This window comes from Mesoplodon mirus (assembly GCF_964341445.2).
Source record: "Mesoplodon mirus genome assembly, chromosome: 4".
Lineage (NCBI taxonomy): Eukaryota > Metazoa > Chordata > Mammalia > Artiodactyla > Ziphiidae > Mesoplodon > Mesoplodon mirus.
The window spans coordinates 114,899,893-115,030,705 of record NC_138979.1 but is presented as its reverse complement, the minus strand read 5'-3'; the positions used below and the strand labels follow the sequence as shown (position 1 = coordinate 115,030,705).

At 52.7% G+C, this 130,813-nt stretch overlaps 16 protein-coding genes across 33 annotated transcripts; 10 read left to right on the top strand and 6 right to left on the bottom strand.

The window, feature by feature from the left end:
- The first annotated feature begins 7,993 nt into the window (after positions 1-7,993).
- Positions 7,994-13,856, top strand: RABGGTA (Rab geranylgeranyltransferase subunit alpha). 3 transcript variants are annotated; one of them, XM_082618820.1, is made up of 17 exons: positions 7,994-8,066; positions 8,381-8,435; positions 8,611-8,721; positions 9,101-9,225; positions 9,418-9,605; positions 9,865-10,068; positions 10,381-10,464; positions 10,553-10,635; positions 10,725-10,826; positions 10,929-11,034; positions 11,128-11,179; positions 11,351-11,439; positions 11,570-11,658; positions 11,751-11,867; positions 12,504-12,617; positions 12,872-12,959; positions 13,627-13,856. In XM_082618820.1, the coding sequence occupies exons 2-17, from the start codon at positions 8,433-8,435 to the stop codon at positions 13,773-13,775; spliced, it is 1,704 nt and encodes a 567-aa protein (XP_082474946.1). In that variant the 5' UTR covers positions 7,994-8,066; positions 8,381-8,432; the 3' UTR covers positions 13,776-13,856. The 3 variants fall into 3 exon arrangements, with proteins under 3 accessions (XP_082474946.1, XP_082474944.1, XP_082474945.1); XM_082618818.1 differs by having other exon boundaries at positions 9,418-9,656; XM_082618819.1 differs by lacking the exon at positions 7,994-8,066 and adding an exon at positions 8,127-8,232 and having other exon boundaries at positions 9,418-9,656.
- Positions 13,857-16,523: 2,667 nt separating this feature from the next.
- On the top strand, positions 16,524-30,390 carry TGM1 (transglutaminase 1). The gene is made up of 15 exons (XM_082617988.1): positions 16,524-16,581; positions 17,256-17,498; positions 17,647-17,835; positions 18,826-19,074; positions 19,471-19,589; positions 19,697-19,804; positions 20,229-20,403; positions 20,776-20,914; positions 21,041-21,144; positions 23,718-23,806; positions 24,318-24,471; positions 24,579-24,860; positions 24,997-25,157; positions 25,491-25,627; positions 29,999-30,390. Exons 1-15 carry the CDS (start codon positions 16,563-16,565, stop codon positions 30,210-30,212), a joined length of 2,382 nt encoding a protein of 793 aa, XP_082474114.1. The 5' UTR covers positions 16,524-16,562; the 3' UTR covers positions 30,213-30,390.
- An 11,639-nt stretch (positions 30,391-42,029) lies between these two features.
- Positions 42,030-44,826, top strand: TINF2 (TERF1 interacting nuclear factor 2). The gene is made up of 9 exons (XM_082619444.1): positions 42,030-42,567; positions 42,710-42,814; positions 42,935-43,036; positions 43,116-43,223; positions 43,328-43,424; positions 43,587-44,046; positions 44,132-44,199; positions 44,307-44,401; positions 44,537-44,826. The coding sequence occupies exons 1-9, from the start codon at positions 42,376-42,378 to the stop codon at positions 44,639-44,641; spliced, it is 1,332 nt and encodes a 443-aa protein (XP_082475570.1). The 5' UTR covers positions 42,030-42,375; the 3' UTR covers positions 44,642-44,826.
- Positions 43,774-52,017, bottom strand: GMPR2 (guanosine monophosphate reductase 2). 2 transcript variants are annotated; one of them, XM_082619446.1, is made up of 11 exons: positions 51,680-52,017; positions 51,180-51,300; positions 50,919-51,038; positions 48,524-48,607; positions 48,200-48,373; positions 47,296-47,377; positions 47,098-47,204; positions 46,870-46,912; positions 46,039-46,198; positions 45,704-45,863; positions 43,774-43,886 (listed from the first exon to the last, which is right to left on the bottom strand). In XM_082619446.1, exons 2-11 carry the CDS (start codon positions 51,264-51,266, stop codon positions 43,881-43,883), a joined length of 1,023 nt encoding a protein of 340 aa, XP_082475572.1. In that variant the 5' UTR covers positions 51,267-51,300; positions 51,680-52,017; the 3' UTR covers positions 43,774-43,880. The 2 variants fall into 2 exon arrangements, with proteins under 2 accessions (XP_082475572.1, XP_082475571.1); XM_082619445.1 differs by lacking the exon at positions 43,774-43,886 and having other exon boundaries at positions 45,235-45,863; positions 51,680-52,014.
- Positions 52,018-52,158: 141 nt separating this feature from the next.
- Positions 52,159-62,894, top strand: NEDD8 (NEDD8 ubiquitin like modifier). The gene is made up of 4 exons (XM_082619217.1): positions 52,159-52,286; positions 61,635-61,682; positions 61,851-61,933; positions 62,526-62,894. The coding sequence occupies exons 1-4, from the start codon at positions 52,269-52,271 to the stop codon at positions 62,620-62,622; spliced, it is 246 nt and encodes an 81-aa protein (XP_082475343.1). The 5' UTR covers positions 52,159-52,268; the 3' UTR covers positions 62,623-62,894.
- Positions 62,895-63,694: 800 nt separating this feature from the next.
- Positions 63,695-67,331, top strand: LOC309803231 (magnesium-dependent phosphatase 1). Its single transcript, XM_082619218.1, has 7 exons — positions 63,695-63,831; positions 63,948-64,008; positions 64,080-64,190; positions 64,520-64,627; positions 64,725-64,810; positions 64,992-65,151; positions 67,210-67,331. Exons 1-6 carry the CDS (start codon positions 63,795-63,797, stop codon positions 65,081-65,083), a joined length of 495 nt encoding a protein of 164 aa, XP_082475344.1. The 5' UTR covers positions 63,695-63,794; the 3' UTR covers positions 65,084-65,151; positions 67,210-67,331.
- Positions 65,609-69,381, top strand: CHMP4A (charged multivesicular body protein 4A). The gene is made up of 6 exons (XM_082619216.1): positions 65,609-65,758; positions 67,210-67,359; positions 67,452-67,629; positions 68,197-68,311; positions 68,477-68,612; positions 69,038-69,381. The coding sequence occupies exons 1-6, from the start codon at positions 65,728-65,730 to the stop codon at positions 69,094-69,096; spliced, it is 669 nt and encodes a 222-aa protein (XP_082475342.1). The 5' UTR covers positions 65,609-65,727; the 3' UTR covers positions 69,097-69,381.
- A 70-nt stretch (positions 69,382-69,451) lies between these two features.
- On the bottom strand, positions 69,452-75,083 carry TSSK4 (testis specific serine kinase 4). Its single transcript, XM_082619219.1, has 4 exons — positions 72,332-75,083; positions 71,775-71,989; positions 70,997-71,408; positions 69,452-70,549 (listed from the first exon to the last, which is right to left on the bottom strand). Exons 1-4 carry the CDS (start codon positions 72,551-72,553, stop codon positions 70,370-70,372), a joined length of 1,029 nt encoding a protein of 342 aa, XP_082475345.1. The 5' UTR covers positions 72,554-75,083; the 3' UTR covers positions 69,452-70,369.
- Positions 75,084-76,789: 1,706 nt separating this feature from the next.
- Positions 76,790-83,521, top strand: TM9SF1 (transmembrane 9 superfamily member 1). Of its 6 annotated transcripts, none has more exons than XM_082619213.1 (6): positions 76,790-77,314; positions 78,135-78,499; positions 79,859-80,480; positions 80,781-80,966; positions 82,021-82,294; positions 82,860-83,521. In XM_082619213.1, exons 2-6 carry the CDS (start codon positions 78,152-78,154, stop codon positions 83,251-83,253), a joined length of 1,824 nt encoding a protein of 607 aa, XP_082475339.1. In that variant the 5' UTR covers positions 76,790-77,314; positions 78,135-78,151; the 3' UTR covers positions 83,254-83,521. The 6 variants fall into 6 exon arrangements, 5 of the variants coding, with proteins under 5 accessions (XP_082475339.1, XP_082475338.1, XP_082475336.1 ...); XM_082619212.1 differs by lacking the exon at positions 76,790-77,314 and adding an exon at positions 77,404-77,481; XM_082619210.1 differs by lacking the exon at positions 76,790-77,314 and adding an exon at positions 77,488-77,676.
- Positions 83,522-83,645: 124 nt separating this feature from the next.
- Positions 83,646-92,355, top strand: IPO4 (importin 4). Of its 3 annotated transcripts, XM_082619205.1 has the most exons (30): positions 83,646-83,948; positions 84,029-84,115; positions 84,243-84,322; positions 84,400-84,441; positions 84,878-85,007; positions 85,096-85,275; positions 85,526-85,591; positions 85,697-85,798; positions 85,885-85,968; positions 86,225-86,389; positions 86,490-86,543; positions 86,702-86,811; positions 87,101-87,209; positions 87,371-87,500; positions 87,690-87,803; positions 87,909-88,022; positions 88,260-88,380; positions 88,511-88,622; positions 88,731-88,831; positions 88,940-89,017; positions 89,094-89,151; positions 89,249-89,354; positions 89,454-89,647; positions 89,796-89,837; positions 90,229-90,354; positions 90,481-90,689; positions 90,796-90,928; positions 91,009-91,113; positions 91,819-91,888; positions 92,015-92,355. In XM_082619205.1, the coding sequence occupies exons 1-30, from the start codon at positions 83,880-83,882 to the stop codon at positions 92,143-92,145; spliced, it is 3,222 nt and encodes a 1,073-aa protein (XP_082475331.1). In that variant the 5' UTR covers positions 83,646-83,879; the 3' UTR covers positions 92,146-92,355. The 3 variants fall into 3 exon arrangements, 2 of the variants coding, with proteins under 2 accessions (XP_082475331.1, XP_082475332.1); XM_082619206.1 differs by lacking the exon at positions 90,229-90,354; XR_014293915.1 differs by lacking the exons at positions 91,009-91,113; positions 91,819-91,888; positions 92,015-92,355 and having other exon boundaries at positions 90,209-90,354; positions 90,796-90,925.
- Positions 92,356-92,358: 3 nt separating this feature from the next.
- On the bottom strand, positions 92,359-103,994 carry REC8 (REC8 meiotic recombination protein). Of its 3 annotated transcripts, XM_082619208.1 has the most exons (20): positions 102,565-103,994; positions 98,261-102,243; positions 98,092-98,160; positions 97,832-97,974; positions 97,672-97,747; positions 97,459-97,579; positions 96,065-96,140; positions 95,634-95,713; positions 95,310-95,394; positions 95,104-95,176; positions 94,934-95,025; positions 94,762-94,811; positions 94,290-94,436; positions 93,924-93,990; positions 93,654-93,820; positions 93,428-93,473; positions 93,094-93,160; positions 92,870-93,001; positions 92,692-92,798; positions 92,359-92,580 (listed from the first exon to the last, which is right to left on the bottom strand). In XM_082619208.1, exons 2-20 carry the CDS (start codon positions 98,314-98,316, stop codon positions 92,489-92,491), a joined length of 1,746 nt encoding a protein of 581 aa, XP_082475334.1. In that variant the 5' UTR covers positions 98,317-102,243; positions 102,565-103,994; the 3' UTR covers positions 92,359-92,488. The 3 variants fall into 3 exon arrangements, with proteins under 3 accessions (XP_082475334.1, XP_082475333.1, XP_082475335.1); XM_082619207.1 differs by having other exon boundaries at positions 92,692-93,001; positions 93,094-93,473; XM_082619209.1 differs by lacking the exons at positions 98,092-98,160; positions 98,261-102,243; positions 102,565-103,994 and having other exon boundaries at positions 92,692-93,001; positions 93,094-93,473; positions 97,836-98,084.
- Positions 103,995-104,115: 121 nt separating this feature from the next.
- Positions 104,116-108,880, bottom strand: IRF9 (interferon regulatory factor 9). The gene is made up of 9 exons (XM_082619215.1): positions 108,784-108,880; positions 107,823-108,003; positions 107,334-107,517; positions 106,964-107,094; positions 106,794-106,875; positions 106,619-106,690; positions 105,659-106,000; positions 104,699-104,814; positions 104,116-104,553 (listed from the first exon to the last, which is right to left on the bottom strand). Exons 2-9 carry the CDS (start codon positions 108,000-108,002, stop codon positions 104,425-104,427), a joined length of 1,236 nt encoding a protein of 411 aa, XP_082475341.1. The 5' UTR covers position 108,003; positions 108,784-108,880; the 3' UTR covers positions 104,116-104,424.
- A 535-nt stretch (positions 108,881-109,415) lies between these two features.
- RNF31 (ring finger protein 31) lies at positions 109,416-120,226 on the bottom strand. Of its 4 annotated transcripts, none has more exons than XM_082619201.1 (21): positions 119,826-120,226; positions 119,593-119,739; positions 119,287-119,442; positions 119,002-119,061; positions 118,823-118,898; positions 118,418-118,595; positions 117,556-117,943; positions 117,091-117,381; positions 116,582-116,830; positions 116,295-116,480; positions 115,977-116,183; positions 113,657-113,830; positions 113,475-113,573; positions 113,292-113,381; positions 111,793-111,907; positions 111,570-111,688; positions 111,183-111,407; positions 110,978-111,035; positions 110,166-110,262; positions 109,708-109,876; positions 109,416-109,600 (listed from the first exon to the last, which is right to left on the bottom strand). In XM_082619201.1, the coding sequence occupies exons 1-21, from the start codon at positions 120,015-120,017 to the stop codon at positions 109,547-109,549; spliced, it is 3,330 nt and encodes a 1,109-aa protein (XP_082475327.1). In that variant the 5' UTR covers positions 120,018-120,226; the 3' UTR covers positions 109,416-109,546. The 4 variants fall into 4 exon arrangements, with proteins under 4 accessions (XP_082475327.1, XP_082475328.1, XP_082475330.1 ...); XM_082619202.1 differs by having other exon boundaries at positions 111,183-111,296; positions 119,826-120,225; XM_082619204.1 differs by having other exon boundaries at positions 111,183-111,296; positions 116,582-116,662; positions 119,826-120,225.
- A 759-nt stretch (positions 120,227-120,985) lies between these two features.
- Positions 120,986-124,329, top strand: PSME2 (proteasome activator subunit 2). Of its 2 annotated transcripts, XM_082618846.1 has the most exons (11): positions 120,986-121,132; positions 121,442-121,474; positions 121,912-121,974; positions 122,219-122,305; positions 122,408-122,438; positions 122,525-122,622; positions 123,212-123,280; positions 123,438-123,505; positions 123,670-123,724; positions 124,025-124,111; positions 124,202-124,329. In XM_082618846.1, exons 1-11 carry the CDS (start codon positions 121,085-121,087, stop codon positions 124,280-124,282), a joined length of 720 nt encoding a protein of 239 aa, XP_082474972.1. In that variant the 5' UTR covers positions 120,986-121,084; the 3' UTR covers positions 124,283-124,329. The 2 variants fall into 2 exon arrangements, with proteins under 2 accessions (XP_082474972.1, XP_082474973.1); XM_082618847.1 differs by lacking the exon at positions 123,670-123,724.
- Positions 124,330-125,441: 1,112 nt separating this feature from the next.
- EMC9 (ER membrane protein complex subunit 9) lies at positions 125,442-127,745 on the top strand. Of its 2 annotated transcripts, XM_082620161.1 has the most exons (6): positions 125,442-125,524; positions 125,763-125,805; positions 125,947-126,023; positions 127,097-127,166; positions 127,257-127,351; positions 127,507-127,745. In XM_082620161.1, exons 2-6 carry the CDS (start codon positions 125,782-125,784, stop codon positions 127,685-127,687), a joined length of 447 nt encoding a protein of 148 aa, XP_082476287.1. In that variant the 5' UTR covers positions 125,442-125,524; positions 125,763-125,781; the 3' UTR covers positions 127,688-127,745. The 2 variants fall into 2 exon arrangements, with proteins under 2 accessions (XP_082476287.1, XP_082476286.1); XM_082620160.1 differs by lacking the exon at positions 125,442-125,524 and having other exon boundaries at positions 125,563-125,805.
- Positions 127,741-130,547, bottom strand: PSME1 (proteasome activator subunit 1). The gene is made up of 11 exons (XM_082620159.1): positions 130,297-130,547; positions 129,676-129,708; positions 129,464-129,526; positions 129,236-129,346; positions 129,106-129,151; positions 128,893-128,990; positions 128,585-128,653; positions 128,435-128,502; positions 128,292-128,346; positions 128,130-128,216; positions 127,741-127,956 (listed from the first exon to the last, which is right to left on the bottom strand). The coding sequence occupies exons 1-11, from the start codon at positions 130,333-130,335 to the stop codon at positions 127,876-127,878; spliced, it is 750 nt and encodes a 249-aa protein (XP_082476285.1). The 5' UTR covers positions 130,336-130,547; the 3' UTR covers positions 127,741-127,875.
- Positions 130,548-130,813: the final 266 nt, after the last annotated feature.

The following is a 130,813-nucleotide window of genomic DNA, read 5'->3' as shown; positions in this document are numbered from 1 at the left end:
AGTGCAGCCAAAAATAAAAAAAAAATAAAAATAAAAAAAAAGACTGGGGGTTCAAGTCCCAGCCTGGGTTTAGGCTGGGTTTGAGTCCCAGCACATGCGTTCAAGTCCCAATCAGAGTTACACGGTTTCAGCAGTGTAAACAGGAGGCTGGTTGTAAATGTCTCACCTGGAGCCCATCTATCTCGTGCCTCAACCTTAGCTCCCTGGACCCTGCTCAGGGGCCTGGGTTCGGGAAGAGGACTGTGTAGCACGGCTGCCAGCTGTGGGAGCGCTAGGGACCTCTGTGGGCCAACCCTGCAAGCTCCCCGAACCTCAACTCCAGGTCCTCCCTGCCCCCACCCTTCAGAACTCAAGCCTGAGTCATGCTGGGTGCAAAGGAGACATGGAGACATAGTGTTGCTTCCGTCATCAGTTCCAGGCGTTCTCCTTCTTTACACTGAGTTCTGAGGCTCCACACCACTCCCTGTCCACCTCCTCCCCACCTCGCCCCAAGCTCCCTGCTCTGGGATCTAAGAGTCCCAGCTCGCCCTCCTAAGCCCCATCCAGCGGGGTGCAGCATGTCTTGCTCTGACCACCATGGCTTACCATTCATTCATTCACTCATTCATTCTTTCCCAGGACCCCTACGAACACCACTAGCTCTATCTCCCTGTTTAATTTTCCTGGGGGCACTTACGACTTGATGAAATCGTCTTGTGTGTGTAATTTGCTTCTACAGGGTCAGTCTCCCCAGCTTGAGTGTAAGCTCTACGAGAGCAGGGACCTTGGCAGTCTTGGTCAGTGCCGTGGGGTGAGCTGTATTGGTGCTCAGTGATTACTGCTCAAGGATTGACTGGCTGAATTATGTAAATGTTTGCTGAGCAACCACCATGGGGCAGGCAGGTGAGGAGACGTGATCAAACCAGCCTTCTCGGTAGGTCATGGCAGGAGCAGAAGCAGAGGTGCTGTACGCCCACAGGATGAGCTGAAAGAGGGCAACACAGGCCCTGCTTCTGGGGAAGCACAGAGATGTGTGTCCCGAGCCCCAAGCCAGGGCCCCTCCCCCATTCCTGCAGCCCCAGCTCCAAGCTCACTTCCCTGGGAAACCTCACCCACCCCCATAGGAGCTCACCCAGCACCACACACATCTCCCTAAGGGCAGAGCTGTAATTTTACATTTGCTTATAGGATTAGTTGACTGCCTCTCTACCCTGTTCCCAACACTCAGAGGGTTCTGTGCGACAGCCTCTCTCAGGACCATAAGCTCCATATGTCCGTGTTTGGCCTCCGTGCCCAGCATGGTGTCCAGCACAGGGGCACTCAGTCACTGTTGAATGAATGAATGGAACAGGGAAGAGGTAAGGGCAGGGTCCTCCCCAAAGCAAGTAGCTCCTCCTTCCTGGGACTGTCTTCTGTCCCCTGCTCTAATCTCCCAGCCAGAGCATCCCTTCCTTCCCTAGGCCCCCACAGTCTCACTTTGTTCCAAGGCCTCTGTTTCTCATGCAGGCCTAGAACCTCAGGACTGCCTACCTCCTGGCACCACTCACAGTGTATACGCCCCAAGTCCAAGGCATACCATGGAGCTGTGCAGCGGAGGCTGCCACCCATGCCTTGCCAGCCAGCGAGCTTCTTGGCCACGTTCCCAGTCCCACCAGTGCTCTGGGCAATGTTGTCAACTTCACCAACCACCGTGCAGTGCAGAGACTCTAGCTCTGGCTCAAGAAGATTTTCCAGCTTTTCAGCCCTGTTTCCTGTTTGCTTTCCCTACATCTCTTCCCCTAGAGATGCCAACCTAAGTCAGCACCTGCCATACCCTGGGGGAGACAGGATGCTCTAGCGTGGGGACTTTCCCTCTGGGGCCCTTTTGTCTTTTGGGCTGAGACTTGGGGCCCTGCCCTTCCCTCTGACTGGCCAGTCTGTTCCTTCCTCTTCTCCAGTTATGGGTACCTGGTGGCACTGTTGGCTATCGTGGAATTTCCCCAACCCGGCAGAAGGCACTGGGGAGCAGGAAGGAGAGAAAAAAAATCCAAGCACGAGGACCAAGTACGAAGGACCCCAGGACCCTGGGGAGGTGGTGAATATAGAGGATTTTCTTGGGCTTTGAGTCATTCTGGTTCCCTGGGCCATCCCAGGCATCAGATTCCTTCATAACTTTGGGGAACATTCCGGTCCTTGAATGTTCTCTACCCCATTCTCACAAGGTTGTTGACCAACACGTGCTTGGTTACCTCCCATGATGGTGAGCTCACCACCACTCATTTAGGCCCATTCCACCTTTGGACAGCTTTAATTATAAGAAAGTCTTCCCCCATAACAAGGCTATATCCATTCACTGGTCTTTGTTCTTTGTGCTTAAGATTAACAGAATCAATGTGGCTTCCCTTCCAACTAGGAGCCCTTCAAGAGTTTGAAGACCACTATCATCTGCCCCTTGAGTCCTCTCCTCCAGTTCGACGTTCCCATGTCCTCTCTCTGGTCATGGACTCTCCTCACCATCTTGATTGCTCCCTCTGGACCTTGCTGTTTGTCCCTGTCCCTCTTAAAATGGACCAGACACTCCCAACAGGGTCTGACCATCACAGATTTGGGGCCTCTGCACCCCATCATTCTGGGTCCTAAGGCTCTCTTCGTGCAGCTCAAGGTCAGGTCAGTGCTTCTGGCAAGGAGTCGACTCTTACCAGCCCTATGCCAACCAGAACCTCCCTGTCTGCACACACTGGAGTTATTCCATTGCCCACACATCATGCTCTCGTGCAGAGGATGATTTGAGGACCAAAGAACCAGATTGTACCTCTGTCACTATTCAGTGCCATCTGGTCAAATATGGGCCCTCAAGTTATGTTTAGATCCAGATTTCATCATCCAGCATTCCTCCCAACTACATGTTAGCTACCTTCAAGTATGAGAATGGCACTGTGTGCTCATCCAACATATCACTGAAAAGTGCCACCACTAGGGACTTCTCTCCAAGTTGACAAACACACATTAACCACTATTATTTGGAGATGAATATCCTACCAGTTATATCTACTATCCTATCAGCCTACCCACAGTTAACCATTTTTCCCTCAACATATCCTGACATGGAGCTGATGGGTGCAAAAGCTCTATGATAATCACTGGGAAACCTGGTTTCCAGCCCTGGCTCTGCCGCCAACGTGTATGTGGTTTCATGTCACCAAGTATCTCTGGGCCGCTGGGAGGTGAACGGGAGCCAGATGATCTGTCGAGCCCTCTCCAGCTCTGATGTCCTGTTCTGTGGTGGTCAAGGTTAGAGAGAAGGTCAGGAAGCTGGGGGAGAGGAGGGTCTATGTTGCAAGAAGTAAGAAATAGGCACTTCCGCTCATGCATGGGGAAACTTCAACCCCACCCTTCCTGCTGGGCAGCAGATGCCAGGCTCTGCTCTTGCCCTTGCAACTCCTTTACTGCAACTTAAGCTGACCCTCAGGCTTCCCAGCATTTGATTTCCTCTCAAGTGCCCGGGGTGCCCCCATCCAAACATCTAACCACTGCTCACTTGATACCCTGCGGAACTATGGGCCCAGGAAGATCCAGACCATCAGGTCTGAGTTCCTCTGAGTGGAACTCCCTCCCCCACCCGGCCCTCCAGCACACCCAGCCCAGCTTTCCAGAAGTCTTGTGACACTTCCACACCCCCTCACTCTCCCACACATTCTGGACCTTTGCCGGTTGCAGCAGAACACGGTGGGCAAGCCAGGCAGAGGGAAAGTGAGTAAAAGTGTCTTCTGGAATCAGACAGCCAGGGTCCGTTGGTTGGTTTGTTCAATTTAGAGAAGTAGAAAACTTTACTGTGTGTGTATAAAGGGTGATTTAGTTGTCCTCTGAAGGGCACCCTGCCTCCCATCGTGAGACCAGGCTCTTATCACTTACAAGCTGTGTGACCTTGGGCAGAATTTCAGTTTCTTCTTATGGCTGTAAAGAATTTAGTCATTATTAAGATTGACTTCAAGGTCACAGAACCTCTCTTCATAGTCTATTTTTTCCTTCACTCCCCCATTGCGGATTCTTTGCCCCACATCCCCAGTCCTGCCCTCACCATGCCTCTACCAGAGCTTGTTTGTGGGTCCCTCATCTCTGCCTCCTGGGGTCCCCGTTTTCTTCTGGGTAGAATTACTACCATGCCCACGCTGACATCTGTTATCTGACTCTAGTTGATTAGTGTTCAATTAGCACAGGATCGAGGTCAGAGGGGACCAAAAAGGGAATAACATTTTCGATAGATTAATCATAAACTTGGTAAGGGAACTCGGTTTTAGGGGGACTTGGTTTCCTCCCAGCTGTGTGACCTTGGGCAAGCAACTTAACCTCTGTGAAACCACTGTACGCATTGGTCCTCACTGTAAAATCGTAATACCTACTTCACATGGGTAGTGAGAACATCAAATAGGATGTCTGAGGCTCAGTCGGTACTCGGTTATTACTTGTTCTTTTCTCTACATAGAAGGCAGTAAAATCCCTTCCTCAAATGTCATTCAGATTGTGGCCCTCAGACACCAGCATGGTTCCCACTTATCCCACACAGGAGGCCAGATATAACTCCTGACACCTCCTTTTGCCTTAAAGCAAGAGGCTTGTCTTGTTTCCATTGCTCTTATCTCCAAAGGCACCTGGTTCAGCTTCTGCCTGCCTGCCTGCCAGCTAAGTCTGTCACAACACACGCCTGAAATGCCCTTCCTGTCCTCTTTCCAAAGCCAGGCCCCACCTTCTTGGAGGCAGATTTTGAGACTCACTTCATCCCTTAAGCCTGCTTGACTCAGACTTCCCAGTTTCAGGATTACTAATCACTAAAAAATATTTCATGCCTACTTCAGCCTTCTTCCACCCCCTTTCCTCCGCCCTTAGTGACTATGATGTAAGACTGTATCTGGCAGATCTGCATCTGTGGGCACCTGTGTTCCCAGATATCTGGTTGCACATGTGAGTGGCTATAGAGCAGGAAGCAAGAACAGGTGGTGACCAAAAAAACCCAACTAAACAAACAAAAAAAGCAGTTGGTGAGGTAAAGAGAAGGCTGCGCTAGATCAGACCCATGTCCACTTGACCACTTACTACATGGGTAGCACTTAGCAAGTTACTCAGCCTTTCTTTCTGAACCTCTATTTCCTGGCATATTTGTCATGAAAATTAGAAAATTACTACTATAACTATTTACTGAGCCCTTAGTCACGGCAGGCACTGTCCTAAGCACTTTACATAGACTTTTACATTTAATCTTTACTTCAACCCTAGCAGGTAGGTAACATTATTTTTCCTATGCTACCGTTGAAGGAGTTGAGACACAGAAGAAAGTCAACACAGAGTTTAAGTGCCTTGCTCAGGTCACATATCTAATAAGTGGCAAAGCCAGGATTTGCACCCAGACAGTCAGACCCCAGAGTCCACGTTCTTTTTTTTTTTAATTAATTTATTTAATTTGTTTATTTTTGGACCTGTTGCTGCACGTGGGCCTTCTCTAGTTGCAGCGAGCAGGGGCTACTCTTAGTTGTGGTGCACGGGCTTCTTATTGTGGTGGCTTCTCTTGTTGCAGAGCACAGGCTCTAGGCACGTGGGCTTCAGTAGTTGCAGCATGCAGGCTCAGTAGTTGTGGCACACGGGCTTAGTTGCTCCACAGCATGTGGGATCTTCCTGGACCAGGGCTCAAACCCGTGTCCCCTGCATTGGCAGGCAGATTCTTAACCACTGTGCCACCAGGGAAGTCCCAGAGTCCACATTCTTAACCACTCTGCACACTGCTTCCCACGTGTGATCCTGTGTGTGTGCAAAGCTCTTGACAGTGACTGGCATAAAGACAGCCGTCAAATGGTGTAACTATTTCCTCACTGGGACAGTGAGGAAGTACAGGAGGCCAGGACAAGTGTCTCTTTTCCCCTGTAACTTGTTACAGGGCCTCAGAAAAGACAGAATATAGAGTGGGCACTTTACACACATTTCCAGGGCCTGAAAAAGGTGTGGGAGAAATGTAAAAAATTTTAAGCCATATTTTCTTACCCAGATGTGTGTTATAAACATACACATGCCACATGGACACACACTTCTCACAAATACATCACACTCACACATAGACACTCAGTGACCACTTTGATCCCATGAAATCTCCATCAGGAAACCTTCCTAGGCTGGTCCAGGCCTCACAATCTCTCCCATCTGTGAATGCCAACAGCCCTCACCGTTAGGCCCAGCCAAGCCAGCCCTCACTATGCAGTGTTGTACTCATTCAGATAACTACCCAATAACTACTGAGAACCAGGGCCAAGTATTGGAGAAGCAAGACCAAAAAAAATATTGTTCCGGTCCTCCAGGAACTCTGAATCTCCTAGGTGATGTTAGCATACAAACCAAGACTCACCGTAGGCACGCGGGATAAGTGCTATCACTAACAGACTGGGGCATTTTAGAGAGCTTCCTGGAGGTGACACAAGTTAAATTTTAAAGATGAACAGGAGTTATTCTGGCAAAGGAAGAGGTGTGGAGGAAGGAGAGTAAGGAAGTGGGAACAGGTTAATGTGCTTGGGAAACTGCAAGTCATCCTATCAGCTGTAATGAAGAGTTTTTAACAGGGACAGGCAGGACATGAGGCCATAGGGGTAAGCAGGGTCCAAATGCCAAAAGGCCTGATGTGCTGACCTGAGAGATTCAAAGTCTTTCCTGAAAAGATGTCAGGAGCCATGGAAAGGTTTTGGGCAGAGAAACAACATGATCAAATCTTCATTTCAGAAAGATTGATTCAGCAGCACAGAGGTGAACTGATAAGAGGGGACAGGGTGGAGATGAGGGAACACTGAAAAGACTTCCAACAATCCCAGGAATAAATGAACTTAAATTCTTAGTGCAGTGGGAACGGAGAGGGTATTTAAGAGATATCAAGAAAAAGTGGGGAGGCCATCCACTAAAATAGGAAACATAAAGGCCAAAGTTTACGCAGGAAGGAGGGGAGACAATGATACCTTTTGACTTTTGGAGTTCGAGGTGTCTCTGGGACACCCAGGTGATACCTAATAGGCTTATGAATATGTGTGTGTCTGCGACTTCCCTGGTGGTCCACTGGGTAAGACTCTGTGCCCCCAGTGCAGGGGGCCAGGGGTTCAGTCCCTGGTTGGGGGGCTAGATCCCACTTGCAGCAACTAACAGCCCTCATGCCCCAACAAAAAATCCCGCATGCCGCAACAAAGATCCAGCGTGCCACAACTAAGGCCCTCTGCAGCCTAACTAAATAAATATATTTTTAAAAAATGTTTGTGTCTCTGTGTGTGTGTGTACATTTTTTTCCATTATAAAAGCTTGCAAGACATCTGGGCTGGAGATATAAATTTAAGTGTCATCAGCTTACAGATAGCAATTAAAACCATGAGTGTGGATGAAGTCACCCAGACAAAGTGTGGGCCAGATCTGTGGGCCCAGGACAGAGCTCTGGAGAGCTCCAACTCCAAGCAGTTGAAGGCTTGGATTTGTAAACATTCTCCCAAGGGAGCAGTGTGTGAAGTGGAAAGGAGTGAGGAAAGGGCCCTGGATATCACCAATATTTAGGGGAAGAGAAGGTAAACAGATGAGAAGAGAGGGGCAAAAGTGCAGGAGAAGCTAGGACAGGGTGTCAAGTCGAGGGAAGTCAGTAACATCAAATGCTGCAGAGGTCAATGGAGGTAAGGAGAGGAAACTCCATCAGTTAGATTTAGCAACTAAGAGGTGGCGAGTGCGGCCAGAGAGAGGTTAGTGGAGCGCAGAGAGGGTGGGCTACCGGCTGTGGGGGAAACCTTTTCAAATGAAACGCAGTTTGAGTAGGTGGCTGGAATTGCACCCCGCGCTGCTCCCCCGCGCGCGCCACAGTCACGCGTGCACACTCTTACACACCAGAAGAATAACAAGGACTTGACGTTCCCGGACAGGGCTCGCAGAGGTCCTGCGCAGGCGCCTCCGGAGCCCGCCTGCTCTGCCACGAGCCCCTCCCCAGGCCTGCAGAGGGCGCTGCGTCTCGGAGAGCTGGGGCGTGACGCCGCTCTAGCTAGCGCTAGCGCTCGGGCTCGGTGGTGGGCGCCGCAGCTCCGCGTCCCGGACGCCTCCTCCCAGCACAGGTGGGTCCGCCGGCGGGGGCCAGCAGTGCTTGGGATCCGTGGGGCGGGCGGGTAGCGACAGCCTCTGGGCGCGGAGTAGTCCCCATCACCTAAGTGCTCCAGCTCGGGCCCGGCTCCGGCGGATCGGGCTGTGGACGGGGCTGCACGTGTGCAAGTCCCATTCCGGGTGGGTGCCTTCTGGACGTGCAGTGCCTGTCCCAGAACCCCTTAACACCCCAGGGGTCTCCGCCCCGGCTCGCCCGCGGCTTCCTGGGGACATCTAGGGACGGAGCTACCAGGAGCGGGGCTCCCGTGATTGACACGTCTTTCCCCAGGTTTCACGGGCACCACTTGACCCCTCCCCTGCCCTGGATCTGAGCCAGCACCATGGTGAGAACCCTGAGCCCAGCCCCTCACCTCCGCATGCCCATGCCCTTGCCCTTGCCCCTGCCCCGCGTGGCCTTGCCTCCGTTGCCCGATATAAACCTGGGGCTCCGCAGTGGGGGTTCCGGTGGGTATCCCCTGCAAGGCAGCCTGCACTCTTGCAACCCGCCCATCCCTATAGCACGGGCGCCTGAAAGTGAAGACATCGGAAGAACAAGCGGAAGCCAAAAGGCTAGAGCGGGAACAGAAGCTGAAGCTATACCAGTCAGCCACCCAGACTGTCTTCCAGAAGGTGGGGCCCTCAGAGGTCGTTCCCCTCCCACAGTGGCTCCCTTAGTATAGCACTGAGGCCAAGAACTGTGCCTTAGAGTCAGGCTGCTTGGATCCATATCTGCGTTCTATCAGGTACTAGCTGTGTGTCCTTGGGCAAGTTACTGAATCTCTTTGGACCTCAGTTTGCCCATCTGTAAAATGGGCCTAACAATTGCACTTACTGCATAAGGCTGTTGTGAAAATTAAATGAGAGAATACATGTAAACCCATAAAGTGCTTTGTATAGTACCTACAGTATAGTATGGCATTCACAGAACAGTCGGTAGTTGCATTTATGTTATTAGTCCTGTAGCAGGAGAAAGATATGATCTCTCTGACCCTGCTGTCTACCTTCTCAGCGCCAGGCTGGAGAGCTGGATGAGTCAGTGCTGGAACTGACAAGCCAGATTCTGGGAGCCAACCCTGATTTTGCCACCCTCTGGAATTGTCGCCGAGAGGTGCTCCAGCAGCTGGAGGTCCAGAAGTGCGTAGGGGTTCAGAGCCCCGGGAAGATGGCCCTGGCTCTGCCTCTGCCTTGCCTGGGTCCAGGGCTGGAGGAAGAGTGGGGCAGCCAGGGGCATAGGCAGAGGGCAGTGGAAAGCTGGGTGCAGAAAGACAGGGGTGAGCTGGGATTGGGTGTTGGAGGGTCCTGACCCCTATTCCCCTCTGGGCGCAGGTCCCCCGAGGAGTTGGCCGCTCTGGTGAAGGCAGAACTGGGCTTCCTGGAGAGTTGTCTGAGGGTGAACCCCAAGTCTTACGGTACCTGGCACCACCGCTGCTGGCTGCTGGGCCGCCTGCCAGAGCCCAACTGGGCCCGGGAGCTGGAGTTGTGTGCCCGCTTCCTCGAGGTTGATGAGCGGAACTGTACGTGCCTGCAGATTCTGTCCCTACAGCCCTCACCTGCCCTACATTCTGGTACTAGGGCCTCAGTAAGACCCAGAGTGGGGAGGGATGGCCAGGATGGGCCCACTGAGCTGATGGCAAAAGGGATGATGGAGCCAAATGTATCCTCCATGGAGTGCAGAGAGGTGTTTCTCAGGATCTCCGAGGGAACTCCAGGGGTACCAGCCGGGGAGATTCTCTTGCCCTGCTTCTGAGATGTGCTGTCTGCCCTTCCCCCCAGTTCACTGCTGGGACTACCGGCGGTTTGTGGCTGCACAGGCAGCTGTGCCCCCTGCAGAGGAGCTAGCCTTCACTGACAGCCTCATCACCCGAAACTTCTCCAACTATTCCTCCTGGCATTACCGCTCCTGCCTCTTGCCCCAGCTGCATCCCAAGCCAGACTCTGGCCCCCAGGGGCGCCTCCCTGAGGATATGCTGCTCAAAGGTTAGCAGAGTCAGGGGTTGCTGGGGAGGACTCTGCAGTGCCGCCCTTCCAACCCTGATGCCTAGGCCTGTTCCTGAACCTGCCACTCGGGAACTTGCCTGGCTCTGGGGGTGCATAAGATCCAGCCCCTGGCTGCAGGGAGCCTGAGTGTCCAATGGGGAAGATAAAACTGAAATGTACAGCCCCTGGGCAAGGCCAGCCTATAGGTGAAACTGCAGGCTGGAGGAACTCCAAGGTGAGGGTGGGGTGTTGAGGTGGCCAGGAGCCAAGCAGGGTCCTAACCACAACTCCATGCCTCCTTGGCCCCTGCAGAGCTGGAGCTGGTGCAGAATGCCTTCTTCACTGACCCCAATGATCAGAGTGCCTGGTTCTACCATCGTTGGCTCCTGGGACGAGGTGAGCAGTGGGGGAGGAGGCTGGGTGATTAGGGCTTAGAAGGAATGGAAGAATATTTAAGGAGACCTGAGGCTGTGTCTTCCCCCAGCGGATCCCCAGGATGCCCTGCACTGCCTGCACGTGAGCCGGGATGAGGCCTGTCTGACTGTCTCCTTCTCTCGGCCCCTCCTAGTGAGTCCTGCAGCTTTTGCCGGAGAGCATCGTGGATCGTGGGCCTGGGGCTGTTGTAGTGACGGGTCTCTCTTTGTCTCCCATGCCAGGTGGGCTCCAGGACGGAGACCTTGCTACTCATGGTGGACGAGTCACCCCTGGCCGTGACGTGGAGAACCCCAGATGGCAGGAACCGGCCTAGCCACGTCTGGGTATCCCAGGATTGGTGGGCAGAGTGGAGGCTGGGGTAGGGCTGGGCTGGGACTGTCAGAAAAGTGGTGCAGCCGGGCTTTTTCTTAACCCCGTGCTCCCAGCTCTGTGACCTGCCCGCCACCTCTCTCAATGACCAGTTGCCCCAACATACATTTCGTGTCATTTGGACAGCAGGCGGTGCCCAGAAGGAGTGTGTGCTCTTAAAAGGTGACACAGCCCGCACCTCCCCCCTTGGCAGCAGCCCTCATCCCTCTCTTCCTGTCATGGGTGTCCCCTCCTACCACCTGCTCTTTCTCACAGGCCGCCAAGAGGGCTGGTGCCGGGACTCCGCCACGGATGAACAGCTCTTCAGGTGACGGTGACAGGGAAGCACACAGACAAGGATGGGGGCTCTGGACTCTGGGCATCAGGCAGCTGGGCAGGAGGCTGGGGGCTTACGCAGTTGATCTCAGACTGGATACTGGGGCTGACTAGTACCCCAGGGCTGGGGCATCATCCTCTCCCCAACCCTGCCCACCCTCAGGTGTGAGCTGTCAGTGGAGAAGTCCACGGTGCTACAGTCCGAGCTTGAATCCTGTAAGGAGCTGCAGGAGCTGGAGCCTGAGAATAAATGTGAGGCCCGCTCCCCTGAGGAGGCCCCTTTCTAGGGTGGTGCCCCTTGGGGAGAGCGGGAAGGGTCTCCAGAGGATGGGAGCAGGGGAGGGTCCAGGAGAGACCATCCTCTTCCCTGCCCTCTCCCCAGGGTGCCTGCTCACCATCATCTTGCTGATGCGGGCGCTGGACCCCCTGCAGTATGAAAAGGAGACGCTGCAGTACTTCCAGACCCTCAAGGCAAGTCGGGTCCACGGAAACCGGTGAGGGGGAGGCCCAGCGGGCAGGAGGAGGGCAGCTGACATGCATTCTCTGTCCCTTCTCCGTGCCAGGCCGTGGACCCTATGCGGGCAGCGTACCTGGACGACCTGCGAAGCAAGTTCCTGCTGGAGAACAGCGTGCTCAAGATGGAGTACGCGGAGGTGCGCGTGTTGCACCTCGGTCACAAGGTAGGGACTGCACGCGCGCCTTCCCAGCCTTCGCCCTGCTAGCCGGCCTCCCTCTTCCTCAGGACCTGGGCCAGCTTTTATACCCGCTCCCCGGGCCTCAGCCGAGACACTCACCACGCCCCTGGCTTTCCTTCAGTAGCACGTGCCTCTCTGGACATTTCTTCCTCAGCTCATTCCCAGGCTTCTCTCCCTGGAGCAGCCCCCAACACCTAAAACCTGAATAGTTTCCAGAGCTTTCTGACAAACCCTCCAGACTCTCTTTTTCCTCTGTAGTCCTTCCCAATCTCCTCAACACGTCACTGCTGCCCACCTTCGCCCCCACCAGCCGATCCCAGACTCACCAGGCCCGCTCCCCCAGTGTCTGTGTTTATCCCAGCGCCCTCCTCCGTCCCCCGTACCTGCCCCACTCCCACCACTCCACTGGCCACCCAGCCCCAGGGCTCAGGCCTCCCCCGTGTCCTTGACGTGGAGTAGGTATACTGCCAGGGGTGCTGAGGCAAGCATCCTATCTACTCCCTCTTCTCCTCAGCTGGGGTCCCCAAGGGCCTGTGTGGGGCACACAGGGCAAGTGCCTGATAAATGATGGCTGAGGACTTTCCCCCATGTCTCGCTGGGTATCTCATCCCCCCTCCTCAGGATCTGACGGTGCTCTGCCATCTGGAGCAGCTGCTCTTGATCACTCACCTTGACCTGTCGCACAATCGTCTCCGAGCCCTGCCCCCTGCCCTGGCTGCCCTGCGCTGCCTCGAGGTAAAGCACTCACTCCTCTGTCACTGTCCTGGGTGGTCCTTTTCCCCTTCCTCCACCTCAGAAGTCTGCCCACCCTACAAAGAGATGCCCAGGTCCTCCCAGACCCCACAGATGACCCCTGCCTTCTCCTCTGTTGCCCAGCCTGACCCCATGCACTGTAAGCTGATCACCCTGGGTTCCCCAGTTGCTTGTACCAATCCCAGGCTGACAGCTGCCTTCCTTGCCTTGTCTTCCCTGCCCTCCCTGCTCCCCAGGTGCTGCAGGCCAATGACAACACTATCGAGTCCCTAGACGGTGTCACTAACCTGCCCCGGCTGCAGGAGCTCTTTCTGTGCAACAACCGTATCCTTCCTTCTGGGTGCCTTTCAGACAGCAGGTAGTGCAAGGTGCCACACCAGGAAGGGACAGACAGCAAGCAGAGTGGTGTGCCCCTGGACATGGAGAGGGGGCTCTGGCTGTCTAAGCTGAGGAGAGAGGGTAGCCTGGCGCTGTATGAGGCTATCATTGACTTGTACTGGTAGAGTTTTCCAGGATGGAAGTAAGTGACTTCCTCAAGCCAGAGTTCACAAACCAGCAGCCTACAGATGTTCTTGGGTAGCGCATCATGTTTTTAAAACCAGGAAGTTTCATATTTTAAAAAAATCTAGAATTCTGGTTCTTCTTTTAAAAATGGAAGTTAAAGCAACCTTTAGCCTGCATTTCCACTTGGCAACCCTTGGCCATTGGTGGATCATGGGTGCCTCTGCATCCGGGGCTAGCTTTCACCTTGGCCATAGTCTCCACCACTCCTTCTGGGAGTGTATCCAGTCAGCCTCCTGTGCTTCCTGCCTGGCCCCTGGGGGCTGGTGTTTGCAGTCTAGAGCCTTACGCCCTCCGGGGAAGCGGACAAGGTGCCCACCAAGCAGGCTGCTAGGCAGCAGTCCCTGTTCTTGAGGGAAAGCAGTGATGGGTGCACAGGAGCAGGTGAATCTGGAGGAACCTGCCGAGCTTTCCTTGACTCCTGCCCAAGGCCTCCAGCAGCCTGCAGTGCTCCAGCCTCTTGCCTCCTGCCCCAGGCTGGTCCTCCTCAACCTGCAGGGCAACCCCCTGTGCCAAGCAGTGGGCATCTCGGAGCATCTGGCCGAGCTGCTGCCTTCAGTTCGCAGCAGCCTCACCTAAGAGACTCTGCCCCCGCCCCCTGCCCTTTAACTTATTGGAACTGAATAAACAATGAAGAGGCCCCCAAAGGCTGCTAAGCCGCCACTGCCACCATCATTACTACTGCTACCTATCCTGGAAAAGAAAGGGAGAGAGTGAGGGTATGTCAGTTCACCCCCTCTACTTTCGTTGTATGCTCAGTCTTGCTGTTCCCTGTCATGGAGAACCAAAGCCTCAGAATCTGGGGCAGAATCAGGGCAATGGCTGGATTTGAATCTACATTCTAGTTTGGGGCTGGGCTGGGTCTAAGTTCCAGGCTGGAATCAGATTTGAGTTCATGTTCTGGTTGGGGCTGGACCACAAAGCAGCTGGAAGTCTCTCTAACTGAAAGGGCTCGTAGAAGTTTCTCCCGTGACCTGTGCCCCTTCTAGATGCCCTGTCTGCCCTGGCTCTCCTTCACCACAGCTGAGAAAGCTCTTCCCAGGAGGAGTAGGCCAGGGCGCCCTGGCTCCCCTCTCTTACAGCAACACTGTCAGTCCCCATGAGTAGCATGCTCTGGATAAAGAGCCCTTGGAGGGCTTCCCTGGTGGCGCAGTGGTTGAGAGTCCACCTGCTGATGCAGGGGACATGGGTTCGTGCCCCGGTCCGGGAAGATCCCACATGCCGCAGAGCGGCTGGGCCTGTGAGCCATGGCCGCTGAGCCTGCGTGTCCAGAGCCTGTGCTCCGCAATGGGGGAGGCCACAACAGCGAGAGGCCCGCGTACCGCAAAAAAAAAAAAAAGAGCCCTTGGAAATCCTTGAAATCCTTGATCCCATTTGATCCTCACAAGCTCTCAGGGCTGAGACGATTAGGCCCATAGTACTGATGAGGAAACTGCTGTTAAGGTGCACCCAAGGCTGCTGACCTCAAGTGCTGGAGCCAGAGCTGTCTCTGCAACCTGGTCTGGGATTCCAGATTCATATTCTTGCTTCTGGATTGGGCAGAGCCTGGCCCCAGCTCCCGAGGTACCAAGACGGTGTCTTTTCCCATGGTCCCCCTTCCAACACACATACACATACCTTGTCCTGACTTTGAAAGCCCTGAGGCACTTGAGCCTCTCCAGAGGGAGGAAAGGGGAGCGACTCAGGGGTGAGGGCACTGAGTCAAACCTGGCTGGGTGGGGAAAGAGAAAGATTGAAACAAGAGGGAGAGAATGTGACAAGGCATTTTCCTGGTTCCCTGAGAATCTACCTGGACCCACATGTGCTCACACACAACCAGACTCTCAGGGCCCTGCCCCTCCCATATCCATAGTGATACACAGTCCCTCCATGAAGCCCTTTGGCTGACCTGCCTCACACCTGCCCGGAATTTTGATTTCCACTAGTGCATCCTCGGAGTGTGCTGGAGGATGTAGGGACTTAGACCTGGACAGGAAAAGGTCACGGGGTTGTGGAGGGCTCTGTGCCCGGTCCTGGAGCCTCTGTCCCTACTCCCCAAGCCACCTCCCTGCCTGATGCGTCACCAAACTCAGCCTCTCCTCCAGTCAGCTTCCTTGTGTCCCCTTGCCCACCCTGTTTTCACTGTCTTCTGTTCAGTGTCCCATGGACAGAGCTGGGACAACAGCGGGATGGAGGGAAGAGACCCCAGGAACAGGGTCCCAGCCTTCCGGAAGATGTCTGACCTCCTCTTTGCCTTGGAGTTCTCTTGGTGGCCTCCCTGGCGTTTCTCCCAGTGTCAGGGTGAAGTTGGGGCAGGTGCCTGGAGCCGGTTGGTCAGGGTTCCCAGGAAGAATTCCAGGTTGGAGAGCCCTGGCCTCCAGCTCACCAGACATTCATCTAGAGAGAAGGGGGTACTCTCTAGCCTGGGGAGGGGGGCCTTCATTCCCACCTGAGCCTCATAGCAAAGACCTCAGCCTCCTCCAAACCCCTCGGTTTGGGGGGCGGGGGGTGGCGGTTAGAAAACGAGATTGCTTCTACTCTCACCCCCCCAATCCCCAACCTGGAGGGACACAGGAAGCAGGGGGCAGCTCACTCATGCTGGGGCCTGGGGCCTAGCTAGAGGAAGAAGAAGGGACAGACAGATGGATGGTGGGGGCTGGCTGGTGGAGCCAGTCGGAGGGCCTGGCTGCTGATGTCACCAGTGTGTACCAGCTTGGGATGCTGGGACCTCCCTGGGCAGGATGAGTCCCAGAGCCAGGCCGGTGGGCAGTTTCACAGGGACAGAGGCGGGCAGCCTGAGCTTGGGAAGAGCGAGTCTGCTGGATAGAGTGTGGGTGGACCCTCCCTGCCCCATCGCGCTAGGGAAACTTCCCACACTACAGGGACGATTCTTTCCCCCTCACCCGCACGTGGACACCCACCAAGCCAGGTGCCCCATCCAGAAAGCTGCTCACGGACCCCTCCCAGGAAATGACACTTGTCGCAACCCCCTCCACCGAGGAGAAGGTGCTTCTGATGCACCCAGTTTCGAAGGAGTCAGCATCCCTCGGACGGTTTGATCTCATCAAAGCCTTCCAACTTCAGCCCTGACAGACCTCGCCCCTCCCCCTCCCCAGCCCGGGCCCAACCCCGCCTCCAGTCGGTTCCTGGTTCCTTGAAAGGGGACCGAGGGTGCGGCCTAGCCTCATTTCTCACCCCTACCTCGGAAACCGCCCCCAGAGGCTGGGCTTCTTCCCTCGAGGATGGAGCAACCTCCCTTCCCCTTCTTCCCAGAAGCCTGGCCCCGCCCACCCCCCCTCATAAACCACTTACCGGCCCGCCCCACGCTTCCCATTCGTGCGGCGGCGTCAGTCCCGTCCCATCAGTCCAGACCTGTTCCACCCAGAGATGCCAGCACCTTCGTCAGGTGAGGCCCTGGCCAGGTGGGGTGCGAGCCAGCCCGAGCCTGTCGGTCCCAGTGGGGCTGCTCCCCAAACACCGAGACTCTGCACCTGGGAAGCCCGGCTCGGGGCACCTCTGCCCCCGCCCCGCCCCTCCGGGCAGCTCCGCGTGGGTGTTTGTCCAGCCGTAGGGAATGTCAGGAGCCCAAGTCGTGAATGTCACTTGCCTGTGTAATGCAAGGAGCCTTGGGTGGGGGATTCCGCCTAAGAAATGGGTCCTTGAGGCAGGCAGCTCTGGATCTCTAGACTGAGGAGCTGGCAGGTGGAGGGAGCAGGCCCGGGATGGTCTGTGCTGCTGCACCTTGAGGGTGTGATACGTGTCATCTCCTGGGAGGGGTGCGTGAGCAGCTTTCTGGATGGGGCACCTGGCTTGGTGGATGTCCATGTGCGGGTGAGAGGAGAAAGACTCGTCTCTGTAATGTGGGAAGTTTCTCTAGGTGAGTCTGAAAGGAGTCTTTGGGGAAGGTCTCTGGGTGTGTCTGAGGGAATCTCAGGGTGGAGGTCAGATCATCTCAGTCATCTGGCTGGGACTGAATCAGCTCTCTGGATGGAGGGTTTCTGGGTGAGCTGACTGGGGCATCCTGTAGGGGTAAAGGAGGTCTGTGTGAGTGATCAGAGCCTCCCTGCCTTGTCCACACAGGCACGACGACGGGCAGTCCTCGTTCAGATGTGGGCCGCTGGGGCAGGAACCCCTGGCAGCCCCCCATGACACCTTCTCCAGAGCCGGAGCCAGAGCCAAACAGACATGCTCGCCAAAGGGGCCGCCCCTTCTGGGCTCGCTGCTGTGGCTGCTGCTCGTGCCAGAATGCAGTAGATGACGACTGGGGGCCTGATCCCGGCAGAGACCGAGGGTCTGACTCCACTAGAGATGGCACCATCCAAGGTGAGGCCCACCTGTCCACGTTTTCTGAGAGCCAAAATGCTTTAATGGGCCTGAGACTCATTCTGGCGTCTCTGGGGGCCTGGGAGGCTGATGATGCAGGGCCGGACTCCCCACGGGGCTTCACTGAACCTGAGCTCTGGCCTTGCAGAGGGAATGCTGGTGGTGACTGGTGTGAATCTGCTGAGTTCACCCTCGGACCAGAATCGCCAAGAGCACCACACGGACGAGTTCGAGTACAATGAGCTGATTATCCGCCGTGGGCAGCCTTTCCACGTGGTCCTCTTCCTGTCTCGTCCCTATGAGTCCTCCGATCATGTCACCCTGGAGCTGCTCATTGGTCGGTGGAGCCCACAGTAGGAGGGGTGAAGGCCCTGGGCAGGGTGGAGTGGGGGTAGGGGGCTGCGTAGCAGGGCTCCCCGCCCTGGCATGAGGGTCAAAGGGGCAGCTTTGGGCTCCTCACTCACCCCACTCCTCGCCCCTGCCAGATAAGGCAGGTGCAAGCATGTAAGCATGTCCCCAGGGGTGCCTCAGGGAGGGTCTTGGTGTCCCTGTCTTCCTAAGTTCACGCTCTTCAAGCCTCCAGGGGCATCTGTCTCAAAATTCTTTTTCTTCAGGTGCTTGGCCAGCATCCCCTTCAGTGTTGCTGCCTCTGTGTGTCTTTCTTTCTGGGTCTGCCCTCCTTCCTCAGGGTGTGGCTCCACGCTCTGTCCCACTGTGTCTCTCAGTCTCTCTGTCCCCATGGCCCAGGGCAGGTGCCTCCCTCATTGCATTGCTTGGTGGCTACTGACTGCCTAGGCTGGTGCTTATGCTGCCGCAGGGGGCCGGCGACCCCTCGTACCCTTTGATGAGGGCCTAGCCTTGCCCACCCCAGCCTGTAATTTCCCAGGTCCCCCCACCACCTCCAGCAAGGATGCCCTGGGCTCTGGCAGCTGCAGCCCAAGGGAGCAGGCAGGGTTGACCTTCAGGAGATGAACTGCCCTTTCACACGGAGCCGGGGCAACTGGACCCAGACAGGGTGGCTCTGTTCCTCCAGCCCAGGTGCTGGAACAGTCAGGCAGGGAGAACGTGACAGTGATCCGATCTCTTCTAGTCGCCTCTAAGTGTCGAGGGAACAGGTTTGGGATGTTGGACTGGATCTCTGCCCTGACATGTGGGCAAACACTGGGTGGGGACAGAGCTGCTCTCAAATTGACCCAGGCGATGGTCCAACTCAGGGACACACTCACTGGCTCATACACTTTCTGGGTGGGGCTGCGAGAAGTCCAAGGCACCATCCCCCCCGCTTCAGATAGGCTGCAGCAGCTAATCAATGCTTCCCCCACTCCAGGAAACAAGCCTGAGGTGGGCAAGGGCACCCATGTGATCATCCCAGTGGGCCAGGGGGGCAGTGGAGGCTGGAAAGCCCAGGTGACCGAGTCCAGCGGGAAGAATCTAAACCTACGGGTCCTCACCTCCCCCAATGCCATCATCGGCAAGTTTCAGTTCACAGTCCGCACACGGTCAGAAGCTGGCGAGTTCCAGTTGCCCTTTGACCCCTGCAATGAGATCTACATCCTCTTCAATCCCTGGTGCCCAGGTGAGCCTGCTGGAGTCAGAAGCAAGGCATGGACAGGAGGGGAGGGCAGGTCAGGGCTTCCTTTCCTAGGATCTGGCTACGTGCCTGAGTACCTAGCCCTAGGAGAAGCCAGCCTCCCATTGTCCAGGTGAGGGGACCTAGATCCAGGACCTAGAGAGGTGACCAGCCCAAGGCCACACAGCCTCACCTCTCCTGGGGAAGGGCCCTGGTTACAGCCACCCTCCTCTGATTATCTCTGTCATGCTCACTGCATCCTTCCTGGGAGCAGTGCTGTCAGCCTAGAGGCGTTCCTGCTCTTCCTCTGCGGTCATGAGTCCTGCAGAATCAGCCCCGGGGGCAGGTGGGACCCAGGGAGAGGGCTGGAGGGGACCAGTCATATATGCTTTGGGAACACAGAGGATATCGTGTATGTGGACCGTGAGGACTGGCGGCAGGAGTACGTGCTTAACGAATGTGGGAGAATTTACTATGGGACCGAAGCACAGATTGGTGAGCGGACCTGGAACTACGGCCAGGTACGGCTGGCTGGGGCCTCATGCACTCAGGGGCACTAGAGGCAGGTGGGGCGGGGTAGGGGAGCAGGTGCTGGCCTAGGGGTCACCTCTGCCCTTCCTCCCTCCAGTTTGACCATGGGGTGCTGGATGCCTGCCTGTACATCCTGGACCGGCGGGGCATGCCATATGGAGGCCGCGGGGACCCCATCAACGTCTGCCGGGTCGTCTCTGCCATGGTGAGCACCCTCGCGTCTCTCAGCCCTACCGTGTGTCTGCCTCCCCTGCTCCACCCCACACTCTTACCCTTCCTGATTCTGTCCCTGCTCTTGCAAAGGGTACCGTGGGAAGTGGTCTCACCCCTCTTCCCTCCCTTGCCTGTCCCCCAACCCTCCCCTTCCTGGCTCCCGTTCCAGCTCTTGTGTAATGTACGGCCAAACCCCAAACTTGGCACACCCAGCGTTCACATTCCTGTGTCAGACCAGGACGGGGGTGGAGTGGGCAGAGAGCTCTGGGAGTGGTGAGAGGGGCTCAGGCTGCTACTGGACCCTGAAGCCTTTAGGGGTGAGGGATGGTTGCAGAGTCAGAGGCTGGGCCGGGGGCCACATGGCAGGCCCTGAGCCTCTCCCCCAACTCTGCCCCACCCCGTCCTGTCCTGGGCAGGTGAACTCCTTGGATGACAATGGCGTCCTGATTGGGAACTGGTCTGGAGAATATTCCCGCGGCACGAATCCATCAGCGTGGGTGGGCAGCGTGGAGATTCTACTCAGCTACCTACGCACCGGCTTCTCTGTTTCTTACGGCCAGTGCTGGGTTTTCGCCGGTGTGACCACTACAGGTAGTGAAAGGATGGGACAGGAGCGGCCTGGGCCCTACACGAAGGAGGGAGGGAAGCCAGGCTCCGCCTTCACGAGCCCAGCCCAGCTGTGGCTACAGTGTCTGGTAGGCTGGCCTTAATTATCATTAATTAGTGTTAACAACCGAGAGGGGCCTAGAGGAGAGGAGGGAGAAGGGACAGTTAGGGACAAGGCAAGGTCGGTGGCTTGGATTCCCCTAACCCCCAACACTCCCTGGCTCGGTGCCCTCCTGACCCTAGCGACCCCTGACCCAGTTGCCCCTGTCCCCGTGCTACTCCTGACCTCGTGCCTCACCTGCCCCCCACCCCTGCCCTGGCCCCGGGCCCTGAACCCCAACCCTGGTTTCCCCACAGTGCTGCGCTGCCTGGGCCTGGCCACCCGTACCACCACCAACTTCAATTCCGCACATGACACAGACTCATCCCTCACCATGGACATCTACTTTGACGAGAACATGAAGCCACTCGAGCACCTGAACAGTGATTCCGTCTGGTGAGGCTGGGGCTGGCCTGCCCTTCCCTGCTGAGGGCTGGTGACCTGAGGCCTGGGCGCCAGGGGATGCCGGGGAGGCCCCGGGGGGTGGGCAGCTCACGGAGCCCTCCGGCCATGTCCATCCAGGAACTTCCACGTATGGAACGAGTGTTGGATGAAGAGGCCAGATCTGCCCTCAGGCTTCGATGGATGGCAGGTTGTGGACGCCACACCCCAGGAGACCAGCAGTGGTGAGGCGGGGCCCTGCCTGGCTCCTGAACCCCATGTGGGGCCCCTCCCTGGCTCCCCAGCCAGGGGAACAAACTCCAGCGTCCCGGACGGGGCCTTAGAGCCGGGTCCTTTAACCTCGCAGTTCTTCAAACAGACTCATCAGGGCAAATCACCCTGTGGCCCTTCATTTATTTTTACCTTTCTGCGTAACTATTTGCCTAAATTTTATTTATTTGTAAGGATTATTACACTCAGATGGCTCAAAAGTCCAAGGATTCAAGAGAATTCAGTGAGAGGTTTCCCTCCTCTGACAAATCCACTATTCCCACTTGCTTTTTTATTTACATATCCTGGAGGTAATTAATTGAAGGACCTTTTTATTTATATATATTCTTTTAAAGTTTAAAAAGTCATTATTTTAAGTAAAACAAGCTTGTAAGGAAAAAAAAAAAGGATAGAGTTGTATAGCATAAAGTATACAATTCCCTATCCTCTCTCAGGTGGTTTGTTTCGTTTTGTTTCAAGGAAATTTCTATATCCTACTCCAGACCTGATACGTTGGACCTTCAGGGAATAGACTCTAGGAATCTGTATTTTCTTTTTTTTTCCGATACACAGGCCTCTCACTGTTGTGGCCTCTCCCCTTGAGGAGCACAGGTTCTGGACGCGCAGGCTCAGCAGCCATGGCTCACGGGCCCAGCTGCTCCACGGCATGTGGGATCTTCCCGGACAGGGGCACGACCCGTGTCCCCTGCATCGGCAGGCGGACTCTCAACCACTGCGCCACAGGGAAGCCCCCAGGGATCTGTATTTTTGAAAGTTCTGGTGATGTTGCAGATCAGCTGGGTTTGGGAGGTCCTCTAGGGCACAGAGCGTTAGGTCAGCAGCAGAGCAGACCCAGCCCCCGACTTCCTCTCTTTCAACACATATTCTCGCTTTTACCAAGTTCCTCTCGTGTCTGTTCCACTGCTCCACTGAGTTATACGTACAGTATGATAAAATCAGGGTTCAGATAGGTTCAGAGGAGAAAACAGCTTCTGTAACCCAGTCCAGCCTAAGAAGTAATCACTGACGACATAACCTACTAGTCTCTTTTCCACAATGCACGTTTCTGCAAAAATTAGACCTCCCGTGCTGTTCTCAGACAGGTCCTGCACACCCTTCCCACCTTAACACTCTGGCCCCAGACAGCCCCACCTGCCCCTCCGGTTGCCTCTCCCTCCAACCCCTGCCACCTCTCCCTTCCTCACCCTGGCTCAGATAGCCTTCCCCTAGCCTACGCTCCTCCTCTGGTCTCTGGCCAGACCCCTCCCCCTCAGTCATCTCTATGAACGGTGCCCTGTGAGTTGTGCAACCCCAGTGATGCCTGTGACGCTGGAACAGCCTGCAGGACACCGGGAGATCTGAGTTCTGGTCCCCACTCTGGGAAGTGGTGGGCTGGGTGGCAGCCAGGGGCTCTGAGGCCACCCAGACCCGGGCTTGATTCTAGCTTGATCACTTCTTAGATATGTCATCTTGGGCAAGTTCCTTGCACCTTCGGGCTTTGGTGTTCTTGTTTGTAATGTGTGGATGATATATACCATACAGGGTGGTTGGGAGGATCTAATGAGAAGTCATAGTAGACTAGCAGCATGGCTGGAGCTTAGTAGCTACTCAGTTAAGTATTAGCTCCTTGGGCTTCCCTGGTGGCGCAGTGGTTGAGAGTCCACCTGCCGATGCAGGGGACACGGGTTCGTGCCCGGTCCAGAAAGATCCCACATGCCGCGGAGCGGTTGGGCCCATGAGCCATGGCCGCTGAGCCTGCGCGTCTGGAGCCTGTGCTCCGCAACGGGAGAAGCCGCAACAGTGAGAGGCCCGCGTACCGCAAAAAAAAAAAAAAAAAAAAAAAAGTATTAGCTCCTTCCTTCTCTCTGTATCCAACTGTCTTGGGAGATCCTGGCATCTACTTTGCCTCACTGAGCCTGTCTCCCCATGTGTAAAAGGAGACCATCGTGTGAGATGTTTTCTAAGACTCTCTCCTGTTGGATGGCCCTCACTTCCTGTTCTGTGTCCTCTCCTGCCAAGTTTCCTCCCTACCAACTCACCTCTTCCAGAAAACCCTCCCGAGCACACTGAGGACAGCCTCTGTTTCCCACCAGCTCCCCTCTCACCTCCCCACAGAGAGGACACAGTAGGCTGCAGAGGTGAAGGGTTGTTCTGGATCTTTCTGGAATGGTGACTGATGTCATTGCTCTCCCAGCCGGCAAGCAGAGCCATGGTGGGCTCTGGGTTTGTCTTGATGTAGGATGGCTCTTGACCTCAGGGGTTTACAGACAGCTGACATGCAGCTTCAGCCAGTAGAGGAAGTGTGCCAGCAATTTGGTTAGCAAGGCAGGCCTGTCCCCACGGTTGTCCCTGTCCCCCTATCCCCCACCAAGGACTGAGGCTAAATAGAACGTGCGCACTATTTTGTTTAACCTCCCTGAGTTGGACTGCTGGGAGCTGACCCAAGGCAGTGGGCGCTGGGCCTGGATGGGTGGGCCCAGGATCTGGGGGGGGGGTCCCCCTCAGCCTCCTTGGATCTCTCACCCCCATGCTACCCTCACTCCCCTAGGCATCTTCTGCTGTGGCCCCTGCTCTGTGCAGTCCATCAAGAACGGCCTGGTCTACATGAAGTATGACACGCCCTTCATTTTTGCTGAGGTGAGGCCTGTGTGCCCGGTGCCTTTGTGGGCAGCCTGGGGAGACGAGGGCACTGGCGTTGGCCCTGGGATCTCTGGTCCTGACCTCACCACCGACCGACTAGCTGTGTGATCTTGAGCAAGTCACCCATTCTATGAGTCTTAGTTTCCCCAGCTGTTAAAAGTGGGATAATAATGGCTGCCATGCTTCCTGTGCTCAGGACCAAAAGAAATAATGGGTATGAAGCTGCTCTGTAAGTCGCAGAGTCAGCGAACGAGCGTAAGGGATTACTGTTCTTAATGTTGAATGCATGCTAAGGAGCCTCCCAGACCAGTTTCTTCCCCACTCTCTGGCCTTGTCTGGCTCAGCTTGTAAAGTCTCCCGGTTTGGCTCTTCCAGGAAGCTCCCAACCGTTGGATCTAGCCCTCCATGCAGCTCCTAGGATCCAGGGAAGGCAGCTGGGGGTCAGGCCCACCCTCAGACCCTCTGGCTCACTCACTCCCGGCTCACACCCCACACACGCCCCAAACAGGTGAACAGTGACAAGGTCTACTGGCAGCGGCAATATGACGGCAGCTTCAAGGTCATGTACGTGGAGGAGAAAGCCATCGGCTCGCTCGTCGTCACGAAGGCCGTCGGCTCCAACAATCGGGAAGAGGTCTCCCACATCTATAAGCACCCGGAAGGTACCAGCCCCCCAACCTGGCCAGCTCCGACCATGCCAAGGGTTCCCACCAAGCACTCGCCAATGCCAGCAGCAGTGGTAAGCTCATCGTTGACCCTCAACCCCCAGGCTCAGAAGCAGAGCGGAAGGCAGTGGAGACCGCAGCCGCCCACGGCAGCAAACCCAACGTGTACGCCATCCGGGACTCGGCTGAGGATGTGGCCCTGCGGGTGGAGGCGCAGGACACAGTAATGGGGCGGGACCTGACCATCTGTGTGGTGCTGACCAACTGCAGCAGCAGCCCGCGGACTGTGAAGCTGCACCTGTACCTCTCCGTTACCTTCTATACCGGTGTCTCTGGGTCTGTCTTCAAGGAGAGCAAGAAGGAAGTGGTGCTGGCTCCAGGGGCCTGTAAGTGCTCCTTCCCCAGCCCTGCCCCCTCCCCTCTGCCCCACGGCTGGGCACCCCGGGGCTGGGGACATGGAGACCCCAGGATGCCGGGTCTGGGGAAGCTGGCCTCAGTGACACCATGCCTCTTCCCCCCCAGCGGAGCGCATGGCCATGCCCGTGGCCTACAAGGAGTACCGGGTCCACCTCGTGGACCAGGGGGCCATGCTGCTCAACGTCTCAGGCCACGTCAAGGAGAATGGGCAGGTGCTGGCCAAGCAGCACACCTTCCGTCTGCGCACCCCGGACCTCTCCCTCACGGTAGAGCAGCTGGCTGGGGCAGGGGGAAATCGGAGGGCCAGGGGAGGGGGCACTGGGCCAGGAGCCGCGGCAGGAGGAGGTCAGGGACCGGCTCTGGGCCTCTGGGCTTCGGTTTCCTCCTCTGGAAAATCAGATCTCATGTCCCTGATTCTGTGGTGCCTGCAGCTGGAGAGTGGGTTGGAGTTTCCTGTCTGGCTTTGGGAGAGCCCTCTCTCGGGGGCAGAAACGTGGGGTGAAGGCGGTCTTGATTCGAAGGAGCTCTCCCTCTCTGGGGGAGTGTCTGGTCCTGTGAGTTCGGCCAGGGGCTCTGATGGGGGCCTCTTTTTCTCTCAGTTACTGCAAGCAGCCGTGGTTGGCCAGGAGTGCGAGGTCCAGATTGTCTTCCAGAACCCCCTGCCTGTCACCCTCACCAACGTTATCTTCCGGCTCGAGGGTTCCGGGTTGCAGAGACCCAAGACCCTCAACGCTGGGTGAGTCTGGCCCCTCCTCCTTCCCCTGCCGCTGCCCTTGCCTGCCTCCTGGCGGCATGAGTCCCAGCTTTGCTTCCTCTCTTGGTCAGGACGGTAAGGTCTGTTGCTTGGGGCCCGCCAGCAGCACGTCCTGACTCAGTTCAGCCCACCCAGCACGTAAAAGGCCTGCTGTGGGCAGTGCTCTGCGGTGTCCCCACCCTGCCTCACCGGCTCGTTAGGGAGCTAAGACCTCACATAGGGATCACTACCAACTCGTCAGTACTGTCACCCAGCACTCAGCAGTTGAGCAGGCACTTTCAGGAACATAAGTTCATTTGGAGACCACAACAACCCCTTAGCGTACATTAGAGATCATCACCTGGGCCATGTGCCCCACAGGGCAAGTGACTGAGCTCCTGTGCGCCTCAGTTTTCTCACCTGTAAAATAGGGATAACGATAAGCCTGGCTCTGAGGCTCAGAGGAGACCCTGCCCATAAAGCACTCAGCATGGTGCTCAGCACAGCATTAGTGTTCTGTTGGTAGGTGTCCCCCCCTTTACAGATGGGGCAGCTGGTGGCCGCATCTCACAGGGTCTCACAGCTCCTAAGGGGCAGGCTCTGCCCCTCCCGCTTTGGTGAGAGCACAGGCTCTCAAGCTTGTTGCAGGCGTGGTGGCATGAGGGCCGAGCAGCAGTTCCGAAGGCGAGAGCCCTGTGCCTCGGGCCCTCACCCAGCCTGCCGGGGCCTGATCCCGAGCCACATGAGGCTCTGGGCCAGGCCGGTGCCCACAGTCATGTTCCTGGGCCTGTGCTGCCAGCTCTGACACAGACCCACGCATGCAGGAACAGCACAGAGGGAAAGCAGAGAAGGCCAGAGGCTGACTTTTAAGGTCAGCCTTCTGGGGACAGGGGTAGGAATTTTCCTCATTCGACAAAGAGCACCCGAGGGAAAGTGACAACATGCGCTCGGAGGGGCTGGGTGAGGAAGCAGAGGGTCTCTGCCCACCCTGCCCCTCCCTCTCCCCACACACAGCAGGCGGCTCTGCCTGGTGGTGGCTGCCACTTTCGCCAACAGACCAAAACTGAAAAGGTTGCTGTTCTGATCTTTGCCCCAGCCTGGCCCCCTGGATGATGGGACACATCACAAACCAGTGCTCTCCTTCTGTCGCCCTAAAAGGGTCTCTGGCAGCTTAGAGAGTGGAGCTTGGAACTCCCAGACAGCTCACCTGCTGGTGTCTCTCACCTGCAGCTGACAGAGGGAGGTTTGCCTATTCTGAGGGATTCCCCAGAGCGGGGCTCCCCTCAGCAGCCCCACCAGATCTTTGATTCTTGCCCCTGCCTGGGAATAAGGGAAGGACCGCTGCACTGAGTGATGGAGACCCAGCTCCTCTCTTCAGCTGTGGGGCTTGTCCAAGTCTCCCCCCACTTAAAGGTCCCAGTCTTCCCACCGGTAGGTGAGGGGGTTAGATGGTAGTTTCTCAAGGCAGGTCCTCCTTGGACATCCTGTGGCTCCTCAGCTGCTGTGAGCCCAGGCCAGGGCCACCAGGACAGCTGAGAGCCCTGAGCTCCTGGCTCGGATATATTAGATTCCAAAACGGGCATCACTTCACTCTCATCTGCACATCCAAGGCTGTGGTATGGCATAAGTTGTGCCACCCAGCCTGCTAAGAGGCCACTTAATAAACGTTCCAGAACTTACCCCTTCAGATGGCTATTGTCACCACCAAAGCAGTCACCAGGGAAAGCTGGAAGTCTGCTCCAAATCCTTCTTGGGAATTTCCCCCAGAGCCTGAATCATATTCTCTAGAATGTCCTTAGGGTGGTCTTCTAAGGGGGTGGATTTGACCTTGGGGAAACAGCCTCAAGTCATTTAGAATTAAGACTAATTAATAAGGTAAGTGAACAAGGTGGGTCATAATGCCCTTTTCAATCAGAACTGAAACTTGGCTGTAAAGGAGGGACAGTGACTTGTCCAGGCGTGCGTGCACGCCCAAGTGGGTGCGTGTGATGTGTGTGTGGTTTTAAATGGCTGTGAGGGAAAATCTGAGAGGAGGTTTTTCAAATGTTCAACAGGGTTGAACCAGTACAGAATTGAAGGACAATTCTAATTTGGATGTCTAAGTTCTGATGTCCTGTCAGGGAGTTGGTTTTATTACCTGCACTCATTTATGGGCACATTCCAACATTAGCAGCTGACGTACTCAGCTTAAACTGGCAAACTGGCGTGCAGCCAAGGTCTCGCCTGACTCTGAAGACCAGGGTAGGAAGAGATCTTGACATCCCTAGCTGGAATCTGGAGAGCATTTTCTCATGGAAATAATGTTATAAATAAAGGCTAGGCTCTGAAATAGTACAGTTCAATCATAGTATGGGTTAAATAGACTTTTGAAGGCTGATCTGAACCTAAACAACCTTTAACCTGCATCGATGGAAAAGTGAGCACAAATTAAAAGTGCAGATTCGTAACCAGGCAGAGTATAGCCTACCTGCTAAGTTATAGACTTAATTTCTTTCTTTCTTTCTTTTTTTAATAAATTTATTTATGTATGTATGTATTTTTGGCTGCGTTGGGCCTTCGCTGCTGCGCGCGGGCTTTCTCTAGTTGCGGCGAGCGGGGGCCACTCTTCATTGCGGTGCGCGGGCTTCTCGTTGTGGCGGCTTCTCTTGTTGCAGAGCACAGGCTCTAGGCACACGGGCTTCAGTAGTTGTGGCACATGGGCTCAGTAGTTGTGGCGCACGGGCTTAGTTACTCCGCGGCATGTGGGATCTTCCCGGACCAGGGTTCGAACCCGTGTCCCCTGCATTGGCAGGCGGATTCTTAACCACTGCGCCACCAGGGAAGTCCCTAGACTTAATTTCAAGTTGTATATTATGACAGGAAGTCTAGAAATTAAGTCTATAACCTAACAGGTAGGCTATAGATATCTATCTCCCACCTTCATAGAGCTTGGAGGCACCTTCAAGACCATCTGATCCCCCCCCTCATTTTACATTCGCTTCCATTTTACACCAGAAAGTGAGGATGACTGGTATTCTAAACCACACAGTTAACAACGGTAGAAGAAGGAGTACAGAGTGATTCAGGGACGCCCCTTGGAAGCAGGCTCCAAGCTATTTTGCCCCAAGGAGAGCTCATCCTCAATGTTGGGGTGTTGACTCATTCCCTTGGAGGACTGTGGTGTTTGCACAGAGTCTGGCTCCAGAGACGGTCCCCAAGGCAGGCTCAGGTTGAGCAGGGGCCAGAGGTAAAGGTTTAAGGCAGAGGCAGGAAAGGACAGATGATAAAAGGCGTGAGAAGGTGCGATATAAATGCAGTCACAGTCAGTGTGTAAGCACACGTGCAGATTGCTGGAGGAGCTCAGAGAAGGGTGAGATTCATTTTCCTGAGGGCAGGAGGTGCTCCAGGGAGCCCTCACTGAGGAGGAGGTGTGAGCTGGGTCTGGAGGCAGCCTGGGGGCAAAGCATGAAGACAGAGGTGAGTTCAGGGAAGGGGAGGAGCTCAGTGGGGCCGGTGGGCAGGAAGAATGGGGGGAGGATGAGGTGGTGCAGGCAGGCAGGGTGACTCAGAGTGAGTCTGTGTGTCAGGTTAGGGAGCTACAGTTTCATCTATCTCATACGCACCGAGGAAGCCAAGCCGGTGAAGGGCTCAGTTCATCTCTGAGTGCTTGGAGAATAGAATGGAAAATGAGATGGGAAGCAAGGAGGCCGGTTAGAAGGTTGGTGAAATTGTGATTCCCAGAGGGGTGGTCTGGGACTAGAGGTCCATGGGAAGGAAGAAAATAAAGACACTGTAGTGTGTGTGTGCACACCAGCATGTGTGTTTCTCTCTCACACACATGAATGTGTGTCAATTTAATTTAAAGATGCCAATTGTCTGTTCTTTTTTTTTAAAATAACATCCTGAAATATGATAGTAGCAGAGGATGATTAATTTTCTTCCACCTTATTCCTCGGCAAACCTGAAAGTATTTGGCAATACTGTGTTGAGCCCCAAAGTCTCCCTTTGAAGTTTTCTTGTTCTTGGAAACCCTACAGGGATTGGGGCTGACCTGGTTGGGGCAGGAGCATTGGCCATGGAGAGCCGGGGAGGCAGTGCCTCGGTCTTTGTCCAGATGTTTGTGAGAGCAGGGAGGGAGGAGTCCTGGATGCTGAGGAGATTTCCAGCTCCAGCAGCTGGGTGGGTGGCCACTGATCTAGCCTTGCAGAGGTGGCCTTGGGGTTCAGGCTTTGTTCCGGTCAGTAGGTTAGGTCTTGGGTGTGGAGATTCCAGCTGAGCCCAGAAATGCCTGAAGGGCTCCACCTGCTGCTCCTTCCTTCCTGCCTGCCCCATCAGCCCTTACTCCCCACTCCACCCTCGGTCACCCCAGCCCCATGATCCTATCTCTGCCCACAGGGACATTGAGGGCAACAAGAGAGTGACACTGCGCCAGACGTTCGTGCCTGTGAGACCAGGCTCCCGCCAGCTCATCGCCAGCTTGGACAGCCCACAGCTCTCCCAGGTGCATGGGGTCATCCAGGTGGATGTGGCCCCGGCCGCTGGTGGCAGGGGCTTCTCAGATACTAGAGGCAATGGTAGCTCAGAGGAGACCATCCCTATTGCATCTTGAGGTGGGGCTTAGCCCTGGGCCAGGAGCAATGGGAGTGGAGTCAGATGAGCAAGGGCACTGCCTCAAGACAGGGGCCCACTGCAGAGCGGTTCCCCAGGGCCTCAGGTGCGGAGACCGGGGCATCTGGGGAGGAACCGATCTCATTTGCACAGATGCTAATAAACTGTTTTTCAATGAAGCTGCCATTCTGTCCATCTGTCAGTCTATGCCGAGCCAAGGAGCCCCATGGCCTATCCTGGGGATGCCCTTGGCATTTCTGACGCCCCTAGCTCTGAGAAGCATGGCTGGCATGTCAGCAGTGGTACCACTCAGCAGCTCTTGAGATGGGGCCGCTTGGCACCAGGACAGCCTCCAGCGCTCACCTGCCCAGTCTTCACCTGCTGACCAAAGCCCTCGGAAGCTCCCTGGGCTCAGTGGCACTGCCCCCTCCACAACACCCCCTGTGGGAAAGAAGAACCTAAAGTCCCTTCTGTAGGCACATGTTTGAGGTAGAAATAGGCTGGACTTCTCTCTGAGCAGCAGAAGCCACTTTCTAATATTGATCTTCAAATATCCTTGTCTAAGAATTTTTACAAAAGTAATATGTGTTCAGTGTTGAGCATTAAGAAGATACAGAAAATTATAAAGCAGAAAATAACAATAATCCTCAAGCCCCGCCATGTACAGAAAGTAACTGTTAACGTTGTGTTTCATATGCTGCTTCCCAGCCCCCCCCACCCCCGACAAATGACCTATGGTGAGCATTTTCCTACAGCATTAAATAGTCTTTGAAAGCATCGTGTTTAGAGACTGGATGGTAGGCTAGGCTTCCAGGCCGCCCTCCTGGTCCTGGATCTCTGGCTGTCCTTCTCAGTTTCCTCAGTTGGTGCCTCCACCTCGGCTCAGACTCCAGTGTTGGGGTGACTCAGGCCTCCGCCCCAGGCTCTCTCTCATCCAGCTACACTCTGTCAAGGTGAGCTCTGCCAGACTCGAGGTTTTGAGGACTGCTGGCTCCCAAAATCGTATATTTTCCTTGAACCTCAAATTTGTATATTTACTGCCTTCTCAATATCTCTACAATGTGGATGTCCAATGTGGATGTCTCAAAGACACCCCAAGTATAACACATCCAAGGTCAAACTCCTGACCTCCCTCCAGCACATATCCTCCTACATCTTCCCCTACCTCAGTAAATGGCACCTCCATCTTTCCAGTTTCTTGGGCCCAAACTCTTGGAGTCACCCTTGACTCCTTTCTTTCTCTCACATCCCACATTCAATCTGTCAGCAGATCTTGCTGGTTCTACTTCCCATTCATAGGTGTCTAGAATCTGACCACTCCTTATCTCCTCTACAACTACCATCCTGCCCGAGCTGCCTTCATCTCTCAGCTGGACTGTTGCACCCCCTTCCTAATCATTTCCCCATTTCCACTCTTGCCCTTTCATACCCTGTTCTTCACACAGCAGCTGGAACGAGCAGGTGAACCAGATCATGTCAATCCTCTGCTCAAAGCCTTCCACTGGGGCTTCCCTGGTGGCGCAGTGGTTGAGAGTCCATCTGCCGATGCAGGGGATGCGGGTTCGCGCCCCGGTCCGGGAAGATCCCACATGCTGTGGAGCGGCTGGGCCCGTGAGCCATGGCCGCTGAGCCTGCACATCTGGAGACTGTGCTCCGCAACGGGAGAGGCCACAACAGTGAGAGACCCGCGTAGCGCAAAAAACAAACAAAACCTTCCACTGGCTTCCCCCAAAGTCAAAGTCCTTACAGGACTCCGCCCTCCCTCCCCTTCCCCTCCCTCGACTCAGTCCATCCAGCTCGCTGGCCCCTTCCTACCTGGACAGTGCCAGGCACATTCCTGCTCTGGGGTCTCTGCAGGGCTGCACTCTGCCTGAGGACTTCTTCCCCACATGGCCCCATGGCTCACTCCCTCTTCTCCTTGAAGACTTGCTTAAGTGCCACCATCTTAAGGTCTTCTTTCCCATCCCATTTTAAAATTGCAACACCTTCTATGTTTCCTATCTCCCTTTGTTCTTTCTTTTTCTCCATACTACATGTTACCGTGTGGTGTTCTATACATTAAATTTTTTGTATCATTTATTATCTAATTCTCTCTACCAGTACTGCTCCATCCTAGTCCAAGCCACCATCCTCCCTCACTTGGATTGAAGCCCCAGTCCTCTCACTAGCCTTTGCCCTTCCCTGTCTATTCTCAACTTGGCAGCCAGAGGGATGTTCTTAAATGTCAGTCAGATCATGTCACCAATCTGCTCACACTCCCCAGTGGCTACTCACTTCTCACAGAATAACAGCCGTGGCTGCTTCACTTTCTTGGTATTTCTCAAAGCCTTGACCTCCTGGCCTTTGGACTAACAGTTTCCCCTGCCTGGAACACTCTTCTTCTGCTATCCATGTGACAGGCACTCTCCCCTCCTTTGAAGTCTATCCTTGAATATCACTGTCTTAATGCGGCCTTTTCTGGCCACCCTATTTTAAATTGCAACCCACTCCTCTCCTCATGACCACTTTTCCCTGCTTTATTTTTCTGCATAACACTTATCCACATCCAACATATTCAATATTTTAACAATGCATTTATTCATTGTGTCCCCTCTCCCCCAGGTGGAATATAAACTCCACAAGAGCACTGTCTGATTTGGTCTCTGTTGTATGCTCAGAATTTAGTGCATAGAAATGCTCACTAAATACTTGCTGAGTGAAGAAGAATTTGGCACTAATGTATTTATATATAATAACGCCTGTCATCTTCACAACGACCTCATAAGGTCACTGTATTATAATTTCCCCTCTACAGATGAAGAATCTGAGGCAAGGGGCTAGGGAACCCAGCAAAATCATTTAGCACTCTAGAATAGGATTAGAACCTGGGCAGTCTAGCTCCACAGCCTGTATTTTATCTCAGACTGAAAGTGACCCCACAGAGCTCTTAATTCCACCCCCAAACTCTTCTTCCCCTAGTTTTTCCCATCTCATTGTTACTATAATCACCCAGTTGTTCCAACCAAACACCTACAAGTCACCCTTGATTCCTCCCTCTTCTCTCCTCCAAGATTCACTCCACCAGTATTTCTTACGAGTTCTATGTCCAAAATATATCTGAATCTGTCATTCTCTCCACTTGCACTGTCACTGTTCTGTCTCCCTATGGAACTGCCATAGCCTCCTGGTGTGTTTCCACTCTTGTTCCTGAATAATCCAGTTTCTACACAGCCAGTGAGCTTTCTAAGCTCTAAATTAAATCCTGGTACTCTCCTGCTTAAAACCGGATGAGGCTGGTACTGAACCCAAGTTCAGCTGTTTGCTGCTTGGAAAGCCAATATACAAGAGACAAGTGTTGTTGGGAAGGGTGCGGCTGCTTTATACAGGAGGCCAGCAACCTGGGAAGATGGTGGACTAATGTCCCCAAACCAATCTCCAAATTGCTGGTTAGGGGACAAAGGTTTTAAAGGGGAGTTTCAGGGGTGTCCAGGAGGGGGGCCTATGTGCAGAAGAGCACAGTCTGCTCCAGTAATAATAATAAATAATAAACTGGCTGTGTGGTGTTCTGGTCGGCAACATCTCGATCTTCTACGCTAGGGTCGGTCTGCTCCCATATCTGTAAGCCCAGTCCTTGGAATTCTTAAGCAAGCAAGATTAGTTGTCCCCTAGTCAGCTAGTCATTCTCCAAATAGCTCTAAGACACGCCAGCGTCAGTAGGAAGGGAAGATGCATGTAAATTTTTAAATCTCTACTGCTCGAAATGGAGCAGCTTATGTTATGGCTACACTTCCAGTGCTTTCCCATCACCTGGGATCAATGCAAAGTCCTACCCTCACCTGTCTGGCCCTGCAGCCCTCTCCGACCTCAACTCCACCACATGCCCCTGGCCCTGCTGCCTCAGCCCCACAGTCCTTCTGCTTCTCAAACCCACCAACCTTCTACCTAAGACTTGGCATCTGCCCTTCCTTCTGGAGGAGCACCCTTCCTCCAAGTGGCATGGCTGCCCCCCTCATTCGGGTCTCAGCTCAGATGTCACCTCCCCATAGATCTCTTCCCTGTCCGTCAATCCGATGAGTTTGCCGCCTCCCGTCTCTTAAGTATATCACCCTATTTTATTTCGTATCCTACCTAGCACTTACTGTTTAACGTCAGCGTGTTTGTTTATTTATTAAATTCTGTCTCTTTTCTCTAAAAGGTAAGCTCCTTAAGGCCTTATCTGTCTTGTTCACACCAGTGACCCAGAACCTAGAACAGGGTCCAGCACAGAGCTGCACAAGAAATGTTTGCTACTTACAAAGTTAAAAGCAACAATTTGCAATGTATAACTTATAATTGTTCCTTGAATTTATGGAGCAAGCCCCAGTAGTTGTACTACGTTTTTTTTTTTTTTTTTTTTTTTTTTTTTTTTTTTTTTTTTTTTTTTTTTTTTTTTCCGTACGCGGGCCTCTCACTGTTGTGGCCTCTCCCGTTGCGGAGCACAGGCTCCGGACGCGCAGGCTCAGCGGCCATGGCTCACGGGCCCAGCCGCTCCGCGGCATATGGGATCCTCCCAGACCGGGGCACGAACCCGTATCCCCTGCATCGGCAGGCGGACTCCCAACCACTGCGCCACCAGGGAGGCCCCCTGTACTACGTTTTTGTTTTGTTTTGTTTTGTTTTAATTTTTTAAATTTATTTTTGGCTGCATTGGGTCTTCGTGGAGGTGTGCGGGCTTCTCATTGCAGTGGCTTCTCTTGTTGCGGAGCACGGGCTCTAGGCACGTGGGCTCAGTAGTTGCGGCACGCAGGCCCTAGAGTGGTAGATGTGGTGCAGGGGCTCAGTAGTTGTGGCTCGCGGGCTTAGTTGCTCTGCAGCATGTGGGACCTTCCCAGACCAGGGATCAAACCCATGTCCCCTGCATTGGCACGTGGATTCTTAACCACTGCACCACCAGGGAAGTCCTGGTACTATGTTTTTTTTAATAAAAATGAACAAATGACATGATTTCTTTGATTAATCTCTCATTCCTAGAAATTTAAGTCTTCCCAGAATTTTACTGTTCTTTTCTCTCTCTCTCTTTATTTTTAATTGAGGTATAGTTGATTTGCAATGTTGTGTTAATTTCTTCTGTACAGCAAAGTGATTCATTATACATATATATATATATATATATATACATTCTTTTTTATATTCTTTTTTTTTTTTTTTTTTTGTGGTACACGGGCCTCTCACTGTTGTGGCCTCTCCCGCTGCGGAGCACAGGCTCCAGACGCACAGGCTCAGCGGCCATGGCTCACGGGCCCAGCCGCTCCGCGGCACACGGGATCCTCCCGGACCGGGGCATGAACCCGTGTCCCCTGCATCGGCAGGCGGACTCTCAAGCACTGCGCCACCAGGGAAGCCCTTTATATTCTTTTCCATTATTGTTTATCACAGGATATTGAATATAGTTCTCTGTGCTATACAGTAGGACCTTGTTGTTTATCCATTCTATATATACTAGTTCACATCTGCTAACCCCAAACTCCCAGTCCATCCCTCACCGACCCCCCAAAGTTTTGCTATTCTAAATAGAGCTGTGATAAATATCCTTGTATAAGCACATAAATCTATGGGCTTATTTTAAATTATTTCCTTAAAATAACCCCCCAGAGTGAGAATTATTGTGTAAAGGGGATTGAGCACATTTAAGGTGGTTGATACATTTTATTAAATTAGTTTCCAGAAAGGTTGAGCAATAATGCAACAGTATCTCTTTTTATTGAGCTCCCAGGAAAATGTGAGAGCTTCAGATTTCTAACAACTTTGTAACTTGCTTCATATTTGTTCATTTTACCTTGGTCCCCTGTATATATTAGAGCTCAAAAATGCTTGAAAGCCTCAAAAAGAAAAACAAAACAAAACAACAACAACAAAATGGGAAGGGAATGCTATTCTCCAAAGAGCTAGAGGGAAAGAAACAAATATATGTTGAGATCCTACTATGAGTTAAGCTCAAACTGGGTGCTTTATGGAGATCATCTCCTTTAATTCTCTGGGGGTGAGCATCAGAATCCCTGTTGTTCCAGCTTAATTTGTTCTTAGACCTCTGGTTCCCCTCCCCTAGAATGTAAGGGCAAGGTCCTTATCTCTCTTACACTTACTCATTGTGACTTACAGTAGATGCTCATTAAATATCTGTTGAACGGAAAATGAACTAAATTGGAGGGTGATGGGGAGTCTGGGGGCTTAGGGGTGCAGTGGAGGATTGTGTTTTGGAGCATTTGTGGGAAGAATGCACGATGGATAACTAGACCAGCTCTGGGAAAGAGAGAGATAAATGGGCACTCGGGGAGCTGAGTAGTGACCAGCAGGGCAGAGCTCTTACTTGGACTGTACCTCAGAAAACTGTACTAGGGAAACCTATTTAATGCCATTTTCATTTATTTATATGATTATTTCCTTTACATTACAGAGTGCATTTTTTTTTTTTTTTTTTACAAAGAGAAGTGTTCTTAGTCTTGGTTTTAAGAAATCCACTAGAGTTGCCGCCTTAGTTGATGCCTTCTGGACAGTGATAAGGCAGTCATTATCTCTGAGTCTTGGTCACCAGTTTTGGTTCTCGTGGGACACCTGGTATACAAAGTTGATCACTAGGAAGGAGGTGGATTCTTTGCATCAGTAGCCCAGGTTTTCCTGAGTGTAAAGACCCAGTATTATCAGTTCCTTCTGCCCCAAGAGTTAAAGTTGGGAACATTAGTGTGAACTATGGTAGCTTCAACTGAAGCCCAATAGCAGGGAAGGGAACCATCCCAGCCTTGGAGAACTAGGCTGGATACCAGGGTGCATGAATCCCATGTAGGTGGGTTTGACTTGGCAAAGTCTGGGGCTAATGCTGGAAGCTCCTGCAGCCCCTTAGGCCAGGGAGAAAAGTCTGGACCTGGATGTAGAATCCTGAGAGCTCAAGTACGAATCCCTGTCGTTGGTTTTCTAAGATGACATTGAGTGGGTGGAAGAAGCATGGCAGACCCTGTAGGCAGCAGAGCTCTCCCCAAACAGGCATGGAAGCTGGAAGGTCTGCCCTTTTGGTTACAGTTCTTAGGAAGTTCTGGGAAAGGTTAAAAACATCAAAAGGAAGATTTTATCTTCCTGACAGTAAACCAGGTGGAGTCAATTACAAATTTAAAAGAAAAATTTTATAAGATGTGACTTATAAATGTTTCTCGGATTTATGGATCAGGCTACAGTGGTTGTAATTCATTTTAAATAAAGTTAATTTTTAAAATAATGGCTAGATACAGTTGTTATAAGGTCCACCCTGGAGAGGGATTTTTGTCTACAGCTGGAGCAGAATTTTACAGGAGACTCTGACTGGCAGGGTCCAGCCATAGTAGCAGATAATGAACCCCTTCCTCCACCCATTTAACAAATATTCAATGACATGTGCCAAGCAATGGGCTAAGTGCTAGAACACAGGGCAAACCTAGTTCCTGCCTTACAGAGCTTACAGTCTGAGAAAGGAACAGATGAATTGAATAACTGCACAAGACAAAGGAGAGTACGTACAGAGCTCTGAAGTTTATGGTGAAGGTGTGTGGCCTGGTGGCGGTGGTTAGGAAAGCTTTACCTGGATAGGTGACCCTGGAGGATAGGTAGGTAGAGATAGAAGGGAAATCACTCCAGGCAAAAGGAATAGCCTGTGCAAAGATCCTGTGGTGGAAGGGCATCTAGAAGAGTAAACAAGACTAAAAGAAGGACAGTGTGGGGAATTCCCTGGTGATCCAGTGGTTAGGGCTCTGTGCTTCCACTGCAGGAGGCACAGGTTCGATCCCTAGTTAGTGAATTAAGATCTGGCATGCCGCGCAGTGCAGCCAAAACAAAACAAGAAGAAGGAGAGGGAGAGGGAGAAGAAGGAGAGGGAGAGGGAGGGGGAGAAGAAGGAGGGGGAGGGACAGGGTAGACGAGGAGGGAGAGGAGGAGGAGGGGGAGGATGGTGTGGCTAAAGCAAGGAGAGCAAGGGACAGAGTGGAGAAGGTGAAGCTGAGAGATGCAGGGCAGAGCCTTGTGGGGCCCCATAGGCCACTTTAAGCCCTTGGAAGGTTTAAGGAATTGGAGGTGACATGATCACATTGTGTGTTTTGAACAGATTATTCTGCCTGTGGTGTCAAGTAATGGATTGGAGCGGGGCTGGAGTGGATGCAGAGACACAGATTGGAAGACAGTTGTAATATTTTATGCTAGAGATGGTGATTTGGGCCAGAGTAGTGGTGCTGGAGACAGAGGTGGAAAACTTGGAGAAATATCTAGGAGGGAAAATTCACAGGGCTTGGGGAAGGATGGGATGTGGCTGGGTGGAGGGTGGAAAGGAGCAGTAAAGCTAAACACCAGGTTTCTGGCTCATGGAACAGGACAGATAGGTGGTCCCATCCACTGATACAGGGACTAGTGTCCCTCACCAGAGAAAGGAAACTGTGAGGGAAGGTGAGGCTCAGAGACACCCTTTGTATAGCTCTCTTCTACCTGGAAATTTTCCTTTGGGTGACCTTTGGAGGATCTGGGCTTTGGTTTGAATGAAACTGTTCTCTTACCCCAGGATTCTTCAAGCATAATCTCCAGGCCACTTAAAATCATCTGAGATGTTTATTAAGAATTCAGCTTTCTGGGCCCCAGAATAAACCTCATGAATCAGAATCCCTGGAGCAGAGGCCAAGAAGTCTGTATTTTAATAAACTCACTAAGGGGTTTGACTCCTAGGCACGCTAATTATTGAGGACGATGACCTTCCATTTTTCTTCTTTCTGTACTTTTTCCATGCTCTCCTTGCCACCACCCTTCTTGGGCCAGGAGTAGCCACGAGTTCCCAATGTTCTAAGTGCCGACCTCTAGTCTTCTTGATCCTTTGAGTTTGAGAAGGTTTGCAAGACAAGGGGCTCCTGGGCCAGGACACAGAGGACTAACAAAGGAGCTGTTCATGTTAGCCATGAACACATGAACCAGAAACTGCATGAGGCACTAGTGACATAACATGTATGAGAAAGAAGCAAGTCCTTCCCTCAAGGGGCTCCCAACAGTGGGGGTGACAGACACGAAAACATTCAAAATACAGTAAATGCATATGTAGTATTTAGTAGGAGCCAGGTACTGTTCTAAGTGCTTTATGTCTACTAATTCATTTAATCCTTACAACAACATTGCAAAATAGATTCTGCATGACAATGGTGGTGATAAAAAGATGTACGGGGGATTTCCCTGGCAGTCCAGTGGCTAAGAATCTGCACTTCCACTGCAGGGGGCACGGGTTCAATCCCTGGTCAGGAAATGAAGATCCCACACGCCACACAGTGTGGGGAAAAAAAAAAAAAAAGATGTACAGGATGATGCTGAGGAGCCTGGGAAGAGAACATGAGGGGTTTCATGGAGGTAGTTATCAGATGAGCCACAAAAGATGAAAAAAAGGCAAGTCCAAGAGGCAAGAAGGACAGAGGAATCATCCAGTACGTGCAAGGCACAAAGTATGAGACAACACAGCACATTTGGAAAATCCAATCAGTTTGAAGAGGAGGCATGATAAGTGCAAAGTGGCAAGGAATGTTGATGAAGAGGTAAACTTAGCCAGATCATTAAAAATCCTTTTGCCATATTTTGGAATTTGGACTTTCTTTTGAAAGTAAGAGAGAGCTTTCAGTTAGGGATGATATGATCAGTTTTGCATTTCACCAGGTTTATGATGAAAGCAACATGGAAAAGAAATTAGGAGTTGGGCTAGAGGTGAGGAAACTAGAGTCTTCTCAATGTGAGAGACAGGGAACCTGAAATAAGATACAGTCAGTGAGAATGAAAAAAAAGGGGGGGGTAGGTTTAAAAGTTCTGTAGGAAGTAGAATTGATTAGACTTGGTGAGGGATTAGATTTGGAGAAGAGAGAGGACAGAGTTAAGGGTGATGGTCTTGTTTTCTGACTCATGGGTAAAGAAAGGTGCCATGCACAGAAATACAGAGGCCAGGAGAAAGAGCAGAATTTAAAATGGAACATAACTTCCAGTTTTCAGTCTGGCATGTAAGCTTAGAAGTTCTCACTCCTGTCCTTACAAGAAGGATGAACAGAGAATCAAAGACCAAGAGAAAACCTTGAACAAAACTTGAGGGGTAGAAGGGGCGACATCTTACCTATAGAGGAGCAAGGATAAGAATTACTTCGGGGCAGTGGGGGAACTTCCCTAGTGGTGCAGTGGATAAGACTCCATGCTCCCAGCACAGGGGCCCCAGGTTTGATCCCTGGTCAGGGAACTAGATCCCACATGCATGCTGCAACTAGGAGTTCGCATGCCACAACTAAGGAGCCCGCCTGCTGCAACTAAGACCTGGAGCAACCAAATAAATATATAAATAAATAAATATTAAAAAAAATAATTACATCGGACTTCTCTTCAGAAACCATGCAAGATGAGAGTGCAGTGAAATGTTTAAAGTGATGAGGGAAAAAAAGCCCACCACCCTAGGCTTTTGTATCCAGCAAGATTATCTCTCAAAAGTGAAGGAGTAATACTTTCTCAAACAAAAATTGAGGGAGTTTGTAGCCAGGAGACCTGACTTGCAAGATATGCTAAAAGAAATTCTTCAGAAAGAAGGAAAGTGACATAGGTCAGAAGCTCAGATCTACATAAAGGAAGAACTTTAAGGAAAGAATAAATTAAGGTAAAAGTAAAAAGGAAGATAACTAGAATTTCGTAGATGTCCGATTTGGGTACTTTGTAACTTCCAGCTAGATGTCCCAAGGGCAGTCGAATGTGTGGCTCACCTCAGAAGACTGATCTTGAGTGGAGACAGGGAGGGATATAGGAGCCATTATCTCTAAGAAAGGAGATGGCCCAAGCAAAGGGTAGTTTCACTAAATCCCTGTAAGGTAGTCAGAGCAGGTAATTAATTCAGTCAACAAAAAATATACACTGTGTGCCAAGGTTCTGTCCCTGGCAATGGAAATAAGGAGAGACACCAGGAAGGGTGACAAGGAGAAAGACAAGTAAAACGGTCAACTGTATTAGGGGGCTGACTGGAGTAAGCGCACAACAGAAATTCGAAAAAGGAAATCTATTTCATTTATTTTAGAACTACACGATTTTAAAAAAAAAGGTATCAAACACAGAAAAGCACAAAAATTTCCTGCAGTCTCACCATCTAGAAAAAAAACAGATTAACAATCTGATGTCTTTTCAAACTTTGAATTTTATTTTTTTATTTTTTTTTGCGGTACGCGGGCCTCTCACTGTTGTGGCCTCTCCCGTTGGGGAGCACAGGCTCCGGACGCGCAGGCTCAGCAGCCATGGCTCACGGGCCCAGCCGCTCCGCGGCATGTGGGATCTTCCCGGATCGGGGCACAAACCCGTGTCCCCTGCATCGGCAGGCGGACTCTCAACCACTGCGCCACCAGGGAAGCCCCTGAATTTTATTTTTTAAAGGTGGGCGCCCTCTCCCATTCTGTAAAAAAAAAAAAAAAAGAGTTGAACTCTTACTGCAAGCAGCGCGCCGCCCGGGGAAGGCTTTGCAGGCGCTGGTTTGGGCGCTGGGATTTAAGGAATCGTATTTGAGAGGGTGAAGACGTTGGAGAGGGAAAGTGGCATAAGCCTCGCTTTACAGACTAGAAAGCCAAGACCTCAAAGAACGACGGGACTTCTCTGCAGGCTCCGCGAAGAAATGCAAGGGCCTGATGCGGGCAAGGGCCGGAGGCGGGGCAGGTCCCCGGTCCCCGCTGCCCAGCAGCCGTCGGAAGTGCAGGGCAGCGGGGGCGGGGACCTGCAGGGCAGCGGGGGCGGGGACCGGCAGCGCCGCCGGATCTGCCGGGGCGCGGCCTTATGACGCGCCGTGACGTCTCCCCTGTCTGACGGCCCATTGGTTCTCCACTACCACCCTTCTCCCGGGCAGGGAAACTGGTCGCGGAGCCGGAATCGAAGTAGCCTTTGGGTTCGAGACGGCGGCGGCGTTTAAGGCAGAACGACCTGTTGCCAGTGGAGCTGGCCAGCTTCTCCATTCAGGCTCCAGCCCGAGTTGGAGAAAAACCCGGGATTCCGGTGGCCCATGGGAGGGCGCAGTCTCGGATCGCGAACTATCCGGCGCAGACCGAAATAGCCAAGCCTCTGAGGGCCACCGGAAACCCCGCCCCTAGGAGGAGTCGGGAAGCCTTGCCAGAGGTAGGAACCCAAAGGTACGGCTCCTGGGTTGGGGCCCGCCGGCCATGGCCACGCCCCCGGGGGCCGGTCCCGCCGCTCTTCGCTTCGCAGCCGCTGCCTGCTGGCAAGTCGTGCGCGGACGCTGCGTGGAGCATTTTCCGCGAGTATTGGAGTTTCTGCGATCCCTGCGCGCTGCTGCCCCCGGCTTGGTTCGGTACCGGCACCATGAACGCCTGTGTATGGGCCTAAAGGCCAAGGTATTGGAGTCAGTAGGACCCGGTAGAGGGGAAAGGGACGGGATGCGAGGACCTGTCCTGGGCCGACTGCTTGGGGGTGGAACCGGTTGGAAAAGGGCAGCTTGCCCAGACGTGGGGATTCTGAGCTCAGCACCCTTCACAGCTCGTGGTGGAGCTGATCCTGCAGGGCCGGCCTTGGGCCCAGGTTCTGAATGCCCTGCATCAACACTTCCCAGAGTCTGGACCTGCAGTGCGGGACCCCAAAGCCGTGAGTTGTTCCTGGAGCAAGCCCTACCCCCAGTTAACACGCGGTGCAACAAAGTTGCTCCTCCTCCCCGTCACTGGATTCTGGTGCCCCTAACTTGTTTGCCTTTCCTACCCTCAACAGACAAAGCAGGATCTGAGGAAGATCTCAGAGGCTCAGGAAACCTTTTGCCAGCAGGTGAAGCAGCTCTCAGAAGCCTCTGTTGATTTGGCTTCGAAGCTACAGGTGGGACTGGCTGCTTTGGAAGCTATGGTGTAGCTGTTCTCTCTAGTCCTCTTCTGACCTGCTTCTTTTCCTCCTGCAGGAACTTGAACAAGAGTACGGGGAACTTTTTCTGGCTGCCATGGAAAAGCTGTTTTTTGAATACCTGTATCAGCTGGAAAAAGCACTGCCTCCACTGCAGGCACAGCAGGTTTTGCTAGGGCAAAACACATAAGGGCAGAATGCTGGGGTGGGGGGTAGGGGGTGGAGTTCTATCAAGGCCTGTGGTCTTCATCCCTCTCTCCCTGCCCACAGCTTCAGGATGTGCTGAGTTGGATGCAGCCTGGAGTTTCTATCACTTCTTCTTATGTCTTGAGCCAATATGGTGTGGACATGGGGTGGCCACTTCCAGGTATCAGGACCATCTAGGACAACTAAGAATTTAGGGGTGGAGTGTTTAGCTTGTGACCTTTTGAGGCAGCCTATTGGAAGGGTTACATGGGCCTGAGGCGTAAGAAACCAGACTGAGTCCATGTGTTCCTATATTGCCTTTTTAAAGAGATTTCTTTTTCAGAGTGCTTTGCTACTGATTCAATGAACATGACAGAGCCCACGGAGCAGAGTCCTCAGCAACCAAGACCAGCACTCCACGACCCTCTGCCGAAAGCCCAGCCTGGCCCACACCTTCCTCAGGGTCCAGCCTCAAGGAAGCACCCAGAACCTTTGACTGGCCACCATTTCAATCTGGCCCCTCTAGGCCGGCGAAGAATCCAGTCCCAGTGGGCATCCACTAGCAGAGGCCATAAGGAGCGCCCCACAGTCATGCTGTTCCCCTTCAGGAATCTGGGTTCACCAACGCAGGTCATATCTAAGCCTGGGAACAGGGAAGAACATGGGACACACACAGCAGATCCAGCAGGTGCTGTGGGCACCAGAGCAGCCTCAACTGGCAAGTCTAGGAGTCCATCCAAGACCCTGGGAGGAAGGGCTCTGAAGGAGAACCCAATTGACTTGTCTGCCTCAGAGCAAAAGGAGTGAGTAGAACAGTTGCTTCTCCCTACTAGCAGCACATGCCCTGCCTGCTTTCCTTTCACCCTGTCTTGCTTGCTCCCACCCTAGGAACTGCTTGGATTGCCCCATGGAACCCCTGAGATTGTCATTATCGCCTCCTAGGGCCAGGAAGTCAGGTAGGTATCCTGAGTCAGGACCAGATCAGACAGCCTCCTCTCCTGGGGACTCTTGAGGTCCTGTGTTCACTGAGAAGAGTACTTGGACTCTGGTTTCCTCCCTGCAGTGCGTCCTCCATCTCTGTGCAGCTCTGACATTACTATAGGGGACCTGGTTTTGGACTCCGAGGAGGAGGAAGAAAATAGCCAGAGGGAAGGAAGGGTGAGTAGGAAGGAATGGAAAGCTGGGGAAGGGGATGGGCGGGCAGAACAAGACAGAAAGCCATATGATGCAGGATATGGAGGGCACAGGGCATGTTTCAATGATGATAGGATCTTCCTGCTCCCTTCTCCGCAGGACTCTCTGGAAAACTATGAGAAGACAAAGTTTGACACCCTGATCCCCACCTTCTGTGAATACCTCCCCACTTCTGGCTCCAGTGGTGTGTGTCCCTCTTCCTAACCAGACAGACAGTTCTAGACTGCTGTGATGAGACTGGAATGCCCACGGCACTCTGCCTGTCTCCTTCCTCCTCAGCTCTCACGCAGTTTAGGGGGAATAAAGTGGAAGTCCATGCTTGGGTTGCCTGACTATATTGCTGAAGTTACTTTGTAATATTTAATAATTAAATTTTGGATTTGTTAAAACACTGTCTTCGTTTGAGGGAGGGGAATTAAGGCTTCTATAAGGTCAGTGTAGGTCATTCCTTAGAAACAGAACCGGCCTCTCCAGGGCTGGAAGGGGATCCCTTTGCCATTTTACTTCCCTTGGAGAGTGTTGTTCAGACATGCCCAAAAGGGTTACCAGGGCTGAGAGCCTGGAAGAGAAATTTCCTTTTGCTATTCTGAAAATACTGTGTGTGTGGTCTGATGCCAGAATATACTTGTGAACTCTCACGCTGCCAGGTTACCTGGGGGTGGTGGCACTAGAATGGAGATGCTTCATGGGAAGGGCACTCACTGTCCTTGACTCCACTGGGTCAGTGCCAACTCCTCCACTTGCCCTGCAGCAGCACCCAGATGCCAGCCTTGTGCAGAAATCCCCAGAATCTCAAAGTCATTGGGACCTCTCTTTATTGAGGTATTTAAAATACATAAATACTTCTGAGCTTTGTAGATATTCAAAGATCTATTTAATGAATCTGATTAACAAAACATGATTCTAAAAGCCTACCTCTTCCAGACCAAGGCCATATAAAACACTTATGTATGAGTCAGTATCTTTTCCTTTTAATAATCTTCAGGATTCTGGGTCCCCAGATTCCCATTTGATTATCTTAACTTTATTTCTCAGCCTGCCTTCCTTGCTTCCTCCCCAGTGGGCGCCCTGGGCATTTTGCATGTGCAGATAAAGTACAGAATACTGCAGGAGCCCTCAGGAGATAGAGGATAGGAAACGACCAAGTAATAGCCCTAGTAGCTGGGATGGGAGAGGGGCCCACTGAGGAGCCCTGTGGTGGGTGCTGGCGCCCTGGGAGGGTAGAACTGCTCAGGTCTAGCTCTTGTCACTGAAGATCGGATTCACCTGCTGGGTGACACGGATGAAGGTAGTTCTCCGGCTCAGCTCCTTCAGCTTAGCTGCTCCCACGTAGGTACAGGTGGAGCGGATGCCTCCAAGAATGTCTCGGATAGTATGTTCCACATCCCCTTTAAAGGGCACCTCCACTGTCTTTCCCTCTGAGGCCCTTAGAAGAGGAAAAGCTTTCTTACCTTTTCTGTCTGGATTTCTTAAGCCCAATGACTCTTCCCCAATCTCTAGTATTTAGTCCCTGCTCATCACTTTTCTTCCAAGTTCTGCCACCACCTTACTCGGGAAGTCACGCTTTCCAAGAACCCTCAGCTTCTGGCCTCCACACCTACCTGTACTCAGCCACGCCCCCGGCATACTTCTTCATGGCCATTTCAGAACTCATGCCATAGAAGAGCTTGTACTTCCTGCCATCCCTCTCGATGAGCTCGCCACCTGACTCGCTGTGCCCAGCCAGCATGCCGCCCAGCATCACGAAGTCAGCCCCTGCCCCTGCCATCACCAAGAGGAGGGGAAAGAGATGAATCTGGCCCAGGTGCCAACATGGTCACCCTCAGAAGCAACTCACACAAAATTCCCAAGGCTGCCAATGATTCCGGCATCCTCCTGGTTTTGTTTCCCCAGCTGGCCCACAACCCAGTGCACAGGCCTACTCTGCCCTGGCTTCTGTTTCTCAGTGGACTTTGCAATAATTTAAAATAGAGCCTCTGGAGATACCCTGCCTGGCTTCTGCTCTCTCCTTTTTGCTGCTTTCGCCACCTTCTGGTCACCTCTTTTTGCTCTGCCCAGCCGGACAAGACTCACTTCAAGTGTCCCAAGAGCAAACAGTGTGAACAAGGATCACCTAGGAAGCTGGGAAAGTGCAGATCTGTAGCCCCACTCCCCAGAGCCAGATGGCATGGGCCCAGGGTGGGGCTCGGCATCTGCAGTGTCCCGCAGTCCAGGGGATGATGCAGATGGCCCTGGCCTATATTAGGAGAGTCCACATCAGAGTCTCAGGATTTCCCCTGCTGGTTTGCCCCAGATGACACCACAGGCTTCTGGGTCACTAGTCATATTATAAAAGAATCTGAACAGCTTTCTTAGACTTCCCTAGCCTGATCCTAGACCCTCAGAGGTGACTCATCCTCTTCTACAGGATCCTCCTTCTGTGCCCTCCTTACCGAAAGCCTTGGCCACATCCCCGGGACAGTTGCAGCCTCCATCCTGCAAAGTAAGGAGCACTGTGAAGAGAGAGCATGGATGCCCCAAGCCCTCTAGGAGGTCCCAGTGGCCCACCTCAAAGCTGACAGGAACCCAGGAGTCCTGATCCACCTCTACCAGAGCCTCCAGACCTAGCAGAGAACCCAGATGTCTGGCAGCCTCATACCCTACCCTGCTCTTGGCCTTACGGAAATGATGTGGCCTTTGAGGCCATGGGCAGCATCTGCACACTCCACCACTGCGCTCAGCTGTGGATACCCCACTCCGGTCTTCTTCCGGGTGGTACACACGGAGCCTGAGAAGAACGTGACAAGGATGAAAGGGAAGTTCTCCACAGGTGTCTGCCACTGAAGAGGTGGCCAGTGGCCCCCAGTGAACCAGCTTACCTGGTCCAATTCCCACTTTGATGATGTCAGCCCCAGAGAGAATCAGCTCTTCCACCATCTCTCCTGTTACCACATTCCCTGCCTGGGACAGAACCATCAAAACAGAGCATTCTTAGGGTCAGAAAGAGAGCCGATTGCGTGCTTCCAGCATTATTACAAAGAAGGGTACCTCGGTTCCCTCTATTTGGGGCCTCTGAGGGCTTTTAGACCAGTCACTTCAAAGGACCCTGCTTTCCAAGCTGAGGTAAGGGGGTGAGTGGCCAGTGTCACTGTTGTACTAGGGTAAAGCGGGGGTCCAACTGGAACAAGCTCACATCTGATTTACAGTAGATTTATCTCCCCCTCCCCTCCAAAAGACCCAAACACATCCTTTGCTTAAGCTGTTATGTCATGAAACCTCTCTGGCTTCAGGGAAAGGGGGAGGACATGGTCATGTTGGCTAAATACCCATCTACACAATTGTATTTGCTTTTGATGGACAGAACAGAGACACCCCTCAATGCTGCCAAGAAAGTGAGGCCTTGTCCTAACTCCCCTGAGCTTGTAAAAAAAAATAAAACAACATTTCATGCAACCCCTTCAATACGACTGCAGTATCTCTCCATACCTTTGGGCAGGTGTGTATGTACCAGAGGTATGTACGATGCAGAAATGTTCCATTGTGGTTTAGTGAGTGATGTCGGGCACTGGATTTACAAAGACTAGGTATCAAGGTTCGGAGAAGACAGCACTGGCCAGTACACCAACATTTAAAGCATGGAACCATGGATCATCACCCAGTGACATGATTAAGCGGACTAGGAAAGGCAGCAGAGGAGAAAGGAACTGGTGTAACAAAATGGTGTGGCGGGAAAGAGTGGAGGAAGGAGAGGAATGGACCCACTACAGGGTAATAGAGACATACCATGATGGTGTGTTCAGGGAAGCGCTTCCGCACATCCTTTACAAATTCAACAAAGTGTTCAGAGTAGCCATTGGCCACGTCCAGGCATATATATTTCACCTGGGGGATAGCATCCAGGATCTGTCCCAGCTGCTCAAAGTCAGCAGAGCTTGTGCCTGAGCTGGCAGCCAGATGCTGTGAGAGAAACAGGGCCATTAGCATGTAAGAAACGACCTGGTTGGTTAGCCAACAGGGGTGGGGAGGTAAGGGTTGGTCCCCAGGAAGCCAAACAAAGATTCCTGGAAGACTGGGCTGAGGAATGGATCAGGGGAGGACCAGTGTTACCTCAAGACAGTCAGGATTCTGGCTAGCAAACTCTTTCCACTGCTCGAGGCTGTAGTGTTTATGGACAGCAGTGAAGAGGGAGAACTGGGAGAAGAAAGAGCCATCAAAAAGGAGGGAACTTCGTTAAGAGTCTCTTTTTCTAAAAATAGACCTTTATATTATCCTATCTGAGGGACAAAAGGACTGAAGTCTGGAAAGAGCACCTGGAAGAAGTCAGTGGTTGAGCTCGAACCTCAGTTCCACCATTATTCTCTCTACAAATGCAGTCGGGCTTTTCCCCATAAGCTAGTACTTGCCCCACACTCCCACCAAAGTACTAAAGTCACCTGGATTGGATTTCACCAGCCAGCACGTACAGCGCTTCTGAGTTAAAAGGTGACAAGGACAAGCTGTTGGTGCAGTGGGACAAGCAGTAGACAAGAAACCATGAAGAAGCTGGACGGAGCCAGTGTCTGCCTGCATGGACTCAGCCCCTCCTCCTACGATAACCTAGTACGGAGCTAACCTACTTTCGGTATCTTCTGGTCCATTTGCCAGCAGTAATTCAGTGAGCCTAAATGCTCACAAAATTACAAGAGTTAAGGCCTTAAGGTTAACAGTCAATAAGGTGCTACCCTTTCTCCATCTCCGCTAAAGGACAAATTTTCTTGAGACATGGACCAACCTGAAAAGTCTATCTCATTCAGTCTATTTCAGTCAACCAAGTTCAAGGATATAATGACTCATCAGACTTGTATTTCCTAGCTCAACAAATTGCAAACAACATCCCAATACTTTGAGAAAGGCATTCAAAGGACACTTGTGAATGCTGGTGTTTGTGATTTAAAAGTGCAGACATGCAAATAAGACAGCACAAATCTTGCAACAGACGAGAGACCCAAGGGGGTCAAGCATCAGCCAGCAGTAAGGAAGTGCAAATGCTGTAATACTCAGAGATCATCATCAACACTACCTAGCTAACACTGGTACTGAACTGTGCTTTCTCAGCAACACTCTGCCATCAACATGCTAATAGAAAAAATCACTTTAGGAGGTCAGCAGACCTTGGAGATATACTGGTATAGGGTGGCATGATGAGCATATCCAATTACATACCAAGCTAGAGATCTAGAAAAAGATCCTTGCTTGCATCCAACCTTTTAATTATTACTGAGACTTGGCTGTATCTCTAAACTCTGATTTCTTCACACTCAGCAGTAATGAAAAGCCAGTCTCAACATAAAGCATCAACAGTCCCGGCAAGGTCCATACATTATAGGACATTTGTTAACACTGAAGTCAGATTCACCATTCCTTAACTCTATTGATGGACAGGCCAGGTGGACAACGGGCAACAGTGGGATTCCTAAGCAGTTGGTAAATGGCAATAGTAATACAGTACTAAAGCTGCATAACTATGAACCTCAGAGAAATGACAGCAGACATTCCACAAAGACTTACAGCAATCAAAAATAGAGAAAAGGAGATGAAGTCCTTAAGGCTGACAGAGCCACAAGCAGCAGCAGAATCCATCAACCAGGGCTGCCTGGATTAACCAGAAGAGTGCATATGTCCTCAGGATGCCCAAACTATCTACCTTCTCAGCTACAAATATAGAGGCAGGTAATATTACTGAAAGGAGCAGCAGCTTCCATTTTGAAAATAAGCAATAACCTGTATATAAGAAAAACACATTCCATTTTGGGCACATCCCAGAAATACCCAGGAACCTAGGACTTAAAGAAGAGGAAGATTAAAAACAAAAAAACAGGCAGGAAAGAAAATAAACTTCTTCTCTCTAGGATCTTCTAGTTAGGAATTTTTGAATGCTCAAACTATATCTAGTTTCTGGACTAAAACAGTGAATGCTGAGTATCCTAACAATAGTGTAAAGAGGGATGCAGGTGCCTGGAGAGGTGGGATAGGGAGGGTGGGAGGGAGGGAGACGCAAGAGGGAAGAGATATGGGAACATATGTATATGTATAACTGATTCACTTTGTTATAAAGCAGAAACTAACACACCATTGTAAAGCAATTATACTCCAATAAAAATGTAAAAAAAATATATAGGGAGATTTCACATTAAAAAAAAGGGATGCAGCTGATTTGGAGAGGGTGATCTGGGTGGTGGGAAAAGCTGGCAGATGTATAAACTGCTGGACAGGAGAAAAGGGAAAGTTCTGTTAAAGTGGGGGCAAAATTTAGCTTTAAATCTCATTAACTCAGATGGCCCTTTAAAGTTATCAGATAAAGGGGCCTTAGTACTACTGCAGAAAACAGAAATTGAGCATCCTGTTAACTGCCAGACTGTTAACTGCCAGAGTTGACCTGGGATGGGGGTGGGGATGCAGATACCTCTGCAGTCAGCCCACAAAACTGGACACCATGAGGAAAGGGGTATGAGGGAAGTCCTACCTTACAGAGAACCTTGGCCATCTCAAAAGTGCCTACGGTATCCATATTGGCTGCAATGATGGGGATCCCAGTGTACATCTGCTTTGAGTTCCGAAATGAAAAGGATCTTGTGAGATCCACCTGCAGATATGAACAGGAAACTAAGCATTTCATTTATCCAAAAGACAAGTATTGCAGCAGGGCAAAAGCCAGGAATCTTTCCCAGTCCTGGCCCTCCAGGAGCTTGGGATCAAGAAAGAGCAACTAGAGAAGCAGGCTCACCTCACTTCGAGACTTAAGGGTACTGCGTTTGGGCCTCAACAGGACATCCTTGAAGTCCAGTTTGACGTCGTTGTCGATGTGAGGCATGGCAGACACCTCAGGGTAGCAGCGAATCTGAGGGCTGGAAGGTAGGAAAAGTCAGGAGGCGGTAGCTGAGCCAATTTTCCCTTAGAACTTAATGTTCTGTTAGGGCTGGCGGCAGGGCTCATCTCTCTCCTCGCTTAAATTATGGAAGGTCAGGGCATTGATCGATGCGTAGTCCCTGAAGACCGTCACCTCAGACCCGTGTGGTTTCACTTACTCTCGGTGTCTTCAACCCAGGTACTATTCGTTGGGGAGAAGAATTGGGGTGGAGTCGTGAATGATCCTAAATGGTGCGTTCCTTACCCCACTACTCTTCTTTCTCCCGCCCCTGCAAAGAGCAGTTGGGGATAAGAGGCAGATTTGGGAGTGAGGAGTGGTGGGATCCCATAACCAGCTTCCGGAATAGGGGTACTCACTTCTTGTCGCCGTGGCCAGGTGGCAGTTGACCGAAGCCCCTCTTGATTAGCCACTAACCTCGCACAGCCCCGCTGAGCCTCGTGGGCAGTGCTAACAGGTTCCGCCGGAGAGAAAGAGTAACCGAGGAATTCCAGCTTCGGTGCTGGAGGCCTTCTGGGTAACAGAGTTCACACACTGAGGATGCCGCTGGATCTGAGGGGCAGGGAACTATAACTCCCAGGGCGGCACGCGCGGAGTTGCCCCCTGGCATGATGGGAGGAGTAGTTCGTTCCGCCCCCGCTTTATACTAGCCCCGGCTCGCTAGGGACTCTCAGAATTGCAGAGGCGTCATCTCTGCTGTAACTAGGCTGGCCGCCTCCTTTCCTTCTTTTTTTTTTTTTTTTACGACGCCACAGAAACGAAACGCGGAGGCGTTCCTGAGCCTTTCCGGAACCCCGTGGAAAGAAGCGGGGGGAGCGGGGGGGGGGGTGGAGCCAGGCAGTGACCCGGAAGCAGAAGTGACTCCCACAGGCTGAGTGCTGGGGAGCTGCAGCGGTGATCGCAGCGGTAGAAGCAGCAATTTGTGTGCAGCCCCAAACTGGGAAGAAGATGCTAATTAAAGTGAAGGTGGGAGCACTTCCAGACTTGCCAAGACGCAGTGGTACTGGGCTGGCCGCTGTGCCTTAAGGGAGAAGCCGGGAAGGAAAACCACGCCTTTCCCGAGCCTGGAGGGGGCTGACAGCCTCGGGGCTCCGCGCGAGGGATGATGGGATGTAGGGGGGGTTGCCCAGAAGGGCTTCGAGAGCAGGGGCTGGCCCAGCCAGACGACCCCGGGATCTGTGCTGTGCCTGCTTTCATGCCGGGACCGTTCCTTGGCCCAGAAGGAGGCCGCCTTTGTCCGGGGTCTCGCTGTGTTCGAACCCCCGCGGTCATAGAGAAGGCCTAGCAGCATCTTGGCCACCCCCCTCTCTCGGATTCTTGGAATAAGCTCTGTTCTCCATCGTTGATGCCCAAGTTACCTGCTTCTCCCAGCCCCTGACGTAGGCTACTCCGAGTACAGCACAAAAACGTTAGCCTAGGGAACCGGGGCCTCCCAGGAACTAGACTGTGAGCTTTTGCTAGTTGTCGCCAAGGTGTAGTATCTCAGCCGGCCTTCAGGAAACAAAGCTGGGAGCGTGTTCAGTTAGCACCTGCGTTTCTGAGCCAGCATCCTGGACCAGCCTCACTTCCTTGACTGAGGCAGGTTAGTTATCAGTGCCCTAGTTCTTGGTACTAGCAGTGTTTCCTTCATCTCCATCCTGCCTCCCGTGGTTCTTCACCAATTTCCAACCCTCATTAGTCCTATCTGCTATTTCCTACTTTGTGCCTTAAGAGGGAGGGACAAAAACTAGCGATTGATGCAGTGCAACGTTAATTTAGCTTTTTTTTTTTTTAAACTGCTAAGGAAGTCTGTCGTTATTTCATCAGCTCCTTGGTGTATTTATCATGCATAATAGCCATTAACCTCTTCAGTCCTTCTGAACCACCATCTTAGCTAAGGATTGAGGCCAAGCAGCATGTTGAAGGTCATTGTTTTTCAAATTTTGAGTAATGACCTATAAAATAGTCACTAGTGGTAAAATCAGTTTAATAAGTCCGTGGGTCACAAGCAACAAGAAAAAGAAAAAAATAGAAATATCAGGGTATACTTCTGGGTAAGAGGATTGTTTGTGAAATTTTGGTTTTTATTTTGTATGTATATTACATGCATGGATGTGATATTAGTTCATATGTATTTCTTAGTGTGGGTCACTGTCCAAAAAGTCTTGAGAAACATTAGCAAGTGAACGCTTATGTCATTTCAATACATACGGATCCTCAGTTTCTCTTAGTCCTCCCTTAGTCCAAAGAAGAGGTTATTACTATACTTTTGTTCAATGTTTTGTAAACCTTTTTTTAAATCTCAACCTACACAAAAAAATTTTATCTCATGGTCCCATACAAACACAAAATAACTGTGTGTGATATGCTCTGGTATTTTGAATTCTATTCCAAGTTGATTTCATAATCCACTGATGGGTTGAGACCTGCAGTTTAAGAAAATACTGTATTCTAGATGGCCTTCTCAACTTAAAAATGTGTAAGAATCACCTGGGGATCTTGGTAAAATGCTGATTCTAATTCAGTGGTCTGGGATGGAACCCGAGATTCTGCATTTCTAACATCCTGCCTTTCTGCTTGTCTGAGGAGTATGCAAGGTTCTACTTTCTTTGAATCCATTTTTATTTAGTACTTCTCTAAAACTGTCAGGCTCCTTTCCCAAAACACTTTCCTTTCCACCTTCAAATAGGTTTCTCTGTCCATCTTTCTCTTTCTTTTTTGTATGTTAAATACATTTTTGTATGTTAAATAAATAAAGCAGTTAGTTAGCTGTGAACTACTATACAGATGATAGGGTTTTTAGCAGGGTTCCTTTGTGAATTATTCATTCTTCCACTGTCGTTCTCCACGTAGGTAACTTATTCCATATCTCTTTTTGCAATCTTTTACAAGTGAATCCCTTGTCGACTGAAGGAAAAACACACAACATGAGAGCTGTGAGTTCAGTTTTATTTGGGGACTTACTGAGGACCTTAGCCCAGGAGACAGCCTCTTAGATAGCACTGAGGAACTGCTCCAAAGGAAAGTGGGGGAGGTCAGCATGTATGTGATTTTGGCAAAGGGTAATCAAGCACACATCTCGGTAGAAGGTTGCTGCTAGTCAGGAGGAACTGATATCTTAGGTAATGGTTTTAGTGCTTTTCTAAGTATGGGAAGATGCAAGAATTTGGGTTCATAGAATTTTCTCCTGAAAATATCTAACTATCTAAAGGCCTGTTCTATTAAGTTTCCCAGAGCACATTCCTGATGTGCCTCATTCCTGGCCTCCACCTTGAACTCTTTTCAGGCTGGGTTGAAGGTCAGCGACTGCAGTGGCTAATGACTTAATTCTTGTAGAACCAGGAGGCAAGTGACATCCTTTAGTTGGCACACTTGTGATTTAAAACTTCTCTTGATACCTCATCTCTGTGTTTCTAAAATTAGATACATCATCTTCTGTCTTAAGCCATCTTCCCAATACTCATCTCATATATTGATCCCATCAATCTACCAGTTACCTGGAACCCAGTTCTTTAAAATCATTGTTCTCTTATAGAACCTAATTTTTCTTTTGATACATCTTTCTGTTGATTTTCTTTCCATTCCCATTACCCTTGTTCTCGTCTGGGGTCTCATTAACTTATATCTTTATTTCTCTGTGATACCTCCAGAGAAATACCTCTTGTTGGGATACCTCCAAGATTTTCCTACTGCCATTCCCCTCTAAAGTTTAGAGTTTAGGGACTTCCCTGGTGGTCCAATGGTTAAGACTTCATCTTCCAGTGTAGGGGTTGTGGGTTCGATCCCAAAACATAAAACAGAAACAATATTGTAACAAATTCAATAAAGACTTTAAAAAATGGTCCACATCAGGGCTTCCCTGGTGGCGCAGTGGTTGAGAGTCCGCCTGCCGATGCAGGGGACACGGGTTCGTGCCCCCATCCCGGAGGATCCCACGTGCCGCGGAGCGGCTGGGCCCGCGAGCCATGGCCGCGGAGCCTGTGTGTCCGGAGCCTGTGCTCCGCAACGGGAGAGGCCGCAGCAGTGAGAGGCCCGCGTACAGCAAAAAAAAAAAAAGGTCCACATCAAAAAATTCTTAAAAAAAAATAACGTGTATATATTTTTATTTATTTATTTTTATTTTGCGGTATGCAGGCCTCTCACTGCCGTGGCCTCTCCCGTTGTGGAGCACAGGCTCCGGACGCGCAGGCTCAGCGGCCATGGCTCACGGGCCCAGCCGCTCCGTGGCATGTGGGATCCTCCCGGACCAGGGCACGAACCCGTGTCCCCTGCATCGGCAGGTGGGCTCTCAACCACTGCGCCACCAGGGAAGCCCAGTATATGTATTTTTTAAAAATAATAATAAAGTTTAGCATCTATACCAAAATATGGTGTACAAAATCATAGTGTACAGGTCTTCTTTAACCTTCTTTTTCATCATATTATTCCCTAACCTCAGATCCTGCATTGATTCCTCTTAGCAAATTACTTTGGGCACCTGTCTTTACTATCTAAGCCCCAGTTTTCTCATTCATGCTCTTTTAAACATAAAATAAAACACAAGACTCTTAAGGGTTAAGTTCAAGGAGTTTTTAACAACAGTATACCCCCATGTAGCCACAGATCTAGAACATTTTCACCCCTGCCCTCTGAAAGTTCCATAGGTTAGTTTTGCTTGTTTTAGAATTTCATATAATGGAATTATAGAATATATAATTTTTGTGTTTGGCTTCTTTCACTCAGCATGTGTCTATTGTGTCTGTAGCTCCTTCTCATTACTTAGCAATACTACATTAGATGACTATATCACTATTTGTTTATCCATTCTCCTGTTGATGGACGTTTGGGTTATTTCCAGTTTCTGGCTATTATGAAGAAGGCTTCTAATAGCCAGAAATGATGATATGAACATTGTCTTTTTGTGGACTTATGTTTTCATGTCCTTTGGATAAATACCTAGGAATGGAATTACTGGGTCATGTATAACTTTAAAAGATGCTGCCAAGGGCTTCCCTGGTGGCGCAGTGGTTGAGAGTCCGCCTGCCGATGCAGGGGACGCGGGTTCGTGCCCCGGTCCGGGAGGATCCCACATGCCGCGGAGCGGCTGGGCCCTTGAGCCATGGCCGCTGAGCCTGCGCGTCCGGAGCCTGTGCTCTGCAGCGGGAGAGGCCGCAGCAGTGAGAGGCCCGCGTACTGAAGAAAAAAAAAAAAAAGATGCTGCCAAACAGATCTCCAAAGTATGGCACCATTTTACATCCCTACCTGCAATGAGTGAGCATTCCAGCTGCTCTGCACCCATCTTTATTATAGCTATTTTAGTGGGTGTGAAATGTTATCTCAGTCAGGTTTAAATTAATCATTGTTGATTTTCCCTCACCACAGCACTTTGTCACTGCCCCTTGTATTTTGGACGATAACATTCAGTATGGCATTTCTTGTATATTGGTTTGTTCTGTTAATTGTATGTCTCAGTGTCTCTTGGTTGTAAATCTTCACTTGAAAGAGATTGTTGGCAAGGGCTGGGTCACTTACTTTCTTTTATATCCCCTACAGTGCTTACAGCAGAATGTCAGGCTTAGGTTCATCATAGACTAGTTGAATAGCATTGAATGTATTCCCAGGTCACAATGACCAGATTTGAGGGAAGAAATCCAGTATGACATGGTCTTTTAAAATATCTTTTAGGGCTTCCCTGGTGGCGCAGTGGTTGAGAGTCTGCCTGCCGATGCAGGGGACATGGGTTCGTGCCCCGATCTGTGAGGATCCCACATGCTGCGGAGCGGCTGGGCCTGTGAGCCATGGTCGCTGAGCCTGTGTGTCCGAAGCCTGTGCTCCACAACGGGAGAGGCCACAACAGTGAAAGGCCCACGTACCACAAAAAATAAAATAAAATAAAATATCTTTTAAAATTGAAATCAAGAATATCTTTTAAAATTGTTCAGTTTTAAATGATTTTAATTATGACAATTTCAAACATATACAACAGCAGAGAGAAGGAATAATGCACCCTATATGAAGCTTCAAAAATGATTATCTCATGGCCAATCTTATTTATACTCACCAACTTTCCTTACCTTATGTTTTAAGGAGCAAGTCCCAGATAGCGTAGCGTATATTATTTGTGTATATTTCGGTATTTATCTGTAAAAAAGAACTTTTTTTACTAACATAACCATAATTATTACATCTAAAAAATCAACAGTGATTTCACAGTATCATTGTCTCATTTGTTTTTTACAATTTGTTTGAATCTGGATCCAACTAAGATTCATACATTGTAGTTGGTTGATAAGTATTTTAGGCCTCTTTAAACCTGTAATTCCCCATTTCCCCCATTTTTTTCTTGTTGAATAATCTAGGTGGTTGGTCCCATAGAGTTTCCTATAGTTTGGATTTTGCTGATTACATCCCCATGCTGTCTTTTAATATATTCTTCTTTCCTCTGTATTTCCTGTCAATTGGTAATAAGATGTAGAGGCTTGATTAGTCCTTTTTGTCTGTTCATGTGTGAGAATAATTCATAGGTGGTATTGTGACATATATTTCTGTCAGGTTGTTTTGCTTTCTGCGATGTTAGTCATTGCCTAAATCCATTATTTCATTGGAGGTTACAAAATGGGGATATTCTGATTTTACTGTTGCTTCCTACATTAGCTGAGATGCTTGAGCAGTGTCCAGTACAGTGGCCATTAGCCCACGTGCACTATTGACCACTGGAAATGTGGCTATTGAGACTGAGCAATTCAATTATTTTATTTGTATTTAATTTTACTTAAGTTAATATAAGAACTGAAACTTTATTCAGTAGTTGGAAAACCTTTTAACTTGTTTGGAACAAGTTGGGAATATAAACGTACTTTTTCAACTGTAAATTGTGAAATTTAAATACAGATCAAGTATTTCAGATGATAACTTACCATCTGAATTGAGGTGTGCTGTCAGTGTGAAATGCACACAGAATTTTGAAGATTTGGTTAGAAAAAAAAGAATGTAAAATATATTAATAATTTGAATATATTGGGTTTCAGAATATTAAAATTAATTTCACCTTTTAAAAGTGTGGCTACTAGAATATTTAATATTGTATATGTGGCTTTCACTAAGTTTCTATCTCTAGTGGACAGTGCTGCTTTACAGAATGGTTTCCTTATATTCTCATCAGGACATTGTTTTAAAATTTTTTTCTCATCCCAATGTATTCATGGTATTAAAAAATGGAAAGTACAAAAAAGCACAAAGAAAATAATTTAAATCACCCATAATCTCACAACTCAAGATAAAAGCACTGTTGTCTACATCCTTCCAAACTTTTTTGAAAGCATATAAATACATGTGTGTGTGTGTTTATTTATTTAGTTACAAAATAAGAATTATACTGTAAGTCTAAACATTGTTTGAGAATTGTGTGATTTTCCCCCTGTGTTTGTACCATAATTTATTTAACCCTCAATTGTGTGATATTTAGATTGTGTTTCTAGTTTTTCAGTTTCAAAAAGTTGCAATTCATTGTCATAGGTATATTTTTGGACAGAGGATTATTTTCCCAGAAGTGTTATTGCTGGGACACCATATGCCAGATTGCTCTCTGAATACATTCATAGACTTCTATAGTCGATCTCAGAAACAAAGGACCAGTGCTAGAGTTTTAGATTTTATAAACCAATAATTTTTTTCAAATGTCATAAAACCCAAGCATCTGACTCTTGGGAGGGCAGTTCTAGGCTCTCTGTTAGAGTCTTTTGTACTCTTTAAAAATTGTTAATATTGGGCTTCCCTGGTGGCGCAGTGGTTGAGAGTCCGCCTGGCGATGCAGGGGACACGGGTTCGTGCCCCGGTCCGGGAGGATCCCACGTGCCGCGGAGCGGCTGGGCCCGTGAGCCATGGTCGCTGAGCCTGTGCGTCTGGAGCCTGTGCTCCACAACGTGAGAGGCCCGCGTACAGCAAAAAAAAAAAAAAAAAAAAAAAAAAAAAATTGTTATTATTAAATCAGAATGAATATTTATTAATATTCATATGATAAAGGAATATATTTTTATTAGATATTTTATTAGATAGTACAGATAAAGGGAGAGTTAGCTTTGGTCTCCCCAATCCTACTCCCCTTCTCAAGGATAATCATAATTTTAGGAGATAGGTATACTTTTACTCCTTTCTTCTATGCATGTATGTATGTATATATTTACATATAGAAAATGATACATAATCATACATTCTCTAGATCTTTCCATGTTAGTGTACAAACTGTCGCATAATAAATATATCATGCTATGGGTGTACCATAGTTTAATAGTTTTCCTATTAATAGGCATTAGGCTGTTTCTTGTGTTTTGCTTTTATGAAAGGTGTTGCAGTAAACCTCACATGTTCCTCTTTGAATACGTACTCAAATTTCAAGTTTTTCCTTTAGGTTAGTTATCTAGAAATAGAATTGTCTGGTTAAAGAGTCTTTGCATTTAAAGTATTATGATCAATAAATTGAGATAATTTGTGGACAACATGGAATTGCATACTTTTCATTTTGTCAGGAAGGAGCCTAAAAAAATACCATATATTGTCACTGTCATTCATAAAAGGACATTTTAACACCTGAAAACATTTAGTTTCATGAAAATCTCATTGTTGTCATTATTTTTCTCATTTTACCATAGACTATTGAAAATTTTCAAACAGACCAGCTTGAGTTGGGGTGGAAACTTGAAAATTACTGTTGTAATTTATTCTTTTGCATCCAAACAGGTCAATCCAAAGGAGTTACTCCTGCATTTTTTGAAATATCCTTAGTAGTGAACCATTCTCACGGTTGAGAAATTAGATCCTAAGTACTTTCTTCATGCTGGTCTTTGTGAATACCATAAGTAGGAGCCATATATTATTTTGTGAGTCCACCACAGGAGTGTACATTGGTTCTCAATACTAGATCAGCCAGACTTGGGCAGTACTGAGTACAGAGCTGAAAGCTCAGGTTCTGGGGCCAGAGAGTTTGTGTTTGGATTCATACTCTCCTTTTGACTTCATAGGCATGCTTTTTAACCTGTCCAAACCCCATTTTCCTCAACTATAAATGGTGATAGTAATAGTACATATCTCATAAGTACTTGCAAGGATTAAATGTATTGATGCATGTAAGACACTCAGCGTAGTTTCTAACTCTTGGAAAGTGTTCAGTAAATGTTGGCTGTGATCATAACGATCATCAGTGTATTTAGCTGTTCCACCAATATTTATTGACTGCTTCTATGTCAAACACTGTGCTTTGTGCTTAAATTAGGAAGACTGAACAGTCTCTGTCCTTTAGGGAGCTGGAGTATAAATTGCAGAGTTTGACACTTAAACAACTAGCTGTAATGTCTCCTAAAGTATACTGGGGACAAGTCATCAATCTTAAAGTGTCCCTTCAAGGTTTGCAAAAGAGCGGAAGAGGGCATGGCAACAAGAAAAACAGTAGAAGCAAGGAAAATGCCCCTAAATTATGGATTACTGTAGACTGGTGCAGATGGAGTTTGAAGAGCAAGGATAGATGGGAGATTAGATTGGATGAAGCACATTTATAAGTGTACAATGAGTATAATTATTGTGTTTGGATATCAGCAGCCCTTTGCCTATAGAAGAAGTCAAGAAGACCAGAGCTGCAATTTAGGATTTAGGTGGAAGTCTGGAGAAGATATGGGAGAATAGAATGTTGAATTCTAGTATTACTTAAAAAGTTGGTCAGGGATTTCCCTGGTGGTGCAGTGGTTAAGACTCTGCGCTCCCAATGCAGGGGACCTGGGTTCAATCCCTGGTCAGGGAACTAGATCCCACGTGCATGCTGCAACTAAGGGTTTGCATGCCACAACTAAGGAGCCCTCGAGCCACAACTAAGGAGCCCTTCTGCCACAACTAAGACCCGGCACAACCAAATAAATAAATAAATAAATATTAAAAAAAAAAAAAAGTTGGTCAGAGGTGATCTCCAGTGTCCTTGAGAATTCTTTGAGTTATATGAATGTTAATTTCTAGCATTGGTACATAAGACAAGGTCCTTCTCAAAGGAATACTTTCCTTAGGACAATTCTCATTGCTGTCTTATCGAAAGGAGTTATGGTATTCTCTTGGATTCTAGCGGAATGGGAGGTGAGATGACCTGTGAGATTAAAAGGGTCAAATGGTTTACAGAATCTTCCCCTATCAAAGTTGTTCACAGCCTAAAAATGTCTGAAATTGGGTGTGGTCAAAATGTCTGACACTTCAAATCAGCTTTGAGAATGTGCATTTCTCAGAAGGTAGTAGATCCCCCAAGACTAGGCCAGGATGTTTTACCTAGGAGACAAATTGTATATTGGGCTATAGGATTCATGAAACCCTTGCCTGTTTCAGACGCTGACCGGAAAGGAGATTGAGATTGACATTGAACCCACAGACAAGGTAATGTACGCCCAATACCTCTCCATGCCTATCTCCCTACATGTACACTTGCTTGGGTATGCTGATGAACTAAGTCCTTCCACTCTCATACTCTCTGCATAGCTCTTGTTCTTTCCCGTTCCACGGTCCTTCCCCCTGAGCAACCCCTGACTACTTGTACCCCTAAAGGTGGAGCGAATCAAGGAGCGTGTGGAGGAGAAAGAAGGAATCCCCCCACAGCAGCAGCGGCTCATCTACAGTGGTAAACAGATGTAAGTTTGGAATGGGAATGAGGGCGTGGCCATCTTATGTGAAGATGAAGATGCAAGTACTGGAGGTGGAGCAGGTCTGCCTCTTTTTTGTTGTCTCAGACCCTTTGGCAATTTGATGAAGGCTATGAACCCCTTCTCAGAATTAGATTTTTGCAGACATAAAATAAAATGCGTGGAATTACAAAAGAAACTAATGGGATCGAAATACAGTTATCACACTAGTAAAAAAGCAAGTTTGTGATATATGTACTTCAGTAAGGTCTAATGATGGATATAATAACTACTATAATTTTAAAAGATTTTCAAGATACCTACAAACAGTTGTGAAATGATAGGAAACTATCTAATTTTTGTTGTTAACAGGTTACCCATATTGCTAATAATACCCCTGTGGGTTTTTTGCCTGTGTTCAAAACTGAAAGGAATGTCAGATTTCAGTTAGGGGTTAGTAAAAATATAAAGATGTAATTTTTTTCTCATCTGCATTCATAGATCCCCAGACAGATCCATGAAACCCAGGTTAAGAACCTTGCTCTAGATGGTATTTCTAATACCTTTTTTCTTTTTTTTTTTTTTTTGCCTCTTCTTGCAGGAATGATGAGAAGACAGCAGCTGATTACAAGATACTAGGTGGTTCAGTCCTCCACCTGGTATTGGCTCTGAGAGGAGGAGGTGGTCTTAGGCAGTGATGGACCCCCCCCCCGCCTCCATTTCACCTCCTTGCCCTGTCGCTCATTATGAGGAATCATGTATACTCTCACACTGTGGGACACCAGAGCCACTGCCCCCTCTCCTGGATGCCCAGTCTTGTGTGTCTGTTGGTGGGAGACTGTGAGGACCCCAGGATGCAGTGTTCCTGGCCCAAAGGGCCCTTGCTGGCTATTGGGTTTTAGTTTGCAGTCCTGTGTGCTTCCCTCTGTTAATGGCTATGTCCCTGGTTGTCAATAAAATATTTCCTGGCCTCCTGGAATCTTTCTTCTATTGCACAAACGTGACTGAAATCAAAATGGGCCAATGCACACTCAGTTACACCAGGCTGAAGGAGTAGGACAGTGTAAGAGAATGTGCCCTTAGAGGGGTTCTCAGACTCTTAAGAGTCTACACTCAGTGGTGTGCTGGAGCCAGGTCTTAACCCGCTCCAGAGCTAATTGTTGGCATCTTTCCTAACCCCATATTAAGTGACTTCATGTTGGTAGCTTGAAATTGGCCATGGTAGGAATATTTACAGAAATTGACAAACAGTACAAATCAGTTCTTCTCCCCAAACTGGTTGTTACATATCTGTCAGATACTACTGATGTGGGTGGTAGAAACCAGGAGAGTGAATTCTCCCCCATTGTGACCCTACTGGACATTTGGGCCTGGTTCAAGAAAGGCATCAAGAGCTTAGCAGACACTGCATTCTTTTATGGCTGGAATATTGCTGAGGGCTCTAGGCTGTGTACCGTGGAGTGGCGGATATGGAGAAAGGATGAGTGTGGAGTGACAAGCTATGATGGATCACTTTAGGACTCAGATGGTGAGATAAAATGAGAGACGGGTGCCAGAAGAAAGGGCTTCCCTTCCTTGTCTCGTCTAGTTCAGTAGAAGCTGTAGAGGCTGGGTGGGGTGGAGAAGCAAGGGAAGAATATCCCTTGGAGAGACTTGAGGACCATTGCGATCCTGTGAGTAGTCGCATTGGCACTTTGCTGCGGTCCTCCCCACCACCACCACCAGAAGGCGCTCTTGCGAGGTTTTGGGGCCGATCTTCCCAGCTCAGGTTGGCGACGCTCTAGTCGCCGCTTCTCTAAGGCCCGCGGGGCGGCCTGGGAGCCGCGGCAGAAAGGCCCGCCTCCGTGCGCGCAGCCTGCGGGCGCGGGTCATGGCGCGGCTCCCGAAGCTCGTAGTCTTCGATCTAGGTGAGGGGCTGGATTGGGAAGAGTTTCGTAGGGCACAGTTTTTTCCAAACCCCAGTTGATGCTCTCAAGGCCCTGCGCCCGCCCAGGCTGAGACCTCCCCCTCCTTTCTCTCACAGATTACACGCTGTGGCCGTTCTGGGTGGACACGCACGTAGACCCCCCGTTCCACAAGAACAGGTGAGGCGGGGCCGGGGAGGCCTGGGGCCAGGGGACCCCGCGGGAGCTGAGCACACTCTCGCCCTCTCCAGTGATGGAACTGTACGAGATAGGCGGGGCCAGGCCGTCCGACTGTACCCACAGGTGCCTGAGGTCCTGGAAAGATTGCAGGGCTTGGGGGTGCCCGTCGCGGCCGCTTCACGGTAAGAAGAGCGACTGAGTCGGTCTAATGCTGAGAGGTGCATGCATGAGGAGACTTCCCGTGTAACCCCTTGGCTGCAAAAATTAGGCGGTGCAAACTTGCAGGTATTTGTATATTTTTCGAATTGTGCTCTCTCCCGTGCATTTTGTTTAATAAACATTGGCTCAGTGCCACCTGTGTCAGACAGGAAGGATATGGAATTGAATCAGGGCGGAGGATGCCTACCCATCCCGGAAGAACAGCAAGTTGATTTCCCCCTGGTTACACATAATTTCACTTGCAGCCTTGGCCCTCCACTCTCCTGATCGCATCTACTACACCTTTTTGCAGGACAGGTGAGGTTGAAGGGGCCAACCAGCTACTGGAGCTCTTTGACCTTGTCAGATACTTTGTTCATCGGGAGATCTATCCAGGCAGCAAGGTCACGCACTTTGAGAGGTACGCTGAGATAAGGGGAGAAGGAGGGAGACAGAAGACCAGAGAGGCTGGAGGAGCTAAGAAGCCAGAGTGGTTACCCTCGCCGTGTCTTGCACAGGTTGCGGCAGAAGACTGGAGTTCCTTTCTCCCAGATGATCTTCTTTGATGATGAAAAGCGGAATATTGTAGATGTCAGCAAACTGGGTACTGACTGAGTGGCAAGGATAGCCATTTGGGGAGTGAGGAGAAAGGGTTCCTAAGAGGGAAGGGGTTAGGTAGATACGTACAGGATGGATAGTTTGCATGCAGGTGACACCCCAAAAAGGTGAGAGTCATAATAGGGAGCCCTGAAGGCCTGATGAAATTGTGGCTTCTTTCTTTCTAGGTGTTACCAGCATTCATGTCCAGAATGGAATGAGCCTTCAGACCCTAACTCAAGGATTAGAGACATTTGCAAAGGCACAAGCTGGACTCTGAGGTCCAGTCCTGTGGATGAGCCTCATTTGAGGCATAGAACTGAAAGGAAATCAGGAGGGCATTTTCAGGTGCATTTGTAAATTATTAAAGTGTATTTGTGTGTGGCAGAAGAGATCTTACCCAGTGTGTGTTGTTTCTAATTTTCTAGCGTGTGACCCGGGGTGGGCCATCCGGAGGTGCCAAGACCAGTATGTGAGGCATTAGACTGCATCAGGTTCTGCCTTATAAACTTCTGGCAAACCCAAGACTGTGATCCCCTTATGCTCTCCCCATCCCCACACCTCTCCTGAGCTCTGTCAAGGGCATGCAGAACTCTTCCACTGGCCCCAAGTAGTGGGGTGCATTACCCTGCACATTTCCTTCCAGGAAGCAAAGACTTTGTTTTGGGGTGGTGAGGGCGAGGCGACCTTTTTATATAGTGGGAAACGAAGCGGCCGCTTTAAGAGGAGCGCGTGGGTTTGCGGCTGGTGTGTCGGGCCGCACGTGATAGTGGTCTCGCTGGCGCTTGTTGATGATGTCGCCGCGGTGCCCCAAGGAAGGATTGGCCGAGGCTGGTCTTGGAGTGATGAGCACAGCACCTCCCGGGAGGAAGGCGGAAGCGTACGGGACGCCGTAGGGCGGAGGCGGGAGAGGCGAGGGTCGCGATGAGTGGGCTCGGCCGCCTCTTCGGGAGGGGTGAGCCCGGGCGAGACTGGTCCCCGGGAGGTGCTGGCCGCAGGGGGCGGGGGAAGAGCCGGGAGACGCTGTCCTGAAAACCCCGGTGGTCCAGCAAGGCCTTCTCCCGGGCCAGGAGGCGCCGCCTTGTCAGGACGCCTGGCTCCAGCTGCCTTCCTTCCTTCTCGGAGGGAAGAGCTCGAAGCCCGGGAGGGGGCGCGAGTGGAGAGCGTGGCAGCTGCGCTGGCTCCCGCTGTTAAGGCCTGGGGGACAAGTTGCTGCCTGTCGGCATTCAGTCCTTTCCAAAACACTGGTGCTTCCTTTATGCTGGGCCAGAGGCAATCTGAGGTGACCCAAGAAAGGTAGCCCTCGTGAGCTCCTCTGTGGTGCGGGAAGACAAGCAAAGTCTGGCATTTACAGCGTAGTGTGGCGACTCCGTGATGGAGAGTTTCCTAAACAAGCAAAATCTGGCATTTACATCGTAGTGTGGCGACTCTGTGATGGAGATTTTCCTAAAAACCAGGGGTGCGCGGAAGAAGCAGGCACGGCGGGTGGTGATCCAGAAGGCTAGAAGTATGCCAGATGGGGGGTTGAGGTTCTCCAGGAAGAGGTAACTGTGCAAAACAGAGGCAGGAAAAAGTATGGTATATTTAGGGAAAAGGAGTTCTGGCTGCCCTGTGAGTGTGTGTGTGTGCGTGTGCGTGTGCGTGTGCGCGCGCGCGCACGCGCGCTGGAGGAAGAGGAAAGTGTGGATGGAGAGGTAAACGGGGGCCAGATCATGAAGGACCCTGTGTGTCTTAAAGTTTTTTGGATTTTATCCTGTAGGCAGTGGAGAGTATGGAAGGATATTAAGCAGGCTAGGGCCTTCAGATTTTTTTTTTAATAAGTCTGTTAGAAGTGCAGAAGATGAAGGGAGAAATTGAGGTCAGATTATTTTTTCTCTAGCCTCCCTACTTCGTTCAGTTTGATCCTGTGGAATCAGGACCTTGAGTATCTCCTAGGATAGCAAGTGGAACAGTAATTATAAAAAGTGATTGAACTCTGGTGGGGAACACGGTGATGAGGAGGTCATGCGTGTGTGGGTGCAGGTGGTATATGGGAAGTCTTTGTACCTTCCACTCACTCAGTTTGCTGTGAACCCAAAACTGCTCTAAAAAAATAAATTCTATTTAAAAAAACAACTGGAAATGACTTGAAAGGTAACTAGGAATAGCAAAAGAATATTGGCTTGGGAAATCATACTGTCACATTTCAATTCCTTTGCAGTCTCTTACTATAGTAATTGTGATTTTAGACCAAAATGTTAACGTCTTCACGCCTGTTTTCACATTTGTAGAGATAGTACATTCATCGTAGAAAGTTGTTTGGGGATTAACAATAACACGGGCAAGTGCTTAGCACATACTATGCACTCAGTAATCGGTGGCTAATATTTTTCCTTTACACATGTGGGCTGCTCCATTGGACTCCAGAGAAGAAGGAGAGGGGGCCAACCCCTGAAGAGGCAATACAGAAACTGAAGGAGACAGAGAAGATACTGATCAAGAAACAGGAATTTCTGGAGCAGAAGATTGAACAGGAGCTACAAACTGCCAAGAAGCATGGGACGAAGAATAAGAGAGGTAATGGGGGAAGGAAAAGCACCACCAGGGAGGGCCCGGGTGGGGGGAGCAAGGGCTTCTGGCTCTGATGTTCAGGGTGTGGGCTGGATCAGCCGCCCTACAGGCTTTGCGGAGGAAGAAAAGGTTGGAACAGCAGCTGGCACAAACGGACGGGACATTATCCACCCTGGAGTTTCAGCGTGAGGCCATTGAGAATGCCACCACCAATGCAGAAGTGCTTCGTACCATGGAGCTTGCTGCCCAAGGCATGAAGAAGGCCTACCAGGACATGTGGGTACGGGGGTAGGGGAGGAGGGGGCCCAGGCACTGGGGAGAGTAGCTTGATATTGTACTGTGAATCTTAAAACCTCTCCAGATGTGAATTTACGGTAGAGTTGCCTGTGATGGCTAGACCCCTGTCAGCCTCCTTGCTTATTGCAAGGTGATCTCTTTGCTGGCTGGGGCATTCTAGGGAGGAAAGATGATTTTCCTCTTTTTTTGTGTGTGGTTTTTTGGCTGCACTGCAAGGCTTGTGGGATCTTAGTTCCCGGACCAGGGATTGAACCCGGGCCCTCCGCAGTGAAAACGCCCAGTCCTAACCACTGGACTGCCAGGGAATTCCCAATTTTCCTCATTTTTAAAGATCCTTCAGAGAAGAGAGTGCAACCGTTCCTCCCCAGTGTGTCTTCTTGCCATTTCTTAGCCCAGATTTGCCTCTTTACACTTTTCCAGGGATCTCTTTTACCTAGTAGCCATGGATTTGTCAGTCTGAAGCCACAGGCAGGAGGGTCTTCATTCATGTGAGATGAAAAAGTCAGGGTTGTCACCTGATTTCTGGGCTATGTATCTTGTTCTCAGGGACATTGACAAGGTGGATGAACTGATGGCTGACATCACAGAACAACAGGAGGTGGCCCAGCAGATCTCAGATGCCATTTCTCGACCCGTGGGATTTGGAGATGATGTGGATGAGGTGATTGGGAGTGAGGGGTCAAGGAATATTGGAGAAGGCATGGGACCAGCCAGAAGGAATGCCCAAGAGAACTGTGGGACAGGTTTGGGGAAAACTCCAAAAGTGGCATGTTTTTGGAAGTAGAATTTTCCTTTGTCTTGAGTGATCTTGTCCTCCCATATCCAGGATGAACTGTTGGAGGAGCTAGAGGAGCTGGAGCAGGAGGAATTGGCCCGAGAGTTGTTACACGTGGGCGACAAGGAGGAGGAACCCCCAGTCACACTGCCCGGTGTACCCTCTACACATCTTCCTGCAGGGCCAGGTACCCAGGGCTGTTCTGTCATCTCAAGGACTTGGGAGGGTGGGATAGATATGGGGAAAAACTATTCCTCATCCATCCTGCCTGAAAGGATCCGGGCAGAGAGGGTTGCTGCTACGGTTGCACAGGTTGTTGACTGCATAAGGGCACCTGGCTGAAGGGGAATGAGGACTGAAATCGGGCCTGTGCTTCACTCAGCAGACTGTGTCCCCTGGTTTAGGGCGGCAAATGCCCGGAGAAAGAGGCAGCTTCTGATTTGCACAAAGGTGCTGTGGGAATTAGCAGCAGCCCAGCAAGCAAGACCATACCCTTAGGTTCTTTGCTGGGAGAGAGCGTTCCGCAGGCTCTGAGCGTTATAGGAGGGGATGGTTGGAAGTTGCTGAGGCCTTAACACTTCTTTCTTTCTCTGGGTGTCCTTATCCCCAAAGCTCCCAAAACGGATGAAGATGAAGAAGCACTAAAGCAGTTGGCTGAGTGGGTGTCCTGATGAGTCTGGGCTTGTCTACCTGACGCTGCCTTCATTGTTCTCTTTTCCTGAAGTGCCAAGTGCTAAGCTAAAGGAACATGGCCTTGTTGGGAGGTCCTGCTGAGGGTGGTAGTGTGACCCTGCCTGAGAAAAGGGCCTGTCGCCCTCCCATCCCTGGCTCAACCCTGAAGAAGGATCTTGGTGCAGGAGGAACCCCTGGGCTCCCTTTGATAGCAGTTACAGTGCCCTCGTTCGCAATAAAGTTGGACGGCTGGAACCCTAGTGCTTATACTGCCTTGTCTACAACTGGAACTCGTCTCCTGGTCCTTGGAGCTTTGTTTCGAGAAATGAGGAGTAATGAGAGTAATGAGGGGGAGTCGGAGCATAGGAGAAATGGGAGCTTCCGTTATCTCAGCCTGCCATGTTCCAGGCAGATACTGTTCCATCTCTCGAGCTGGTGTGTCCTAGAGCTGCCTGGTGCTGAGGGTGAGGAAACTGCCCTCTGTTATTTATCCTAGAACCGTGTGGAGTTGTCCCTGAGCCCTCTCTCACTGCTTTCACCCAGGTGTGTCTCTGCCGAGAGAGCCCCGTGACTCACCAGCCGTCCCCTTACAAAGCCCACTTTCAAGGGTAGGAAAGGAGACGTACGGGGATATGGGGTCAGTAGGTTTCCTTTCTCCAGAACGCATAGTTCATAGGCTTGGTTTGAACTGTCACTTCAACGTGTAGGAGCGATGTTGAGGGACCATGATTCACCAGGATTGTTTCAGTAGTGGGTAAGGTGGCATTTGGAGGAGGAAGGAACCAAGATATTACATACCTCCTGATACCCATGTCTAAAAGAACGAACAGTGCCGTCCCCTTGGACTGTAGACAGGCAGAGCTGTGACCAAACCGAGCAATCAGGGTAGAGCAACCTCTACCCCACTACTTGAACATTTAGAGTGCATAGGGATAGACAAAACTGAGCATGTACTCAGCCCGAATAATGAAGCTTCCCCAAAGCAGGTGTTCCTGTGAGCACGCCCAACCGAGTCACCTATGAGCCACATATGTGCTACACTGTAAATTATAATGTTGACTTAACCAGTGTCAAGATGACTGGTTACAAGCTCTGGGCAGAAACACACCTCTCACCCTCAGCAGTGTTCCCTGCTAAGGTTCCCCTGAGGGAAGAATGTGACTCTAGCTGATGAGGCTAAAACAGAATTAGATTTATTTTTGGTGTGAAAGATTTTAGCCCAAGACCCTTCTGCTTTGCTCCTCTTTCAACCCCCTCATCCTTCTGCCATTTTCAGGTACTGATTTCCAAGGATTGGTGACAGTTGGTGCTGGGGGGCTGGCACATTGCCTCAAGCAGCCTGATCTCATGGGTGGGTTGCTCAGGCTGGAACTTGAGCACCCAGGGATCCTTGATGATGTCCAGGATGGTGGCACGCTTGGTGGCTTGGCGTAGTGTCTGGAGGACCAGGTTCTAGGGCAGGGGAGAGAGAGGTCTTGGCTGAGCTGGCCCGCATTGTGCCACACAATGAGCAGCTGGACCTAAGAAAGAAGCAGGATAGCCCATCACACCACTCTGGTGAAAGGGGGTGTGGCCCTGACTTTACCCTTAAAAGCCTCCTGTCTGCTCAGAAAGCCAACACCTTGAGGGGAAGGAAAGGAAGGGTTCCTTGGGGGAAATCCTTGCAGAATCCCCTTCTGGCCTAAAGAGATAGAGACTAAAACCTGCTTATCACTCACATCCCAGGTGCAAGCTCAGAGGTTGGCCCTTTAAGCCCTCCCCGCTATTCTAGGGCAGGGCAAGGGTGTGGAATGGCCCTGGTATCGGGGGGAGGCTTCCCTGGGGTTGGGAGGTCTAGTTTGGGTATTCCCTCTCTGCAGGTCACCCCTGAGGCCTCAGCCCTCCTGGGGGAGCCAGCACCTTGCACTCCTGGGAGATGGCATAGTTAGGTGGAAAAGTGACCTCCTTCTGAGTCTCTCTCAGCAGCTTCTTGAGATTGGTGTCATCGAAGGGCAGACGGGCAACCACCAGCGTGTAGAGGATGACGCCCATGCTCCAGGTGTCAGACAGGAAAGGGTTGTAGGGCAGGCCTAGCAAGACCTCCGGGCAGGCATAAGCAAAGCTGCCACAGTAGGTCTGGCTGAGGTGGCTAAAGCAGTTCCCTTGGTGGTAAGAAGGGCTACTCCGCACAGACTGGCTAGAAGGCACCATCTTGGCGAAGCCAAAGTCCGATATCTTCACGTTCTTCCGCTTGTCCAGCAACAGGTTCTCCAACTTTAAGTCCCTACCAGCAGCAGAAAGGCTGGGGGTCAGGAGAGGGCTTAGTGTTAGACTGGGAGCTGAAGGGCCAGAGGTCAGAGGCTAGAGATAAGGAAAGGCAAAGAGGGAGAGAGATGCCATTATGAGGACACAGGGCAGAGAGGAAGGAAGGTCATGGAGTTGTGAGCAGAGCCCAGAGGGAAGAGAGGGTGGTACCCGAGGATCACTAGGAGCTCACCCTCACTTTTCATAAAGTGTTCTGCTCACAGTGGGCACTTAATAAATGTTCTTGACCGGATGATTAAAATAAAGTGGATGAATAGGCCTAGATACTGAGGAGGGAGGTCAAGGGAAGAAAAAAAGAGGGTAGAACATGGAAGACGTGCATAAAACCCCCTTGGGAGCCCAAAGGCCCCAGTCTGGGTGGCAGCGCCCTCACCGGTGCACGATGCCCTTGCTGTGCAGGTAGGCGATGCCCAGGGTCATCTGGGAGAACCACTTGCCAGCAAGGGGCTCAGAGCAGGCCCCATAGTGCTGGATCCACTCAAGGACGTCACCACCCTGAACCAGCTCCAGAACGATGTACACTCGGGATGTGGTCTCGATGGCCTGATAGAAGTTGATGAGATACTTGTGCCGCAGGACCTTCATTACCTGGCCCCAGAAGAGGGACCCATCAAACCCAGGCAGGGAGCACCCTGGCTGCACTCGCAGCCTTCTACTCTCCCACTGCTACTTTCCTAGAACTTTGCAACAGAATCAAACCCCAGAGGGCTGGTGGCCTATGGACAAACCCAAAGCTTTGTACTTTTTACTTGTTGAGGGTCTGGAGGTGAGGTGGAAAGAAGCTGAATTTACAAGTAATTTTCCTAGCTGCCTAGTGAGCCATTCAGTTGTGGTATAGGGGTTTCTGGCTCCACCCCCTCCTAACCATACCCCTTTTGAGAAGCCTTAAGCAGCTTGCTACCAGCTCCCTCTTCTAGCCCCCTTTCCAACCTGTATCTCACGGGGCAAGAACTTGTTAAGATAGTCCTCAGAGGCCTTCTTCTTTGAGATGATCTTGACAGCCACCATGACTTTCTGCTTTGTGTAGTAAGCCTCATACACCGTCCCATAGGAGCCATTGCCAATGACTTTGCCCACTTCGTAACCATATTCCTCCATGACAGAGCGGTAGGCCGAGGTGGATGGTGCTTGCGAGGTGTCTCCCTTCCCCATGGTGTTGGGCTTGCTGAGAGCAGGGAGCTTTGCTACTTAAAAAGCCTCCAGTCTGCTCAGAAAGCCAACATCTTGAGCCGCTGAAGGCTAGGGAACCAAAGTGAAGTTAGTCTCCAAAAGCTTGCCTATGTAGTCACACAAGTCTGGGATGCTGGGCTCAGCTCTCCACTAGGAGCTTGGAGAGGGAAGAAGGGAGAAGCAGTTCTTTTTGTCTCCACTGGCTGTTGTTACTTCTTTCTCCTCTTGGTTACGGAACCCCCCAAGGTCCCATGTTCCGCACACATCATAATTCACCTTCTATCCACCACTGGCCACAAGGCCTGAGAAGGAAATGCAGTTTGGAACATATTCATTTCTGGAGGTACCTTTATAATCTGGTGAGACTCGCTCCGTGGATCTGGTCCTTTCAACCAATCATGTTTATTGAGCACCTGCTATGTGCCAGGCAGTGTACGGAGTCCTGGGAGAAAATAACCAATAAGGCCAAGAGAGACCCTATTCTGCTAGCGTTTATAATCCAGCATGAGAAACACCTGAGTGTCAGAATATCACAGAGAATCGCAAGGTATTGTAGAAGCATGTTCTAAGGAACCTAACTTTATTCTTTCTTTTGCGGGGGGGGGGTGGCTTAAAATAACCACCTTTTTTTTTTTTTTTTTTTTGAACAAATTGAGCTGGACTCAGTTGGGTAATTCAGCTGGGGGCATCATCTCAGCTGGGCTGGTTTGTTTCTGCGCATGATCTCATTATTCAGTAGAGTAGCCCAAGTTCCCTCACACAGTTTGCACTGAATTTCAAGAGAAAAAAAACCAAGCTGCCATCACCAATTGAGGCCTAGGCTCCAGAATCACAAAACATCACTTCCATACCTTTATATGCATAAAGACGGTTACAAGGATCACTCGGATTTATGAGGTGGGGATGGAGACTCCTCTTAACCTTGAAATGCATTCTTTTTTAAAAATACTTATTTTGGCTGCACTGGGTCTTAGTTGCGGCACGTGGGATCTTTAGTTGCAGCATGCATGTGGGCTGTAAGTTCCCCGACCAGGGATTGAACCCTGGCCCCCTGCATTGGGAGCACGGAGTTCTACCCACCAGACCACCAGGGAAGTCCCCTTGAAATGCATTCTTATCTTGCCTTCCATGACCCTGAACTCTACAGTTTTCCTTCCATCCCTCTAGCCATTTCTCAGGTTCCACTGGAGCCTCCCCCACCATCCACCCCTTAATCACACCCCGAAGGTTCTATTATAGGCCTTATTTCCTCAGACCTTTCCGTTCTTGCTTGCATCTCCCACTAGGCTGTAAGGGAGGTCAGCTGATGAGAGAAGGGATATGAAGTCAAAGACTTGAGAAGAAAGGCTTGTGGAGAATGGGAGAGAGCAGATTTGGAAAATGAGCATTACTGGGCAGCACTGAGGGCCCAAATGAGATTGGAAAACACAACTTATGGACACACAATCTTAACATATCACAGTGTTAAGATTATTTTAGCATTCTGGATATAGGTGCTTGAATATTAACAGACATACTTACCCAAGATTAAGGTTTCACTTAGCAGCTGCCGTGAAAGAATAATGGGAGAGAGGCATCAAGAACACAGGCAAGAATGTGGCTAAAATGATGGAATGCAGAATCTAAGCTGCTTGGGTTAGGAAGACAAGCTAGAAAAAGGGCAAAGGGCAGGGGGAGGGGTTGCAGGTCTCAGTGAAATGGAACAAGTTTGGTGGGAAAGACAGAGGACAAGAGGTTGTGGTCAGAGGGGTTATCTGGATTTAAGATGGGGGAGGGGGTGGCACACAGGAGATAACAAAGGAAGAATCAGAGTTATCTTCCATCCTCCAAAACAAAACAGAAACTCCAACAGATTATGCCATAGGCTACTGGTAAATTCCTATTTATTGACAGGCTGATCCTGCTGGCAGGGTGGTTCCAAAGTCCTGTTGGAAGCCAGATCTACATCCTCAGTCTGTCAAGATGAACAACTGTCCAGGGCACACAGTGGCAAGGAGGCCCACCCAGCCCCGCCTATCTTCTGCTCCCCTGGATAGGCAGCTTGGTGGCACCTCTGTTCTCATCACGTACAGCAGGTAAACCAGTTCATTCAAGGAATGTGTATTAAGCTGCCTACTGTATACAAAAGCACTGCTAGGCTCTGAGGATACCAAGATGGATAAATTATAATCCTCCTGTGAGGAGTTAGCAATTAGCAAGGGAGACAGACACATAAGAAGTTAAAATAACAGTACGGTGAGATAAAGTTCTATAAACAAAGCTGTAAGGAAATGTTAAGGGAAGTCTTTATGGAGAAGGTGGCATTTGCACTGTTCAAAAGAATTCTCGTGGTTGAGAGTCCGCCTGCCGATGCAGGGGACACGGGTTCGTGCCCCGGTCCGGGAAGATCCCGCATGCCACGGAGCGGCTGGGCCTGTGAGCCATGGCCGCTGAGCCTGCGCGTCTGGAGCCTGTGCTCCGCAACGGGAGAGGCCACAGCAGTGAGAGGCCCGTGTACCGCAAAAAAAAAAAAAAAAAGAAGTCTCCAGGCAGGTTAAGTAGGGAATGGTAGATTGAACAGTCTAGGCAGAAGGGACTAGCTTGCAAGCTTGAGAAAATATGACATTCAAGATTTCAATTTAAATACAGGATAGGGTTCCAGAGGGGAACGTACCTGGAGAAGTAATTTAAATGCAGGTCTGAGAGGCCTAATATGCCAAGCTTTTTTTGACTCTATCCTATGTACTCATGGTTAAATTTTGCTGTGCATCAAAGTCAGAGCTTGTTAAAAATACTGATGCCCAGTCACCTCCTTCCCCAAGATCCTGATTTGGTGGAACCCAGACATCTATGTTATTTTTTATAAATTTATTTATTTATTTATTTATTTATTTATATTTTTGGCTGCGTTGGGTCTTTGTTGCTGTGTGCTGGCTTTCTGTAGTTGTGGCGAGCGGGGGCTACTCTTTCTTGCGGTGCGTGGGCTTCTCACTGCGGTGGCTTCTCTTGTTGCAGAGCGCTTGCTCTAGGCACGTGGGCTCAGTAGTTGTGGCTCGCGGGCTCTAGAGTGCAGGCTCCGTAGTTATGGCGCACGGGCTAAGTTGCTCCGCGGCATGTGGGATCTTCCTGGACTAGGGCTTGAACTCATGTCCCCTGCATTGGCAGGCAGATTCTTAACCACTGTGGCACCAGGGAAGTCCCAGTATCTATGTTTTTAATAAGTTTCCAGCTGAATCTGATGCACACCAAGATTTGAGAACCATGGTTGCAAACTAGTGAATTTAATGAAAAGAAACAGACTCACAGATATGGGGAAGAAACCAGTGGTTACCAGTGAGAAGGAGGAGGGGGCACTATAGGGGTGGAGGAGTGGGAGGTACAAACTATTGGGAGTAAGATGGGCTCAAGGATGTATTGCACAACACGAGGAATATAGCCAGTATTTTGTAATAACTGTAAATGGAAAGTTACCTTTAAAAATTGTATTAAAATTAAAAAAAAAAAGAACCACTGTTGCAGGAAATAGGACATCTTTAAGACTAAAAAAAGAAAAATCCTTGCAGCAGCAGTATGGAAAATGGATCCAGGGGGAGAGATGACCAAGAGACTAGCAAGGTGGCTGTCATGATAATTTAGGTGAGGGGATGGGGCCTGAACCAAGGCAGCATGGAGGGCAATTTGGAAGATAATTCGAGAGAAAAGCAGAGGAGGCTTGGTGGCACTGATCTTACGGGGGCGGCTGTTAATTGTGAAGGAGGCCCAGGTTTAGAGACCAGGGGGTTGTCACTTAAAAGATTATTCCAAAGCCACTCTAAGTTACTTTTCTAATTACAAAATTCATTGATGTCTAAAAAACTCAACCCCCTACTTCCTGGAACCTAACCTCCTCCTGCGGGGAGGAGGGCTGGGTCAGAGAGGGCAGAAGTGAGTAAATGAAGGGCTTTTCAAGCCAGAAACCGCTGGAGATTTTCCACTTTCTTTACTCGAGGAAAGGAAACCTTAAGTTGTTCCCAGGTGGCCAAAACGAAGTCATGGCCCCTGGGTCTGATCTCCAGAGGAATTTCCCTAATGGCAGGATAAACTTTTCCAGAATAATCTGCAATACAAAATTAAGAGATGCTCAAACACATATACAGAGATAAATAAAGAATAAAGACATAGAGACCGAAGCAAGCATGTCAAGGTTCTTTACCTGCAATTAACAACAAGCGTCAGGCTGCCCAGTTCACGGGGTAAAAGAGCAAATACCCGATCTCTTTGCGTGCCTCTGCACCAAACCTGGCCCAGGCTTGCCTATCGTCGGACACGAGACGGTCGCTATACGGTCAGGGAGGCCTCCAGTACAGCCTCGTGAAGATATTTTTATTTACGGCATTTGGTTTTTGGCGAGAGGCCATTCAGGACGGATGGCAGAGCAGCAGTGAGGTGAGATCCGATTCTAGGACCCTTGTATGGGCTGTGTCCTCTGCTGTCCTACCACAGCGACGCCCAAAGCCTCACCCCCGCCCGGGTTGAGGACCTTGAACCGCCTCTCGGGGCTCGACCTCAGCAGTCGGTGGCGAGTCCCATTGGTTCAGCCGGCAAACGCTTCGGGCGTCCCCTAAGCGTGGGCGCAGCCGCCGCCCGGGCTCCGGGTCCCGGGCAGTCACTGGACGCGAGCAGCGGGCACTGCTCTTGGACGCCCAACCCAAACCTTCCCGGGGATAGGCGGCCGGACCCGCGGCAACCCTTATCCAAAAAGGGCGTTTGTGTCCTCGTAGCCAAGTCTCAACCGCACCCCCCCCCCTGGAGAAACCTGGGAGCTTCGGAGCGGCCTCGGCCTGGGGGGAGTGGCCCCCTCCAGGCTCCAGGAAAGGAGCTTTCCGCCGGGCTGAGGTCCCCTCGGGTGAAGGCGGAAGAGGGAAGACTGACGTGTCCTGAGCTGCCCTCAGGTCGCCGGGAGGTCCCCCCACCCCGCTCCTTGCCGGGCGACGGGCTAGCCCGAGACTCGCGGGGTCTCCAGAGCTGGGCCGGGCCTCCAGCCGTAGAAAGGTTCCCCAGGGAGTACTGAAGTGAGCCGGGCGCGATGTTTTGCGGTGCGGCCGCAGCCGCTGCGATCAGGCACCGCGGCGGCCAGCCCCGTGGAGGTCGGTTGTCAAGTCCTCTCCAGGCCCCCCGCTAGCGCGCCGCTCTGGGGGAGACCCCGGCAGGAGCGCGAGGGCGGCTGCAGGGCAGCAGAGGCCGCTGGCGCCGCCTCGGCCAGCCCTTCCCGCGCGGAGAGCACCCCGGGGCTGCGGCGGGAAGGTGCCGGACGTGCGGGGCCGGTGTCGTTGCCATAGAAACGGGCTGGGGCGCGCGGGGAGGTCCCGGGCAGGCGGGCTGCCGGAGAGGGGGACCCCAGGTTGGGAGGGCTACATAGCAGAGGCGGAGGCCAGTGTTCGAGCTAGAGGAACATGGTGTGGTGTGGCGGTGGGGAGGTGGCCTCCTGAGGGAGGGTCGGAAAGGCCAAGGGGAGGAATTGGAGCCATTGGCTTCGGTTCAAAGAACCTGACCTGGGGAGTCATTCGATCCCTGGTTCCCATAACTGCAGGACTCCCCCAAACAGGTTCCGCTGCCTTAAGGATGACAGTCCTAGGCCACCCTGGAAGTTGGAGCTGCCGGTGGTTGCCACTCCTGCTGCTGCTGTTGCTGGGCACAGGTCGAGATCCAGGGGTGGAAGGTGTGACACACTACAAGGCCGGCGACCCCGTCATTCTGTATGTCAACAAAGTGGGACCTTACCATAACCCTCAGGAGACTTACCACTACTATCAGCTTCCAGTCTGCTGTCCGGAGAAGATACGCCACAAAAGCCTTAGCCTGGGTGAAGTGCTGGATGGGGACCGGATGGCTGAGTCTTTGTACGAGATCCGCTTTCGGGAGAATGTGGAGAAGAGAATTCTGTGCCACATGCAGCTCAGTTCCGCACAGGTCAGCCTCTCCACACTGACTAGAACTTAGCCCTCCCTCCCAGGACCTAATAACAGTGCCTTAGGTTTATGGTTTTCAAAGCACCTTTATGGAAATGATCTGATTTGAGTCTAACTACAACCTCATGTGACAGGCAGGGAAGGTAGTATTTATTATTTGCATTTGGTTGATGAAGAAACATACTTGCGCAGAAGTAACTTCTTCAAGACTACATGGATAGTGGATTGCAGAGTTGACATTAGAGCCCAGGGTTCCTGACTCGAAGCCTCTCTGTTGGTAATAAGGTCCCAACTATCACACCTACGTAGTCATTTTTTGTCATCTCTACCTTGGCTTTTTTAACTGGCTCCTTTACACCCTACCTAATTTTCCCTATCATGCTTTTTTCTTCAGCAATTCCTATCTTAGGGCACTTTTCCTTAGTCTACTGCAGACCTTTCTACACCTCCCTCTCCTCCTAGGCCTTCATCCTGTCGAGTCATACTTGCTTATTTAAGAGAATCCCAACATACTAGGGTCTACCCAGTGGTTCTCAACAGGGGGCTTTTGTCTCTCAAGAGACATCTGGCAATGTCTGGAGAATTTTTTTTTAATTAATTTATTTATGTTTGGCTGCATTGGGTCTTTGTTGCGGAGCACGGGCCTCTCGTTGCGGTGGCTTGTCTTGTTGCGGAGCACGGGCTCTAGGCGCACGGGCTTCAGTAGTTGTGGTGCACGGGCTTAGGTGCTCCGTGGCATGTGGGATCTTCCCGGACCAGGGCTCGAACCCGTGTCCCCTGCATTGGCAGGTGGATTCTTAACCAGTGTGCCACCAGGGATGTCCTCTGAAGATATTTTTGATTGTCACTACTGGGGACGCTACTGACATCTAGTGAGAAGAAGCCAGGGACGGAGCATCTTACAATTCATAGGGCAGCCCCCCACAACAAAGCATTTTCCAGCTCAAAATGTCATTAGTGGGGCTGCCCTGGTGGCGCAGTGGTTGAGAATCCGCCTGCCAACGCAGGGGACACGGGTTCAAGCCCTGGTCCAGAAAGATCCCACAAGCCACAGAGCAACTAAGCCCGTGTGCCACAACTACTGAGCCCACAGGCCACAACTACTGAAGCCCATGCGCCTAGAGCCCGTGCTCCACAAGAGAAGGCACCGCAGTGAGAAGCCCACGCACCACAACAAAGAGTAGCCCCTGCTCTGCAACTAGAGAAAGCCTGCGCATAGCAACGAAGACCCAGTGCAGCCAAAAATAAATAAATAAATTAATTAATTTTAAAAAAACATGTCATTCGTGCTGAAGTTGAAATCCTGCTCTAATACAATGCCTGGGGAGGCCTTGTCTGACTCCTAACTTGCTCTTTTTAGGTGGAACAGCTGCGCCAGGCCATTGAGGAACTATACTACTTTGAATTTGTGGTGGACGACTTGCCAATCCGTGGCTTTGTGGGCTACATGGAGGAGAGTGGCTTCCTGCCTCACAGCCACAAGATAGGACTCTGGACCCATTTGGACTTCCACCTAGAATTCCACGGAGATCGAATTATATTTGCCAATGTCTCAGTGCGGGACGTCAAGCCCCACAGTTTAGATGGGTTACGACCTGATGAGTTCCTAGGCCTCACCCACACCTACAGCGTGCGCTGGTCTGAGACTTCAGTCGAGCGTCGGAGTGACAGGCGCCGTGGTGACGATGGTGGTTTCTTTCCCCGAACACTGGAAATCCATTGGTTGTCCATCATTAATTCCATGGTGCTTGTGTTTTTACTGGTGGGTTTTGTGGCTGTCATTCTCATGCGTGTGCTTCGAAATGACCTGGCTCGGTACAACTTGGATGAAGAGACAACCTCTGGAGGTTCTGGTGATGACTTTGACCAAGGTGACAATGGCTGGAAAATTATCCATACAGATGTCTTCCGCTTCCCTCCATACCGTGGTCTGCTCTGTGCTGTGCTTGGTGTGGGTGCCCAGTTCCTGGCCCTTGGCACTGGTAAGGTGATAAAAATTAATTAGGGATTTCTCTCAAGGGGTAGAACTAAGTAGGTAGTTTGTTCAGAAAAAGATCTACAGATCTTCTCTTCTGTCCAAGGTGAGGGGCAGAGCTAAGGGGTGGAATGGTTCTAGCAAGGATGTGTATATTCTGTTGTGGGTTTTCTGGACAACAGAACTGGGGGATATTGTTTTGATGGAAGCCCTGGGTCTGGGAGAAAGGGGGCTGGCTGATTTCTATGAAATTGCCGGAAGAGGGATAGGTGAGACCTAACACAGGCTTTCCACTACCACGCTGCAGGCATTATTGTCATGGCGCTGCTGGGGATGTTCAATGTGCACCGTCACGGGGCTATTAACTCAGCAGCCATCTTGTTGTATGCCCTGACTTGCTGCATCTCTGGCTACGTGTCCAGCCACTTCTACCGGCAGATTGGAGGCGAGCGTTGGGTGTGGAACATCATTCTCACCACCAGTCTCTTCTCTGGTGAGGATTGCCCTTTCCGTGGTGGGCCAATTTAGGAACTTAGAACACATCATGGAACCTGAGATAGAGTCAGAGTAGGGCTTTCAAGGGAATGAAAATAGGTAAAAGAAACACTAAGGAAACCATTCAAAAGACAAAAAATGCATTTCTTTTTTTTTTGCATAGTTAAATATTAAGCCCTTGAAATGTTTTAGGCAACGTGATAAGCACTTGACATGCCTTCATCTCATTTAATTCTCACACTGACTTTACGAAGTAGGTAATATTATCCCCATTTTACAGATGAGGAAATTGAACTTCAGGCTGGTTAGGTAACTTGCCTGAGATTATACTCCTAAAAAGCAGAGAATCAGGTTTCAGACCTAGGCAGTCAAACTCTAGAGCCTGTATTCTCAACCATTACACTGAAATAACACTCTTGAATTTATCTTTTGAGACTCCCTTTTTTTCCCCCAAGTTTTTTTTTGGCCACGCTGCACGGCATGTGGGATCCCACTTCCCTGATCGGGGATAGAACCTGCGCCCCCTGCACTGGAGGCGTGGAGTCTTAACCACTGGACCACCAGGGAAGTCCATCCCCAAGCTTTTTTAACTTTGAAAGTGGGCCTCCCCACTCTAGCCTTCCAAGCCAGCTTGTCCTTTCAAAGGCAGTAGTAGTTTGCATTCTGAACCTCTTGTGTTTCCAACTGTTAAGTGTCTTGATTTCTGTTCTACCACATTTACATTTGAACCAGGGCTTTCTGAAAACAGAGCCTTAATTCAAAGGAATGTCTCATACTAGGAATCACCAGTGCCACGGCAGGACAGGCCCTTGGAGGCAGGTGGATTTGTGTCACTCTTAGATCATTATGTAACGGCTTGCCTAGATCCTTAATGATAATGGGTAGGGGAGGGAGTGTTGGTAAGCTAAGGAACAAAGAACAACAAGACAAGAGGGTGGAGTCAGCCTGGGAGCGGGATGTTTCACTGCTCACCCCTTTAGGTCCAGGCTGATTGGGTGCTCCCAGGGATGAGCTCCTAGTGCTAACTCTCCCTCTGGGGCCCATCCCTGCAGTGCCTTTCTTCCTGACGTGGAGCGTGGTGAACTCTGTGCACTGGGCCAATGGTTCAACACAGGCTCTGCCAGCCACCACCATCCTGCTGCTTCTGACCGTTTGGCTGCTGGTGGGCTTTCCCCTCACTGTCATTGGAGGTATCTTCGGGAAGAACAACGCTAGCCTCTTTGATGCACCTTGTCGCACCAAGAACATAGCTCGGGAAATCCCGCCCCAGCCCTGGTACAAGTCTCCTCTCGTCCACATGACTGTTGGAGGCTTCCTGCCTTTCAGGTATCCTCCCTTTATTCCATGGCCATCACTCTCAGGATCCTGACCTTAACTTTCCCCTTCCGTACTCACCCTGTACCGTAACCCATTGTCAGTGATAATCCCTCGTTCAGCTGTACCATTAAGAGATCACTAAATGGTTCCTCCTTTCTCCAACCAGGACTGAGCTTGAGTCAGTTCAAATATGAGGGTGTCTCACTTGTGAAGCTCTCCAGAGACATTGCTCCTTTCATTGTCTTCCTAGTTTCTGACTGTGGCGACACCACGTGGGGCTTAAAACCCATTTGATTACTCATCCAATTTGTCGAGTACCTTTTAGTGCCAGACAAATACAGTGGAAAATAGAACAGACAAGATCCCTGCTCTCAACCTACCAAAGAAGATGTTCTTGAAATGAGAGCAGCTAATCATAGGTAAAAGAATCCCCATCAAGCCAGGAACTCCAGGGCAGGGAGTAGAGAGGGCCCACTTCCCACAGTGACCCAGTAACACGGAGGGGTGGTGGCCTGGCCACTGTACTGGCAGTGCACAGCCCTTTAATGCTGTGTATCGTCTCTTCTCTTCACAGTGCCATCTCTGTGGAGCTGTACTACATCTTTGCCACAGTCTGGGGTCGGGAGCAGTACACTTTGTATGGCATCCTCTTCTTCGTCTTCGCCATCCTGCTGAGCGTGGGGGCTTGCATCTCCATCGCACTCACCTACTTCCAGTTGTCTGGGGAGGATTACCGCTGGTGGTGGCGATCTGTGCTGAGTGTTGGCTCCACTGGGCTCTTCATCTTCTTCTACTCAGTTTTCTACTATGCCCGGCGCTCCAACATGTCAGGGGTGGTACAGACAGTAGAGTTCTTTGGCTACTCCTTACTCACTGGATATGTCTTCTTCCTCATGCTGGGCACCATCTCCTTTTTTTCTTCCCTAAAGTTCATCCGTTATATCTATGTTAACCTCAAGATGGACTGAGTTTTGGGTGGCAAAACTATCACTCTTTTTTCCCTTCCTTGATGCCCTACTGATCTCTTACCAACATCTCTTCTGATTGAGTGACTGAGTTGTGTGATGGTTTTGTTGCCTTCCCCTTTGCCCTTTGGGCCTCCCTTCCCCAGAGAGGGCCTGGAAATTATAAACCTCTGTTATATAAGAAGTATATATTTGAGCTTTTTAAGTTGCCTTTTTCTGGTCCTGATTTTTCTTTTTACAATACCAAAATAAAATTTATTAAGAAAAAGGATCCTGTAGTTGGAGGGTTTGGTCTGGATATAGGAACTCGTGCCCCGCTGTTAAGGGCACTGTCCCCTAGGAAGGCGGGTCGGCCGCGAAATGCACGGAACTCGGAACTCGAATTCTTCACGGAGCTGAGGAACTGTCGGCTAGCGGAACCTTCATTTCCAGGGCCCTGTTTCCGCGGCTCAGCCGGCGCTCCGCCCAACGGAAGTGGCGGAGCCCGAGCTCTGCGCGAAGCGAGTTGAATCACCCAGGTGACGGGAGGGGCGCGGAGCAACGCCCTTTCCGCCGGAAGCGGGCTTCGGAACCTCCACGTGCTGTCCCTCCCCCACCTCCAGCCCAGCAGCGGCGGCTCCCGTGCTGCCATGGAGCCCGCCGGCCTGGAACAGATCCTCCGGGAGCTGCTGCTGCCGGACACCGAGCGCATCCGCCGGGTATGGGGCCGGTGGGACCGGGCCAGGGCCAGCGGGGGCGTTGCGGGAACGGCCCAACTCTGACCCCAGGCTCTCCCCAGGCCACCGAGCAGCTCCAGACCGCTCTTAGGGACCCCGCCTCCCTGCCCGCGCTCTGCGAACTGCTGGCCTCGGCGGGCGACCCTCAGGTAAGGTTCCTGCCGCTTCCTGCTGAGTTTCCTATAGTACGCACATGTCAAGCCCCAGCTCCTGCCCTCGGCGACCCGGTCAGCACCTTCCTGCCCGGACCCTCACGTGCCTGATTCCTCGTCCCAGATCCGCCAGTTCGCGGCCGTACTGACCCGCAGACGACTGAGCACCAGCTGGCGACGGCTGGCGGCCGAGCAACGGGAGAGGTGGGCTGGGCCAGGGGTGGGGCGGGGCCGGGCTGAGGCGGTTCTTGGGTACCAAATACTTGCCACCTGTGTTCTAGCATCAAGTCTCTGATCCTGACGGTTCTCCAGAGAGAGACAGAGTAAGTGCCTACCTGCCTCCTCTCGGGGCCCTAACTGACTCTAGGCTGAGAGCTTCTCAGGGTTTCTGCCTTCTTTTTCAGCTCCAGGCTGGCTCTTGGGGGGCGGGGACTTAGGTTCTAGACCAAGGGTGGAGGAACGACTCTCAAGCTGTATTAAAGACGAAGGATCTTGAGCGTGGGCTGTGATGGTCTGCCAAAGCCGAGTCGGAAGAACAGAACTGAAATTCAGCATGAGTGAGGTTACCCTCACCAGACTGCACACCTACTGTGCTGCTAGTGTCCCTCTGAGACGTTGTCTTCTGTGTCCCAACTTGGCAGGGGCCCTGTGCGCACACCTGGAGGTTTCTCTCCTGGCCACCCCGTGGAGGCAGGGCCATCGCGTACAGGGAATGGTACTGGAGGGTGATTGGGGGTGGGGAATCTCTCCTGTTTGCAGGCATTCTGTGAGTCTTAGCCTGGCCCAGCTCTCAGCTACCGTTTTTCGAAAAGAAGGCCTGGAGGCCTGGCCTCAGCTCATGCAGCTTCTTCAGCACAGTATCCACAGCCTCCACGTCCCTGAGAGAGAGGTACTATCACACAGTTGGTGGGAGCAAGGGACCCAGAGGCTGGATAGACCATGTCAGCTTTTCCCTCTCAACCCCTCTTCCTGGGCAGATGGGGCTTTTGCTGCTAAGTGTGGTGGTGACCTCCCGGCCTGAGGCCTTCCGACCCCACCACCGGGAGCTTCTTCGGCTTCTGAATGAGACCCTTGGTGATGTGGGCTCTCCTGGGCTCCTCTTCTATTCCCTGCGCACTCTGACCATCATGGCCCCTTACCTTGGCACTGATGATGTGGTGAGATGTGGGCCTTCGCCTTCCCTGGCTCCCTACCCTTGGGCTTTCGTGTCCTCACCCTTGCGGGATGCAGAGCTACTTAAGATTCTTTCTCTGCTTTTTGTCCTGCCTAACAGTTGAGAGGGGATCCTGTGGGTGGCTGTGCCTAGGCTCCTCCTATGTGCAGGCTTCGAGGAAGCTGCTAGCTTCTGGGGCTGGAGATTAGGCTGCCTCGTGCTTTCTGTGATTTAGCTCATCTTGTGTCCTCCAGCCTCTCGTGCGAATGTTGGTGCCCAAGCTCATCGTGGCTGTGCAGACTCTGATCCCTGTAGACGAGGTGAGGACATTCGGGTAGGAGCTCTGTTGGAAGGAGGGTGCAGGAGCATTCATCCTGGTCCACTGAAGAAGAGCATAGTAACCCCGTGACTTCTCTGTCTGGCAGGCAAAGGCCTGTGAGGCCTTGGAGGCCCTGGATGAGTTGCTGGAGTCAGAGTTGCCCATCATCACCTCCCACCTCTCAGACGTCCTCACCTTCTGCCTGGAGGTGAGCCCGGGGTCGGCACTGTCCCTGCTGCTTGTTTTGCTGGGAGTTTCCTTGCCGGTTTCTGATTCGAGCTGGTCTCTGGGCAGGTGGCTGGAAATGTGGCCCTGGGTGATGCGATACGTGTGCGTAGTCTCTGCTGTCTCACTTTCTTGGTCAAAGTCAAGAGCAAGGTGAGTGCCTTCTGACACACATCGCCCCATCTCGATCTTCTTCTTCATCTCACTCTTGGAGCTTTCTGTCCATCTGGGGATATGTAAAGTACCATAGCTAAGATGTTCCAGGCTGGGTCTGGACTCAGCCCAGCTCTTGGCTAGGAGATTGGGAAGCTCCTCCTGGACCCCCTGTGGCGTGGCAGGCTGGAATTTCTAATGTGAGTCCATCTTGGGAACAGATTCTCAGGGACACCGTTCCTTTCTCCCTTTTAAGGCCTTACTGAAGAATCGCCTCCTACCACCCTTGCTGCACACCCTTTTCCCCATCATGGCTGCCGAGCCCCCCCTGGGTCAGCTGGATCCTGAGGACCAGGATTCAGAGGAGGAAGAGCTGGATGTTGGACTGGTGGGAGAGACGCCCAAGCACTTTGCCGTTCAGGTGGGATGTGGGACAGGGGCCGGAGGCAGGGGTGTTAGGTCGTTGGGGGAGGTTGGGGGGCAGAGATGGAGTTCAGCAAATTCTCCCTGTCCTTTTCCAGGTTGTGGACATGCTGGCACTCCATTTGCCCCCTGAGAAGCTCTGTCCCCTGCTGGTAAGTGTGGCTTTGTCCTTCCAGTGCTCCTACCCCCGGGTTTGCCTAGTCTCCCGAGCCTGAGGATGTTTGGGCCCTGGTAGGTGTGGAAGGCCTGTTGCCGCAGGAACGGGCAGGCTCGTGCTGGGGTTTCAGGAGAGTGCCATCTGCTCCCCTAGATGCCCATGCTGGAAGAGGCTTTGCGGAGCCAGAGCCCATACCAGCGCAAGGCTGGGCTCCTCGTGCTGGCCGTGCTCTCTGACGGAGCCGGGGACCACATCAGGCAGAGGTATTTGTTCCCCTGTCTCGGAGTCAGGGTGGGCCATGGGGAGGAGGACCACACTGCCCACGGCAGCCCTGGTCTCCGCTTGTCCTTTGAGCCTAGTCATCAATAGTGTCTGCTCCCACACTCAAGTGTCCTGGTTTGGAAGATACCTCAGCTGTCGGGGTCAGCGGGTGGTGCTCACCATCTGGTGACAAAAAGCCTTAGTTTTCCCAGGGGAAACAGCAGAATGGCTCAGCCCAGGGATCTCAGGTCCTGCCCCTCAGACTCCATCCTCTTGTCCCGCCCCATCTAGACTGCTGTCCCCACTGCTACAGATCGTGTGCAGGAGCCTGGAGGATCCATCACAGGTTGTGCGCAATGCTGCGCTCTTTGCCCTGGGCCAGTTCTCAGAGAACCTACAGGTCAGCAAGACCGATGTGGGCAGCCACTGTTTCAGAGTCCCCACCTGTCCCAGAGACCAGCTTCCCCTCGGCCCCATCCCTCAGGCACCCCTGCTGCCATCAGGACTTAGGTGCGTGCCTTGCAGTTGAGCTGACTCAGGCTGCCTTTCTCCTTCCTCCAGCCCCACATTCGCCGCTATTCCGGGGAAGTGATGCCACTGCTCCTCGCCTACCTAAAGTCCGTGCCTCCTGGGTGCACACGTCACCTAGCCAAGGCCTGCTATGCCCTGGAGAACTTCGTGGAGAACCTAGGTGGCGATGCCCTTTGGGGGTGTGAGGGAGGGGATGGGGCTGTCGCTTTGGCCGAAGGGGGCAGGGGGTGCAGCTCCCCGAACCACTGCCCATGGTGGGGAGAGGGATGTGGCAGGGCCACAGGGAGGGTCGGCCTGGAGGCAGGTAGGAGATCTGGGTTGGTTGGTAGAGGGGTGCCCTCTCCCACAGGGCCTGAAGTGCAGCACCACCTTACGGAGCTCATGGAGTGTATGTTGCAGCCTCTGAGGAATCCCAGCAGCTCCAGGGCCAAGGAGCTGGCTGTGAGCGCCCTGGGGGCCATTGGTGAGTCGGAGGCAGGAGGTGGGAGCATCATGGGTTCACTCCGGGTGCCTGCGGCAGTGGTCCCTGCTCACTCTCCAGCTCTGATTCTGCCCTTCCGTGCCGCAGCCACGGCTGCCCAGGCCTCCGTGCTGCCCTACTTCCCCACCATCGTGGAGCACCTGCGGGAATTCCTGTTGACAGGCCATGAGGACCTTCAGCCTGTGCGGATCCAGAGCCTGGGTGAGCGAGGCACTCCTAGGCGGGCTTCCCAGTTCTGGGGAAGGGCCGATGCTCACCTGTCATTCACGAGATCGCCCTGGGGCAGCACAGGTGTCTTCCTGCGCTCTCACCATACCCAGGAGTAGAAGGGATTTCTGAATTACCCCGCCCAGCTATCTCTGGTCTCTCAGGCCTTGGCCCTGCACACCTCTGGCCTAGTGCCTCATCCTGGTGCTAACCGAGCCCTTGCCTCTGCAGAGACACTTGGGGTGCTGGTGCGAGCAGTAGGGGAGCCCATGAGGCCCCTGGCTGAGGAATGCTGCCAGCTGGGGCTGGGCCTGTGTGACCAGGTAGACGACCCTGACTTGCGGCGCTGCACGTGAGTGAGCCCTCACCCCGCCCCCACCCAGACCCCAGTCCTCCAGTTCTGGACCATGGGTTCCCCGGGCTCCCCCATCCTGTCTGGCTACAGCAGGTAGGACTATACAGCTTCTGCCTGTCTCCACCAGGTACAGCCTCTTTGCAGCCTTATCGGGGCTGATGGGTGAGAGCCTCGCTCCCCACCTGCCACGAGTCACCACACTCATGCTGTTGTCGCTGCGTTCCACCGAGGGCATTGTGGTGAGCAGACAGGGTGGGCTGGGCCAGTTGGGGACGGCCAGGCCTGGGATGGGATCTCTCTCCTGGGCCCAGCTGAACCAAAGTCCCTGCTGTGCCTCCCCATTCCAGCCTCAGTACGATGGAAGCAGCACCTTCCTTCTGTTTGACGACGATCGCGGTGGGGAGGAAGAGGAGGATGAGGAAGAGGAAGAGGACTCAGAAGTCTCAGGGTGCGGAGGGTGCCGTTCTGGTCCGGGGATCCTGGCTTGGACAGGGGCCCAGGGCCAGCTCTGCTTCTACTGGTGCCTGATTGCTGCCGCCTCCCCACGTTACTCTAGGTACAGCGTGGAAAATGCCTTCTTCGATGAGAAGGAAGACGCCTGTGCTGCGCTGGGGGAGATCTCGGTGAATGCCAGGTGAGCATCAGCCTCTCCTCGGCACTGGGAACCTCTCCTGGGAGCCCCTTCCCCATGGCAGTGTGTCTGTCCACAGTGTGGCCTTCCTTCCCTACATGGAGACTGTCTTTGAAGAAGTGTTCACACTGCTGGAGGTGAGTGGGGTGGGGGGCGGGGCGGGGGGGTCTGGGGGCTAGGAGCTGTGCCGGCCCTGCATGCAGCACACACGTCCTGCCCCTCCTCGTGCCGCAGTGCCCTCACCTGAGCGTGCGGAAGGCAGCCCACGAGGCCCTGGGTCAGTTTTGCTGTGCGCTGCACAAAGCCTGTCAAAGCTGCCCCTCGGAACCCAACACTGCTGGTGAGAAGGCGAGGCCGGGGCCCACCTGGGGTCTCTGGAAACGGGGTGGGTGGGGAGGGGGCAGGGGCTGACCAAGGCTTCAGCCATTCGTATCCCCAGCTCTGCAGGCCGCCCTGGCCCGGGTGGTGCCATCCTACGTGCGGGCAGTGAACGGGGAGCGGGAGCGCCAGGTGGTGATGGCCGTGCTGGCGGCCCTGACAGCGGTGTTGCGTGGCTCTGGGAGCTTAGCGTTACAGCCCCCCGGGCGGCTTGCTGAGCTCTGCCACGTACTCAAGGCTGTGCTGCAGAGAAAGGTGAGGGGCCGGCGGGCTGCAGGGTGAGGTGGCCCAGCCTTGGGTGGGGCTAGCCGGAGGCTACCAGTCCAGCTGCCCCCTCCTTCCACCCATGGAAAGGAGAAGGGGCAGGAGAGCCCAGACTGAGCTGAGCGCCCTCTTCCTGCAGACAGCTTGTCAGGACGCCGACCAGGAGGAGGATGAGGACCAGGTAAGAGCTACGGGTGCAAACTGGGACCAGGCAGCCCAGTTGGTCTCCACGGGACGGGGCGGACAATGTGCTTGTCTTGACCTGGGGGTACAGGGTTTGCTAAAAGATTGGTAGTGGCTCGGAACAACCAACCCCACTCCCACTAAGGCAGTGGGGTGTTCAAGGAAGGCTTTTTGGGGGTGGGGATTCGGGGCAGGCTTGGATTGATAGTGGGAGTAGGAGGACCAGGAGGGAAAGCTGGGCTGCAAACAAACCCAGCCTGGAAGGGGCCAGTCCTGTCAACCAAGGGCAGCCCTCAGGGAGACCACCTGCAGCCATGGAGGAGTATGGTGGGAGGTGCCCCCAGTCTCAGAGCTGGCCCTGGTGTCCAGCCTCTGACCTGGCCCTGCAGGCTGAATACGACGCCATGTTGCTGGAGCATGCTGGTGAGGCCATCCCTGCCCTGGCCGCTGCGGCCGGGGGAGATGCCTTTGCCCCCTTCTTTGCCGGCTTCCTGCCATTATTGCTCTGCAAGACGGTGAGCGCTCTGTCCTCTGGCTTCGAGCCCCGTTCCGCCTGTGCCCCTTGTGCCCCCCGTGCCCCCTGTGCTCAGTTCCCCACCTGGTCCCAGTCCCAGGCTGACTCGCACTCCTCCCCCCACCAGAAACAGGGCTGCACAGTGGCAGAGAAGTCCTTTGTGGTGGGGACACTGGCGGAGTCCATTCAGGGCCTGGGTGCCGCCTCGGCCCAGTTTGTGTCCCGGCTGCTCCCCGTGCTGTTGAGCGCCGCCCGGGAGGCGGACCCCGAGGTGCGGAGCAATGCCATCTTTGGGCTGGGCGTGCTGGCAGAGCACGGGGGTCGCCCTGCCCAGGAGTATCCTCGGCTTGCAGGAGGGGGCCCAGATGGGGTTGGGAGGGTGTCCCTGGGGTTCGAGATGGGAGCAGTCTCCCCGTGTGCCTGTTCCTTGACTGTGGACCAGACACTTCCCCAAGCTGCTGGGGCTCCTGCTGCCCCTCCTGGCAAGGGAGCGCCATGATCGTGTCCGTGACAACATCTGTGGGGCACTTGCCCGCCTGCTGATGGCCAGTCCCACGAGGAAACCAGAGCCCCAGGTGAGGGGTGGGGGCGTCAGGCAGGGATAGGGAGCTGAGGAGGGTGCAGGGCTGGAGGCCAGAGTCTTCTGTGTGTCCAGGTGCTGGCCGCCCTGCTGCACGCCCTGCCACTGAAGGAGGATTTGGAGGAGTGGGTCACCTTAGGGCACCTCTTCAGCTTCCTGTACCAGAGCAGCCCTGACCAGGTAACCCCGATGCTGGGGCCCTTAGAGGGGGCTTGATGCTTCAGTCTCATTGACAGGCAGGGTTGGCATCAGCGTAAGCTGCTCTTCTCGGCTTTCTTGTTGGTGTGCAAGGATTGGCAGCCAAGGCCTTTAAGGGGGGAGGAGGGGCTTCCTCTCACCGCGTAGCATTTTTCCTCAGGGAGGTTTCATTTCCACCCTCCGGTCTGAGCCAGAAGTCACAGCTTTCCTAGGCTGATTTCCTAGACCAGGCTCTTTCAGACTGTGCTCCATGGAGCCTGGGCCCTTTGGGCCACCCCACCATCCTTTCCAGTCAGAGCAGCTCTGCTTTCTGAATGAGATTTGTCTGCATCAAGCGGCTAGCTTTGGGATGCATGTCCCAGTGCTCGTGTCCATCACCTTTGTCTTGCATCTTCGCAGACTACTGTGTGGGTGGAGCTCCTGAGTGTCTGGGCTTCTTTTGGTCTTAAGGCCGTGATTTCAAATACCTTTGGTCACAGTCTCATGCTCTCCGAAAACAAAAAAACCAAAAACATTACCACCACCCTGTTTCAGGGTTCTTCCCATGGTTCACAGTTTGGCATGTGTGTTAGTCAGCATTGCTCAAACACCCCAGGTGGGAGACTGCCTCTCCGGGGCTCCTACCACCCACCCCAGTGCTGGGGCCCGGGGGTGCTTCTGCCCGAGTCAGCCCTTCTTTCCCCCCAGGTTGTAGATGTGGCTCCAGAGCTCCTGCGCATTTGCAGCCTCATCCTGGCCGAGAACAAGGTCCCACCAGGTGATGGTGGCAGTTGTGGGCAGGGCTGGGGGGAGGCAGGGAGCAGCAGGGCTCAGGGGGCCTGGGGCAGCTCGGGATGGGGGGGCCAGCCCTCCCCAGACTCCTCCCCCTTCACTCTCCACCCAGACACCAAGGCGTCGCTGCTGCTGCTGCTGACGTTCTTGGCCAAACAGCACGCTGACAGCTTCCATTCAGCACTGGGCTCCCTGCCTGGCAACAAGGCCCAGGAGCTCCAGGCCATCCTGGGCCTCACCTAGACTGCGGGCTGCAGCTGGGCCAGAGAGAACAGAGCCTGCCCACACCCAAGACCAGCTCTCAGCCCAGTTCCAGCTCACACCTTACCAAAGATTCTGGGCCTGGGCCTCATACCCACTTGGAGTCTCAGCCCTACTTGCTGCCCTACGGGGGTGTCCCCTAGGGCTGGGTCTGTCGTGCTGTGGGACAATACAAACGGAGTCATGACACCATCCTGTAATGAAGGCAGTTTATTTTCTGCTTGAACAGTAGCTCTGGGAGCAGGCAGGATAGAGATACGTGTTCAGAAGTGAGGCAGGACGTTGTGTACCGTGGCCGGTTCCCTGGCAGCTTTGTAAACTGGCTCTAACCGCAGTGGAATCGGGGCCCTGGCTGGATCAGGAGGCGCCCATATGGCTCCTCTTGTTTCACACGAAGGATCTCCTGTGCAGCAAGCACTGGTCAAGAGGGGAGGAGAGGGCTGGTCAGAGGAGAGGGTCCCTACAGCAGCCTCTGGCCTGTGTGTCCACTCCCCGCCCCCCACACAGGCACACACGTTCCTCGCTCACCCAGGAGCAGGTAGAAGACCCGGGCGGCCACCCTGCGGGGACTGAGAGGTGGCACCAGGCTGCTGAAGTCAGGCTCCCTGTTGGCCTGCAGCTCCCGTGCCACTGCCCTGTGGGGGTCAAGAACCGTGAGCTGAGGCTGCAGCCCGGGCCACCCGCGGAGGCACGCCCTTCCTGGTACCTGTGCACAGCCTCCAGCGACAGCGGCTCGGGCTCCGGGGGCAGCTCCACAGGCATCTCCACAGGCACCTCAGGGAGCTCAGGCACCACGGGCAATGCAGGGGCCTCTGGCCGCTCCACCTCAGCCCAGGCCCTAGGAGAACACGGGAGTTGGGTGGAGCGGGGAAGGTGGCAGCTGTGACAGTGACGAGGGGCACACACATCCTAGCTGGGGCTGCTGCTTACCACCGTTCTTCCAGGGGGACGAGGCTGATGCGGGTCTTCTCCTCCTCAGCCGCTTCTAGGGAGATCTCTGTCAGGGAGAGGAAGGTCCTGAGTGGGTGGGTTTGCATCTGAACATTTGGGATTTGGGGGCCACCTGGTCCACCTGGGTGCCAGAGCTGGCAGTGACTTGTTAAAAGCACCCCGGGGGGTGGGGGGAGGGGACTTAAGAGACTCCGCCTGTGCTTCCTTATGTTAAGTGTGCTGACGAGAACTGTCAGTGGTTGGGGCACCAGTTTCCTGGGACAGTGGTCAGTCAGGGTGGTGGTCTCCACCGTCCCTTCTCCAGGTACTTTACCTGAAGGCATGAGAGGCACACTGGGCTCCAGGGCCTCCCTCAGGACCTAGAGATGAGAGAAGGAGAACTAAGACCCCAAGCCATCACAGAAGCACTGGGGGCAGGGGTGAAGCAGGCCTAGCCCTGAACCAGCCTGGCTGGGACCTGGTGCCCATGGCTCACGTGGGCAGAAAAAAGCAGGCTGCTGGAGCTCAGGCAAAGCAGGAAGGAGTGACGGTGCCGTTACCTCGATGTCGCTCGGAGTTTCAGCCTTTCTCCTTTCTTCCTCAGCTGCCGCCTCCCTCTCAGCTTCCTCTTCCTCGGGCTCCAGGGGTGGCCTTCTCCTGAGTGCTAGCGGGAGTGGCTGGGCACAGTGGGTCCAGAAAGCCAGCAGTTCTTGGGGTAGCCGGCCAGCTGAGGACGGGGCAGCAGGGAGAGGGTTTGAGGCGTGAGGAACACCAGGAGTGAGGGAGGGGGGTTCCGAGGATCCCACACACCAGCTCCCACCATTCCTCACAGTGAGTCGGGGTTCGGAACAGCTCTGCGGGGCTCGTGATCATCCTCTCAGGAGGCTGCACCATTGGCTGTGTGGTGGGAAAGGCCGGAAGCCCGGTTAGGAAGGAGCCACTGCCCCTTATCCACCTGCAGTGCCTTGTTCCAGGGTCTCTGGCCTTCTAGCTCTTTCAGGCTCATTCTCTGCTCATTGCTAAAAGGACTTTCAACTGATGCCCTTGGATGTGCTAGGCGGGGTAATGAAGTGATATGTGGGCAAACCCCCAACATGTGCACTTTGGGGGCTGTTCTCATGGCCCCCCCGGGAGTTTAGGAGGCCCAACGTGCACCTGCCTCCCCCCCATCCCTCCAGAGCCTGGGCTGTACTCACACACTCCCGGCAGTGGGCTCTGGTCTGCATTTGTTTCTGGAATTCCTCCCGGGGGATCTGGGTCTCCCGGTCCCAGAATAATAACTGGCGGCGGCGGCGACGAGCAGGTGGGCTCCTGGGAGGTGGGGGGACTGGGGGCCTCCTCCGCTGAGGGGGGAGGGGAGGTGGGAGCAAGGCTGCCCATTACTCCTTTCCCTGTGGTCCTCGTGGACTGCAGACATGCCCCAACCTGCCGTCCCTAGCGGTGCCCTGGGAGAGGGCTCGGGTGGGGCCTCTGGAAGCGGGTGCAGCTCCCACCCTGTATATGGTGCCCATCCCGATAAGATGGGGTGTGGACAGGGGCGCCTTTTACTAATTTGCTCAAAGGCCTGTGGAAGCTAGCAGTGGCCTTCAGCTTGGGGAAACTGAAAATGGGTGAGCAGTTCTGGCAGAGGAGGGCGAAAAGGAGGTGGCTTGGAGGAGCATTACTCACCTCTGGGCTGACGGGGGGTGGCAGACGCAGCTCCAGCGGGGGTGTTACCTCTGCAAAAACACTCGAGCTCTGCCCCACACCCTTTGCCGAGATGCTAGAGTCCTCCCTTCAGCAAGTTAGAATACGGGGCCACATACGGGGCCGGAAGGACCCCGGCATGGCAGGTACTCACCGGGAAGTAGGGCCTCGGGCTCCCAGCCTGGTGGCTTCAGCTCCTCGGGGGGCCGGACCCGAACTGGAGGTAGCTCTGCAGCCTCCTCCACCCTGAGGGGAAATGGGCAACAGAATGAAGATACCCTCCCAGCAATGACCCCTACCTGGCCCAGGGGTTCCTGCCCTTACTCTGGAAGAGCTAGAGGTGAGGGCGGGGGGACTGTGATCTCCCTCTCTGGGACCCGGAGCTCCTCTTTGTACTCTGCGAAGAGAAGGTCAGGGCTCAGAACACAGAAGAGATGGGAACACTGCCCAGCCCAGACTGCCCGTGCCGGGGGCCTGACCATCCAGCACCGGGCGGGCCCTACGTGGCCAGATGGTCCTGCCTAGCCGACCTTCCTCTAACAAGATGGCTTCCTCCTCCTCTGCGATCAGCAGGTCCAACTCTCGGCGGCTGATCTCTGCGAGGTCCCGTTCACCCTGTCGGGAAAGGGAGAACCAAGGCGAGGGGACTCAATTCCATCTCTGTCTGAGAGACATGCCACAGGGCTGGGCCAGACCGAGGAAGCCCGTGGGTGCTCCGGCGCTGGGGGCAGTGGTGGGGAAATGGAGGTGGAGAAGGCAGGACTCTGGGGGCAGAAGGAAGCAGATGCAGGGGGGCTGGGCCAGCAGAAGCAGGACTCTGGGCCTCAGGCTCCGTGTGCAGGGGGTCAGCTCACCTCAATCTTAAGCATACGTATGGGCTCCGCCTCCGGGAGCGTGATGGCCTCGGGAGACGGTGCAGTGACCGGAATCCTTTCTGGAGGGGAGGGAAGTCACACCAGCCCGTTTCTTTCCAAGTCCCCCCACCCATGTGGTAAGGCAAAAGCATGGACTCTGGAGTCAAGTCCACCTGGGTTCTAGTCAGACCCCGGCTAGTCACTGGCAAGCTGACCCAGGACACATCGCTTAACCGCTATGGGCTTCACTTTCCTCATCTGTAAACTGGGGATAATAATTCTGATCTCATAGGACTCTTGTGAGCAGTGACGACATTACACACAGTGCCCCTCACAGGGCCTCGCTCCTGAAAGAAGCTCAGAGACAGTGACTTCTTCAGCTCTTGGACGTTCCTCCGCCTCTCACCAAAAAGAAGGCTCTCTCTGCTCACCTGGCTCTATAGGAACTTCAGGAGGGATCTCTTCAAGAACTCTCTCTGGGGTCACAGCCTCTAGGAGGTGTTGAATCTTTGGGGAGGGATTGGGGACAAAAGATAGGGTTCAGCTTCAGCACCCTGCTTCCCCACTTTCACAACCTTATTCAGACAATGGACAGTGACAGCCCTTTCCGCCTAATTCCGTGGCACTGCCAGCAACGTGCCGTGAACCCGCTCACCGTCCAGTTTCCTTTCCTCCGCTCCTGCCCCCACCCAATCATCTAGACCGTGGTAATGTGTCTGTGAAAGGAGGACTGCATCCTTACGTCAAGTGTTGGGGACAGAGGGAACAGAAAAGATTCTTGATCTTAAGGACTATATGGTCTAGTGGGGAGACAAGTTTGTATACGACCCCAGCAAGAGCCAAGGGATGCTGTACACCTGAAACTAGCACAACACTGTAAATCAACTACACTTCAATAAAAGTTGTTTGTTTTGACAAACAACATCAATTTAAAAAAAAGAGTCAACACAAAGGGTAAACAAGGCCCTAGTGATGGGCTGAGTTCTAGAACAACATTTGGTTCTGGCCAGGAGTGGTATAAAGACTTGATGGAAAAGTGTAGAAATTGAGCGAGGTCCGTAAGAGAACAAGAGGTGATGACCATTATGGCCTAGGGAAACAGCAGAAGCAAAGAAGTAAATGTGGCATCTTTGGGGCATAGGGGCCAGGCTGGTGTTTGGCAGCCAAAGATGCCCAGGGGATGTGCTGAGAGATGTCTAGGGATGTAGGGATGGCTACCTCTGGACCAAGGTATGGAGAGCCTTAAATGCTAGTATTCTGTTGGCAGTGGGGAGTCACTGGAGGTGTCTTTTTTTTTTTTTTTTGCGGTACGCGGGCCCCTCACTGTTGTGGCCTCTCCCGTTGCGGAGCACAGGCTCCAGACGCGCAGGCTCAGCGGCCATGGCTCACGGGCCCAGCCGCTCCGCGGCATGTGGGATCCTCCTGCACTGGGGCACGAACCCGTGTCCCCTGCATCGGCAGGCGGACTCTCAACCACTGCGCCACCAGGGAAGCCCTGGAGGTGTCTTTGAAGGAAGGAAGTAACACTGTCTAAGCTGTAGGAGTGTTAGGAATGGATGGACAAGGACATGGGAAACCCAGTGCTGAGGGACACTGAGGGCATGGATTGGGGGCTTGGCTCTTAGACAGGTGTGGAGACAAGAGCTGCCTCTAGGTTGGTCCTGAATAGGTAAGTGCAGCAGGCTTGTCTGGATGGGTCCACCCTGGCGACTGCACTGCAATGACTTCTGTGGGGCAGAGCTGTAGCAGGCTCCCAACCCACCCCCACCCCAGTGTCGGACTGGCAATTCATCAGTCTGAGGTGTCCAGGGGGAATGAGACCTACCTGAGGGATATTGAAGGGACTGGGCAGTCTGGGTTCCACAGACATCATCCCAAAAAAGGGGTCTGGAGCATCTTCCAGAGTCTCCATCCTGGCCAGGTGATTAGGGAGCAGCAGGCTGGGTCTGAGGGAGAAGGGGGGCTGTCAAGGACTGAGGCCAAGCAGGGAGGTCCCCTTCCAAAGACTGGGTGGTCCCAGTCCCAGGGACACACTCACAGCTCCGTCTCCACCATATCAATGCGGATCTGCAGCTGGGCCCGGTGCAGGCGCTCCAGGATGTGCTGGATGTCCTCTGCGGGCAGGTAGGACAAAATAGGGTGCCAGCCCGTGGGAGGACCACTCAGCTCTGCCCCACCTCAGAGCCTTCTAGCCTTACCTACAAGGTACTGGCATTGCTGCGAGTAGACCCGAATGACGCCAATCTGGAGCTGCGCTGAGAGATAAAGGGAGAAGCGGGGCCGCGGCAGACCTGGCAGCGGGGGCTGAACTCGTACCAGCACGTAATTGAGGATTTCCTCGCTGGGGGAACGAGGCACCCTGATCACCGTTGTGCCAAAGACCAGCCCCACAGCCCAGAGTAATCCATCTCCTAACCCACAATGGCCTCAGGCCCCTCTTGCCTTTTCTGGGCCTTACCAGGTCTTCACCACGTTCACCTTCAGGTATTCGCGCTTCACCAACCGGGTGCCGCGCGTTGCTGCCAGCCTGGAAGAAGGACGAGGAGTGAAGATGGAGGAGAAGCCCTCGGGCTGGGATCCCTGGGCTCCCCTCCCGGTGCGCCCACCCTGGCTCAGCCCTCCCTTACCAGATGGTGGCGAAGCAGCCCGTGTGGCGCTGAAGCACGCTGGGATAGTAGAACATGGTCCCTCCGGGGTTGCACCCTCGTCTACACCACTCTTCCTTTCGGATCTCAGTCCGAATTCTTCAGGGCACAGGGTTTCCCAACACCGTCGGAGAGAAGGATGTGGACAAGCGGCGCAGAGAGTGCACCCAGAATGCCAAATAAACGAACCGATAAACGTTGGGTGGATAAACGATTAAGGGGATAAGTAAATGGAGACGCACACTGGATACACAGGAGCAGGGACACTCTCTCCGTCCGCCCTGAGCCGGTTCGCGCGCTGCGTGGGTGCTTCGTACTTACTGGAGCCTCGCGGGTTGGGTTCCAGATTGGAGATGCACAGCTCCGCGACGGGAAGCCCGAGCTGCGACCCAGACCAGGTCCGGAGGGAGAACAGATGTCCTCCGCAGAGAAGCCGGTCTCTCGTCCTTTGCACAGCTTCGGCCCTTGCCCGGCTCCGCGGCTGCAGAGCTAGATCCCGCCGCAGGGAACGCGTGCTCGGGTGCTCGGCGCCTCCCTCCTCATTAGATGGCGGCGGCCCCCACAGCAGCCAATGGGGAACAGGGTCAGCTTGGGGACACTCGCCAGCAGTGCGCCAAGTAGGCTGCTTGGTTGGAGGCCACAGGGGGCTCCCGAGGCAGGCAGCGAACCAATGGGAAGAACCCTGCACGCGCGGGGTGGGGTGGGGGGTGCGGGGGGGCATTGTGAGGTGTCCCGACCAATGGGCTCTCGTCCTCGCCTGGGCAACAGGGGTTCCTCAGAGGTGCTTCTCTGCGGACCAATGAGCGGGGAGCAAGACCCCAGCCTCACCTGCAGCGAGCCTGGTAACAAGGGTGCTTCAACTACCGGGGAGGTTGCGTGATGCCAAGGGCAACCGCCACGCCCTGTTTGGGGCGCCTGACCTGCGGTTAGACCTTTGCCCTTTTCCCCAGATCCCACCGAGTAGCAATTGGTTGGTCCACCTTTGTTCCCAGCCTAGGGCCTATGGTGAGCTAGGGAGGTAGAAACGGGTATGAGGTGGCCCTGGAGCCGCCCCAGGTCGTTGGGGAAGAAAGACCTCACAGGAAGCAGCGAGGGTCGGGTCATTTCCTAAATTTGAACAGTTTAGGTTGTGGCATTCCTCACCTGGCTGTTTTCCAGGTGTGAATGTTTTCCTGGCTGAGACTTCAGTTTTGCTGGATGCAGGGCATACTTCTCAGCGTACAAAAGCTGTTTTGCCTCAGAAATTCTTTGTGTAATGTAAGTTGTATGGTTGTACTTAACAAATATCCCATTCCCCATGCCTCCTGCCTTCGCACAGCCATTTCTTTGGCCTAGAATGTCCTTCCCAGTCTTGACTCCAGGGCATGCTTCTGCCGCTTTATTAAGACTCAGCTCTTCACACCATACACAAAAATAAATTCAAAATGGCTTAAAGACTTAAATAAGACATGACACCATAAAACTCCTGGAAGAGAACGTAGGCAAAACATTCTCAGACATAGACTGTAGCGATATTTTCTTAGATCAGTCTCCCAAGGCAAAAGAAATAAAGCCAAAAATTAACAAATGGGACCTAATCAAACTTAGAAGCTTTTGCACAGCAAAGGAAACCATAAACAAAAGGAAAAAACCTACCGAATGGGAGAAAATATTTGCAAACGATGCGACTGACACAGGCTTAATTTCCAAAATATACAAACGGCACATACAACAGAATATCAAAAAAACCCACAAAAAACCCAATCAAAAAATGGGCAGAAGACCTAAATAGTCATTTCTCCAAAGAAGACATACTGATGGCTCACAGGCACATGAAAAGATGCTCAACATAGCTAATTATTAGAGAAATGCAAGTCCAAACTATTTATTTTACTTTATTTAAAAATATTTATTTACTTTGGCTGCATGCAGAATCTCTTAGTTGCAGCATGCAGACTTCTTAGTTGAGGCATGCAGACTTCTTAGTTGTGGCACGCGGACTCTTAGTTGGGGCATGCATGTGGGATCTAGTTCCCTGACCAGGGATCAAACCCGGGCCCCCTGCATTGGGAGCACCGAGTCCTACCCACTGGATCACCACGGAAGTCTCCCCAAACTATTAATACAATAAGGTATCACCTCTCTTCGATTAAAATGGCCATAATTAAAAAGTCTACAAACAATAAATGCTGGAGAGGGTGTAGAGAAAAGGGAACCCTCCTACACTGTTGGTGGGAATGTAAATTGGCATAGCCATACTGGAAAAAAGTATGGAGGTTCCTTAAAAAACTAAAAATAGGGACTTCCCTGCTGGCTCAGTGGTTAAGAATCCGCCTGCCAATGCGGGGGCACAGGTTTGATCCCTGGTCCGGGAAGACACCACATGCCGCAGAACAACTAAGTTGTGCACCACAACTACTGAGCTTGCACTCTAGATAGGCCCGTGAGCCACAACTACTGAGCCTGGGTACCACAACTACTGAAGCCCGTGCGCCTAGAGCCCGTGCTCTGCAACAAGAGAAGCCACCGCAATGAGAAGCCCACACACCACAATGAAGAGTAGCCCCCACTCACCACAACTAGAGAAAGCCCGTGCATAGCAAGGAAGACCCAATGCAGCCAAAAATAAATAAATTTAAAAAAAATAACTAAAAATAGAGCTACCTATGATCCAGCAATCCTGATCCTGGGCATATATCCGGAAAAGATGAAAACTCTAATTTGAAAAGACATGTGCACCCCAATGTTCATAGCAGCATTATTTGCAACAGGCAAGATGTGGAAGCAACCTAGGTGTCCATCAACAGATGAATGGATAAAGAAGATGTGGTACATATATACAATAGAATACTACTCAGCCATAAAAAAGAACAAAATAATCCTTTTGCAGCAACATGGATGGACCTAGAGATTATCATACTAAGTGAGGTCAGACCGAGAAAGACAAATATATGATATCACTTATATGTAGAACCTAAAAAAGAATACAAATGAACTTATTTACAAAACAGGAACAGACTCACAAACATAGGAAAAAAACTTAACGGTTACCAAAGGGGAAAGGGGAGGGAGGGATAAATTAGGAGTATGGGATTAACAGATACACACCACTATATATAAAATAGATAACAAGGACCTATGGTATAGCACAAGGAACTATATTCAATATCTTGTAATAACCTATGATGGAAAGAATCTGGAAAAATATATAACTGAACCACTTTGCTATACATTTGAAAGTAACACAATATTGTAAGTCAGCTATAGTTTAATAAAAAAAAAAAAAAGACTCAGCTCTTATTGCAGCCAAGCTGACCCCATTTTATCTTGTTCCTTCAATCCGGGAACTCTTGAGAGGTTCTTGTTTTTTCCATTAGTGCCTGAAACTTAGCTTAGCAAATGTTTGTCAGAGGAATGTGCAATTGCCCTAAATTTACAACCACAGAATATCACGGCTGAAGGGGATTTCAAAATCTAGTCCAAGACTTGTCTTTACAGATGAGAAAACAGAGGCCCATATGGACTGTTTGTTCCAGACCACACAGCTCCTTAGTGGCAGCCTGGTTGGGAACTCTGCTCTTTTTTTTTTTTTTTTTTTTTTCTTTTTGCGGTATGCGGGCCTCTCACTGTTGTGGCCTCTCCCGTTGCGGAGCACAGGCTCCGGATGCGCAGGCCCAGCGGCCGTGGCTCACGGGCCCAGCCGCTCCGCGGCATATGGGATCCTCCCAGACCGGGGCACGAACCCGTATCCCCTGCATCGGCAGGCGGACTCTCAACCACTGCGCCACCAGGGAGGCCCGGGAACTCTGCTCTTTTGAATCCCAGTGTTCCCAATCCCTATTCCATGGTGCTTGGCTAAATTGGTTTCTACATGATACTTACAAATTGTTTCAATCACTGTACATATATTGTCAGTGTTCATAAGTGTTCACGCTGGGGCACAAATATGATAAAGTGGGGGCACCTGCCCTTAAGGTGCTTAGGACCTAGTTTAAGAGATAAGGGACACAGTAATTTGCTCATTCATCTGTCCATTCATTCAACAAGTATTTATTACATGCCTACCATGTGCCAAGCACTACTCTAGACACTGGGGATAGAGCAATGAACAAAACAAGTCCTTGTTCTCATGGAATAGGGAAGGAGTGATGATAAACAAGTAGACAGACAGAAATGTGTGAAGTGGTAATCAGTGCTATGAAGAAAAATGAGGCAGCATAAGAGAATAGAGAAGAGTGAGGGCTGCTATTTGGATTGGGTGCTCAGGGACGCCCTCTCTGAAGAGATGGGGCAAGTCATGTGCTTACCTGAAGGAAGAGTGTTTTAGACAAAAGCAGCAGCAAGTGCAAAGGTCCTGAGGAAGAAATGTCTGGTGGGTTCAGGGAGCCTGGAGCAAAGTAACTGAGGAGAAGAATAGCAAGGGGTAAGGTTAGAAAGGAGAATGGGACCATATCACCTTGAAGGCCATTGTAAGGATTCGGGCTCTTACCCTGAGTGAATTGAAAGCCAATGGAGGATTTCAAGCAGAAGAATGACGTGATAAGATTTATGTGTTAAGAGGATCTCTTCTGTGTTGAGAATGGGCTGAAGGTGGACACGAGTGGAAACAGAAAAGATGTGGAAGGAAGCAGAAAGAAGAGGTGTGAGAGATGATGGTGTTTGAACCAGTCTTGGTGAGGGAAGCAGAGTCAGATTCTAGATAGATTTTGAAGGAAGGAATGATAGGATTTGCTGATGGGTTGGATGTGGGGTATAACAGAAAATGAAGTGAAGGTCCAGGAGGGATTTCAGCAGGGCCTGTGCACCTGCACACTCAGGACCCAATTTCCTCACTGCCTATGCAGATGCCTGTTGGGGATCCTGGCTTCTCAGGATGACGATGAGGGAGACTGAAGACAAGGAAGGTCCAAGGAGGCAGAAAGGCTCAAAAGCAGTGAAGTTTGTCAGGTGAGACAGCAAGAAGTTCCTCAAGAATCTAGACATCCAGATTTGATCATGTCAGTGAGCCACTCAAAGCTTATAAAAGTGACATGACAGGAAGGAGCTGGTCTGGGAGGCTACCTCTCCACCAATTTGGTGTCATGTACGGGAAGCGGGAAGCTGGAGGCTGTGGTAATCGGGTTAAGCGGTGAACTAGTCTGGTGGAGATGAGTGTAGGATGAGGTAGGATGACCGGTGGCCTTGTGAAGAACTACCAGTTTGGGAGCAAGATAAACGTGGGGCAAGGGAGAGTGGTGTTGGTGGATTTGGACCCCTGGGATCCCAGCAGAGTGCTGGTGATGTGGCAGTCTAGGCCATGTTGTCTGTCATGGTGCTCAGGTAGAGTGAGGAGACCTGTTTGGGAGCAGCCTTCAGTTGGGGTGACAGTGCCCCAGGTACTGGGAGAAGAGGCACCAGGGCATGGTCTGCCCAGGGCACAGGAGGCTCGGCCACTCTTCCCTCTAATTTCCTCCCCTGCCAGGCCCCAGGGCCTCCAGCTCATCATTTCAGGTCTGTTCATTGAGACCTCCAGGCCAGAGTCCAACCCTAGGCTGAATCGGAGGCCTCTAGCCAAGGACTGTGGACACCGGATTTCCCTTATGAAGGTGGCTACAGTGGCCATAGGCTCAGTGCCCCTCTTTTTGGCTGACCCCAACCCTCTCCCTAATCCTGGTTGCCTAGAAGGTACAGAGAGCCAGGTCCAGAACCCGAAGCTTCCTAGCCCAGACAGCTTGCTAGCCCGAACCTGTGGTTGGAGGAGAGGGAAGAGACCCAGAGATGCCAGCAGGAAGAGAACCCGAGTGCCCTGCCCTCAGGTTACATCCCCATCATCTCTCTGTGACCCTGCTGCCTTCTTCTCTCAACAAATCCGATGCTGATTCCTTTTCAATAGAATTTTATTTTCAACCCTTAGTGAAGACCTAAGAAGAAAATATAAAGTGCTAGGTTTTAGGGTTGTGGGCAGAGGGAAAGGCCCCCTGAGTTCACGCCATCTGTACTTGCCCAGTTCAGTTCCTCAGAGACAAAAGAGGGTATACCTCAAAATTAAAAAAAGAAAAAAAAAAAGTCATCCTTGAGTTCCCCACCAACCAGGGTCTATGAGGAGTTCAAGGACTAAATCACCACAGACAACCAATGAGAATGATCACTGTGGGAGGCAGGTCGAGAGCGTGGAGGAAGAGGCTCTCTCAAAGCAGATAGGAGGAACAGAGAGAGGAGAAGGAGGCCGGGTCCTCCAGGCTCTGCACCAGGGACAGGATGGCTGCCTGATCCTCTGGAGTCTTCTCCAGTAAATGTCGGGCAAAGGCCTGCTCCATCTGCATGAAGAGGTGGGGAGAGGGGGTTGTGAGCACGGCAGGCAGCGCCAGACACTACGCCCAGGGGCTCTTTCCTCGGGAGGCCCTTCCTCCTCAACACCCCATTCCCACGCAGGCAGGCTGTTCTTGCCCTATCCCGACTCACCTGCACTGTGATAAGACTCTGTGGGGTGTGGTTGGGGCCAGGGCTCTCCTCCCAGAAATTCAGTGTCACCTGGAACTCGGGTGCGGGGCCCAGGCCCTGGAAGTACCTGGCCAGGTCTGAGAGAAAAGGTCAAGAGTTGGAAGAAAGAGAAGACAGAGGGTCTCAGGCAGGGAGGGATTGGGGAGGATCCCATAATGGAGAAAGAGGGGTGGCAGTGGGGCCACTCAGAGACCAAGGCCAGAGCAGGAGCCTCGGGGTGGTGAGGCTGTTGCCTGGTGCCAGGGGAAATGCTAGGAACTAAGCTGCTACTCGCCTGTGGACAAATAGGGAACGGGGCCCCCTTTTAGAGGCAGCCAGTCGTCACACAACCTGAAACCTGGGGGAGCTGGGGGAGCTTAAGAGTCCTCTCGGCGGCAGCCCTGGCTGCTAACACAGTTGTGCCACACCTCTGTTGCCTGCTCACAGCCTCCCTGCACTAGGGCACCCCGTGGCCCTGGGTCCCCTATACTCCGGCCCCCACTCCCAAAGTCCAATTGAGAGTGGAATGGAGGCAGGAAGTGGGATTCCAAGTGTGGATGGGAGGGGGGCAAGCTGAGGGGTGGCTGAGCGGTGGGCGAGGGCACGTGATGCATGCAGCTCTTGCGAATGTGTGAGTGGTCGCTGTGCAGGTGTGTCCGGTGGGGGGCGCCACGAGGCGCACCTTCCCATGATTACTGTACGCTCCCATGTGGTGGTGCTCCCGGGGCGTGACACCCTCGTGCTGGGCTTACCTGGTCCTCATCTTCCACGGCCTTGGCTGGGGAAGGGGGACTGCCAGGGCTGAGCACTGCACGAGTGCAGGGGCCGCGCCTGGGCTGTGACGGGGGATGTGCTGGAGGGAGCGCAGGGTGGTGGCCGGGCCCACGGAGGGGGAACAGAGGTGGGGGAAGGGGCTCAGGTGCTCGGTGGGAGCAGCCTCACCTCTGCAGAAATAGGCGGTTCTGAAGAGCTCCACGCACTCGTTGCTGGGCAGCAGGTGCGGGCCTGGACCAGGTGGAGCCTGGGGCGCGTTCCAGGAGATGGGGATGGGGCAAAGGCGCTGCACAAAGAGGCCTCGGGAGTTGCTGGCCACCAGGACCCCTCTCTTGAGCTGGCTCAGCAAGCGCTGGGTGGGCTCTTGTGGGCCGGGTTTGGGAAATATCACCTGCTCCATGCCGCACTGGGAGACTGAGGGCTCAGCCACGAGGCGGCAGTCCAGGCTCTGCACCTGGGCCTCACCCACCACACGTCCATCGTAGATGAAGGTGAGCAGCAGAGAGTAGTCTGCAGACAAAGAAAGGCCAGCTGCACCGGCGCCCCTCCACAGGGGCCCACTGGCCAGCAAGAGGCTCTGGAGAAATGAAGAGGGGCTTCCTGCAAATCCAGCATCCTCATTTTGCTGGCGAGGAACGTGAGGCTCAGAGAGAGAAACCAGGTGAGGGCTGGTGAGGACCAAGCAGGCCACAAGGTGGGGGCGGCAGCCGCACCTTCTAAGGATAGAGAAGGCGCCCTCCCTCCTCATCCTCACCGCCAACCCTCGGCAGCCCAGAGGGCTTCCCATCATACTTCCCCATCACTCAGGGGAGGAACTAATACACAGATTCCCACTGAGGCCTTAATGGCCAGGGCCTTAGAGTTTACAAGAGGGTCCCAGAGTTCAGTCCTCTACTTAACCCACAGAATCAATGTCTCAAAGTGGATTTCCAGGGAACACAGTGTGTAGGGGGTATTTTTGAGAAGTGAGCTGTTTGGAGTCGTGGCAGGTACACTGCCTAGAAGCCAGTGCCTCTGAGTAAGGTGGCCCCGGTTTGCTGCAAGCCCTGACAGATTAGATTAACACACGCATAGCCACAGGAGGACAAGGGAGGACGGGGGCAGGGGTGAGTCAGAAACGCCAAGTACCTGAACCTGGAGGGGGCAGAAGCTCTGGGGACACCAGATCTCCTTGGAGAGGGGCCTCAGCTGTGTCCCTACCTGGGTGGGAGGCAGAGGCACTGGTTATTCAGAGCGGACTGGGGAGTCCAAGGGCCAGAGGGTGTGGCACGGAGGATAACACAAGTGGCAGGGCACTCGGTACCTTCCTGAGGCTCAGGGCTGTTGCTGCTGCTGCTGCTTCCGGAGTCTGAATAGGCTACTCCCCCACTGGACTCCACCAGCTCCTACAGACACAGTTTCTATCGTTGGCCCATCTCTCCCCCAGTTACTGTTCTGCCCTCAGACCCACCCGGTTCCCTCCCCAGCTCTCACATTTTTGAGGGGGTCCTGGAGCAAGGAGGGGCTGAGTATGCAGTTCTTCGTGGTAACCTCGTCCTCCTTCCTCTCAGAGGACACAGAACTGTGGTGTCGCTTTGATGGTGATTTCTGAGTCCCTGGCTGAGCTGTGGAACATTGGGAGGGAGAGGAAGGTCAGAGCCTTAAGTGGGCACAGAGGGAAGGGGAGAGATAGGAGGCAGTGAAAGGATGGGCAGGACTGGCAGGGAACCTGCTCCCCAAGGACAGGGCAGAACTCTGACCTAGGGGCCTGGAGGGAGGCCACCACCCTCCCAGGAGGCGCAGAGCTCCATCCTTCCTCCCAAGGCTGCTGATTCTAGGAGTGGCAGGGCAAAGGGACACCCACCGGGGAGGGTTCCGGGTGGCAGCAGCCGGTACACCTTGTAGGGCTCAGCCCCATCCCTGTGGCCATTCTCAGGAACCTCCTGGAACTCAGAACTCTTGTTCAGAGCACAGCGCAGACGAGTCTTCCAGATAGCAGGGCCTTCCGAGTCCCCCTCCTTGTACTTTCCCTTAAATATCGCCCAGGCCTAGGACACAGCAGAAGTAAAGAAGAGGCAGATCCTTTACCGAGGCTGGCTTCACGGATGTGGGGCCTGAGTGCTCACACAGAAGGGCCTATGCTAGGTTTATGCTCAGCTATTGCCACCCTGCGATCCTTACTAAGGTTTGCATTTTCATCTTGCATGGGGCTCTGACAATTACATAACGTAGCTGGTTCTACCCTGCAACTTCCCCTTTATCTGAAACCCAGGTGGATGCAACCACTTGAGGGTGACAGTGCCAGTGTATATTCCATCCCTCCCTCCAAGGGGCCGGTTTCCGGGCCTTTCACCTTGAAGAAGGCGGCATCCTGATCCTCCCGGAAGTCCTGCTTGCCTGCGTGCTTCCAGGGAATCCGGAACATGGTCTTGGCCGCATCTTCCCAGCACACTCCTGGGAACTGGCCGCTCTCCACTTGCTCCACCACCCAGTTCCGGAGCTTTCGGGTGCAACGTACCCTGCCTGATGCCATCCTGGGGATAAAAGCAGCAGGAAGAGTCAGGGGAACTGATACTTTGGGAAGAGTGAGATCCTGGCCCTTGGGGTTGGATTCCGGCAAGGGCCCCTAGAGATCTCATCCATCTTTTGCCTCTATAGACATAATCTCAAACTTCTGAGGCTGAATTGTTTCATTTCTGCTGTCACTAGCGATGACCAAAAATACTTTCTTTTTAACATCCCGAGCTGTGACATCTAGAAGGCAACCTTAAGCACTGGTCTTAATTTTAAGGTTTTTCAGGAATCTATTGTTCCCCTGGTGTCCCGCTCCTGGTGAGAGGCCCTGTCTGGATCCCCAAGTATTTACAGACACAAGTGGCTGCTTGTGAGATGCCTCATCAACCCTCTTCGCTCACCACCCCCACAACCTATCCTTCGATGCCCCCCAACCTTCCCCCCCGCTCTGCTTGTCCCAGGGGTAGGTGAGGCAGGGAGCTGGTGACAGGGGCAGAGCTGTGGGCGGGCGGAAGTGGGCAGGACCAGGAGGCAAGAAAACAAGCAGGGGAGAGCAGCAGAGTCTTCTTCCCCAAACAACCCGGTAGCAGGTCCCCCTGTCCTTTACCTAGAGGGCTTGGGACACCGGCCCCCCCCATCAGTCTTTCACTCACGCCAAATTCCAGCTCCCTGGCTCACAGGCCTTCTGTCGATTCCTCAGTCTAGCAGAGGGGTCCCCAGGAGCCTCTACCCACCACCTCCAATCTAGCCGGGCCTTCCCGCCTAGACCCAGGCTGACACCTATTTTTGGTTAATCTTACCTGAGCTGCTCTGCAGGCTGTCCCAGGGCTCAGCCGACCTCAGCTCAGCTCCTGGCTAGGCAGCTCCTGGATCTCTCCGCCCCTTTCTACAGTCCCCACCCTAAGTTTCAGTTCTCCTCCAGGGAGGTCCTTTTCCCCGAAATCACGTGGTCTCCGAGTTGCAGGGTAACTGGTTACCACCAGGGGGAAGCAGCATCTGAGAATCTTACCGTAGGAATCCTGCGGTCAGAGTCTGGAGGAGGGACCCTACTGGCTCAGGCTCATTCCCTTTCCTCCCTCAAGACACTCCTCGCTTGTGTCAGACCACCTCTATGACACTGCTGCTTCCCCAGGGAGGCTGCAGTGTCCCGGAGTGTGGCCTGGGGCCTCTGGATAGCTCTGTACCACTTGTGCATCTGTGTTCCCCCACGGTGCCTGCTTGGTACCTACTAGGTCACCCCAAGTATCAGCTGAATTCAATGAAAGAAAGAAAGGAGGCAGGGAAGGAGGGAGCCCAGGCCAGGTGGCTGGATGGGGAGGGCTGCCCTTGGCCTCCCACAGTGTCAATTCCTTCTGCCTGAGTCCAGAGAGTCAGGTGGCAGGCTGCAGGGGGCCTTTAGCAAAGCTCTGTTCACCCCCCCTTTCCCTGGTGCCCCCAGATGGTGGGGTCAGGAAGAAAGAAGGACCACCAAGAAGCCTGGGCAAGGAAATGCCTCTTTATTGGTGCTGGAGGTGTTCCCGGGGAGTCAGATCACGGGACCTTCATTGGGACCCTTGCCCTCAGCTACTTCCTCCTGCGGGGGATACTCTGTCCCAAGGGCACCTCTTCTATCAGCTTCTGTAGGAGAGAGAAGATGATGATACTGGAAGCCCGGGGCTCACACACAGTCTGGACAGGGGACTTCTAGAGAGTGGGGTCAGAGGTGAGGCTGGGGGAGGCTTTACCTGTAACAAGCGGGCGTGGTAGGTGGCGGCATCCTCCCCAGGCAGCGGCTGGGGGCGCACATGCAGGTAGCGCTCAGCAGCCGTCTCCAGCTCCTCCACCTCATACAGGGTGGCTGGGTCCAGCGAGTGGGCATTGATGAGGCTCACCAGGTACTCTTTGTAGTGCGCCCTGGGGAGATGAGAGGGTGGAATATTTGTTCTTCTGAAGTTTGACTCATATCAACTGAGTGTGTCCAGCACTGTGCTGGGCACTAGCATACTCAGATGAACAAGACTGACACCCCTCGCCAGTTGCTCTTGTAGGCCCTTGCCAACCTGTGCACACCACCTTTCTGTGCCCTTGCCTAGAGAGGCCCCTCCCTCCCACTTCTTGCAGGACCTACTGCTTGCAGAGACCCACTCTTCTGCTCAGGCACACCCCCAGTGCTCCTGTGCCCCACGCCCTGCCTGGCACTCACTGGCAGAGGCCGGCATAGCCAGCAGGAGTCTCCTTGCCGCAGGCTTCGTCCCGGAACCCGTCGGGAACTTCCTTCTGCTCCATCACTCGGCAGCCACCTAGGGGTAAGGGAAGGAAGGGACCCTTTGTCCGGAGGGGGCCACTGCCCACAAAGGCCCAGGAGAACTAGGATATGGATGGAGGCACGGGAGGCAGCCTCTAGGGAGGGGACTGAGGACAGGAGCCCCTGCTCTAACAGCTGTGCCAGAGATGCCACTGTGCAGACCACTTCTGACACAGAAGCAGGGACCTTGCTGTCCCTGCTTTTAGCCAAGCTGACTTCTGGCCCATAATCATATACTCTCTTGAGACAGCTCTTTTGGTTGTGATTTAGCTCTTGCGAAGTTAGCTTATTCTGTGAAGGTCTTACTCTACACAAATGGTAAGAAGTGGGGCAGATTAGAATCATATATAACATCTTTCTGTTGCCCTCATGGAACCTAAAACAGTGCAACTGGTAAGTCTTTAATTAAATAGTCATTGAGTTAACTCATGAATCACTATCCTTTGGGAATGGGAGAATAAAATTAGCATTGAGGTGCCAGGCGCTTGAATGTGGCCTTACATAAAACAGCTTGGCTGCAAGGTGGATATGATCCCCACTTTACAGAGGAAGAAACAAGCCTAGGGAGGCTGAGTCACCAAAGAGCACAACAAGCAAGCACAGGATGGGCCCTGCGTCCTGGTCCCACCCCAGGCCCAAGCCTCCCCTTCATCCATCACACAGGGGGAGCCCAGCCCCTCCTCTTGCCTTCTCCCAGGCCCGACACTCACCTCCAGGCACTGCCCGGGCCCCCGCTGGGGGCTCTGTGTTGAACATGATGTTCTTGTCCTGAGGAGGGCAGAAGGATGGGCGTTAGCTTCCCTTGATGCCAGCCTGCTGGGTTTCTCGACATCCAGGCCTTTCCCTTCCTGCCACCCTGTGCCCTGCCTCCTCTCCTGGGCGACCGGCAAACCAGCCAGGCTGGTCGCCCCTGACCTGAAGCAGCCTCTGGAGCCGAGGAGCCGTCCAGTCCCGCAGGTAGAAGAGGCAGTCACGGGGGTGGTGGCCGTGCAGGGACTTCTTCACCCTGCAGTTAGGGTCTGGACATTTCTGGCGGAAACCCAGATGGGAGAGGGGAAGTTGGAGACTGTTGGGGTCCTGGCCTCTCAGGAACCCCTGCGTGAGGGGTGTAGGGGTGGGGGAGATGAGACATTGGAGGGTCTGGAGCAAGCAGAAGGGGAGAGAGGACAGAGAGAGGTGCTTTACCCCCCACTGTTCTCCTCTTACCCTGGGCTGTTCCTTAACGGCCTCCACCCCTCACTCCCTCACTCCCCATGGCAGCCCCACCCGGCTAGCCCTTCCATCCCCGTTCTCTGGGCTCACATTCTTGGCGTAAAAGGCATTGTAGCAGCCACTGCAGAACTGGTGGCGGCACTGGGTGCAGTGAAAGTGCATGCAGCCTCCTCGGGCCAGTGCGTACGAGAACTTGCACTTGGGGCAGTCTGCAAGGGACAGCAGGTCAGGGTTCGGGCTGCCACTGCTCCTCAGGCCCTCAGGAAGAGAGCCGCTGGCAATGAGAGATTACTGGGCAAACAGGCAACCTTACCTATGCCATTTTCCTGGAGGTACATCGCCAAGCCCTGGGCCTGGTACTCCGGGTCATTGGTGCGTTTCCAGTTCTGGAAATCTTCACAGCTCCGGCCTCGGTGCTGCTCCTCCCACTGCCAGAAGGAAACAAGCTTCCCATGAAAGCTCTATCCCAGGCCCTTCTTGCTGGCCCCTCCACTCAGATCCAGCGGTCCCTGGCTTAGTGTATGGCACTGCCATCCACCATTTGTTCAAATCCCAAACCGAGGGGCCAGCCTTGGTTCTCTCATCTCTTCACACCCGAAACATTCACCAGCAAGTCTTGTTTCCACCACCCAAGCCTAGCTCAACCCTGTCCTTTTCTTCATCCCTACTCTGACCACCTTTACTCCAGACCAGGTCAGGTCTCGTCTTGATTCCTAGTCTCTATGCCTCCACTCCTGCTCCCCTATGGTTCAGCCTCCACCTTGCAGCCAGCGTGCCTTTGAACGTGTAACCAACTGCACTGGGAGTGTTCTAGCTTGGAGGTTTGGGGGTAGGGTCGCAGGTGTTCATTTTATTATTGTGTTTTATATGACAGATGCAGGGACTTCCCTGGTGGCAGTGGTTGAGAATCCGCCTGCCAATGCAGGGGACATGGGTTCAAGCCCTGGTCCAGGAAGATCCCACATGCCGCGGAGCAACTAAGCCTGTGTGCCGCAACTACTGAGCCTGCGCTCTAGAGCCCGCGAGCCACAACTACTGAGCCCATGCGCCACAACTACTGAAGCCCACGTGCCTAGAGCCCATGCTCCGCAACAAGAGAAACCACCACGATGAGAAGTCCACACATGGCAACGAAGAGTAGCCCCTGCTCGCCTCAAGTAGAGAAAGCCTACACGCAGCAACGAAGACCCAACACAGCCAACAATAAATAAATAAATTAATTAATTAATTAAAATAAGTTAAAAAAAAAAAAGACAGATGCAACTTTTTCGTACCAAATATTAAACTTTCTAAAGGTAAATGAGAGAGCATCACCCCTTGCTCAGTCTTAGAATGAAAGGCCGATCCCTTGCTTGATTGGCCTCACGGCCTCTCCTGACCTGGCAGCTAGCTCCTCTCCGACTGCCAGCCACTCTCACCCTTGCTCTTGAGGCTCCAGCCACACAACACTTTTTCTGACTTTGGCCTTTCCATGTGTTGTTCTTTCTCTCCCAAATACTCTTTGCATAGTTGGCTTCTTCTTAACTTTCATGTCTGAGCTTAAATCCAGCCATTTTAGAGAAGACTTGTCTAACCTCTCGATCCTGTGTACTAGGTAAGTCCGTTTGTTTTCTATTTGTTTTCTTCATAGAACTCATGGCGATGTACAATTCTGCTCTCTCCCCTTCCCTCATCCCTCCTCCCTCCCTCCCTGGCTAGCCTGTAACCCTTTGAGCCCAGAGCTCATGTCTGTTCTGTTCTCCAGCACACCCTGCGTCTAACAGTACCTGCGGTGGCTCAGCAGGTATTTCCGAAAGGATGGATGTGCCTCACCTGGCGCTTACAGCGCACGCAGAAGGTCTGGTGACACTGGGGACATGTTGCCTCCAGCTGCTCACGCTCGTATATGAAGCCAAAGGAGCACTGTGGGTGCAAGAGCATAAAGCTGCCTGAGGCCTGACCAGGCACCACTCCCCACCCCTCCCTCCGGTCAGCAGCTCTGGGCAGGCCTCTGACCTGGGCACACCACAAGAACTTGGGATCTCGCATGAGCACACCCTCAGTCAGCTTCTTGTGGAACAGCGCATAGGCATCTGGCTCTAGGCTCTCTCGAAGCTGGGAACAGGATGTGGAAGTGGCGGGTGGGCAAGGCTCCTGTTCAAAGCCCAGGGCACCCTGGGTCCTAGGGACTGCAGTACCTGGATATCGAGGGTGGAAAAGTAGCTGAGCAGCTGCGCATCATCGGTGAGGTCGGGGCGGCCACAGGCAGGGCACACCATGTCTGTGATGTGTTTCTCCTTCAAGGCAATGGTGAAGTGCTGGCGGAAGCAGTCGGGACAGATAGTACACTCACAGGAGGTCAGAGCCTGCATCTGGTGGAGGGGAAGGGAAGGGAGGAAAGGGGGTAAGAAGTTACAGTTGCCAGCCGGGGGAAGGGGCAGTAGCCAGGTGTCTGCTATGAAACTGAGGTCTAATTAACAACTGGGCGGGAAACCTACATGTCTGAAGACCTTCAGATGGAAAAAAACAGACCATGGTGAGACCTAAGGTAAACGGAAGAATGCCCTCTAAAGGCACCCACATTCAATTAAAAGCAAACACACAATAACTGAATCACTTTGCTGTACACCTGAAACTAACACAGCATTGTAGATCAACTATACTCCAATAGAAAATAAAATTTTTTAAAAAGTTAATTTAAAAAGGAAAAAGGGCTTCCCTGGTGGCGCGGTGGTTGAGAGTCCGCCTGCCGATGCAGGGGACACGGGTTCGTGCCCCGGTCCGGGAAGATCCCACATGCCGCGGAGCGGATGGGCCCGTGGGCCATGGCCGCTGAGCCTGCGCGTCCGGAGCCTGTACTCCGCAATGGGAGAGGCCACAACAGTGAGAGGCCCACGTACCACAAAAAAATAAATAAATAAATAAAAATAATAATAAAAAAAATAAAATAAAAAGGAAAAAAAAGCTTGGGGGGGGGTGTGGATTCCCTGGTGGTCCAGTGGGTAGGACTCCTTACTTTCACTGACGAGGGCCCAGGTTCAATCCCTGGTTGGGGAACTAAGATCCTGAAAGCTGTGTGGCGTGGCCAAAAAAAAAGCAAACACAAACAACATCCTTGAAATGACAAAACTATAGCAATGGAGAACAGACTAGTGGCTGCCATATGACAGGAAGAGGGGAAGAAGGTTACAACTATAAAGCGGTAGCACAAGGGGGTTGCATTGTGGTATTTTGATTGTGTTGGTGGTTACATGAATCTACATGTGGGATCAAATGGCATACAACTACACACATACACACTGATGCACAAAATGAACAAAGCCTGCGGTCTAGCTAACATTGTACCAATATCTATTTCTTGGTCTTGATATTGCACTATGATTATACAAGATGTCACCATTGGGAGGAGGTGGATAAAGAGCACACAGGACTCTGTACTATTTTTATAACTGGCTGTGACTCTACATTTTTTTTTTTTTTTTCGGTACGCGGGCTTCTCACTGTTGTGGCCTCTCCCGTTGCGGAGCACAGGCTCCGGACGCACAGGCTCAGCAGCCATGGCTCACGGGCCCAGCCGCTCCGCGGCATGTGGGATCTTCCCGGACCGGGGCATGAACCGGCGTCCCCCGCATCGGCAAGCGGACTCTCAACCACTGCGCCACCAGGGAAGCCCCTACCATTATTTTAAAGTAAAGAGTAAAAACAAAAAAACATACAGAGCCAGCCTAACTAAACCGGGCTGTAGTTTGCCAAAGAACTGCCACTTCTGACCTAGAGTAAGTCAGAAGGGGCTCAGGAGATAAGAGGGGCCTATTCCTACCAAGTGGGTATTTGATGATTACATTAAAGAATGGTAATTTTTTTGGTGTGACAGTGGTATTTGTGGTTATATTTTCAAAGAGTTTTATCTTTTAGAGATACATATTGAAACATTACAGATAAACTATCTGACATCTGAGATTTGCTTCAAAATAATCCTATGTAGGGGCTTCCCTGATGGCACAGTGGTTGGGAGTCCGCCTGCCGATGCAGGGGACACGGGTTCGTGCCCCGGTCCGGGAAGATCCCACATGCCGCGGAGCGGCTGGGCCCGTGAGCCATGGCCGCTGAGCCTGCGCGTCCGGAGCCTGTGCTCCGCAACGGGAGAGGCCACAACAGTGAGAGGTCCGCGTATCGCCAAAAAAAAAAAAAAAAATCCCATGTATGTGTAGATGAAGTAAAGATTGGTCATACATTAATAATGGCTGAAGCTTGATGATGAATACATGGTGGGGGGACGGAGAGTGGAATCCATTACACAGTTTTCTCTACTATTGCATGTTCGAAATTTCCCATAATAGAACATTTAAAAAAAGAGAGGGAGGTGGCCTATTCCTGCCCTCCCCTTCCCAGAAGCCTTCAGGGGCACATGGGCAACTGCAGAGCAAAAGACAAGATCAGAGACAGGGGCTGGGGTAGAGTGAGGGTTCAAAGGGAACAGAGCAATTCTAAGGCCAGGGGCAGTGGGGAGGGACTTACGCGGTTGCGGGGCAGGGCCCAGCTGCACACGGCACACTCCTGGGCAAGCAAGCGGCGCAGGAAGGCTCGGTCTTGGCTCTGCCTCACAGCTTCTACCACGTCCCCCAACTCATAGTTCCTGGGTGTTTCCTGCAGTAGCGCCAGCGCCAGCTCTGCCCGGCCCCAGCTGGGGAGTGCGTGGACTGCCAAAAGCCGTCTGACCAGGCTCTGCAAGGCGATTCAGGTGGAGAGGGAAGAAGTGGCTGTCAGACCGCAGAGAGCCTACCCCTCAGCCTGCCCTCAGCCCTACTAAGTGGGCTCTTCACCTCCTTCCAGCACCTGCTTATCTGGCCCGTCCCAGGAAGGGGTGGGCTCAGGACCACTGTCCCAGAGGCGCTGATGGAAGGGCTCTAGGCGCTGGCGCTGTAGCTCAGTGAGGGCTCGTGCCACGTCACCCCCGTGTTGGAACAAGGCTTGAAGAGACCCCTCCTCAGGCTCAAAGCCCAGGGACCGGAGCTCCTGCACCTGTGAGTTGGGAGGGGCGAGAAGGAGTGAAGAAGAACGTGAGAGGCTCTGAGATCCACAGCCCTCAATCCTGCACCCCGCTCCAGCACAGCTGCTGCTACCTTCCTCCGCCGGGCCCGCACACACTCTTTCACAGCTTCATCCAGGTTGCCGTGACGATCCAGCCAGGCACTCCGGGCCTCCTGACAGGAAAAGGCACCCAGCCTCGGGTCCTGCTGTCCAGCCAGCTCAGCCACCATCTCCAGCACGTAGGGCAGCTCTGAGCGCAGCCACTGCAAGGGCACCTCGGTGCCCGAGTACTGCAGAGCTGAGAAGACCTCCTCTGGACAGGCGCCTCCGGCTTCCCCTTCCTAAGGCACGGTCCCGCCCAGACAGAGCGCCCATCAGGAAGGGCACACTCCACCCACCCTTAGCCCGAACCAAAATGCTGACAGTGCTTGAGCTCAGATCATGGATCACGTGAGCAGGACACCACAGCATGATACCTGCCGTGGGGGAAGGGTTCAATAAGAGGCAGCTGCTGCTAACAATGACAGGTTTTGAGAACTTGCATCAATCAACTGCAGCCTCTCCCTTCCCCCACAAGCTTATCCCAGGCCCAAGTCCTCACCCGGATCTTGAGCACTAGCTGGAGACCTTCCTCCCGCATCTTGTCTTGGCGCTGCTTCTCAAGGTCCCCACAGGAACTGGCCACGGGGGCACTGAGGCGTCGTGAAGGCCCTGGTTCAGGGAGTCGCTCTTCCAAAGAGCTGGCAAGGGGCTGGGGGATATGCTGTACTGGGATGGGGCTGCTGGTCCGGTTGCACACAGCACACACCCAGCCAGGGCCTGAGTTGCAGAAGGTACAGTGAATACAGTACCACACTGGAGTCTGGGCAGAGGAGAGCAAAGTGTCCTCCTGCTGGGAAGGCAGAAAGAATTATCCCATTGGAGGTTGGCTGAGGCTCAAGATGGAAACATAGGAAGCTGGGGGGAAGATACCCGGGAACTGAATGAAAATAGGGGATGAAGAAGTAGAGAATGGCCTGTGGTAACAGGTGCAAATAAAGAGCTGAGAAGGCCAGGAACAGGTTACCTGAAGGGGCTGCAGGCAAACGCCGGCATCCTGAGAATCCACTACCAAGCTGGGAGGCTGAGCCAGCCGAGGTCGCTCACATATGGCACACAGCACAACCGCAGCCTTATTCTCAAAGGTGCAGCTCTGGCAGGCCCAGTGACCCCGTGCAAGCTCAGGTTGTAGGCCCCCAGCTCCTTGGGGACCCTCAATCCCCAGCCCCAACCCTTTACAGCCTCGGGGCCGATCACAGGCCACACAGAGTACTGCCGAAGGTTCATTCAGCATGGCGCAGGCAGAACAGTGCCAGGGAAGACGGGCACTTGCAGGATCAGGGGAAGAAAGAGAGCTGTCTCCCAGGGCCAGCAGGGAGGTTGACTGAGGCTGTGGTGCAGCTGAGGCAGGTAAGCTGTAATGGAAAAGCAGACACGGCCTGCTGAGGGGGTGCCTGGGACCCTTACCCATGGGCATCCCTCATTCCCTGCAAGACAACACATGGCTCTGGCCTTTGCACATGTCTGGAACACTGCTATACCCATAGCCTGTTCAACATTTAAATGACAGCTTAAAGTCCGTATCTGGCTGGTAAATATCCCTAACATAGGGCCTGACCCCTATTAGGTGCTTAAAATACTACCAACTGATTGAGCTGATCCTTCTGACTAAGCTGCATCCTCCTACTACCTATCTGCACACCCAAATAATCTATTTTGCTATGACTGCTACTTGCTTGATATGTGTATCTATGATCTCCTGTAGGGCAGTAACTGGCTGCTTGCTCTCTATGAGACAGTCTTTAGCACAGATCCAGCACATAGTAGATACTCAAATAATTTTAAGTTCTCTCAATTTTGCTCCCACTCAGGAGAAAAAGGCCTCTCACCTGGGGGTCAGGTGGGTGGCCTGGGGGGCCAGAGGCAGGGTCTGGCGGAGGTGATGTGCACGGTCTGGGTGTCCATGGAAGAGGCGATCACAAGTTGGGCACAAGGCCTGTTTACAAGCTGAGCAGTGCAATGTGCCTGGGGCAGAACCACAGAGGAAGCAGGGACCAGGAATGGAGGCTGGAGAACAGGAAAAAATAGAACATCTTTCTAAAAAAGACCAGGTTACATTTGAATCTGCTGTGGAGGAGGACAAATCACAGACAACTTTTCAGCATATCTTTTCAACCCAAGGAAACCATTTTAATCTCTTTTTAAAAAGAAAGGAAAATAACCAAGAAAACAGAGGAAATTTCCATCAGTATGATCTACGAACACTCCCACCCCTCAATACAGGACAATAATACCTGGGGCAGAGGGTGTGGTGAGGGGGCCAGGAGCAATCTCCCTCAGTAAGGGGGCAAACTCTGAGAGCTGCAGTAGCTGAGGAAAAAGGACAGGGAATGAACAAGGGCTTGGGGACAGAGGCCCACAACAGGTCCCCTTTGTTCGCCAGGCCCCAGAGCCCCATTCCTGCCTTCCTTACATCATCTTCAACCTTGTCTTTCAGCAGCTGCTCCAGTGCTTGTGGTTCTGGATGAGTATTCTGCAAACAAGATAAGAAGAGTTCCCACCTAGAGCCCTGGAACAAGGCCCTCCCTCAAAGCCCTGGTCCCCCAACGTTCACAGGGTGAAAAGTACACAGAGATCCTAAATTACTGTGGGGACTATGCCTATGGTTCAGCAGCATGGGAGTCCCCACACTCGCTTTGTTGTTAGGCTGGGATTCCCAGCCCTGATGCTTAAGTCCTCAGGACTAGAGATACCTCACCTGTAGCAGCAGGCTGAGCTCTGTCCGAAGCAGCAGTACTTCCAGTGTGACTGTAGCAACTTGTCGCTCATCCGGCTCCTTCTGGCCCTCGGGGAAGCTCAACCCATCTGGCTGCTCCTCTGTGTAGCCATACAATCGCAGAACTTCCCGGCCCCCCTGCCACACATTCAAACCAGTCACCGCCCAGCAGGTCCCCTTCCCAATAGGGCTGGACCTCAACCCATTCAGCACAGCCTCAGGCCCTTTCTAGTCAACCCCCAGCCCAGGCTAAGTTCCCTTCTCCCATTAGGGGCCCAGGGGCTTCACCTGAACAGCATCCACTGTACTGCGAAAGACAGGGTTATTAAACTTGACCCCGCGCCAGTACCGGGGCCGCTGAGGGCTGAGGAGGTTGCGGCCATATTTCTCCAGGATGTTCAGGGCCGTGGAGAGGGTGTTGAGGTAGTTGTGGGGCTGGGAGCAGTCAGAGAGCAGAGAGCTGTGAGCCCCGGCCCGGACTCAGGTCCTCTGTCCTCCTCCCAACCCCGGCCGGGCCTCACCTCCCCATGAGCGTTGCAGCGGATCAGGCGTGCAGCATCCAGCTGCAGGTAGCGGGCTGCTGGCGGCAGAGAGGTGACCAGTAGCGGCCGGAGCTGCTCCAGCGAAAACGCCTGCCCGGAATCCCTCCTCAGGGCGCTCGCCAGCTCCTCGCGGGCCGCCAGGAAGGCCCGCTCCTCCTCCTCCCCCGGCATCCTGAGACAGGAGTCAGCCCCAGCCCGCTGCCCGACGGGACCCGGCGCAGGCTGTGCGCGGCCCGGGCGCCGCCAGGAGCGCCTGGGGTCTGGCTTCGCGGCCCGACCCGGTCGGCTCGGACGCCCCGGGTCACTCAGGGCACGGTCACTCTTCGGCCCCGGGCCCAACGCCAGGGTTAGCGGGAACAGGAAGTACTAGGAAAGAGGGCGGGACTGCGACCCAGATTCAGGGGAAGGGGCGGGGTCTAAGCTGGAGGAAGGGCGGAGGCCAAGAAATCGGGGGGCGTGGCCCAGGGTCCCAGCCAATGATAATGATAAATAATCCATGGCTCCTCCCCCAGAGCGCCTAGGCTGCAAACCCTGTTCTGGCGCTCTTCCCCTCCTTGGTCCAGGCTGGTCCCCCCTCTCTCCGGATAGACCCCGGCGCGGGGTTACTTTATTCCCCTCAAAGCCCTCCTCTCTATCCGGGACCCCACAGGGGAAATCCCACTCAGCTGGGGACTCAACTCTGGCCGGCCTGAACCCCACTCAAGCCCCTTCTCCAGTCAGTCTTGAAGATAGGGCGCCCTCCGGGAGGAAGCCCCCGCGCCTTCTCCCTTCCTATCCTCTGTCCCTTCTCCCTCCTACTACTTCTCCCGCCCACTCTGATCCCTCTCTGGCCCTTCCCCGTAGTCAAGCCTTCCTGGGGGAGCCCCACCATTTAGCACCCCCTTTCCCACTCTCCCACCCTTCTCACCCCAACCCTGACTGTCCCTGGACGGTTCTTTCCCCCTCTCTCTAAGCCCCTCCCCTTCCCCAAGGGACAGCCCCTGTTCAATCTCCGCAGGTCCCACTTTTCCTAGCCCCTCCCCCGGACAGCCCCTGGGTTTGTGACCGAGTCAGCACCGCCTCTTCTAGTCTCACAGGCCGAGAATGGCAGAGGGGCTCCCTACAGTAGGCCTTCCAGGGGGAGGGGGAAAAGAAGGAAGGGGGTGGGGCTGAGGGGGGCGGGCCTGGACGTGCGAAGTGAAAGCGAAAGCCCAGGCGGCGAACAGGGAGACCGGAGACCTAGCAGCAACTGGAGCAGCATGGCCAAGCCTTGTGGGGTGCGCCTGAGCGGGGAAGCCCGCAAACAGGTAACGGGGGACCGGGAGGCCAGGAAGGCGCCGAGGAGCCCTCCTAAATGGAGGCCAAACTGGGTGCTCCGAGGGACCAAGGCCGTGCCAGAGAAATCTCCCAACCTCTCTAAGTGCTTTCACTTCTGCCCGGGGATTACCAGATTCCTGCCCTCCGGACAATCTATGCACTGAGCATGGGCTTCCAGGGAAATCTGGCTTGTGGTGGGAAAGGACTGAGCCAAGTTGGAGGGCATCCTATTGGGGGTGGGATCTTACTCTGGACAACTGAGACCCTTAACCAACATCCGGGTACCTCTCTCTGTGCAGGTGGATGTCTTCAGGCAAGATCTTTTCCAGGAGGTAAGTCTTTTGGATTCAGGCGATTTGACCCAGAATCTTAGGCCAATACTTGAGGGTTGCAACTTCTCAGACTGATCCCCAAACCCACCCTCCACCCGCGCCCTACTTCACTTATTAAGCCTCCACCCAAGATAAGCTCTTAGTTATTGATCTCTACTTTTATCTGTACCCCTCTTAATACCTTCTGCGCTGCCACCTCTTCCTCTGCCCTCTTTTGGTGTGGAGGGAAAAGCCATGGCCCCAAAGCAGGAATACCACAGTTCTAACCTTGGTTCTGCTGCGTCCCAGCTTGGGGAATTCCCTTCAATTTTCAGGGCTTCAGTTCCCTCATTTATAAGTACTGGAGTCAATGATTTCCAAGGGCCCTTCCAGTCCCACTTCTCAGACATCTCACTGAACGTCTTCTGTGATTCCGACCCTTGCAATGTAACCCACAGGCTGAGGAATTCCTCTACAGATTCTTACCTCAGAAAATCATATACCTGAATCAGCTCTTGCAAGTGAGTAGTGTGGACCCCTCCTGCCCCATCCCATGGCCTCTCTCCTCTCCATCCACCCTCTCTAGCTAACAACTGGGCTCCGAATGCAGAGAACAGTCGCAAATGGTGGACTGGGAACATTAGGATAGTGTGAGGCCTGAGCCTAGGTTGGGAGGCAGAGGGTGGGTGGGATGTGTGGAGGGAAGGCTCTGACTCAGGATGAGGGGAAGAGGCTGGGCAGCCCCTGACAGTGAGCTCTGTGCAGGAGGACTCCCTCAACGTGACTGACATGACTTCTCTCCGGGCCCCGCTGGACATCCCCATCCCAGACCCTCCACCCAAGGATGATGAGGTGAGGCACTCATGGTGTAGGGCTTGGGCTATACCCAGTGTAAATGATGGTCCTCCAACCTGCATGACTTTTCTAAAGCTACTTTCCCCCTTTTTTCCTTAGATGGAAACGGATAAGCAAGAGAAGAAAGAAGGTAAGAGAGGAAGAGGTGGCTAGGAAAAGGAAAATGGCACACTGACTACTGGATGAGAAAGGGTCTAAGTCCCCTCTTTCTCACAGTCCCTAAGTGCGGCTTTCTCCCTGGGAATGAGAAGGTCCTGGCCTTGCTTGCCCTGGTTAAGCCAGAAGTCTGGACTCTCAAAGAAAAATGCATTCTGGTAAGCCTGGGAACTGGGGGACAGAGAAAACGAGAAAGGCCAGGCCCTGGTCTCCTTCAGAGATTCAATTCCTTCATTTAGGAAACTATTCCCCAAATAGGAAGCTTCCTTCTGTGCCTTGGGTTTAGATACCTTTTGTTCTCTATCACAATGGTATCCCCAAATCAGACTGTGCTGCATCTACCTCTATAACCTGAGAACCCACTGCTGTACCAGGTACAGAGCACAGATGCTATGATACAGTGAGTTGGTTTAAGAGCTTGGGCCCTAGAGGGAGATTGCCTTCGTTCAAATCCTGACTCTATCACTTACCTAACTGGTTACTTTAAGTAAGTAACTTAGACATTCTGTGACTCAGTTTTTTATCTGTTAAGTGGGTACAATAAGAATATATACCTTGAAACAAACAAACAAACAAAAGAATATATACCTTGAAAGGTTGTTGTGAAGATTAAATGAGGTATATAATACATAGCACAGTGCCTGCCATATAATAAGTACTCAGTTAAATGTACCTATTATTAGGAAGTAGCAGTAATCAGAATAGAGGGTTTGTTGAATGATTGCTACGTGATATCTCTTAATGTAGGTGATCACATGGATCCAGCACCTCATCCCCAAAATTGAGGATGGAAATGACTTTGGGGTGGCAATCCAGGTGAGAAAGGGTGTGTGAGGATGCTGACAGCAGGGAAAGACTTGGGGAGTAAGGGATAGGAGCTAGACAGGAACTGGGAGGAGGAGGGAGATGGTGAGTGAAGGAGGGAGGAGATGAAGAAGGGTTGTCTTTGCTTTCCACTCTTTTGTCACCACAGGAAAAGGTGCTGGAGAGGGTAAATGCAGTCAAGACCAAAGTGGAAGCCTTCCAGACAACCATTTCCAAGTGAGGGCAGCTGGAAGGCCAGCACCGGGGTCTGCAGGGACATTTCTTTGGGACTCCCAAAGCTGGGCATGCCTATCGGGATGAAGCGGGGCTTTGGGAAGGGTCTGAGGGAGTACCTCTCTCTGAACATCCATTCCTGTGGTTACTCCGCTTGCTTCTGGCAGGTACTTCTCAGAACGTGGGGATGCTGTGGCCAAGGCCTCTAAGGAGACCCATGTAGTAAGTGGACAGTTCACCAGCCTTTTAGCTGAGGCTGCTGGGGATGGGGGATGATGAGAAAGTGGGGGATAGAGGTCCTCTTTGTCTCATTTGTGACCTTCCCAATGTGGAGAATATTAAGCCCAGGAAAACTGATTTAGGCTTCAAAAACCTTGACTCCTTTCTGTTTGATCCTCTGGGATCCCACTTCTTGGCTGAGAAGGGGCTCATTCCTCAAGTTACCTATTCCTTGTATGAGGAAACCAGACTAATGTCCCAACCTCCCATGGGGCTGACTCAGCTTTGCCTTCCACATCCCAGATGGATTACCGGGCCCTGGTGCACGAGCGAGATGAGGCAGCCTATGGAGACCTCAGGGCCATGGTGCTGGACCTCAGGACCTTCTATGTGAGTGTGGAGTAAGCCCCTAAGGGAGGTGGATGAGGGGGACAGAGGAAAGGCCAAGAACCTGACTGTTGACCTCTCGCCTTCTTCCAGGCTGAGCTTTACCATATTATAAGCAGCAACCTGGAGAAAATTGTCAACCCAAAGGGTGAAGAGAAGCCATCTATGTACTGAGCCCAGGGTTAGAAGGGAAATAAATGACCTATACTTTGTGTGGATAACCTCTGGTGTGTGTCATTCATTCAAAAACATTTACTGAATGTCACCTATATCCCGACATTAAATGTGAATATGGTGATGAGAAAGGGAGGGGTGCCAGGAAGATGAAGATGAATTAAAGGTCCATCCTGTTCTTAGGAAGTCATCCTAAAGAACAGGGTGGGAACTGTTACATGCCATGACAGCCATGAAAATAACCTGTATTTGGGAATTTCACAAGATTATTTCCATCTGGAGGTGTCATGAGTGCTTCCTGGAAGACATGGCATCTGGGCAGAGCCCTTATAGGAATAATCAGGCTTTGGACAGACTGGGGGAAAGCTCTGAGGCTGAGGTCAGGGAATGAAGAAAGGCACAACCCTTTCTTCAGAGCAAACCTGGAGGGAGAATGAGATTTCACTGGGAAAATTATGGGTAAATGGTTGGACTGCTTCTCAAGGGCTGGGAGGGGCAAAAACGCTCCCAAGGCATTAAGGCGAAGGAAATTATACTACAAGACATTATGGGAAGGATGGTTCAATAAAATTCTTTATGACCTTTACCCTCCTCCTTCAGCCAATGCCATCTTTATTTCTGCAGTCATTACATTGAGGAAAGCAAGGGCCAGATAACCTGTAGTTGCAAAAGTGGCACGGCTTATTAGTAAGTGGCAAAGCCGCTCTAGAGTACAAATCCACTCATTCCATAGTTGGAGCCAAGCTGTCCGCTGCGTACCGACATTCGAAGCTCCGCGGCTCGGGAAGACACCAGATGAGGGGCGCGGGCTCCACCCAGGTGGCTCAGCGGGGCCTGTAGGGGCGGGAGGCAGAGGTAACAGACGCAGCCATCTTGCAATCAAGAGCCGAAGTGGGGTAGCCTAGCCAATCAGCGTGCGGGTAGCTTTCTTTACAGTCAAAGGCGGGACAATGTTGGATGTTGATTTGGCAAAACGAGACCCTCTAAGCCTATCAAAGAGCACCACGTGGGCGGGACTCCAGAAGCCGGTCCGACTTGGAACCCTGGTTATGTGTCCCCAAGGCAGGCGCATCTCTGCTGCCGCCGCTTGGGGGCGGGGGAGGCGGAGCTCTGTGCTGCAACATGCAATCCCGGCCGCCTGCATTCCGGGGCGGGTGGGGGCCGGGGGTCGGGCGCCGGGCTGAGGTCGGCCGGAGCCGGCGGGCTGCCTTCGAGTCAAGTCAGCGTCACCGTCGAACCTAAGTGAGGGGGCACGGGGAAGGGCCCAGGAGGGCTTGGGGGCGCTGGAGGGGGCTTCGCGGACGCGAGCTGGGGCCCCGCTCGCCATGGGGGAGGTGGAGATCTCGGCCAGGGCCTACGTGAAGATGTGCCTGCACGCCGCCCGTTACCCGCACGCCGCTGTCAACGGGCTATTGCTGGCGCCAGCGCCGCGGTCGAGAGAATGCCTGTGCCTCACCGACTGTGTGCCCCTGTTCCACAGCCACCTGGCCTTGTCTGTCATGCTGGAGGTCGCCCTCAACCAGGTGCCGCCGCTGGACGCCCACCGACCACCGCGAAACCCCCCAACACCCCTAGCCCAAGGCCATCCCTGGCCTCTTGGCAGTAGTGCGCACCCATAGGGCGGGCGGCACGATTTAGTTACTGATGGCGCTTTCCCATGGCAGGTGGATGTGTGGGGCGCGCAGGCCGGGCTGGTAGTGGCAGGGTACTACCATGCCAATGCAGCTTTGGACGACCAGAGGTGAGTGGGGAAGCCAGAGGCAGAGGGCTAAGGGTTATGGGGTGGGGGATGTCAAGAGAGCCCCTCTTGGTCATTCCTTCCAGCTTTCCTTCATCCATCCAAGGCTTAGCCACTGTAGAGCTAAGGTACCTACTAGGCTAGGTAGGCAGTGAGAAAATATAAAGAAATGTTATTTTCCTCGAGGAGCTGCGGTGGGGTGGGAAGGACAATAACAGGCTGACACCTGCTGTAACTGAGATGCCCCCCAAGTGCTGAAAACACAAAGGAAGCCCAACCAGCAGCTTCTAAAAAAAGGAAGTTTCTTTTTATATATACAGTTCACCGTTTAGCAACACGGGTTTCAACTACCTGGGGCCACAAATAGGCGAAATTTTTTCACTGAATAGGTACTCCAGTACTACAGGATCCGAGGTTGGTTGAATCCCGATGCGGAATCCGGAATAGGGAGGGCCCACTGTAAAGTTACCTGCAGATTTTCAACTGCGGGAGGCTCTGTGGCCCCTAGCCCCCTCATTGTTCAAGGGTCAACCGTATACAGAAAAAATTATCTACTTATACAGTAGTCACGTATTTGGAGCAAATTATACTGTTTTGTAATTTGCTTTTGTCTCCTTAATAAATACCTGACATCTTTCCATCCCTACACTAATATCTACCTTACCCTATCAGCTATACAGTATGAACATGGATGTACCATAATTTATTTAGTGCCTTAAACATTGAGGTTTCAATTTTTTTGTTATTACAGACATTGTCCTATTATTACAGTAAATTCTTCGCTAGTAGGGTTTCTGGGTTAACATACAATATAAATCTGGATGGTTATGCCAAATTACTCTCCAAAAAGACCACCTTAGATTTCCACTCTCACCAGCAGTGTCTGAGCACCAGTTTCCCACAGCGCTCAAGCGTAAGTCTTGCACAAAGCAGTCAGGCAGGCCTGATGCCCCCAGGCCAACTACAGGGAAAGCCCGTCACTGCCTCCACGTCTTTGGGCCCTGGGAAGCCCACCTCAGATGGACGGGGTCTGCCCACAGGAGGCACTTCACAACTCTGATCTTCCTTCTACACAGCCCTGGGCCCTTGGCCTTGAAAATCGCTGGGCGGATTGCAGAATTCTTCCCTGATGCAGTACTTATTATGGTGAGGCTTGGGTTTCAGAGTGGGGAGTTGGAAAGAAAGTAGGAAGGGGGAATCCTCGAAACCCTCACCTGCCCTTCCTTGTCCACACAGTTGGATAATCAGAAACTGGTGCCACAGCCTCACGTGCCCCCAGTTATTGTCCTGGAGAGCCATGGTCTCTGCTGGGTCCCCAAGGACAAGAACCTGTGAGTGCCCCACTCCCTCCACCTCTTCTTGGAAGCCCACAGCTCTCCTCTGTTGTTGGTTCTGCCCTAAGCGTCCTTCTTTAGAAGCTAACCTCTGCCAAGTGTCTGGCCCCTCTGCCTGCTGAGTTTGACCTCCATGGGGGTTGTTATTTCAGAGTGATGTGGAGGGACTGGGAACAGTCCCGGCAGATGGTGGGAGCATTACTAGAGGGCCGGGCCCACCAGCACCTTGTGGACTTTGACTGCCACCTTGACGACATCCGGGAGGATTGGACCAACCAGCAGCTCAACGCCCAAATCACCCAGTGGGTTGGTCCCACAAATGGAAACACCTGAGCCAGGGCCAAAGGGGAGGCTCAGGATGCAATAAAGAGACTTGGGCTGTTGGATGGTATGACTATGTATTTATTGTGCCTGGGAGGCAAGGTGAGGGAGAAAACAGACAGAAGGTGGGGAAAGTCTGGAATCTCCTGTGAAAGTGAGGAAGGTCTCTGCTGGACCCATCACAGAATGAGAGGAGGCTCTCAATAGATCATTCCCTTTGTTTCTCCCCTGGGCTTCTTGAGCTTCTCGAAGTTCTTCAGAATGATGTCATATAACACAGCCTATGGGACCAGGGAGGAGTAGGGGTCAGCCACAGGTCCCCAGTGGCTCTGTGCCCCATTTCTAGCCTTGTGGAGAGGTCGAGCTTTGTTACCCTTCACCCCCAGCCCGCAGGGTCAGGGAGTGGGTGGCCTGGGAAAGCTGCCTCTGCCCACTCCTGCCCTCGCCTCCTCACATAAGCGTTGCGGATCTCCATGACCATCAGCCGGATATCCCGGTACTCTGCCTCATCCAGTTCGTGCACCAGCTGCCGATAATCACCCTGTGGGAGACTCGGGTCAGGCCTGACTTCAAAGGTGTCCCTCGTCCCATGCACCCTGACCTGGGCCTCACCTACCACGTGGGGCTGCTTAGCCGCTTTGGTCACAGCATCACCTCGCTCAGAGAAATACCTGTGGGAAGTAGAAGGGTTGGAGTAGGGGGAGGAGGGAGCACAGGCCTCAGTCCCAGCCAAAGGCAGAGCAGTGGGCAATCACTCACTTGGAGATTTGAGTGTGGAAGCCTTCCAGCTTGGTGTGAAGGGTGGTCATCAGTTCAAACACCTTCTCCTGGGGAAAGAAAGGGGGAAAGTGGAAAAGCAGCATGGACGGGAGAAATAAGGAGGGCAGAGGAGTGGGGCAGTGTCCTCACCTGGACAGCCACTCCAAAATTGTTCCCATCCTCAATCCGAGGTATCTGCAGTTGCAACCAGGTGGTGACCTGGGAGGAGGGAACGACGTTGAAACCCCATCAGCCCCCAACCCAATTCCCAGGTTCCTGTCCTCCTTTGTTTCCCTGCCCATGGTGGGTGGAAGTATGCCACGTTTGTCCTGAACCCCCGAGCCTGGAATTCTGGCTTCACTTGCTGTGCCCTCTCCTGCTAAGACCTGGCAGGTGCCATACCCAACTGGCAGGGACGAAGGAGGACAAAGGGTGGGGGTGGAAGTGGGAGGGCTCACCAGGTTGAGCTTCTCAATGACATCCTTGATCTCAGGCTTCAGGCGCTGCAGGAGGACCACGATCTTCTCATTGCAGTTCACTGGGCCACAAGGAGGACCTAGGAGGTGGGCACTGGGTCAGTCACATGACTGGGGCTGTGCAGGGCACGGAAAAGGCATCCTTAGGGAGGAGCTCCTGGGAGGTGAGGCAAGTCCCTTTCACCATAGTGATACCTTTGTCTTCATCTTCCCCTTTCTTCTTTTCATCCTTGTCTTCCTTCTGTAGGGAGAGGGGGTCTCTTAGGCAGGCCTAAGGCTGATTTTCCCCGTAATGGGTCCCTCCTTCCAGCTCTTGCCAACTTGCCTCCTGTTGTTTCTTCCGCTCCTCCTTCTCTTTCTCCTTGACTGGATCAGGCACTGGGATGTCCAGCGGGGCCTTCAGATTGCTCAGGTTGGCTTCATTGAGAGCTGGCTCCTGGTGCAGGGGGGGAGAAGGGCTGGAGGCAGGGGAGGGCTCTCACCTCCTCACTCTCATGGCCCAGCAGGCTCTCCCTTTGGCCTCTACTCTCTACTCCCTGCCCAGCCCCAGTACCTTTAAAAATGCATCCAACTCAGAAATCTTCTTGGGGAAATAGCTCCCGAGCAGGTTCTCTGTCTGTGTGTAGGGTAAGGGTAGGGGAGGATGGCGGTCAGAATCACATGCCCCTCCTAGGCAGTGAAGCAAGGCTGCCACTGCCCAGCAAGGAAGGGCTGAGCAGTGGGATTGGGTAGGGAGGGGTGGGGTGATGACGGGTCAGGTCTTACCTTAGTACATAGGTCTTCACGGAACACATCCACCTGTGGGACACAGACAGCCCTTCAGACAACTGGCTTTATGGCCAGTCTGTTCAAGGACACTTAGGGTTGTGTAGGGTCTGACTTGGGGAAGAAGGGTGGAGTGGACCCAGGTGGGGCGGGATTTGGGAAATGAGAACATTCCTGGAGGTGAAGGGCGAAGGGTTCAAGCGGAAACAGATCCCTAGTGTCTCCTGGGCTGTGGGAGGAGGGATGTAAGAGAGCCGCTGCGACTGGGGAAGGGGCGGAGTGCCCTGTGGAGCGGGCCCCGGGGCCTCCTGTGGTGGCCGGGCAGGGTCCGCTCCCCGTCTGTGTGTGGGCCTGGGCCCGGGGCCAGCGTACTTCCCCTCCACGCCAGCGCTCCGCTTCACCTCACCCCGCCGAACCTCGGCCGCCTCGCCTCTCTCTCCCGGCAGGCAGACCTGGCCGGGCTCCCCGGGCTCAGGTGCTCTGGGCACGGAGGCTCACGAGGGTTCGGATGACTGACCCCGACTCGAGTCGGGGGGCTGGGTGGGAGCGGGTCACAGACGCCCTCAGCCTCTCGGAGCCACGCCTCCCTGATGGGCCCTTCCTCGAACCCGCAGCGCTCACCTTGGCTTGGGCTTCGGGCAGGACCCTGAGCGTGGCCATGGCCGGGGCGGCGGCCTCGGGCCGCACGCGGAGTGAGGAGTGGGCACGGGGAAGGGAAAGCGAAAGCAACACTCGCTCCCCGCACTGCCCTCCTGGGTAGTGGGAGTGGAGGCACTGGAGGAGGCGGGGACAGACCAGAGAAAGGCGAGGAGCGGAGGGGCTCAGGGAGGCAGCCCAGCCGCGGCCTCCCCCTAGAGCCCGAAAGGCGCGTTTCCAGCGCCCCGCCGCCCCGCCCTCCCCGCCCTCCCCACCGCTGCCAGTCTTTCGACTCCCCGCCTACCGACTCCGCCCACCCCACCTCCTCCCTCCCCGCCCTGCCTTCTACGCCCCCGCCTCCCCGGCCCCAAGACCAGTGTCCACCTCTAAACTCCCCGCCTCCCATCTCCCTGCCTCCTGACAGCCCTCTGGCTCTCTTCTTTCTCTGCTCGTCCTGGGACAGTGATTAGCCTTATCTGGCTCTCCTCCTTTTTTTCTCGGT

Coding starts and splice junctions, on each gene's coding strand:
- RABGGTA (XM_082618818.1), top strand. Junction 10,636..10,724: donor CCTTCTCTCGGCCCCTCCTA/GTGAGTCCTGCA, acceptor CTCCCATGCCAG/GTGGGCTCCAGGACGGAGAC. Junction 12,618..12,871: donor CTGCCCTGCGCTGCCTCGAG/GTAAAGCACTCA, acceptor CCTGCTCCCCAG/GTGCTGCAGGCCAATGACAA.
- TGM1 (XM_082617988.1), top strand. Junction 21,145..23,717: donor ACCCCAGGAGACCAGCAGTG/GTGAGGCGGGGC, acceptor TCACTCCCCTAG/GCATCTTCTGCTGTGGCCCC. Junction 23,807..24,317: donor CGCCCTTCATTTTTGCTGAG/GTGAGGCCTGTG, acceptor CGCCCCAAACAG/GTGAACAGTGACAAGGTCTA.
- TINF2 (XM_082619444.1), top strand. CDS start 42,376: ATGGCCACGCCCCCGGGGGCCGGTCCCGCCGCTCTTCGCTTCGCAGCC. Junction 43,425..43,586: donor CATGGGGTGGCCACTTCCAG/GTATCAGGACCA, acceptor TTTCTTTTTCAG/AGTGCTTTGCTACTGATTCA. Junction 44,200..44,306: donor TCCTAGGGCCAGGAAGTCAG/GTAGGTATCCTG, acceptor TCCTCCCTGCAG/TGCGTCCTCCATCTCTGTGC.
- GMPR2 (XM_082619445.1), bottom strand. CDS start 51,266: ATGCCTCACATCGACAACGACGTCAAACTGGACTTCAAGGATGTCCTG. Junction 48,608..50,918: donor TGGCCAAGGTTCTCTGTAAG/GTAGGACTTCCC, acceptor TTCTTCTCCCAG/TTCTCCCTCTTCACTGCTGT. Junction 47,378..48,199: donor TCCCTGAACACACCATCATG/GTATGTCTCTAT, acceptor GTTCTGTCCCAG/GCAGGGAATGTGGTAACAGG.
- NEDD8 (XM_082619217.1), top strand. Junction 61,683..61,850: donor ACATTGAACCCACAGACAAG/GTAATGTACGCC, acceptor GTACCCCTAAAG/GTGGAGCGAATCAAGGAGCG. Junction 61,934..62,525: donor ATCTACAGTGGTAAACAGAT/GTAAGTTTGGAA, acceptor CTCTTCTTGCAG/GAATGATGAGAAGACAGCAG.
- LOC309803231 (XM_082619218.1), top strand. CDS start 63,795: ATGGCGCGGCTCCCGAAGCTCGTAGTCTTCGATCTAG. Junction 64,191..64,519: donor CCCGTCGCGGCCGCTTCACG/GTAAGAAGAGCG, acceptor ACCTTTTTGCAG/GACAGGTGAGGTTGAAGGGG. Junction 64,628..64,724: donor AAGGTCACGCACTTTGAGAG/GTACGCTGAGAT, acceptor TGTCTTGCACAG/GTTGCGGCAGAAGACTGGAG.
- CHMP4A (XM_082619216.1), top strand. CDS start 65,728: ATGAGTGGGCTCGGCCGCCTCTTCGGGAGGG. Junction 68,312..68,476: donor TTGGAGATGATGTGGATGAG/GTGATTGGGAGT, acceptor TCCCATATCCAG/GATGAACTGTTGGAGGAGCT. Junction 68,613..69,037: donor ACATCTTCCTGCAGGGCCAG/GTACCCAGGGCT, acceptor TTATCCCCAAAG/CTCCCAAAACGGATGAAGAT.
- TSSK4 (XM_082619219.1), bottom strand. CDS start 72,553: ATGGGGAAGGGAGACACCTCGCAAGCACCATCCACCTCGGCCTACCGC. Junction 71,990..72,331: donor TCTTGCCCCGTGAGATACAG/GTTGGAAAGGGG, acceptor TTCTGGGGCCAG/GTAATGAAGGTCCTGCGGCA. Junction 70,550..70,996: donor CCATCTCCCAGGAGTGCAAG/GTGCTGGCTCCC, acceptor CCCCTGCCCTAG/AACCTGGTCCTCCAGACACT.
- TM9SF1 (XM_082619210.1), top strand. CDS start 77,616: ATGTTTTGCGGTGCGGCCGCAGCCGCTGCGATCAGGCACCGCGGCGGC. Junction 77,677..78,134: donor CGGCGGCCAGCCCCGTGGAG/GTCGGTTGTCAA, acceptor TCCCCCAAACAG/GTTCCGCTGCCTTAAGGATG. Junction 80,967..82,020: donor CACCACCAGTCTCTTCTCTG/GTGAGGATTGCC, acceptor CCATCCCTGCAG/TGCCTTTCTTCCTGACGTGG.
- IPO4 (XM_082619205.1), top strand. CDS start 83,880: ATGGAGCCCGCCGGCCTGGAACAGATCCTCCGGGAGCTGCTGCTGCCG. Junction 83,949..84,028: donor ACACCGAGCGCATCCGCCGG/GTATGGGGCCGG, acceptor GGCTCTCCCCAG/GCCACCGAGCAGCTCCAGAC. Junction 88,623..88,730: donor GTTCCACCGAGGGCATTGTG/GTGAGCAGACAG, acceptor TCCCCATTCCAG/CCTCAGTACGATGGAAGCAG.
- REC8 (XM_082619207.1), bottom strand. CDS start 98,316: ATGTTCTACTATCCCAGCGTGCTTCAGCGCCACACGGGCTGCTTCGCC. Junction 98,161..98,260: donor GGCTGCTTCGCCACCATCTG/GTAAGGGAGGGC, acceptor TCCTTCTTCCAG/GCTGGCAGCAACGCGCGGCA. Junction 93,821..93,923: donor GTTCCGAACCCCGACTCACT/GTGAGGAATGGT, acceptor CCCCGTCCTCAG/CTGGCCGGCTACCCCAAGAA.
- IRF9 (XM_082619215.1), bottom strand. CDS start 108,002: ATGGCATCAGGCAGGGTACGTTGCACCCGAAAGCTCCGGAACTGGGTG. Junction 107,518..107,822: donor AGGATGCCGCCTTCTTCAAG/GTGAAAGGCCCG, acceptor GCTGTGTCCTAG/GCCTGGGCGATATTTAAGGG. Junction 107,095..107,333: donor GCCACCCGGAACCCTCCCCG/GTGGGTGTCCCT, acceptor AATGTTCCACAG/CTCAGCCAGGGACTCAGAAA.
- RNF31 (XM_082619201.1), bottom strand. CDS start 120,017: ATGCCGGGGGAGGAGGAGGAGCGGGCCTTCCTGGCGGCCCGCGAGGAG. Junction 116,831..117,090: donor AGCTAGTGCTCAAGATCCGG/GTGAGGACTTGG, acceptor ACCGTGCCTTAG/GAAGGGGAAGCCGGAGGCGC. Junction 113,574..113,656: donor TTTCCACCCTCGATATCCAG/GTACTGCAGTCC, acceptor TCCTGTTCCCAG/CTTCGAGAGAGCCTAGAGCC.
- PSME2 (XM_082618846.1), top strand. CDS start 121,085: ATGGCCAAGCCTTGTGGGGTGCGCCTGAGCGGGGAAGCCCGCAAACAG. Junction 121,975..122,218: donor ACCTGAATCAGCTCTTGCAA/GTGAGTAGTGTG, acceptor AGCTCTGTGCAG/GAGGACTCCCTCAACGTGAC. Junction 123,281..123,437: donor ACTTTGGGGTGGCAATCCAG/GTGAGAAAGGGT, acceptor TTGTCACCACAG/GAAAAGGTGCTGGAGAGGGT.
- EMC9 (XM_082620160.1), top strand. CDS start 125,608: ATGGGGGAGGTGGAGATCTCGGCCAGGGCCTACGTGAAGATGTGCCTG. Junction 126,024..127,096: donor GCAGCTTTGGACGACCAGAG/GTGAGTGGGGAA, acceptor CCTTCTACACAG/CCCTGGGCCCTTGGCCTTGA. Junction 127,352..127,506: donor GTCCCCAAGGACAAGAACCT/GTGAGTGCCCCA, acceptor TTGTTATTTCAG/AGTGATGTGGAGGGACTGGG.
- PSME1 (XM_082620159.1), bottom strand. CDS start 130,335: ATGGCCACGCTCAGGGTCCTGCCCGAAGCCCAAGCCAAG. Junction 129,347..129,463: donor AGTTGGATGCATTTTTAAAG/GTACTGGGGCTG, acceptor CCCCTGCACCAG/GAGCCAGCTCTCAATGAAGC. Junction 128,991..129,105: donor AGGGGAAGATGAAGACAAAG/GTATCACTATGG, acceptor CCCACCTCCTAG/GTCCTCCTTGTGGCCCAGTG.